The sequence below is a fragment of the Pipistrellus hanaki genome (genome assembly GCF_964339955.1).
Source record: "Pipistrellus hanaki genome assembly, chromosome: 7".
Lineage (NCBI taxonomy): Eukaryota > Metazoa > Chordata > Mammalia > Chiroptera > Vespertilionidae > Pipistrellus > Pipistrellus hanaki.
The window spans coordinates 51,946,519-52,056,168 of NC_140509.1; the positions used below are offsets into that span (position 1 = coordinate 51,946,519).

At 36.8% G+C, this 109,650-nt stretch overlaps 1 protein-coding gene across 3 annotated transcripts; it reads left to right on the plus strand.

Moving 5' to 3' along the window:
- Positions 1-24,044: 24,044 nt before the first annotated feature.
- LIN28B (lin-28 homolog B) lies at positions 24,045-100,970 on the plus strand (the record flags this gene model as incomplete). 3 transcript variants are annotated; one of them, XM_084890569.1, is made up of 5 exons in its annotated part: positions 24,045-24,166; positions 33,164-33,212; positions 41,007-41,194; positions 75,033-75,217; positions 100,577-100,970. In XM_084890569.1, the coding sequence occupies exons 2-5, from the start codon at positions 33,176-33,178 to the stop codon at positions 100,968-100,970; spliced, it is 804 nt and encodes a 267-aa protein (XP_084746695.1). In that variant the 5' UTR covers positions 24,045-24,166; positions 33,164-33,175. The 3 variants fall into 3 exon arrangements, 1 of the variants encoding a protein (XP_084746695.1); XR_014795586.1 differs by lacking the exons at positions 41,007-41,194; positions 75,033-75,217; positions 100,577-100,970 and adding an exon at positions 34,105-34,332 and having other exon boundaries at positions 24,083-24,166; XR_014795587.1 differs by lacking the exons at positions 24,045-24,166; positions 41,007-41,194; positions 75,033-75,217; positions 100,577-100,970 and adding exons at positions 24,733-25,059; positions 34,105-34,332.
- Between the last annotated feature and the right edge of the window lie 8,680 nt (positions 100,971-109,650).

Consider the following 109,650-nt stretch of genomic DNA (forward strand, 5'->3'; position numbering starts at 1 on the left):
GGCCAAGAAAGGTTGGAGCATTTCTTGTTGAAACTAGATTGCAATGGGTTGTGCATTGCCCAGACTGTCCATTTGTCATTACTTGCAAGCTGTGACCTCTCTACCTTGTTGCCAGACTGGTTTGGTTGGGTCTCATCTGAACCAACTGGTTAGTAAGTCCACACTGAGCCTGTTGCACCACTGGAATGAGTGACTGGTGGCTGCAGATTGGAACACCTGTGCCAGCCACCATCTGCCCCCACATAGCCTGGATGGGCAAGTAAGACTAACTTCCTTCTTCTGGACCAGCCAACATACATCATCAACATACCTGTGCCCATTCATTGTAGAAAAAACTTTGCCTCTCTGAGGAAGATGCTGTGAAAGCCCAAATTCTTTGCTTCTCTTTTACATTTTGGCACTGGTTAGATCCAAGAAAAGAAAATAAACCCTTATCATTTGATTGTAAGTGGTGTTAGCCAGGCTCATATTTGTTCACATGGATCAATAGAGGGTGTTTTTTTTTTTCCCCACTTAAGTAAAATTCTGCCTTTTTTATTTTTAAAAAAATACATTTTATTGATTTTTTTTTTCAGAGAGGAAAGGAGAGGGATAGAGAGTTAGAAACATCGATGAGAGAGAATCATTGATCAGCTTCCTCTTGCACACCTCCCACAGGGGATATGCCCACAACCCAGGTACATGCCCTTAACTAGAATCGAACCCGGGACCTTTCAGTCCGCAGGCCGACGCTAACTGTAATTTACAGTTTCGGCAAATTCTGCCTCTTTTAAACATTCAACTTGGATTAAATAAAAGATGATGCTGAGTTCATTCCATCATCATTGACTTAGTCCCAAATTCAATGCAAACAAATATTTATGTACAAGGTGCAAGGTAGAAGTACAATAAAGAAGACTTTTTTACTCTCAAGGAGTTCAACTTTTGGAAAGAAAGTTAAGACATGTTCCGATATGATAGCAATACATAGAAAGGTGTGAAAAGGTTCTGCAAGTTGTGCCAAAAACCCTGGGGATGTGAGGGAGAGTGTCATCAATGTATTGTAGGGAGGGAATAGAATTAGTGAAAATTTCATGCATGAAAAGGAGGTCAAGTTAACACATGGTGAATAGAAACAAGCAGGACAGCCGATTAATAGCAAATAACAGTTGATACTTGAGCATTCATAGCTGATTTAGCTGAGGCTTATAAGTAATTGTATAATTAAGGATAACTAACATGTGTTAGACAGATTTAAGTTAGCACTGAATCCCTGCTTAGGAGCTTGAAGCCAGTTCCACAAGCAGTGAGAAGCAACATAATCAAGCAGCGTAGGAACAAGAGAGTGACAACAAGTGAATGAGTGATGAGGTCACTATCCAGGTGAGTGGAAACAAAACATGCTATTGTGGTGGGAGTGAAGGAAAAAAAAAGATAGGTGTGAGTACTATGGATTGACAGGATGCAGAATCTAGATTGTAGATGGGTAAGAGGGAAAAATTACTCCAAAAGTAATGGTAGTCAGGAGTAAGTTCTTTTAAGGGAGAAAAGCTTGTTCAAAAAATTGTTAAAACTAAATTGATTAACATAAACAGACCTGAAGACAGAGAAGCAGCTATCAGACTGTCGGGCCTCAGAGGGAAGGTAGGGGAGGGGAGGGATAAAGGGGAGAGATCAACCAAAGGACTTGTGTGCATGCATATAAGCCTAACCAGAGGTCATGGACAACAGTGGGGTAGACATACATGGGGAGGGGTTTGGGATGGGAATGGGGAGATGAGGACAATTATGTGACACCATAATCAATAAAGAAATTTCCAAAAAAACTGTTAAAACTTTTAAGCAAATTTTTATGGAGGAAGACAATTATTTTAAGTCATCTATTGCTCATAAAGCTAGGTCTGGGACATACAAATTTAGTGTAGTGTGCATTTGAGTCTGTTTTCCCTCCACTTTGGCACAGTGGGCTTACTGATGAGCAATATGTTGTTTTTCTCTACTGATGTACACATGCTGTGTTTCTAACCCCAATCATTAGATTACCCAGTCTGGAGAGTCTTATCAAGGCTGAGTCCAGAGTATGGGATGATCTCATGCTAAATACATTTAATAAATGCATCTGTCATCTGAGTCCTGATTTCCCACATCAAAACAGTGTGGAGTTTGATTTACATAAAATCACCTTCAACTGCCCATGAATTGATTTGTTCACCTTTTGTTCAAGACAATGAATGTAGTGAAAAAGTAAATGGTCAAATTTCCCAGGATAGAGTGGTTTATGACTAGGGATTGAAGACACGGGCATTCTAGTTCTGATACTGACACCAGAAAACTGGGATTCATTAAAACGGTCTGATTTCAAGTTTCTTTGTCTGCAAACTGAGGGTTATTAATCAAGATTTTTACAGTTGCAACCAATGGAAATTTGACTTCAGCTAGCTTATGTTACATAAAGAATTTATCAATACAACAAGATTGTTCATGGACCCGGAGAGGGGAAGACACCATTAGAACTCTCTATGGTTTCTGTTGAAGTTCTAAACAACTTGAGACATTTCACTTCCCACCTCACAATCTATGCTGCTGTCTGCATTCTTCGTACTTTAAAGTCTAAATGCCTAAGCATGTTATTTAAAGCTTGACACAGTCTGTCCTCAAACAACCTTTTCAGTCTTATTTTAATAATCGCCTATATTTATTAAGCCCTTACTGCACCCAGGATTTGTCCTAGAGGAAAACAAACCAGCAATAGAATTCCTGGGTCCGCTCCTACTAACCTTGTGCCTTGAAAAAACTCCCTTGCCTGGCCAGTGTGGCTCGGTGGTTGAAGGTCAACCTGTAAACCAGAGGGTCATGGTTCGGTTCGATTCCTGGTCAGGGCACATCCCGGTTGGTCCCAGGTGTGGGGTGTTCAAGAGGCAGCCGATTAATGACTCTCATCATTGAGGTACCTCTCTCTCTCTTACTCTCTGAAATCAATAACATATATATATATATATATATATATATATATATATATATGTATATATATGTGTATATATGTGCGTGTGCATTTAAATATATATATGTGTGTATATATATATATATATATATATATATATATATATAAAAGCAGGCAGATTTAAAAAGAAAAAACCTCCTTAATCCCTAGAAGCCTTTATTTTCATCATTTTCAAAATGGGGATAGTTATAGTATCAACAGTATTATTTCCTTATTTCATTCTATATTTCATGGTGGGAAACATGGTCTCATATTTTACAGTTTATCTTGATGGGCCATTTTTAGTCCAGGGTACAGGGTCAAACTATTTAAATAGACTGCTCTCTTAGTAGCCATGTGAATGGGTTATGGTACAGTTCCCCAAAATATAGGAGCCAAGAGATGCAAAGTAATTTGGCCAATACAGAGAATGTGGACTTATTCAACTCCTAAAATCTGTCTGGGAGATAACACCCTTATTTGGCACATACTTTAAGTCTATTCTTGTGAAATGTTCTGTTAAATTTTTTGCTTCTTTTGGTTGAATCCTTCTTCACTTTAGCACTGCCATACTCCTAAGAATTCGCTATTAATTGAACATCTTAGCACTTGTTACTTTTAGGGAAAAGGTAACTTGGACTAGCAGAAGTTGCTTTCCCCTCTACCCTCCACAATAGCCACCATGGAAGCTGTGCCTCCTCACCCCTCTCTTGACCCAAATTGGCCATTTGGGGAAGGATCAGGAATACTTGGTCAGTCTCCCTACTCTGAGCCTTGGAGCTTTCATGTTATCAAGGGAGGAACAGTTTCCTTATCACTTTATTGTACCTGCATACATATCTCAGCTCCAAAGTCCTTATTCAACTTCAGTTGTATCGAATTAACCATTGACTCTGTGCCCTTGCAAGCTGCTCCCTACTTAATCCCACAGTTCTTTGGGGTAGGTAGAGTATAGTTTGATAAGCCACCAAATGAATTAAAACCAATAAAACGATGTACTCCAATGTATATTTTTAAAAGTACTTCCCTCACTACTAAGTAGAGAGCAAACTGTAAGAAGGTACAAAAGTGCAAGATAAGAGGTCAGTTAGGAAGTTATAGCAATGGTTCTGTAGAGGGATGGTAGAAGATTAAACCAGGATTGTTTCAGTGAAGATGGTGAGATATAGTGGTTTTTGAGAATTTGCTGGGGGATAGGATGAGAGGTTTGAAAGAAAGAGAGCAGTCAAGGGTCTGAGATTTAGAGCTAAGGATTTTGTCCTGATTTATTGGGTGATTGGAGTTGCCATTTTTGGATATGGAGGACACTGGAGGAGGAGTGGGTTGGGACAGAAAGGATCAAGAGTATTTTAAGTTTGAAATACTTATTAGACATCTAAGAGGAAAATGCCAAGTAGAAGGTTGGATCTATTAAGTCTGGCATTGAGAAAAGAGGTCAGGACTAGACATATTTCTCATATCATTATATTACATATCACATCAGCATTGGATAATATTAAAACCATTCACTGGATGAGACTCCTTAGGGAATGACATCAACATTTACACACAGGAAAGTGTAGATGGACCTAGCGAAGCAGTGAGAATTGGTAGGTCTGAAGCCAACTGAAGAATGTATTTAAAGTGCTCCAACATGAGAGTTGGAACTAAGAAGATTGAAAATTGACTCTTGGGTTTGGCAGTACGGAAGTCATTTAATGTCCTTGATACTTGCAATTTCAGTGGAGTGATAAATATAAAAACTGACTGGAATAGGCTTAAATGAAACTTTCCTATAAATGCTGAAGATAATGTTGATTGGTATTACTCACTTGGAAGACAGTTGGACAGTATTTATCAAAATTGAAATGTATATGTATTTGACCTAGCAATTTAACTTGGGATTTATTCTGTAGATATACTTGCATATGTGTAAAAATAACATATGTAAAGGTAACTTTTCAAATTTACCACCCTAACTATCTTTAAGTGGAAACTATGTGATGGGATGGAAGTAGTAGCTAATACTGTAGTGGTATTCATTTTGCAATTTTTAAATGTATCAAATCAACACATTGTATACCTTAAATTTAAACAATGCTATGTATCAATTATATCTCAATAATACTGGGGGGGGGCAGGAAGAAAACATATAGTTCAAGGGGGAAATCTGGATTTTAAGGAAGCAGGTAATGTTTTAAGATATTGAACATTATAATATAGGGTGGGTTTGTGCTATCTCCCTTGTTAAGGAAATTAGATGTTTATATCCCTGCTAACCTTTATCTATAACAATAAACATGTAATATGCTAATTAGACTGGACAGCCGAACAACCTTCCAGATATCCTTCCAGATGAAGCTAGGGCTGTGAGGGCTGAGCTTCTTGTACAAAATTCATGCATTGAGCCTCTAGTATGCTACAATTGTAGTAATTGTCTGCTCAATAAAAATAAAAGAGAGTAACTGTGAGTTCATGGATGACCCAAGGCAAAGTTGTCAGAATCTGCACGAGTGGCTGTAATTACAGGACCAGATTCCACCATGACTGGAAGTCTAATTGTTGCTCAATACCAGAGATCTGGGAATATTAGAGAATTGTTTCTAAATCACCACTGCCACATATTTTAGAGCTGCAGGTCAACAAATTATCATACCTACCTAGACTGTGGCCATAAATATTTTCTTTTATCTTTTACATTTCACCAAGGAAGACTCAGAAGCTTTTCACTAGAATAATGAGACAACAAACTTAGTCCTAAGATGAACAGGTATTTTAAATGGAAGAGTAAATTTATATTTAATGACTATTACAATTTCTCAAATACAGTTTAATTTAAAATTCATTTGGCACAAAACTTACAATATGATACTGTATATATGTATAATAAAACTATATTTATAAATGTACACATCAACATTAATTCACTTTTTAAATGTATGAGGATAATACCCATTAAGAATATGACAATGATGTCACCTCTGATGAGGGACATTACATTGAAAGAAGAAAAGTTAAGGTCACATGTAGCAATTTATACTTTACATATCTCTACATTTTTAAAAAGGGTTTAGCAAAAATAAAATCCCAACTTGAATTAAGTATTAATATTGCTATTTTAAAAAATACACTAAGAAACAAAACTTGTGAATTGGTAGAGTAGGATTTGGTCATGCTAGATAGAATTCCCTGTGCCCTTTATAGCTCTGGTACAATAACCCATTTATATTATAAGCATATTTACATAAAAAGCCTAGAAGTAATTTTAATATGCACCTGGTATTTTATTATTTTAATTGTGTAATTTCATTATAAGCCTTTTATTTTGTTTCCAACTATTTAAAATAACTTTTAAAACTTTTTGTTATGAACATTTCCAAACAAAAACACAAAGAGGAACTATATAGTAGTTAGCAAAGTAGGTTTGCATAATTTTCCATATAAACCTACTTTGTCAACCCCCATATATAAGGAACCCCCAAGTATCCATAACCCAGTTTTTTTCTATGGCCAAACTTATTTAGCTGAAATGAAAACTTTACTTTTTCTATTTATATAACTTCTTCCTCTTTGTAATCATTTTATCTAAAGATAAAGTTTATAAATATCTGAATTCTAATCCATTCATCATTCTCAACAATTTTAATCTTTAAAATCATCTTCCATCAATTACAGGATTATTTATCAGAGTTCCAAAACTCTCTGGAGCAAACTTATTTAAAATAAAAATCCCCTAAGATTTTCTCTGTCTCTGACAATTCAAAAAATAAAAATAAAAAATATTTTTAAATATATTTTATTGATTTTTTTAGAGAGGAAGAGAGAGAGATAGAGAGTTAGAAACATCGATGAGAGAGAATCATCCATCAGTTGCCTCTTGCACACCCCCTACTGGGGATGTGCCCGCAACCAAGGTACATGACCTTTGACTGGAATCGAACCCGGGATCTTTCAGTCCACAGGCCGACACTCTATCCATTGAGCCAAACTGGTTTCAGCAAAATAAAAAATCTTATGCAAAGAACTACAATGATAATTATGTACATAAAACTATCAGTGTGCATTGATGGAAAGTTAAAGAGTTGAATAAAATAGAGGGAATCAGAAAAAATAATTTGCAAAAACATATATATATAGGTTTTATCCACACTTAAAATTTTTTTCTTTCAAGCCGTGGCCTCTGTGGGTTTTTTTAAGCATCTTTTGGCCAAACAAAAATAAACTCAGGTGGCCGATGCAAGCTCAGTTCACTATTTTAGTTCCCCCAATAGCATCCTCTTGGACATGCTTGAAACTTAAAATAGTGTTCTTGTCCAATGCATGGCGGAGTGGAACTCTGAGGCCAACACCATCAGTTCCTTTGGAGAGCAATGTGGAGTGTAACTGCAGGGTGTTTCAGAACAATGGCGGTTCAGGACCATGGACAGCGACACACAGGTCCTCACATTCGGTTCTGTGGCTAGTTTGCTCTGAAAGAAAGGCATCTGTTATAGTGTATTAAATGGCTACAGCAAACACACAGACACTGTGCAGAGGCCAACTGCAGAGGCCAACCTAGCATCCATACAGCCTAAGCAGAGGTATGGTAAACGTCTTCAAATACAAAGACAAATACCTAGGAATCACTCTCAGGGAAAAGAAAAGTCAAATTGAGAACAAAAGGAAGGACTGGGATACAATAAAATGGACGTGGGAAGGCATTCAGACTTAAGGTCTAGAAACAGCACATTCAAGTGCAGAAGCAGGCAAGCAGGTCCATAAAACAGTGCAACTAGAGTAAGGCCCCTGCCCTTTTATCGGAATTCAATTCAAGTTAATTCAAATCTACAGGCACCGAATGTATGCTAATAATAGTGAGATAATAGTTTTAAACAGTAACCCTGGTGTGGACAGATAAGAGCAAATAGATTTTCACTCCTCACAGGCATGAAGAGGGTTCTGCACTTGTCTGACAATGTCTGCAAGGTATGCCTTGCCCTTTTCCATTTAGTCAATCATTGCTCCTCCTAGGGGAGGAAGTTTTGCGTAAATAAATGTAGTTAGATTAAGCTTATTGTCAAGGAGGTGACACTGTCTGCTACAAATAGATGCCATATGTGCTAATTACCTCAAAACACTGGAGCTATAGAGAGATTAGGGTAATGACTTGGATGGATGAACAAATAGGCCAGCTAGAGATGAGTGAACTGATTTGTCTAACATTAGAGCGGAGCCCTACAAAACCCCTGCCTGAACGAAATCAATTCAATTGTTCCTAAAGCTTTAGAATTTTAAGTATGGTGTTAAGCTTCTGTAGTTTTAAATTTCTATGTATTTGTCAGGTTTCTGCCTCTGAAAAATTATGATATATAAAAATAATCTCTAACAAAACTGCATTCCTAGAGGTTTATGATTTGTCAAATGATTATTTACCATCCTGCAAGGCTTTCCTAATTTCCCTAATATCTGTCACAGAAAGGCTTTAAACGTGAAAATCTTCAGCCATTGCATGGGCTGCTATCACTATATCAAAGGATAACGCAAAGATATTTCTCCATCACACTTATCAGCAGATTGCATTTTATAATCCTATATAATAAAGAGGCAATCTGCAAATTGACCATCACGCCCCCACAAGATAGCTGCCTACATCCAGGCCAGCAGGGGGGTTAGTGAGAATGACCAAATGTCTGAACAAGCAGGCTACCAGGGGCAACCCAGGCCGACAGGAGGGTTAGTGAGGGACAACCAAATGACTGAATAACTCAGGACCTCTTCAGTCCCCAGACTGACACTCTATCCACTGAGCCAGACCAGCTAGGACTCAAGCCTGACTTTTAACATTCTTCTTTCTTCTTTTCCGTTCTCCCCTGCCATCTCCCATAGCTTCACACTCCCCAACCACTCACTTGAAGCCAAAGATGGAGAATACAGTATGCTGTGTGGCTGAACTCCATTAATTCCCACTGGAACCCTCTATAAAGAGAAGTTACGAGATGAATTGCCAGGGACACTTTTAAATGGCACTCTGGAAGCCAAAGGACACAGCTTGATATAAGAGAGAAAGAGGGGCATTCTCTACATGTCTTCTCACAGCACTGTATGACCTGACTTCTCCAACAACCGCTTCAGAAAATTTACAGCTGCTTCGGCACCTCCAGACTTGTCAACTCTGAAAGCAATGAGAAATGGCACCCTGAATAGATTCATCATTCTGTCAGATAAGGCGGCAAGGGCAGGCACAACTTTCAGGGGCTTCTCTTCTCAGGCAGCACATTTACCAGGAGACCAGAAGTTCACAGCACAGAAGGGCTTCCTTACAAAACATGTCCTGGGGATTTAGAGGGAGATTGGGGGTCCTGAGGACAAAAATGTAGCCACAGATGGGTGAAGACTGACAAATTCAGCTTAGGTGAATTTTCTGGTAAAATTCAGATTTCAAATATTCTTCCCATCCTGTTCATAAACCATGGAAATGCATAAACCGGATCTTCAAATGACATGCCTGATTTGGGGCTGAAATACAGTCAGCATACTCATATGTTATAAAGAGAGGTGATGGGAAGCACCCCCCCCCCAAAAAAAAAAGTCATTTCTAGTGATAGCTGAAATTCCACCATAAATAATACATTCTTTTTTTTTTTTTTTTTTTTTTTTTTTTTTTTTTTTTTGTCAAGCACTGCTCTTGGAGAGCAGATATGTTCCTTCACCAGGTAAAAAGGAGATGGAAAAGAAGTCAAGAAGTGGCCCAAGCATGTCAAACTCCAGCTGGTGGGCCGCTGCCTCCTTTATGAGTTTGACATGCTTGCAAAGGGTCCATTTGTTCTCTGCTTCCGTCTCCCCCTCCCCAGTGTGTCTCTGAGCGGTTTCTAGTTATACTGGTGAGTTAGATGGCAGGATTTGGTGAAAGATCACTAGATTTAGAAACAGAACACCTGGTTTTAGGCCTGCTTTCGAACGAGCTAATAAAGGCTCTTGGGGGTGGGAGGGTGAGGTTCGGGGAGAGTTGTCATGATTTACAGTATGTATTTGCCAATTTCTGTGATGTAAATATTCCCACCATGACCTATTTCAAATTACCAGCATAACATCAGTGAATGTGGAACTGTGAAGAGATTCAAAACAGCACACTGTCATATAATATTGCCTCCAGACAGATCTGATAGATGTAAATATCTCAAGGACACAGCTTATAATATAGTAAAATAATTAGGAAATAAGTTCTGAGTATCTCTTATCTTTGTGTGGGTGTGTGTTCTTAATAATAAATCTTATTTAATTACCATGGTGGGTCATAATTTTTTTCTATTTGAGGTATAATTGACATATAATAAACAATGCATATTTAAAGTGTACAATTTGCTAATTTTTGACATTTGTATGTAACCATGAAACTATCAACAAAATCACAAAGGTGAACAAATCCATCAGTCCAAAAAGTTTATAATCTCTCCTCCTGCCCATTGGTTACCATCCTCACTCTATCTCCAGGCAACTACTGATCTGCTTTCGGTCACTGTAGATCATGTTCATAAATCATGGAAATGCAGAAATCTGATCTTCAAATGACATAGTTTGTTCCTTTTGGATCTCAATTTTAAGATTTTTTTTTTAAAGAAGGGACCAAAGCAATATTTAGTCCAAGGTTAATTCTTCCCCACCATTGAGCCAAGACCCTTTTCAGTGTTTTACCCAAGTTGTAAGTTTTTCCAGATAGTGGAAACAGGCATTATTTCAAATCACATGTGAGTACAGAGTACTATTTCCTCTAATCGGTTCAGAGAGTTCTTTTGCTAGTCTCACGTGATTTCCTTATAACACGGGCTAAGCATCAGCACTCTGCAAAATACTCCAGAGAGACTCTACACAGAGCTTCAAGGTGCTTCTTCTCTACAGCCCTAACCTCTCTGGTACCCTGTCCTGACCAGAGCTAGGGAACCTTTTTTCTGCCAAGGGAAATTTGGGTATTTATAACATCATTCATGGACCATATAAAATTATAAACTTAAAACGTAGTCTGCTACATTTGATCAAACATTTAATTAACTCACCACCAATGCCTTGGCAGGGCCAAATGATTTCTCAGGCCTTACATGGCCTGTGGGCTAGATGTTTCCCACCCGGGCTCTAGACTCTCCGCACTGTCTCCCCATCTCAGGGAGTCCTTAGTTCTGTGTACATTCTCTCCCTCTGTTCAAAGTTCCCGGGTTTGATTCTTGTCAAGACCACATAACACGGTTGTAGGCTCCATCCATGGCCCTGGTTGGGGTGCGTGCAGGAGGCAACCTTCAATGCATCTCTCATTCACATCAATATTTCTCTCACTGTCTCTAAAAATCAATGGAAAAGTATTCTGAGGTGAGTATTAACAAAAAATAGAAGAAGAAGAAAGAAGAAAGAAGAAAGAAGAAAGATGGAAGAAGGAAGAAGGAAGAAGAAGGAGAAGGAGAAGGAGAAGGAGAAGGAGAAGGAGAAGGAGAAGGAGGAGAAGGAGAAGGAGAAGGAGAAGGAGAAGGAGAAGGAGAAGGAGAAGGAGAAGGAGAAGGAGAAGGAGAAGGAGAAGGAGAAGGAGAAGGAGAAGGAGAAGGAGAAGGAAGAGAAGGAGAAGAAGGAGAAGGAAGAGAAGGAGAAGAAGAAGGAGGAAGAGGAGGAGGAAGAGGAGGAGGAGGAGGAGGAGGAGGAAGAGGAGGAGGAGGAGGAGGAGGAGGAGGAGGAGGAGGAGGAGGAACCCTGGTAGCCTTTGTCCTTGCAGCCTGAGTTTAGAATGTGCTATGTAGGCTCAACCCATAGCCTGAAGCAGAGTTCCCTAGGCAATGCCAGCCTAGATCAGCCCATCTACTGTTTACCTGCAGACCAATGGGCATGAAAAGAAATGTTAATTGTTGTAGGCCACAAGAATCTCTGTGATTCGTTATAGTGCATCAAAAGCTGATGGATACAATAACTTGTTAGCCCTTGTTCCTGCCAGGAACTTTCATATCTCTTTAGCTCATTTAACTTTCACAATAACCTGTGAAACAGCCTTATTTGCATTGTACAGATGGGATAAATGATATTTAGTGAGCTTATGTTGCTTGCTTAAGTTTACATGCAAAGTATGTGTGGTGGATATGGGATTCGAATTCAGATTTGTCATTTCCTGCTACACACCATGCTTTCATACTGCTCCCCCAATTTCTACCAGTTTTTGCCTTAGCAATAACACATCTAAAATATCATCCATATCTCTAGGCTTTGCACATGCTGTACTGCACTAGGCATATGACAGATATCCAATAAATATTTACTGGTCAATAAATAAATGACTGTCTAGAGTGTCTTTCTTTGGTAACCTGGATAATTCATAAATAATCTTCAAAACCTGATTTAGAGATCACTCCGATGTGAAGTTTTTCTTCCTCTCTCCAATAATTTCTTTTGAGTTTTTCTTTTTTTTTTTTTTTTTAATATATTTTATTGATTTTGTACAGAGAGGAAGGGAGAGAGATAGAGAGCTAGAAACATCAATGAGAGAGAGTCATCGATCAGCTGCCTCTTGCACACCCCCTACTGGGGATATGCCCGCAACCAAGGTACATGCCCTTGACCGGAATCGAACCCGGGTCCCTTCAGTCCCCAAGCCGACGCTCTATCCATTGAGCCAAACCGGTCTCGGCTCCTTTGAGGTTTTCAATCTTTCCCATAGTTCCAATATTCTACCTCTTATACTATGTTGCAATTATTTCATGACATTTGTTTTTCTTACCCTAAAATTCCTCAATAATTCGTTTTGTGTACCTAGGACTAGTCTAGGAATAGTACATGCCTAATAAGTGTATGTTTTCATTCTTAGCATTCTTTGTGATCACCAAAATTGTACTAGAACTAAGCTTCCAGGGATGGTATCCACACTTATAAGCAGACACTAAAGAAAAACTTAAAACCCTTCCTGTATCCTAGGACTTCTCACCTTTCTTTCCTGCTCCTCTTGAAAATTATTGCATATAGCAGGATGTTTTGATGGGAAAGCCCTATGCTTATACCTAGCATACGTGCAGGAAAAAGAGTGAATATTTTGTGTTTTATTTCAAGGTTCGGAATAACTTTTCTTAACCGAAGTATTTAAAATGCATAGAGTTTTATAAAGAGAAATAAAATTACCTTAAGTTTTGAAGTCAGTATTTTTAAACCACTTATGATAGAGCCCCAGAAAAGACTGCTTGTTGGCTCAGAGTTATCCAAGAAGAGCAATAGCCACTAGATGTCAGCACTTCTGAACTGTAATCCTGCCAATGGCTCTGATGTCAGTTTTCTTTATTTTTAAAGTTATCATCTATAACAAAACAAATCCGAAAACATATATAAGGTGTGATTGAAATATAAAATAATCGATTTAGAAAATAATAGAATAAACTTAATTGTTATGACGCCTTATTACAAGAATAAAAATCTCATTTTACAAGCCCTAGACTAGGTCCATAAACTGGCACTTTGCCAAATCAGGACCAGGACAAAAATTCTCCATGTAAGAATTTTCCTTAGGTAGTAAGCTGTTATCTCAAGAACCAAATAAGTGGACTTTGCATCTAGGTATTTGGGGTTTTCTTTAGGTCATGAAAATAAGATATTCTTCACATTGTGGTCCTTCACGTGCACCCTCCTATGTCTTCTGGCTACCTACCCAACAACTTCTTCAATGTCTCTTTTTATTTATATGTCACAGAATCATTAAATTCCCTAGTGCTCCTCTTTTGAAGTGTATTCAACAAAACAAATCAAAATTAATACACTGACAGGCTTTGTTTCCTCCTTCCCCCTGACCCCAACAACAACAACAAAAATCCCTGTTTAGGCTGCTTTTGAATAACAAAACAAAGTAAGATGCACCAAGAGCAAAGAGCATACCAAAGGTGTGCCCACTGAGCCTCTCACTGAGGGTAATGCAAGTGTAATTAGCTGTTTAATAAACCATTATTAAGCTGTCTGGTGTTGAGGGTGGAATGTACACATTTGGCTCAACTGACTGGCATCATTTTGATCAGAGTATGAAATAAAACAATAGAATTTGCTAGATCATTGGATAGATACTTTCATAGGTAGCCTCAAAGATCTCTTGCAGAGCTGAGGTTCTATAATGAGGCTAATTAAATAGACTATTTCTTGCACCATCAAAACTTAGTTTTAAGAAAATGTCTTTATTCTTATTTAAAAATAAAAACACCAGTAAAACCTCATCACAGAATTAACATTTCTATTAAGCATGCCCTATGACACAGAAGTAAAATAAGGCACTAATATTGTTTTCCATTTTCTTCAAATTTTTGTTTGCATGCTCTGAGAATTTTGTCCTAAACTATTATAGTTAAGTTATTATACACTAAAATTCTCTTTCGCTAATTATAAGATTTATATTTTTCTCTCTAACTATAATTACCAGAGTTATTTAAGCTTAGTTTGTTTAAATTGGTTCATTGTGTATCACTATTATGTCCTATATAATTAGATCATTTGCTTTTATCTTTTGAAGATGAGGAAAAAAATTCTTGAAGTGCTTTTATTTGTGTTAGTAAAGATTTATGGAGGGTTAGAGAAAGAGTTAGGGTTATTTGACATAGTCTTTTCTTGTATTATGGAGTTTATTTTTTCTTTAGTCTCCTTGAGACTCAAAACAATTATGTAAACTTTTGTTCTTCCAAAGTGTGCTTTTCATCTATAATTTACATTCTTTATTCCATTCTGTTTTTGTTCCAGTATTTCTATACAGGTCCTATGTGGGTGTTTATTGTAAAAAAAAAAAAAAAAAAAATAGTGCAGTGGAATTGTCTTAATGCTACCTTTTCTTATTCATTTTGGGACCACTGAATCCTTACCTTAGAAAATGAACTGGAGGTTTAATTTTAAGGCTTTTTATTCCATATTCAGTCCTCTCCATGTCTAGCAATGGGAGTGGTTGGATACCAAACCTGTTACTATAGGTAGCCACAGTGTTAGGGTTTTTATATTAAAAACTACTCACCTTTGTCCAGTTATGCCAAATTATGAAAAAGTACTTATCTGCCATATTCAGTAGGATGTCCTTGGGTGTTGACTTATTTTTTTTAAAGTGAGTCACATGATTTTGTGAAAAACCAGGTCACTGTGACACCCCATAGTTTGTTAATCATTTTATTTTATTGTCCACACAACCTTTGGAATAACCATACCATTCCCTATATGTATGTCCAATGTGGTCCTGGGAATTGGCTTGAGCCTCTATCCACTGTCAGGACTGGGACTCCCAAGTCCGTTCCCTTAGCTAGCTCATGTGGCTCATGCTCTTCTTTGGTAAACATTCTAGAGTTCTGTTCCTTGGCAATGCTTTCTGGGTTACTGCCTTCACTATTTTCCTGGGTTGGCACATTCCTTTGCATCTCCAGCCACAATGTGTTCCTGATCTTTGTTGTACTGGCCACACAATGAAAAACAGAGATGTGATACACTGTTCTCTTTTTTATCTCTTTTTGGTCTACAATATAACACTTACTACTAAATGATTCCACCTGCTACTGAAAAGTCCCCTTTTTGAGGGCAGGCACCAGATCTATCTCGTTCATTTCCCTATTTCCAGGACACTTCCTGGCACATCGTAAGTTCAATAATATTTGTTCAATGACTGTTCCAAGTCCCACTCAATGATTGACAAGAGAGTATTTAAATGATAAATTTGTCTTTAAAATGTCCTTTCTGGCGGGCTTCTGACCCAGGCAAGATGCATATAGATTTGTCTCTCCTTGTCCCTGCTAGGTAAGTACAACTATAAACCCTGGAATTAGTGAAAGAGGCAACCATAGGAGGGCTCTGAAAAGGAAAGGCAGGTTGGCTAGGGACCCAAACCCAGAGGAACAACACATTGGCGGGTTATCTTACGATCCTCCCTACCCAGCAACAGAAGGCATCCTAGATCCATGTCTTTCGAACCCAAACCTAGTGGCAGAAGACATACCAGGTGGGCTCTTCTCTCCCTGGGTCAAATGGAAATCCCACCAAAAACTCCAGGAAGACCAGGGGCCCTGCCAAGGGGAACCGAGCAGAAGCTCCTCTGACAACAAGTGGCCCTGAGGGAATACTCTCCATCCTTGTCAGCAGACTTCCTTTTCCAACCCAGAGGCACAGAGGTGTGGTCTAAGACAGTGGTCGGCAAACTCATTAGTCAACAGAGCCAAAAATATCAACAGTACAACCATTGAAATTTCTGTTGAGAGCCTAATTTTTTAAACTTAAACTTCTCCTAATGCCACTTCTTCAAAATAGACTTGCCCAGGCCGTGGTATTTTGTGGAAGAGCCACACTCAAGGGGCCAAAGAGCTGCATGTGGCTCGCGAGCTGCAGTTTGCAGACCATAGTTCTAGGAAAATGGCTTTCAACCCCATAGGTTTCAACAGCAGGGATCAGTGAAAGCCCCAGTGCTTCTAGAGCAGTGGTTCTCAACCTTTCTAATGCCGCTACCCTTTAATACAGTTTATTTGTTGTGGTGACCTCCAACCATAAAATTATTTTTGTTGCTTTTTCATAACTGTAATTTTGCTACTGTTAATGAATCGTATTGTAAATATAGTGACCCACAGGTTGAGAACCGCTAGCAGGGTCGCCTAAGACCATCAGAAAACATAGATATTTACATTACGATTCATAATAGTAGCAAAATTACAGTTGTGAAGTAGCAACGAAAACAATTTTATGGTTGGGGTTCACCACAACATGAGGAACTTTTTTAAAAAAATGTATATTTTATTGATTTTTTTTTTTTTTTTACAGAGAGGAAGAGAAAGGGATAGAGAGTTAGAAACATTGATCAGCTGCCTCCTGCACACCTCCTGCTGGAGATGTTCCCACAACCAAGGTACCTGCCCTTGATCAGAATCAAACCAGGGACCTTTCAGTTCGCAGGCCAACGTTCTATTCACTGAGCCAAACCGGTTAGAATATGAGGAACTGTATTAAAGGATCTCAGCATTAGAAAGGTTGAGAACCACTGCTCAGGAACAAAGTAGACCAAAATAGTACTGCAAAGACTGAAAATTAAATTGTCATTGGAACCATGGCCTACAAGTAGACCAGGACCTGCATGCTAAACATAAACAGAGTAGAGTGACTGCTTGCTAAAATAGAAGACTAGAATTTCCTAATTGCCCAGCATACAACGAAATCACCTAAGAGCCAGGAAAATCACAACTTGAATTAGAAAAGACAATGAAATGACACCAACACTGAGATGAATCTGACAAGGATTTTAGAGTAGCCATCATAAAAAATGCTTCAACAAGCAATTATGAATTCCCTTGCAGTAAATTCATAAAAATCTCAGCAAATAAACAGAAATTAAGGAAAAACCAAATGGAAAATAGAAAACTGAAAACGACAATAACCAAAAATAAAAATCACTGGTGTGCTAAATTGTAGAGTGGCGATGACAGGATAGAATCAGTGAACGTGAGAACAGATAAGTCACCGAATCTGAAGAACAGAAAAAAAAAAAAATAGACTGAAATAATATCCATTTTCCTGGTGATCAACTAGAATCTCTCTCTTGCTATGAGGTGAGCTGTTTTCCTTCTTGATGCGTTAATCCACACCTCCTTCCTCCACAGAGCTTGGCTGGATTTCATCTCCCCTTTTTGTCTTAATGTCAATATCACAGGGACCTACCTGTCAGTCCCTAAAGCTTTACTCAAGGGTTCTGGGACTCTAAGTAAAAAGGAAATTTTGTAACTGCCTTGAGCTTCGCATTGGGTAGATTACTACCCAGTGTCTCTCTCTGCATCCTTCTATGGACCATACATCAGATGTTTCTTATAGTTCACCATATAAGTACCGCGCACTAACCGATTGAGCCACTGGAGCTTATAGTTCACCATATAAAATAGCATGGGCCTGTCCCATCAGGACTCAGAAGCACAGAGTCCTAGCTGGAATCTACTTATGACAATCCTTTGAGCACCAGAAGAACTTAGCTCTGTATGTTTCAGAAGTAAATATTTAAACCTAAAGATACAACCTTTGATGAACATAAAAGTATAAATTAGTTAGATGCTCATTATATAAAGTGAAAAACATACAAAAAGATATATAAAAGATATGTATCTTTTTGAGTACAAGTCACATTCCTTTTCTAGTAAATCTTAACTTTTAATCAATGACCCTTAACCTCTGGTTTTCTTTGCTGTCCTCAAAAAGAACAGAAGTCTTCCACTTCTGGTATTCTCACCCTTTTCAAAGTTATATTTGCTGCTTCAATTTGTATGGTTTACTTTGGAAGGGTTTCAACATCTAAAGCCTTGTTTTAGCTCTGTTTCAGCTGCTTTGTAACGTTAGGTTTTCAGAGCTTAGGCTGGCTGGAAGTCTGCTGTTAACTAATTAGCTCTGGCTAATTACATGCAGGGCTATCTATGCCTGAATCCACCATAATCTCTAGGACCTAAATTCTTGGCACTCCCCTTACATGTCAGATTTGGCTCCCTTTGGTCATGAAGCTTGGCTGCTAAAGCCCCTCCGTTATGTCTCCTGTCAGGCCAGGAGAATAACAGAGAAAAACAGGGACTCAAATCACAAAATGTGACCTCTGCCACCCACTTCCTCCTCCAAACTCATGATAAACTCATTATAGACACACACACACACACACACACACACACACAGCAACACGTGCTTATCCTGTTTAAGAGGAGGTACTGTTCAGGGAGTTGGCAGCAACCACACTTAACCATCTCCCAGTTAAGTCTCTCTTACCATCTGACCCACTGGGTTTGTATTTGTAATACTTCCCATATTATTTTTCCTGAGTTTAAATGCTACCTTAAGAACCTTCTTTCTGTGTGTCCAAGAGCAAACCATTTAACACCCACCTCTCAACCAAGTCTGAGTTTATCTACTTATAAAATAAGATTTATATTAGTACCTACATCATGATCCTGTGATAAGGATCAACTTTGTAACAGTGCCTGGAACAGAGTAAGCACTTGACAAATGCATCTGGAATAAAATAATAATAATAATAATAATAATAATAATAATGATAATAATAATAATAATAATAAAAAATAAGACCTGGAATAGCCACAGCAATCCTGAGGGAAAAAAAAAAAAGAACAAATTTGGAGGGATCACAATAACAGATATCAAGCTATATTACCAAGCCACAGTTCTCAAAACTGCCTGCTATTGGCACAACAACAGACATATAGACCAATGGAACAGAACAGAGAACCCAGAAATTGACCTAAGCCATTATACTCAATTAACATTAGACAAAAGAGGCAAGAGCATACAATGGAGTTGAGACAGTCTCTTCAATAAATGGTGCTGGAAAATTTCGTCAAATACATGCAAAAAAAAAAAAAAAAAATGAAACTAGATCACCAACTTACACCATACACAAAACCAAACTCACAATGGCTAAAAGACTTAAATGTAAGACGGGAAACCTTACAAAGTCTTACAAATATCCTATAAGACTCCATAGGCAGCAAAATAGCGGGCATATTTTGTAGCAATATCTTTACAGACACAGCTCCTAAGGCAATAGAGTCTAAGGATAAAATAAACAAATGAGACTACATCAAAATAAAAAGCTTCTGCACAGCAAAAGAAACCATCAACAAAACAACAAGAAAGCTCACTTCATGGGAGAACATATTTGCCAATGATATTTCCGATAAGGGTTTAATCTCCAACATTTATAGGGAACTCATACAACTTTACAAAAGGAAGATAAACAATCCAATCAAAAAATGGGCAAAGGATCTAAAAAGACACTTTTTGAAAGAGGACATACAGAAGGCCCATAGATATATGAAAACATGTTCAAAGCCACTAATCATCAGAGAGATGCAAATCAAAACAACAATGAGGTACCATCTCATACCTGTCAGAATGGCTATCACCAACAAACGACAAGTGCTGGAGAGGATGTGGAGAAAAAGGAACCCTCTTTCACTGCTGGTGGGAATGCAGACTGGTGCAGCCATTGTGGAAGACAGTATGCAGTTCCTCAAAAAGTTAAAAATGGAACTCCCATTTGACCCAGCAATACCAAGAAACCAGAAACACCAATCAGAAAGGATATATGTACCCCTATGTTCATAGCAGCACAATTTAGCTAAGATTTGGAAACTGCCCAAGTGTCCATCAGCAGATTAAAAAACTGTGGTACTTTTACACAATGGAATAGTATGCTACTATTAAAAAAAAAAAAAAAAAAAAAAAAAGGAAATTTTACCATTTACAACAGCATGGATGGAACTGGAGAGCATTATGCTAAGTGAAATAAGCCAGTTGGAGAAAGATAAACATCACATGCTCTCACTCATATGTGGGATATAATGATCAACATAATTTGATAAATAAGAATAGATCCAGAGACAAATGGTGGTGTGGGGGGGTAGAGAGTAACCAAAGCATTTGTCTGCATGCATATTAGCATACCAAATGGACACAGACACTGGGATGGTGAGGGCTTGCCCAGGGTGGGAATGGCTGGGAGGGGGTCAATTGGGATAAAAGAAGACATATGTAAAAGTTTAGACAATAAAAAAAGGTTCAGTCCAGGAACACACATAATGTGTATACTTGTATCTGTAGCATATTATCCCAATAGAGGGTTCACTGGGCCATAGAGTATATCTATAATTTTTAAATCTATTATTTTTATTGATTTCAGAGAAGAAGGAGAAATAGAAATATCAGTGATGAAAGAGAATCACTGATTGGCTGTCTCCTGCATGTCCCCTCCCCCTTGGGGATCAAGCCTACATATGCCCTGACTGGAAATTTAACCATGACCTCCTGTTCATATGCTGGGGCTCAAGCCATGTCGGACGGGCTATTTATAATTTTAATATTTCACCAAATTGCCCTCTCTAAACTTTGTGCCAGTTCTGTACCTTAAAGCAGTATAGGAAAGTAGCCGTTTACCCACAGCCTTCCAAGAGAAGGCTGTTAAACTTTAGGATTTTTAAGTCTGATAGGCAGCACAGGTTTGTTATAATTTTAATGAATGTTAAACTTTCTGCCCATTTTTCACTCTTGTCTTCTACATGTGAGAGAGGTCAATAGATTCCTTAATTATGGATGATAGGGGTTGCTTTATAAACTTTTAATTTCAATAAGCACACAGTAGTCAAAAACAAGCATTTGTGACTGGAGGGGTTTTGTTTTTTTTAACTATAATAAATGGGGGGTAGGGGTGGGGGGAGGAACCATCAATGTGGATCTAGTCAGTTCTCTGCAGTCAGTTCATTTTCCTGCAAAGAAGCAAAATCATCTGATTTTAACTGATAGGTTATGAGTTAAATCTCCCAAAGATATTGATGACCTAGCCCCCAGTACCTGAGGATATGACCTTATTTGGAAACTAAGTCTTTAAAGATGATCAAGATGGTCATTAGGATGAGCTTTAGAAAACAAACACTATGACTTCCTCATTCTTAAGCTGTGTTTTAAAAAATGGTTTTAGAGCAGGAAAATAAATGTAATATATAAAGACCCAATTTTTCAATAGTATAACACTCAATATTTGTAACTCATAAGAGAAATGCTGTGTTGTCTGGGACTTACTTTCATATTCTTTGGTCATAAAAATAGGGGTGAAAGTGAGATATAATACACTGCATTATATATTTTCCAAAAATCTTGTTAATTATTTGCTTTAAAATGTAATCAGGGTGCATTCCCATATACTAATTAAAAAGCTAAATTTCTTTCCCACCCACTATGCACCCAGCATTGTTGTAGGCACTGGAGATACTGAGAATAAGATATTCCCTGCTCTTTTAGGGAGTAATTGTTAGATATAGTTTCAAGAGTAAAGCAAACTACCACCATGGTCCCAGGTAGAAAGATAACTTTTTTGAAAAATTACCAAGAGCCATATAGTACAAATGATAAATTCATATGCCTTTAACTTTCTCTTGTGGCTTTTCACCTACTTCTAATTATGCTAATATATTCTATCAAAGTTCATATCTTCCTTGCCCAGCACCTGATATAAAATATGATATAAAATAATAGTTAGTCCCATTTTTATAATGTCCAATTTTTCATTTTTGTGACAGCAGCATGATGCCATGAGGATAATTAGTTTGAAATAAAAAAGAAAAATGACATCTTGATTATTTGGGATACCAACTCTAGGTTATGTCTTCATCTGTTTTGATTTTTATTTTCTGTTTATAATTCTTCTCAGGACTTTAAACAGTATTACATCAATATATCAAAAGTTTTATAAAACACCTGAAAGACAGTTATTGAAAAAAAAACAAAACAAAGTTCATTCTGTATATATGATGATATATAAGCTCCACTCATAAATAAAAAATCAGTATAATGCTTTTAAGTTAAAGCATATCATATTTCAGATGATATATAATGAATTGCTGTTTTTCATTTCTTGTGATCAATGTCTACATTCTTTCCCACTAAATTATATGTGGAATCATAATGGAGAGTATGTACCACTGTAAACAAATCAATTGCAATCGATACAATGGTTATAACTAAGAATTGTAAGTAAAAGATTTTCTATACTACTCAATGGGGAATTTAAGAAATTCTTTGAATCTTACAGTCAGTCTCATTGTACACAGGCTCAATAGAAAGTCGGACAGTCATCTAGGGAATCCATCAAAGGTAGCCAATCTGGCAAGTTCTATGGGATCACAATGGGATTTTGCTTCTGATCAGTTTGGCTGCGCTCATCTCACTTGTGTGTTTTTTCTAGACCATGGGTATCTCTAACAGGTGAGCTGCTTTCCTAATCCAATCCAGGAATTCAAAGGAAGGATATGGTCATCATTATTCAGCAATGATTTAATATGCCTTTTAATCATTAATAATCAGGCTAGCTGGCCTTATATTAGTTGTATTTAAAGTTTTCTACCTGTAATTTGTTATGCCATATATATGGCATATACATACATACTAGAGAAATATATATATATGTTTTATATGTTAAAACAATAACATATATATTGAATATACCTGGGGTTTCATTTGCTGAAATATTTAATTCCTTTAACCAGTTCCAATGAACAGTCCATATTTGAACAGACCAGATCATAGATTAGAAGTCTATGTTTGGTCAACAATGGTTGACCAGGGCTGTTGGCTCTGTGGGATAAAGAGAAACTCTGAGTGACAAGAATGAACTACGAAACCAGTAGGTAGGAAATACTCGGGAGAGAAGGCAGTGGCATTTAAGGAAGATACACCAAAATAACGGGGTTCGGTATACACATATATCACAGTATCTTTGTCCACAGATCTTCTGGCAGTTCGAGAGAGAATGTCTTCCATTTGAGGTGGAATGTTTTATTGTTTAGGAAAGTACAATGTAGAACAAAACAAACAAACAAAAAAAGAACTCAGCTGACAGTAGGTTTTCCAAACCTCCCATACTGGCTACGATGCTCGGCATTGATTATCTCTTGGTACCTCCAGAACGTGTATTCGTGAAGGAGAAAATGACCCGGTACCTTCTCACAGTGTCGCTCCCGCTTCCCGCAAGGCGCACGCACCCTAGGGACCGCCAGCCGGGATCCTTCCTCCAGGAACCCGCAGCGCGCGGCACCCCCCGAGGAGAGACAAGCTCCCCCGCCAGCTGCCTCCGCGGGAGCAGCGGCCGTGCGCGCCCCCGCCCGCGCGAGCACGCGCCTCCGGGTCGGAGGACGGCGGCGCGCGCCCCCGGCAGCCCGCGGGGAGAGCTCGGCCCCCGCCGCGCGCACGCGCGCACGCCCGGCGCCGGAATGAATGGAAAGTCCAATCTCGCGCGCTCGGCGCCGGCAGCCAATGACGCAGCGGGAGCGGCCGCGGCGGCGGGCAGGTGTGCGCGTGTCGCCGCCTGACGCAGGGCGCGAGTCGAGCTGCCGGGTGTCGCCGCCGCTCCCCGCGGCCCCCCAGCCGGCCCGACCCCACCTCCTCCTCCCCCCGCCCCCGCCACGCCCCGCCACCCGCCGGGCTGCGGCGGCGGCGACCGCGGGTTCCGCGTGCGGCCACCGATCGCCGCCCTCCCCGACCCCGCCGCGCCGCGTCCCCCCGCGGCTCACAATGTGCTGACCCTCCCGGCCGCGCCGCACGCGCTCCGGGGCCCGGCGGCCGCGCTCCCCCTGGAAGGGACCGGCCGCAGGCCCCTTCCTCCGTCCCGCTCCCCTCCCGGACCCCGGGCTGAACGCTACCCGCGTCCTCGCACCCCGACCCCCGCTCACACCCGGGCTAGCGGGCGACCATGCGGCCCTGCAGGTAAGCAGCGCGCCCCGCGGCCCGGCCTGCGGGCACGTGAGCAGCGTCGAGGGGCGCTCGGTGCCGGGGAGCCGGCGGCGAGGCGGGGGCGCGCCCCGGAGCGGGAGGACAGGGCCCGGCGCGCCCCGGAGGGGACAGGGCTCGCGGCCGGTGGCCGTTCGGACGCGGGACCCCGTCCCTCCCTCGCCGGCCCTGATGGATGGCCCGCGAGGTGTCCCCGAGATGCGGGCGGGCGATGTACTTCCGGGTTCACACCTTTCTCGCCCGGCTCCGCGCCGCCGGGTCCGCGCGCCTGGTGCGGGCGAGGCATCCCGGCCTCGTGTGCGCGGCCGGCCGGGGTGGCCGCGGCAGCCCCGTCGGGCGGCCGGCGGGCTGGGAGCGGGAGGACCGGGCGGGGGGAGGAGGAGCGGGGCCGGCGGCTGGGGCGATGGCGAGGCGGGCGGGGGTCCCGGCGGCGGCGGCGGCGGCGGGGTCGCGCGGCCGGAGCGCGCTGCTCGCACCCGCGGGCCCGCGTCGCCAGGGGGCGCCGCACCTGTCCTCCCCGCACCCCGCCCGCCCCACCGCCGAGCCGCTTTGTGGCCGGCGGGCGTCGGGGATCCTTGTGGCTTCGGTGTCGGGGGTGCACATTCGTGGATTAAAATGAAGCGTTCGCGGGGGACGGAGAAAAACGCACTAGGGTTTTAGGTCGCTTCTGCAAAGGAAGCAACCGGAGAAGCAGCGATGCCTCTGCAGGAGCACTGACTGCCGCCTGGAGCCCGGGGTGCGGGTGCCTTGCGAGGAGGCTTTGTGCTCCAGGAACTTTGCTTTAAGTTGCACGCTGGGGAACATTGAGCGCTCTCGAGTAATCCCGGGCAGTATGCATTTCATGTCCTCACTGCGGGAATTCCTCAAATGTAAGTAATAGTAAGGCCGCCATTTTGGATTGCTTCACGTAACAGACAGGTCTTGGGAGCCTGCGTTTCCTCCGGTTCCTTTCTGCTCGCTCTCTGCACGCGTTTCCACCCACAGGTTTTTGTGGGGGGGTTTTCAGGGTGCTAGGTATTGGTGCGGTTCACAACACTCAAGCATCCAGTGAGGATTTTTGTACAATCGTTAATACCAGGGGAAAATAAATTACGTTGGTGTTTATATTTATTTCTTGGCCACAAATACTGTGGAACTTAACATGGCATGTGCCGGGATTAGAAGATGTGTAACATTGTTGGCAGAAGATGATTGAGAGTGTTTTCGCCTCGTGTCGTTTTTTGTGCCCGTTTATATTTAGCTAGGTGGTAATGCAAAAACGCTTTTTTTTTATTTTTTATTTTTATAAAATGCATCTGTTGGTAAGTCAAATGGTTAAGTTCAAGAATCATTGTTAAAATATCACAATTGAATTTTTATAAGAAGGTTTTGGGAAAACTTTAAAATTGAATTTTTGGAAACAAGCCAGTTAATGTAATTTTGAATATGCAAATTTGGTTGTTTTAAAATGTATGCTATTTAGGGTTTTGGGGGGATTCTTTTGGCCGTGGTTTTGCACAGATTTGATAGAGTAGTCATAAATTAACAGAATTGTAATGATCAGTATTTCCTTTAGATTAATTATTAGACTTTTGTCCATTTGGGGGACATTTCTTCCCAAATTCTTTATCTCTGAATGTATGAAATAGAACAATCTGGTATGTCTAAATTTCTTCAAGAGCTTTGGAAATTAAACTGACACAGGCCTCTTTCTAGTACTTGGAGGTGAGGTGAAGATACTACAATGAATAAAATACTTCATTTAACTTTGCCATTTTATAAATAGAATCAACTAATCATTGCTTGATAATCACATGTCAAGAATTTAAGGATCTGAGTAAATTTGTAGTACATATTATTAGAACTATTTTAGGTATTTTTAATAGATCTGGAACCAAATGATTCAAAGATCAATTTTCATTAATCCTTGTCAAATTGTAGTGTCTTATTATATGTCTATGCCAAACTTCTTTCAGGAACAATGAAAAATTTATTGTGAAATTAATAAGTACTTAAATAATTCTGGGTTATGAGAAAGATACTGTCAATTGTACTTCTTTGTAAGTGAAGGAGATTGGATTTTAATTTAAAGTATGTTGCACATGTAAATTCTAAAAAACCACCAGAATTTTAGTAAATATAGTGGATTTAAGGGTGTGTTTTTTTTTTTTTACCCATTTATTCCCAAGAAAAGAAGATTAAACATATCTTATCTGTCTGATATTTGGTAATGTTTGGTATCTGATCATGTCATTTTGGGGGGGGAGGGGAGTATTTGAAATACTGCTATCATAATTAACAAACCATGATTAAGGGAAACTTAAGTTATTAAATAAAACATGCATAACAGCTGCCTGTCGGGTATAGCACTGATATCTCTTTAAAATAATTGAAGTGTTATTTATAACTACTGAATTTGGGGACTGTAAATGATCTTTAAACTAGAGTTGAGTTGATTCAAAAAGGAAAGTGGACATTCAAAGATGAATCTGTTTAGAAGTAATTAAAACTGTTGAGTATAAATGAACATTACAAATTTTGGGTCACTTAAAAGAATTTTCTTATTTGGTAATTAAGAATCTAATTTTCTTTTAAAATAGTATAGCCCATAAGTGCCCAGAGTTTTTATATTTAAATGCTTTAGAACCTGTATCTTATTTTCTTGCCTCCTAAAGTGACATTTTCTTTCCAAATAAGTACTGTTTTCAATGAACCACAAGGTAAAAAAGAATTTCTAGCTTGCCAAGCAAAACAATGAAATTTTTTCACATCAAAAATTAAGATTTATTTATATGAGCGTATTTAGGAATATATGAAATATAGAAACACATTAATTTGAGAAACTGGACCATAATATACAGACTTGGATTTATCTGACAGTGACTCTATGAAGTCGCTGACCATAGTGCTGAACCAAGACAGCCATATTGGTCACTGTTAAATCTGACTGAAAAACCACACAGAAATTGTAGAGGTTCAAGTAACATCATCACTGTAAGAAATATATACATATATCTCATATATACTTTTTAATGTATTCTTTTTACCCAGCTGGGTTGGATTCAATCAGAAACTGTGATAGAGAAATATTATTCCTGACTGTATAACATTGATTTTGAATACTGTCAGTTTAATCAATGAAATCAATGCTAGATATTTTCTCTTTCTTTGAAAGCTGCTACTTGCAAAGGAAGACAAGATTTTAAAAACAACTTAAGCAACTAATGAGTTCTTACAAAAAGCAGAATTTTAGTTGATACCACAATAAGGTTGAGTATGAATTTGATATTTGCAATTTTTGATTCAGGTTTAGTCTGGCACTATCCAAACCATCATCAAAACGTGTTACCAAAATTAATCAAATTAGAAATAACTCATGAAATAAATTCTACCTGGAAACTATAATAACATATGTAATTTTCTAAATAGAAATATATACCAGTACATTTTGACATTATAATGGTCTTAGTACTTTGGGCAAATTTTCTATTGTTTGAAGCAGGACAAACACCAGGCTGTCACTTCCTACAATATTTCTAAATTGAACACTGATATGAAACCATCATAGAAATTACCTGCAAAAGAATGCCATGATACATTTAATATCTCAGTAAAAAGTGCTATTTTAGAAATAGAACTTTGACATTATTTTCCTAAAAATAGAATGGGTTGATATGCAGGATCATCAAATTAAAGGTCAAAGGTGACCAACCAGGACAAAGGGCATGCAGCTCATTTTCAAGCAATCAGTTTCCAGTTTTGTCATGGCTGAACAAAAGCTTAATTATATAGAAAAAAGGGCATACTGTTGTATGACCAGTTGTAATGATGGAAAAACATGTTTTAAATTTTCTAGATGCTTTTAAATTAGTATTTCTCTTACAGATAGTGGAAATGCAAAAGCCAAATGCTTTTATATTTTCAAACATTCCTTTTACATTTTTTTATACTCTGCAAAAACATTTCAACTAATATATCCTATATTGAGTAAATTAAAAACAGGCTTTTCATAGATTAAAAATTTTAGAAAACCTGTAAATTATGCTCTATTTTTTTTTTTTTTTTGCATTAACCTCTTGGTATAATCTCTGCTAATTAATGTCCTATTGTTTTATTTAATATTATACTTACTACACCATTAGATTGCTGGCAGTGACATAAAGATTAGCAGTCTTTAAAACATCTCTTGATTACATAGAGGTTTTCAAGTTTAATTGGAATCCTTTTTTCCCCCCACCATACCAAGAGAGTACATTAAAGTTTCTATCTTTAAAGTTATGGTGGGCCTTCAAAATATGGGATTATCTTTTTAAACTGAAATTTTGCCATTATTTTGGCTCTAATTTAAAATCAAAATTTGTTATTTAAAGTGACCTTTTCAATTATTCAGCTGTGATCTTTTTTTTTATGGAACTATTTAATACTGTGGAAAATACAAACTATTGCCTTCACTGAACCAACTGTGCTATAGCTCAACTGTGTTACAACTTTCACATTTAAGTTAAAGAATTGTTCTTACCAGTTAACTATTGTGCTATACTCAGTGCCTTTAAACAATTTTAGACAATGTGTCAATTGACTTAATATTCATTGAAGTTTATTTTCTAAAATAAATTATTTTCTACCACACTTAATTGAAGAGTATTCTAGATCTGCCAATATCTTATATGAAACCACTAAAATTTCAATTTGAAAGTGGTTGAGAAAGTTAAACTCATCTATGTAATTTAGCAATATTAGAGATACTAGCCTCTAATTTTAGCTTAACTGTTTATATATTATAATTTAATTCATAATTATAAAAATATAGTTTTGAAATATTTTTCTTAAGTTATATAAATTTTTCTTTCTCTCAAGAAAATGTTCAAAATATTTCACCAAATGTGAAGTTTCCTGTTTTAACACTCCAGGACTTATGATTTTTCAATTGTATAAAGTCCCATGTAAATATATTTAAAGTAGATCATTTTTTAAAAATTGTCTGTACCTGTATATATTTAAAGGTAGAGTATTTCAGTTATAGGTAAAATTACAGTAGAATGTTCAGTTGAATTACACAATCTATCCTGATTTTGCTTATGCAGCATTTGAATTCTGTTGACTAATTCACAAAAAGTAATTACAGTGAAGGGTTTTAATACATAGTAAACATTTCTTTAGAGGACAGTGTAAAGGGGGGGGGGAGATTAACCAAAGATCTTATATGCATATATGCATTACCTATGGATACTGAAAACAGGGATGTGAAGGCTTGGTGGGTTAGGAATAGAATAGGGTGGAAGCTGGTAATGGGGGGGAGGGGGAAGGAGACATCTGTAATACTCTCAACAAAGATTTAAAAAACACATTAATTTCAATATTGAACTCCAACATTTAATATTTTAGGTAATGTGTTGATGTTATATTTGTTATAGTAATCTAAGTAAGTATTATGCTTTAGGTTTCTATCTGGTGTTTATATAGGATGTTTGCTCTATGATTTTAAGTAGAGTTATTCAAAAACTTTTACCCTAATTATTCTTCTAGGAAGGAAAAGTTACATTGGTGTTTACTTTTCAAATAATGTATTTACTTCGATCATAATTGTCATATTGTAAATAGACTAAAATTTTTGTTATAAACCATAAAGTGAATGTTTTCGTAGTAAACTATAATGTATCTTATACTTACATTATTTTAGAAAATACTGATAATGAGAAACTAAAGTTGTTTTCTATAGCATTTTTTAAATGTTGAGAAATTATAATGATGAGAATAAATGAAATAATTTTCCTTTTATATTGGTAAATATTCTTGATTACTAAATCATTCTTGAAAATTTAAAGTAACTTGCATATTAATATTAGAGAGGAAGATTAACATGATGGAAATGGAATTGAAATAAAGTTCTGAGTAACATGTTATAGTAGTGTTTTTACTTATTATTCAATTCTCTGGGCTCAACAGCTTAATTGGCAATTTTTTTTTTTTAAAGGAGTGTATAATTTGTAGTAGTAATCATTTTCCTTTATATTGAATAGTTACAATAGTAGATTAACAATATGTCAAGTACTTGAGAAAAATATTCTTATATATTGTAGTAGTAAGTATGAAGTCTAAGAGTATTTGTAATAGTGTTCATCAGTTAGGCAATTTTACAACAGTAAGTACATATACTTTAAATAAAATTCTTGAAATCACATTATATGCAAATGTTTTGTATTTATAATAGTCAAACAATTAAGTACCTAGCACATTCTCTTTTTAAAAAAGATGCTTTTTAAGAAAATGTACACAAATTAATTTATTTCATAGTAAGCTATTCTACAGATGGTTTAGCCAGGTTCAAAAACACATTAACTACTTATTGATTCATTTAAAAATGTGTATTAAACCCCAAAGAATGCCAAGATTAAAATGATGTGCTAAATCTATACAATCCCTGCCAACATAGAGCATAAAATCCATGTGGAGAGACAACATTTTCCTGGGTTTATTATAGTCAATTTCAGTACAGTATTAGATGGTAAAAGCAATGTACTTAGTGTGTAACAATAAGAAAAATAGATTGAAGTGGAGATAAAAATGAATAGGTATTTCTAGTGAAGGGTCAGAGAAGTATATTCTAGCATATCACAATTTTAATTAAATTTTTGTTTTTTAATATTTACTCCAAAGTATAGTATTAAATAAATACAGGCATGTATAAAACTACAAATAGCTGTGTTTTTTTATTATTATTCATCCATTTAAGGAATTATTTTAATTCTTTTATTGTTATTTTATTTCTAGTAGTCACCTATAATAAGAATATGAACATTTAATATAAATATTTTATGTAACATTTACCTATCTCATCTTATTATAATTGTTCAGTAAATATTGGATGGAGTATAATATTCATATTTAAACTTAATTCTTTACTAACTTATTTTTGAAAAATTTTGTACCATTAACATCAGGGAACTATATCAATTAATGTCTATGTTATAATTCCATCTTTTCCTTTGGAAGGAGATATTCAAACTATAAAAAACAAAACAAAACACTATCATATCTAAGTTTGGACAGTGAAAAATGTGAACATCTTTATCATTCCAAATGATTGCCTTTTTTAAAACTCAGCTCATAGAGTTCTTAAATAACATCATGCCATTTGATTTTTACTTTTAAAGCTACCATTTATAATAATTTATATGAATTAAAATTTTATCAAACTTTATCGATTGCTTTTCTGTATCTTTAGAATATGTTGTTTTGAACTTTTCTGTAAATATAAGTAGAGAAAATTAAGCATGGACTGTGGGCTATTAGAATAAAGAAAACATGACCTATGGTTTTGCAAAAATTATGTGTACATAATATTTAAATAAAGCCCTGCAGAAACATAGTGTGCAAAGTAAAACTTAATATAGCCCAATCTAAAGGAAAGTTCTATTTCAAATGTTTTAATGAATTTTATTAACATTAGGGTCTGTCATCATCTTCTGTCTTTAGGTTGTAAACACAGGATTTAATGTAGAGTTTCATGTCCTTTTGTTCACATTCTTTCTTCCTCTATTCACATTCTACTCAGTGGAATTGTCATCCGTTATAAGAAGAATCTTGGGTCAACATTCAAAATAACTTTGAACTTGGAAAATCCTCCATTTGGGCTTTTTTATTTTATTTTAATCCTTACCTGAGGATATGTTTATTGTTTTTAGAGAAAGAGGAAAGGTGAGAAACATCAATGTGAGAGAGGAAACATCGATTGGTTGCCTCCTATCTATGCGCTGACTGGGGATCGATCAAACCTGCAACTTTTTGGTGCATGGGATGATGCTCCATCCAAACTGAGCCACATCTACCAGGGCTCCATTTAGTTTTGAGAAAAAAATTAAATTGCACTTACAGAACTTACACATAATGGCTTATTTTGTGAGTAGATATGACATGTAAAACTTAGTTTAAGGGAACAAAGACAACCCTGGGTGATAGCAGGTGAATGGATGCATGTTCAAACAGATCTATTTTCCAAACTTTAGTAACTAACTTGAGGATAAAAATGATAATTCAATGGCTATCAGGAGTTTGTTTTCCAATTGCTATACTCCATTACTGAGTAAACTCTTTACTGCAAGTGTTACTGTGTTGTGACATATGCTAGCAGATATATTAGATATTTCAGAAGGTATTCGTATTTTTTAAATAAGAACTGTTGCTTTTTAAAATCTGGGTTAATGAGAATTAATTAAATGTACTTAATGATTAAATGAATTACTACTAAAATAATTTTTTCACAAAGGATATTTGAATGTAACAGAGAGAGACCTAATGTCAATGTTGTAGTACCACAGTTAGATTCTCATGGTTTATCTTCTATCTAAAGCATATCTGAAGGGAATAAATAAGTTCATCAAGAAGCACAATATTGTAGGTTAGGTTGATTCTTAAGTGTTAGTAAAAAAAAAAAAAAAAAAAAAAAAAAAAGGGATTCTTACCCAGCCACCATGGTTCAGTATTTGAGCATGGACCTATGAAGCAGGAGCTCTTGGTTAGATTCCCATCAGGAAACATGCCCAGGTTGCAGGCTAGATCCACTGTAGGGGGCTTGCAGGAGACAGTGGATCAATGGTTTTTCTTTCATCATTGATGTTTCTATCTCTCCTCTCCCTTTCTCTCTGAAATCAATAAAAAAATATTTTTAAATGGGATTCTTGAATTACAATGTAATATGAAATATTTTAAAAATGTAATTGCATTGTTGATGAAATCAGGATATTTGACATCTTAATGGTCTTGTTTAAAATGTTTTTTAAACCAGTGTCCTTTAATAGTAATAAAAGGCGTAAGTGTAGGCATACACTTGTATGCCAATTGGTTATCTACCTAATATTGCTAGGTGAGTCTTAAATTTGACTTCACAGAGTCAAAACCTAGGCATTTTATTGCTTTCTAATGAGCCATTAAGCTGATGAAGAGGCAATTGGATAGGCAATTAATGTAGTTCTAACTTGAGTTTTCTGGTTTTAGGTTCTTCAGAAGATGATGAGGTCATTCAACCAGTTTTCATCAGCCCCAGGTGAGTCTATTTTTCCCCCCAAATAAATAATTTATTTAACTTATGTTTGAAAAGATCGCTAGAGGCATATAAGAAACTTGACAGCCTTCAGAAACTCACTTTGGCAAGATGGGTACCATATTCCACTGTACTCCAACTAACTCTGTCCTGGAAACTGATATTCCCACCAGTATGCAGGGATGAAATATCCTCATTAACTGCTTTTCCTCCTGATTTTAGCAGCGTTGGATTTTGTGGGTTTTTACATAACTTAGGCAAAATAAATAATTATATGCTTATGTAGCTGAATGAAGATTATTTGTAGCTTGTTCATTTTTGAAACACCCATAGGCTGAATTAATTTAAAGATAGAGAGTTGGTACTGTTTTCAAATAAGTTACCATAACATAGAACATTTTTTCAGAGAATTAGGGAATTTCACTAGTCTAGGAAAGGCTCCATTTATTGTGATTTTCATGAACTTGTGTCATATTTGTTTCTTATTATACTGCAAGAATGAGGCATTTGAACTTTTAACACTTTAAACCTGGACTTATTTTGGTATATATATTTTCATTTATTTAGGTGTATATAAACCTGGATTTTGGGTACATAACTATTTTCCAAAATTACTGAAATTCACTTAAAACTTATAACACTATTTTTGGCTCTGATGAAATTAATATCTTGGCTCTATTGACTGATATTACTATGAAAATACATTTAAAAGCTATGATATAACAAAGTTTCTGATCATTAAATAAGTTTAAGTAAAAAGACGTTATTCTGTTATTAAATAGCTTATCAAATTTAAGATTGTAGGTAGCACGAGGAAAATGGTAGGGATCAAAAAGTTTAATGAGGAAACCACTGATAGGCATTGCCATTTGACAAACACTTTCCTTTTTTCTAGAGTGAATCCTTTGACATGGAGATGATGCTCTAATGAGTATCATGAAAAAGAAGATTCTGAAAAGTTGCTACAATATTTTAATTTACCAGCTAGTTTCTGATAACTGTAGACTGTGGTTTTTCTGTGGGGGGCAAACTGGAGACAAGCCAGATAACCTTTTTCTTTTCTGTTGGGAAACAATGTTAACACCAATGTGTTAAGTGACTGCAATAAAGTTTCATGTCTGTGTTTCCTTGCGATTAAAAAGGGGTTGTTTGGGAGAGGATCCACTTTCACCGAAAAGAGTGCTTATTTCCAGGGATTACATTTAAACTGAAATGCTTGAACATCTATTGGCCCAGTCTCTCCTCACTTTGCAAATGAAGTCACTGAGGCCAGAGAATCTTAGTAATTAGTAAGGTCAGCAAGTGGGACCAGAACTCTGGCTTCCAGTTTCTGGCTGGATGTTCTTTCTCCACAGATTTGCTTCCCACACAAGCATCTTTAAAACCTGATTTCTTCCCACTCCCCTCATCTTTTATTCCCCTCCTGTTCTTTCCTTCCCATGTTCCACACACCTGACCCCTTCTCCCAAAGAAAGCCAAAGTGGAAATGTTAAAATAAATACCTGGAAAACAGTTCATTCTCTTATTTCATCTATTTCTTTTGATGACATTAAGTTATAATAAACTTTCACTCATTGCCTTGGAGGGGAAAGAATACTTATTTACATTCTTTAGTGTCATTTATACAGACAGAATATTTACCGCAAAACTATGTTTAAATTATGAAGCATACAGATTCAACTGGTACAGATGAAAAATAATGGCTCATTTTTCATATAAAACAAGAAGCTTCCTTTGTGCTATTCTGGGCAAAATAATGGAGAGCTTATTACAAAATGATTTTTCTAACCTATTTCTGCCCTCATTAAAATCATGTAAGAAAAATGTTTTGGTTATTTTTTCCTTTTCATTGGGGGAGTGTGGTAATGAAACAGGATTTTCTTTTTCTGTGTCAATTGTTTTAAGGAAACTTTTTACAAAATGGATGCCCCTAAAATAATGTCCTTTTTCTGAATTAATTTTATTGCTACAAATACATAGCCAAAACATAGCTGGTCAAAGAGAAGGAAACATTTGCAAATGTTTCTTTTTTGAAGTGTTGAAAGCAATTTGGAAAATTTAAAGTATGTGCTAATAGTTTCCTTTATTTCCATAATTTTATTTAATTATACCTGGGGAAATATGTGTTAAGATATTTAAGAAAATTTTTTTTTAGAGATTTACAACTATGTAAAAATTCTCAAGAGGGAAGAATTTTGTTAAAAGCCAGAGAATTTTCCTTCCAGATTTGGAAATTAAATAAAAGGGAATTTTGCTTTTTGAAAACAAAAAACATAATGCCCCCCCCCCCCCCCCATATTCTGAAGTGCCTTTATTATAAGATCAAGGCACCCAGGGGAGTACTCCTTTCATTTGATTCCGTATTGTTAAGAATTTTAAGAAAGTTATTTGCTTAGTAGTTCGCTGAGATCTCCATGGGAAGGAATCGGGAACAGTTTGCCCGACGTGCAGCTTTGGAGCTGGGAAACCACAGTCGCCGAGGCCAGAGAGCAGGTTCCCTAAAACCGCCCCCGGCCGCCCCCTCGCCGGTCGGAGGGCTTTCTCTGACCCTGCAAAGGTGCCGGCGCTGTTTTCGCGGCTGCCCTACGGCACCGGCGCCAGGAGTCTGGCGACCTTTCCCTTCTAGGCGCTGCCGGGGTGGGTGGTGATTGGGGGGGGGGGGGGGGTGTGAGGCGGGGAGAGTACGGTGTTAGTGGCCCTTTTCTGGGGTTCTGATTCCTTCCCCTTTGACCTCCCTTATCTTAGATTTCCGAGACTGATAACTCCCAGATAAATAGGCATCACATTATACATACTGCATCTGGAAATGCAGTAAAAGTAGTAGGCTGTGCCAAGGGTTGCCTTCCACGGTGGTAAAGGCAATGGTTTCCTTTGTTTGGTATTCTTGGCGGGTGGGGGGAGGGGGGAGAGAGGAACACATGTAAAAATCCATTCATTAGTGAGAAATCATTAGCCTTCGGAAGGGTCCCACTTCTAAAGAGGAGGTGGTGATGTGCTGAATCAAGGGGAAGGTGACGAGAAAAAGGAAAGGAAGTGTCGGGGAGGATGGAGGTGGAGGGAAAGGGCCGCTCGGCTGGCCCGGGGGTCTCGGCGGCCCTGGGGCGCGAACTGCGCGTGAAATCGCTGAGCTGCGGACCAGCCCTGGGGCTGCAGACCCCGCTCGGCTCCTCTACCGGGAGAAGAGCCCCGGTGGAGCCGCTCCCGGCAGTTTTGTTACAGCCCCTCCTCTTCGTTTTAAGGACCTAAGCCTTGTTTCTGCTTTGATAAAAGTTACTCATTGCTTATGGGAAAACAACGACGGTGGGCTGTGGCACCTCTTCTGGCTCCTTGCCTTGCACGGTTGGAATTAAAAACAAAACTAAACAAACAAACAAACAAAAAAAAACGACCAAGAACATGTGCACTTTGCTTTTTTTTTTTTTTTTAATGTAGAAGCCTTAGATTGTGGTACCCGATGGGCACATGATAGGTTATTTACTTCATTTTTACCCCCAGTGCGTTAAAAATCTATGTAATCTATTTGAACTCATTTTTTAAAAAGATATTTTGGAAGAACTATGATAAATCAACTTACGGAAACATTTGGCTTTCACGAGTATAAAACATGCGTTTTGAGTCAAGCACAGGTCTTTCTGGCACTAAAATCAAGTAGGAAATGAGAAAAATATTAAAACCAGAAGACTTCAGGAAGGTGACAAATTGGAAAGCATTCTAAGGAGATTCATAGGACCATTTTATGTGAAAGACGCTTTCTCTGAGCTTAAAGAGATTATGTTCAGTTTTATAAAAGGATCTTAGGCTCAAAAGACAAGGGTGTGGGAAAGAAAAGACCAATCTATGTAAAAGATAGTGCCATATCCCTGAAATGGGGACATTTGCTCAGTGTCTGTCTGTTCACTTTTCTCCCCAATTTCCTTCCCCCTTCCTTCTCCCTCTCTTCCCTCCCTTCTCTCCCCCTTTCTTTTACCCACCCCCCAGGTATGTAAATGCAGTTGCCTTAAATTCTTTGTGAATGAACATTAGAGGATTTCTCAGAGTTCCCAGTTGGAAAAAGCCTTCTAACACAACTTGAAAGGCTGATGTCCCTCTCAGGAAATGAATGAGTCGATAACCTCTGACACCAGTGACCAGTCCAGTGAACGCTACCTTAATTCCACTAATACTGGAGGCCCCCAATCAGGCAAGACTGACTCTCCTATCATACTGTGTGGTTGAGTTATGCTATTTCACACGTGTAAGCTGTGTATTGGGTAGGTTTGAATTTCATCTAATTTAACAATAAATAAGGATTCAGAATCCACCTATGGTTTCTGATTTTATTAAACTTTTCTAATTAAGACAAACTTACAGATAAAATAGGGGGTACTATAAATGTATGTTATTGACAACTAAACTGTACTGGCTTGTGAATTTTATGACAATTGGTTTTACGTGAATAATAGCTTTCCCCCTCAATTTACATGCATACTTTTCCAGATTATTTTTGTTACCCAGATGTTGATTTTTTTAAAAAGTAAACCTGTCATTTAAACTATTTTTAAAAGGTACATAACTTTGTTATGTTAGTATTTTCTATTTTGTATCACGTGAAATGTTTAACCTGGAATGAATGCCCTTGTTAAAGTTACTTCATTATAGGTCAATGTAATCAATTGCTTTTTTTTTAATTAAAATAATGCCTAGTAAATGTTTTGTTAACAAATAATTTTTTTGAGAGCTTTGAGCTTTTGTTAACTCGTTCCAAATCATTTGGATTTTTCATGTTTTTTCTTTCCACCCCACCAAGATTTATACTCCCTTTCGTGGGAGACAACAAAATAAAGACAAAAAACCTGTTTTTTGTTTTTTGTTTTTTTTACAAATTCATCTGTCTTTATTGAAGCCTTTTACCACAGACTGCCGAAAACAGCATATACTTGTATATACATCCACTTATTTCAGATCTGAACCAATTAGTATAGGGTACATTTATATTGTATTTGCTTGTTCAGTATGAGGAAATGTGCATAGATACCATTTGTGGATTTCCAAAAAGGTCTTGGATTCAGGCTGCCTGCATTTCAGTGACTGGGAAACAGTGTCGGTTGGGAGTGTTAAGAGTTAGCCGTGTGGACATGTTTGGAGACACCCGAGGGGATTGCGGGTTTGGTGGGGGAGGGTCAGCTCGGCAGCGTCGCCTAAGGGAAGTGGTATCTGTTCAGTTTTCTCTGTAAACTGCTTGTTTAAGAAGATGGGGGTTGGGGAGGGGGAGAAAGTGTAGCGGCGCGTTTAAATGTTTGAAAAAACGGGCGATGCTTTCCGTCTTAAAGGAAACAAGCCATTTCTACTTGATCCATAACAGTTATTGTAGCATTCGATGAGGGCGGTTAACCTTGGTGTTGGTATCTAGTAATCTGCCATCGTTTGAACCGATTTGAAAGGTAAAAGGAAAGCATTTTGAAACCGGGGAGGGCGAAACGGGGGTAGGCGCCTAATCCGTTATTACATTTTCATTCATTCCGACTCTTCCCGTCCACGGGTAAAAAGCCACGGTCCAGTCCATTAGTCTATGCATTTACCTTTTTGTCTCCCCCTTGCCTCTCTTCCTTTACCCTTCCCCCCACCGGCGCCCTTTTTTTTTTTTTTTTTTTTTCCCCTTCCTCCCCCACCTCTTTCTGAGCTCTGCAGCCGCCTCTGCCGGCCGCCCCTCCGCACCTCCCGGCCGGCGCTCCCCTCCCCCTCCCGCCCTACCTCCCCTGGCTCTTGGGGAACAATCGCCAGTGATGGAGGTTCGCTCCACACGTTGAGCTGGAAAACGGGGCTGTTATTTAGGAAGTCATTAATCACCTCTCCTCCCCCCGGAAAGAGATGGCGGGGAAACCTGTGAAGGACGGTTTCTTCACCGGCCCCCTCCCACAAAATGTGGCCAATTGATCAGCCTCCACACAATTTGACTTCACAGGAAGGTGATAAGTGATTTTTTTTTTTGTAGTAGGATTTCATTTTGAATTTTTTTTTTTCTAGTAGGATTTTTCAATTTGAATGAGGGGGCTCCTTCAGGTAATCGTGTGCTTTTTTTTTTTTGTCTTATTGTAGGTGCCTATTATCATTATCTAAACTTTCATGGGGATGTCATTCGGTTTAATTAGATCTTTTGTCAATTACATATTTCCTAAGACTGAATTAAATAGATGTGCGTCCCAAGCCGGGTTACTGCTGTCGAGCTGCTGAATTATTTTTTTTAAAATTAATTAATTAATTTTATTGATTATGGTCTCACAGCGTAAACCTCGGTTGCTTTATTTACTAAATGGCTCTTTCCCCCCCTAAATGAGATGATTTGGACAGGCTTCTGTGGAAGGCACGCGTGTGCACATGTATGACTGTGCTCCGTTTTTTGTGTTTTTTTTTTTTAATGATTCCCAAGGACCTTCCGTTGTGCTTTAGATAAAAGCACGACCTCAGCCTTCTGTTTTTATCGTAAAAGAAGCGCCCTAAATGTGTCTTTTAAGGTTAACGCGTTTTGAGGTGTTTTTTTTTTTCGTGTCCATTCATAAATTATTTCGATGTCAGCAGAGATGAAATGGCGATTGGTTATCTCTTCCTCCTGCCACAGCCCCTTCAGGATCCGAGGTGAAATTAGTAGCCAGAAAGCATGTAATTGACAAAGTCACGTGTGCTCGGGGGGCCAGAAACTGGAGAGAGAGAGAGAGAGAGAGAAGAGGGAAGGGGAAAAAAAAAAAATCAAAAGAGGGAAAGCACGTTAGACCATGCGAGCTAAATGTGTGATCGCACAAAATCAAGATGTTAGACTGACGCCGAGGACCGCTCCGGGGCCGAGGGAAAGTTTTCGTCTCACGAGTTGGGAGCCGAGGGCCCGTGGGGCAACATGGCCGAAGGTTAATTTTCTTTTCTATTGTTTTACTGTGATTTTTCTCCTCTCTTCCTTTCTCTATTCCTCCCCCCCCCCCCCCACTCCTTCCCCTCGCCCACCCTCCTCTGGCCGTTACCCCCTCCCCCCTTCCTCCTTATACCCCAATACCGGGCACCCCCCCCCCACCCTCCATGGCGCAGGGGGGGCTTTCTGCAGCCCATTGTTACCGATCCCCCCAAAAATGTTCTGCACCGCCCACCCCGATTCACGGCTGGGAAAAGCTTTTTCACGGGGCTATTGTTTGGATTGTTGTGAGTGTGATTGAGCGCAGTTTCAGTGAGGGAGCCCGAGGAAACTTTTATACACCTGCCCCCTCCCCCCCACCCCCACCCCCAACTTTTAATGGAGACTGTGGGGGGCGGGGAGGGGAGTGCACCGCGCAGACCGCCGGACCCGCCGCCGCCGCCGCCGCCGCCGCCGCCGCCGCGTGTGCCTGGGAGCGGGCTCCAGCGTCCCCGCGATCTCTCCCCGGCGCCCGCCCCGGAGCAGGGCTCCGCCGGAGCCGTTCCTCTTTGTAAATGGGATCAGTGTTCAATCCGCAGCATGCAAGTAAAGTATCGCTCGCGCTGTACTGCAATGTGTGCCTGAGGGGGGGATGGGGGGGGGGATTGAGTGTAAAAGGACACGTATGGACAGAGCCGTGCAAGTGCGATGTGGATCGATAGAACAGCGTGGGCTTCCCCCCCCCCCCCCCCCGCTTCCTTTTTTAAACGATTTTCATTTTAAATATCTCCTGTAGAAGGAAAGCAGGAGTCGACCGTTTCATCGCGTTTTCTTATTTCCTTCTCCGTCTCCCCCAACCAGCCTCCCCCCCCCCCCCCATCTCTTTCCACGAACCGGACGGCGGTGCGGACTGACTGGCTTTTTTGTCCCGTTCTGCTCAGGCGGCGCCGGCAAAGGTGGTGGCGACGAGCCCGGGAAGCCGCCGCAGCCGGCGGAGGAGGAAGCCCCGGTTCTGCACGGCACCGGCCACTGCAAGTGGTTCAACGTGCGCATGGGGTTCGGGTTCATCTCCATGAGCAGCCGAGAGGGGAGCCCCTTGGACATCCCAGTCGATGTGTTCGTGCACCAAGTAAGCCAAACTCACCCCCCCTCGACCCCCATCCTCTCTCCCCCCCTTCACCTTTCTCCACGTGGAGCTGATCGAGCAGTTTTGTCAATGGCTATACAATAATCAGGCGTCCTTGGGTGTATGGAAAGACAAAAGTCTTCCTCCTGGTCACGCGTTAATACAGTTTTTAGGGTATCTGTACCCTAAAAATACCCTTCCTGAGTATTTTTTTTTTTTTTTTTTCCTAAGCAGAAAGTCAAATCTTTGAGATTTTACTGCTTGGGTGCTTGTTGACTTGCATTGCAAGTTCCCTTCCTTCATCCGACAGTGAGATTGCAGCGGTGCAGCTTCCGGTGTGGTCCGTTACCAGGTTCTCTGTCGCCCACGCCTAGTGAATGAATAGGTAAATGAATGGAGAAACGGCGGCCGCTTTAGGGTTTAAAAGCACACGAGCAGCAGTTTGCTGTTGAAATCTGTAGGTCCCTGCATTGGAGACATCTTTTATAGCTTTCCCTGTTCATATCCCGTAGTCATTTGTACATGTAAAAGTTAAAATAATTTGATTTTTTTTTTTTACACGAAAATCAAGTAGAACACTGTTAGCGTAGTATGGATTTGAAGAAGTGTTAAGAGTGGATGCTTAGAAAGCAAACGTTTCAGAAATGTGTTTGGTGTAGGACTTTGTGTCCAAGGATACTGTCTCTTTAAGAGACTGAACTAAAAAAACATGTGGCCAGAGGCGGCTCTAGCTTGTATGTTTAAAATGTGCTAGTCTGCTACTTGGGGGTAAATTTCCACCATTCCTTATAGAGTGTTGTAATTTTTTAAGATGCTTAATACCGAGCCGAATGTTATTGCTTCTCATTTTAAATTTTTTTTACGCAGAAACAAATTAATACCTCATCCCCTTTCAATCCACTCCTCTCTGTTACTTAATCTCTTTTATAGCAAAAAAGATAATTTACAGTTTGCAAGTTTGATCCTTTCATTAAAGGAAGTTAAAGAACTATTCTCTGTAATTCTTAGATAGGCGTAAAGGGATTTAAGAGTAAAGAGGTTTACTTTGTCTTGACATCTAAGTTAAAAAAAGATTCAATGAATGGCTATCAATATACTACAGGTTGACTGACAGTAGATGCAGGAAAGAGTCTGTTTGCATGGAAAGTATGTATTTTATTTGATACTCTGTTGCATGTTCCTGGTAATCTGTACAACCTCCTTTCTCCCAAAGGAATATCATCTCCAAATTAAGTATATAAACAATAGAAACACATGAAACCATTCTGTTTTGATCTGTTGTCCTGTAGTGCTTGGTAGCTTCCTGACCTTGCTGTGTGGTGTGTGTTTTCCTTTCCTAAAGGCCTGGCCATCATTATTGGCTGTTTATATGTGGAAGGATCAGCGTAATCTGTGAATTGAAACAGGGTTTAAATACATAAATAGAAGTGCACAGACAGGCTACTGAATTTTATGCCTCCTACTTTATATTGCACAATGAAACCACATTTTCTGCAGTGACTAAAATCACTGACAGATCCAGTTCTGTCAGGCCCCGGCCTTCCCCCCTTTGAACCTTCTTTGGGTTGTTAAATTGTCCTTTACGATCTCATAAATTTGTTTTATAGATGAATGAAAAAAATAGCCCTTTTCTTCTTTGATCACACCTTGTTATAATTTGGTTTTCTGTGTTTACCTTTAATATATTCAAATATCAGACATCTTACTAATTAAATATTTAGAACCATAAGACATCCAAATTTAAGCTGTTTAATGGTTATATATTGATAAACATTACTAGAGCCACTAAATTTAGAAATGTTATGTTGCTGGGAAAGTTTTATAGAGAGTAAACCATTTCCAGTGTACAGTAATTGATTATTAAAGACTTGCTTTAATCTTCTGTTACACATTATGTGTTTACTAAAGAACAATATTAAAATGACATGTGATAAAAATGCTCTTAAATATGTGTATTTGTATTCTTCAGAATATATCTAGATACATTCTTAGGAAGAAGTATGTAAAAAGTCAATAAAACCTAAGTATTAGTGTTTTTTTGTTATGTAAAAGGCAGGTAGTGATAATCTTTAACTTTTAAATTAGAAAGTGATATTTTAGGGAATTTTTTTATGGTAAAAATATATCTAGGAAAAAATTGCTTTGGTATCAATCACCTTATTTTTTTGCATCTTTGATACCTGGGTTTCTGTCTTATATCGTGACTTAATGTCTATTACATATAAATTATATGAATAATTTTTTGGAAGAAGGCAGGAATCCTACAGATTTTAGCCAAGCAACTACAAGGAACAATTTGATGGTCATAAATGATATGTGTAGTATCATGTGAACATTGCTTTTGCTTATACAATCAGATTGCAATCTTGGACAATTTTATAAATGTCTTTTAAATCTTTTAAATTATTTATGCTGACAATTTTACTGTCTGAGCATTTTGAAAGCATACTAGGTTTTATGTATAATTATAAATTAGATTCCCTCCCCTATTATGTCTCTATATTCTTTTTTTTTTTTTTATGCAAGAATAAGCATGGGTATTTAGGGAATTTTAAAATGTTTTCCTGGACCAAGATCTATTTATTATTTTAAATATATGACATGAGTGTTTTTTGAGTGTTCAGAAATGTGTGTCATTGGATTTAAAAAAAAATATTTGAAAACTTTTAATACTATATACACGAGGAAATAAAAATAAATTATTTTAAAATTCATGCTAAGTCACGAATATATATATATATGTGTGTGTGTGTGTATATATGTGTGTGTGTGTGTGTGTGTGTATTTCTTTTGAAAATATAGACTGCAAAGAACTGCACATCAAAAACAATTAAGTTGCTAGGAAAGTGTTCATTGTTACATAAATCTAGAATTTGTTGGTAGTAATACAGTCAAAATTCTATTTCTCTAACGTTACCAGATCCTCCAAAATAAACACATGACTTAGGTAATGTACTTTTTCTATTTTTATGTGTTTGATATATGCAGTGAAATTCTGCTGATTGAAGATGGTGTGTGACCCTTGGTGGTTTAAAATGACAGATTCATTTGACTTTCTAATGTTAACTTGTGATTTAAATCATTTTATATTTGTGGACTATTAATAAACTCAAATGTATTTTGACACATGTTAATACTGAAACATTGGTGGCATTCAATAAGGGATATTTTATTTTTTTTTACAAATTTAACAATACTGGGTAAATATATTTGTGAATTTTGGCAGCACACAGTCTTTGAGGTGTCCTTAAAATTTTAATATTTGACAATTTTGATGGTTTAATTTGTCAATAAGATTAATTTGTAGGAATATCTTACTTAGGAATCCAATGGGAAACAGATTTGTCTCTCAATTGAAGGAAGGGTATATACGGTTAATACAGACTTGTACTCCTAGGTTCCTGCTAAGGTGATTTCATCAATTAGAATATGGTTATTTTGTAAGTGCTAATAATTAATACTCCTTAATAGGCTTAAATAATAATGGTACTTTAGATGAATTGCATGGTATTTAAATATTAGATCTTTTTTGGAGAAGAGCAATATTCCACAATAACTACCAGTTGATATTTGTTATCCTGTAAGTTTTTCTTATATGTATTTTGACATTTATGTCCAATCATTTCCTCTTGTAATAAGATAAAATAATCATTTGAAATTTATTTTGTTTAGGGGAAAAATATAATCTATTCTCCTTATTGCCCTCTCTTAAGCTTATTTGCATAGTGATATTTCTTCATTAATTGCATTGTATTTGGAAATCTTGGCCATCAAATATGGTACAAATTTTTTTTAACATATCGATAAATATATTTATTTTTTTCACAATTTATCTAAGAATTTTTTTCAAAGACAGTGTAATTCAAAATGATAGCAATTTAGCTAGTATTACTTGGTAGTCTTAAGTATTTTTTAATGATTTGGTTTGGAATTCTTCATTTACCTTTGTAGTATGGATGTTTCCCTCCTATGCTCTTTATTTCTGACCTGTAGTTTGATCTTTATGGAGAGTACAAATGCCCACATTAGAAAGATTTTATGTTCCTTGTATTTATTTGCTTAGAAAGCATCTCAAAGAGTAATGGAAATAGAAGAAATAAGAAAAATTATTGTAACATAAATTGACAATATTTTATTGATAGTATAAGATATGAAAACATTTGCAGATGACTAGTTTATTATTTTTAAATTTTTTATTTTATCTGAGAGAGAGAGAAACATCAATTTGTTGTTCTACTTATTTACTGGTATGCATGCATTCATTTGTTGATTCTTGAATGTGCCCATACCTGGGATGGAGCCCACAGCCTTTGTATATAGGGACAGTGCTCTAAGCAACTGAGCTACCCACCCAGGGTCGACATGACTAATTTATATATATGAAAATTTCAAGTATTATACACAATTCAGTTGATGTATCATAAAGTACATATCTTAAATGTTTTCAGTATTAATTAATTATACAACTTATGAAAACAGATTTACTCCAATATGTTCATACTTAAAGGCTTTTCATAGCATTTTATCTACTGTATTTATTTTTGTCATAGTTAGGCATGAAAACGTTTTTCACATACAGAATAGATGTGATTATTATTATTCTCAGGATTGTTGAATGTTTTAATTTCAAAAAGTTTATTTAAACAGAAATCTTAAAAATTTAAAGGGTGAAATATGATAATTGTAGTTCTTTTCTTAGAAAGTTATACATTTTTATACTTTGAAAATAGTTCCCTAAACCTATCACATTTTCATGATTTGCCTAGTTGACCAATTTAGAAGAATCCCAAATGAAATGCCTTTAATATAATCACATTTAAAAGCATTTAAATCAAAGTTTTGTAAAACTGTAATTGTTTTATAAAAGATGTTGGATACTTTCCTTCTGATTTTCAAATGCTGATCTATTGTAAGACTCCTTTTATGTACTTACTAGAGGCCTGGTGCAGAATATTCATGCACTGGGCGTAGGGGTCCCTCAGCCCAGCCTGTGCCCTCTCAAAGTCTGGGGACTTCTCTGGAGATATCCCCCAAGGGGTCCTTAAGTAGGAGAGGTTCCTGCCACTGCTGCTCACCAGTCATGAGCCTGGCTTCTGGCTGAGCGGCACTCCCCCTGTGGGAGGGAGCCCACTGACCACCAGGGTGCAGTTCCTGCGTTTAGTGTCTGCCCCCCGGTGGTCATTGCACGTCATAGGGACTGGTCATTCTGCTGTTTGGTTAATTTGCATATTGGGGTTTTATTATATAGTATAAAATGGTGTTCTTACTCTCATTCAGTTTTTAACCTGAAATGTGAATTGGGTACATATTTAAGACATAGTCTCTCCTCCCCTTTTTAAAGATTATTGATGTAACTATAAATACTTTTTTCTTTTTTATTTGGGAATCTTTTTAAAGTTCATTCACAATAAATGAAGACATTTCAGAATAACAAATACCTATAAATTTGTCTCAGAGTTCTTGGGTTTCAGAGGAAGTTGCTACCTACATTCAACATAGAGGATTAAAAAGTGTGTCCTTTAGTACTTTGTAGCAGGAATGGAACCCTTATTATTTGAATTTGTTTGGATCCTTTCTGTTCAGAAATTATATCAATACTGAGATAGTTTTAACCAAGTATCCAACCAGAGACCCTTCAGTCTGCCAGCCCACACTCTAACCACTGAGCAGAAACTGGCCAGGGCAATAGTTTTGAATATCTTAACTGAGTAGTTATTTATTTTTAATGCAGTTTTACTAGAGGCCCGATGCATGAAATTCATGCAAGAGTAGGCCTTTGCAGCTGCGGTGACTGCCTCGATCCCTCCCTCACAGCCACTATGCTGCAGCCCCAATTTCGTCCAGAAGGACATCCAGTCTAATTAGCATATTACATTTTTATTATAGATGGCCTTTGGTTGATTACCTCCCACCAACCCATGATCGGGGTCGGAGAGGGATGTGAGAGGTTAGCCAGCTGGGGAGGGACTGTGAGAGCGCTCCATCTCACTCAGTTCCAATCAGTTGGACTCTAGCTGCAAGCTCACCTACTGGTCAGAGCATCTGCCCTCTGGTGGTCAGTGCACATCATAGGAAGCAGTTGAGTGGCCTTAGCATTCATTAGCATATTATGCTTTGATTCGTTGAATGGATGACCGGACACTTAGCATATTGATATGTGCTTTTATTGTATAGGATTGATTTCAGAGAGGAGGGAGAAGAAGAGAGAGGAAGAGAGAAATATCAATGACAAGAGAGAATCATTGATCAGCTGCCTCCTGCACGCCCCTCTCTGGGGATCTAGCCCACAACCCAGACATGTGTCTTTGACCAGATTCATACCTGGGACCCTTTAGTCTACAGGCCGATGGTCTATCCACTGAACAAAACTGGCTATGGCCTGAGTAGTTATTTTGATACCGTGATTAATTACTAGTTTAAAATATGTTATCTTGTGGTTTTATTTTGTACTAAGTATAACCTAAACAATTAAAGTCATATTTCTAATTAATTCAACTGGAAATGCATTACTTTAGATATGATATTCTATAGACTTGATTTACAATTAAATATGAAATACCCTGAGATATTTCTCAATAAATTTTACATAACAAGAAGTTCAGTTGTTCAATATATATTTGGTATAGGTTATATCTGTAACATATATAAGTTCATGAGAAGCAAATTATTTTTATTCTTCTAAAATAATTTTATTGTGGCATCTAATATCAGAAAAGTTGATAACAGTAACATATTAAAGCAAATACATTGCAGATTAGTGGGGTGCACTTAGAAATGATCTTCTAATGAGCGTTTGTACAATAGGTGACAAGTGTTACACTATAATTTGATACATCATTATTTCTGTATTTCTGACCTGTAGTTTGATCTTTATGGAGGATAAAAATGTCCATATATTACAAAGATTTTATGTTCCTTTCATTTTCATCTTTTACCCAGCACTAAATTGGGAGATAATAAGGAGTAATCATACCAAATTTTTCAGGTTGCTGTGAAGAGTAAAGTTGTTACATAAACTGCCAAGCAAGTGTGTTGAATAAATAAACTAAAATGGAAACTAGTCTTTGCCACAATAAAGTCATGGTTAAGTTATATTCAATGGCATATATTCATGGTGGAAAATTAAATTATCTTCTTTTATGTGCTTTCTTTAAAATAGGGTAAATTATCCTATATAATAAAAGGCTAATAAGCAAATTGACTGAATGGCAGAATGACCAGTCACAATGACATGCACTGACCAACAGGGGGACTATGCTAAATGCAGGAGCTTCCCACTGGTGGTCAGTGCACTCCCACAGGGGGAACTCCACTTATCCAAAAGCCAGGCTCATGGCTGGTGAGTGCAGTGGTGGTGGCGGGAACCTCTCCATCACTAAGGATGTCCGACTGATGGCTTAGGGAGAGGGCACAGGCCAGGCTGAGGGACCCCCCCGACAAGGGCACGAATTTTGTGCACTGGGCCTCTAGTATAATATTAATAGCTTAATTTCTATTGCAGTGAACTATAAAGCTTTTATTATAATGTTGTGGTATGTAATATTATTTAAGTATCAGGATATAAAATGAGGCTTAGAAATATTTTTGTTATGCAGATATTTTTAATTGTTGTACCATGAGATTTTACCCTTGTATATTCTGTTCATATATTCTTCAGTATAAGTTAAGGAAAAAAATATTGTTTTAAATGGACCTGCTGTGATAATTTAATATCCATTGCTGTGATAATAATTATTTAACCCTTGTGAGATACTATATAATGGAATAGAATCTGGCCAAATAAATCAGTATTCAAATCCTAGTTTATTATATGTCTTATGGAGAAGTAAGTTATTTTAAATTACTTTCTCAGTATCACAGTGTCCTATAAATGAAGGGGCAAATTCATATCCACCTTGTAGAGGGTTGTTATGAGGATTAAACGTTCTTTCAATGTAAAACCTTTGACACAGAGCTTGGGAGATAGTAAGGGCACAACAGTGTTTGTTGTACATAGTTATTATAAAGCTGAAGTAGTGTGATAGAGTGACGGAGAAAACATTGGTTTGGATTTGGCTCTGCCACTTGATTGGTTCCTCACCATTGGCTAATCACTTCCTCGGTGTATGGTGTGTTTCAGTGACTTGGCTAGTCACTGAAATTCAATACTTTTTCTCACTAATTTTGAGTGATAGTTAAGTATCAACTGATGTAATATGTGTGAAAATAATTTTAAAACTGTAACAATTCCAGGCCTTAGTTTTAATCTTTATTTTGATCACTGTATTTTTATTAGTACTTTCATAATGTAAATCATTATCAGAATTTTTAAGATAGTGAGCCCATGTCATTTATTTTAATTTTTGCCTTGTCAGATTTATTGAGATATAATAATATAGAATAAAATTAAAATTTATTTTTTTTATCCTTACCTGAGGATACTTTTCCCACTGATTCCCTCCCCCCCTCCCCACCCCCCCCCCCCCCCCCCCAGAGAGAGTGGGAAAGGGAGAGACACACACAGAGAAACATTGTTGTGCAACAGACACATTGATTGGTGGCCTCTTGCTTGCAACTGAGGTGTTTGCCCTTGACTGGAATCAAACCTGTGGTTCTTCAGTCGGTGGGCCAGCACTCTAACCACTGAGCAAACCAACTAGGGCAAGTTCACAAAATTTAAGTATTCAATTAGATGAATTTGACAGGTTGTATAACTACCACCAGAATCATGATATAGAACGTTAAACCACAGAAAGTTCCCTTGTATCCTTAAAGAGAAGAAGCTCAATTATCCTATGATTATTGGTGTGTTATATTATTGGTTAACTGTCCTGGTTCCTTTTAACTTCATCTTGTTGGCTATAGGCTATGATCTAGTATCCTTTATATAGTTCACATTTATTTTGATGTGTTTCATTTGTTTCTCTTTAGTTATTTCTGCTTGGAAATTATCTTTATACAAGTAGTTTCTGTGCCTGTGAAAGTAAGATCATTGGTACACACTTCACTAATCTTCCATCTTAATTTCATTTATCCTTTTGGTACTTTCCATCCTATATAATAAAAGCCTAATATGCTAAGTGTACAACCATTCATTTGACCATTTGGCCAGTCACTATGACGTGCACTGACCACCAGAGAGCAGATGCTCCAACCTGTAGGTTAGCTTGCTGCTGGGGTCTGGCCGATCAGGACTGGGTGATATGGGCCGGATATGCCGGGGAGCCCTGCTGCAGTCCCTCCCCAGCCGGCCAACCTCCTGCGGTCCCTCCCTCACCTCTAAAATATTTCTTCTAATTAATTTCCTTTTGATGTGCATGAATTTGAGCACCGGGCCTCTACTCCTATATAATAAAAAAATAATATGCAAATTGACCGAACGGTAAAACGACCGATCGCTATGACGCGCACTGACCACCAGGGGAGCAGACACTCAATGCAGGAGCTGCCCCCTGGTGGTCATTGCGTTCCCAGAGGGGGAGAGCCAGAAGCCAGAAGCCAGGCTCACTACTGGTGAGCACAGTGGCCATGGTGGGAGCCTCTCACCCCTGCGGCAGCGCTAAGGATGTCAGACTGGACTGCAAGAGGGCACAGACCAGGCTGAGGGACACCATCCCCTCATCCCCCTGTGCATGAATTTCATGCATCAGGCCTCTAGTAGAGTATAAACTCACTGCTTACCTAAAGGGAATTTTTCTTTTTATTGATATTTGTGTTTCTTGTGGGAATTCTAATGAATTTCTGGTCTTGACTGAGTTTTTACATAAACATTTTTAGAGGTATAAATCAACAGGAGGACTTATTTTCATATAAAAGTGCTATCTTTTTAAAAAACATATTTATTGATTTTAGAGAAGGACGGAGAGAGGAGAAATAAACAACAATGATGAGAGTCAACCATTGATCAGCTGCCGCCTGCATGCCCCCTACCAGGTCAAACCTGCAGCCCGAGCATGTGCCTTTGTGGGGTTCGAACCTTTCAGTCCACAAGTCGATGCTCTGTCCACTGAGCCAAACTGGCTAGGGCTAAAAGTGCTATCTTTTTATCTATTCAATTTTTTATTTATCACATATTAAGTGTGAACTGTTGTGTGATAGGTTTAAGAGTTTTGCTTTCCAGTTGCTATATATTTTTCTATTTTGTTCCTTCTAGTAAACGTTTTAATATAAAGTTTCCAATTCTCATTCTTTCCATACAAGGTACTACTCATTTTTTATATAATCCCTACACATTTAGTTTGGAAATAATTATGACTTTTAAAAAATGGTTAATTTTTAAAATTTGGGCTAGATACAATGATTTTTCATCAGTCTTAAAATACATACTTTCCATATTTCATGCATAGAAACCATCTTAATCAATGCCTAGAATCATATAATTGTGTTATTGGCAACATACTTAATTTTTTACCAACTGCTTGAGTCCATTTTTAAAAGTCAAAATCACTTAGATTTAGTACTTTTGTTAATCTTAAAGTTGGCCTCTATTTCATGATCTTGTAAGTTTAATTTGATAATGTTAAGATTTTTGTTCCATTTTATTGTGCTATATTATATAAAGATTATATACATTTAAAATTAACTTTACTTTGGCCATGTTTGTTTATGACCATTTCTTTCCTTAAAGCTTTTTTGTAAGTAATTCCCTAGATAATTACTGATATATTCCCAGATATTATAATATGTAAGTTATATTAACAAATGAATTTCATTCAAATGAATTATTTTTACCCTTAGTTGAGTCTGTAACAGAAGGCCGATAACATTGGTCATTTGTATCACCTTACATGTTTAATAGATTGTTGATATATTTTAAAACTTGGAATGAATTCCACCAATTTTGTACTCAAGGTTTGATTTTAATAATACATCATTTTGCTCTTAATATGGAAACACTAGTGCTTGGGAAATACTTGAACTTTTCCGAAATTCCTCTAAATAGAGTAAATGATGTTAAAGACACATGATAACAGTTCAATGTTATTATATTTAGAAAGATAAATGAATCTTTTTTAATTTTACCAAGAAAAAAAAGCTTCTTTTTTAAGATTGATTAAACTATGAGCCAGAAATTTAGTCACAGTCCTGACCTCATTTTTTTTTTTAGCTCTCTAATTAAAATTTTTAGTTCCATAGTAACTCTAAGGACAGTTGGATTTGCCTGTTTGCCCCTTTCACTGCTTCTTCCCCCATGCCATTGAAGAGATTTGAATGGTGAGGAATTTACGCCCTTTGGCTCAGGTTGCAGACCCACTTGATCAAGCCTGAGAAGCTGGGGTCAGAACTATTCATCGCTTATCTTTTTCTTGGGCCACTTGTAAACCCTGCCTTTCTGCTCTGAAAAAAAAAAAAAAAATCTCTTTATATTATACTTATAATAAAGCCTGGACTATTAAAAAAAAAAGGGGGGGGCGGGGGAGGGCCTGCACTGAACTATTAAAAAAAAAAAAGTTGACACTTGATTGGACTCCACATGGGTTGAATTCACAATTTTTAGTTTTTCATTGCATTGCAGCTTGTTTGATGTATACAACTTTATTCAAATACGTGTTATTTCATAAGACATTATAACAGCATCCTGTTGGTAACGGAAATACCTTCGGCTGCGATTTTACACCTTCAAGATGTCGTGATTTACTTTTAAGTAAATTGAATTAGTCTATTTGAATCAGCTCTATAAAAAAGCCCCAAAGTATTTTGTTTTGACGTGGTTAATTTCCAACATTTATGCTGACACTTAAAACTTGTCTGAATCAATTATATAATACCACGAGTTTATGAGCTGTATCAACGTGGTGTAAAGAGTTTAAATACAAACCCAGGTTTAAACAAACACAAAACACTTTGTTCTTATCTCAGCATCTTTTAAAAGTATATAGCTCTTGTCCGGGACCTCAGGACCACCCATCACCCTGGACATTGGATACTCCTATTTATTCAAGGAGCTTGTGAAGTATCTGTGCTGCCCGTGGGGGGTGGTGTGTGTATCTGTGTAGGAAATCACAGCTAGGTGATTTTTATCCCAACAAAAGCGGCAACCCTGTCTATAAACGGAATTATGTTCCAGTAAGATTTTCTAGTTCTAAAACCTAACTTCAGCGACATATTTATTTTTTGTAAAGCCTTGGTTGCAGTTTTCACATTTTTGATGCTTGCAGCAGGCTAAAGTGGACCCCCCCTTCAGATTAACCCCAATCCATTACAGCTTTTGGCTTGCAGGCCCCACCCATTGGCCTTGGATAGCTAATACCAAGCTTTTGTTTCTTCCCCTAGAAAGGAAAGGAAAGGATAGAAAACTGTTCTTTCTCTTTTATTGTGTAAGTCATGTGACTTCCCTTTTAGTCACAGATAGTGCTGAAGTGAATCTCAAAATGAATAAGCTATCAAACTTTTATATGAAATAGTTATTGAATTCAGACTCGTAATTAATGCTTTTTTTATGCATTAAAATAATTTGGTTTGAAACACTACCTTATTTTACATCTAGACTGCTGTTTTTTTAAGAAACAAAAAAAAATGTTATTAAACAGATTTTTTTTTTTACAGAATGGATATTTTAAATAATACAGAGATATTTTTACCTACATCGTGTTACTTTCTTAGTGTACTTATTTTTCTGTCAGTTATCTTTTAGCATCGTCTGAGGTTTCTGAGCCATAGCTTACTTCTCAGAACTCAGTGTAAATAAAGTAGTGGTGGTAGTTAGGATGATTTTAGAAAGGGAAAATTCCTTATATGGAAAAAAGAAAAACGTTTATAGGACTATTCAAATGTAGAAGGAATTAGTTGAAAAAAGATATATATTTTTTTGCTCTTCTGTGTCATCTCTCTAATAATAAGCAGTGTATGCTATCAGACTAATATTTCATAATGAAGTTAGATAACATGAGGATAAATAATATCTAGTCCTAATATGTGAAATAAACATATTGTAATTTATTAAACATTTAATCTTTAAAATTATAATAATTTTCTCTTTAGCTATTTTTCCAAACATTTAAATTCTATTTTTAAACAGTATAGCTGTCCACATTTAATAAGTAAAATATTTAAAACAATGGTAGTTTATTATTATTTTTTTTTTTTGGAGCACACATTTTCATACAAATAAGTACTTTTAAAGGACTTATAAGAAGAATACTATTTTTAAATCTTGTATGCATTTTTGTTTAGTAAAATGTTCCAGACTATTGTGATATAAAAAAAAAGCATTGTTTCTTACATTTTCTTTGTCTTAGAGATCTTAAAGGGCAATGATTTTAACCCTATATTTTGCTATCAACCCAAGATGACTTGGTTAATTTGATTTGTAAACATGAAAAATTTGTTGATATATATAGAAAATTCCTTAAGTTTCTATTCATACTAGTGGGTTATCAGCTTTTCAATAACCAGGATCTGGTCATGAAGCCTTTAATGTGCTGTTCCGTGCTTTCACTGACATTAAAATTTATAGTAAGTGATTTATTTATTTTGCATGCGCTTTGCAGTCGAACATTTCAACTTCCGTTTAATTGATTAACTTAAATATTTATTGATATTTTGTTTAATGTTTATATTGTCACTAAAATTTTGCTTTGGGGAAAGAATTTTAGGATGCTAAATCTTTGAAATACGTAATACTTCATTTACCATTTTGATAGCAAGGTGTTCATAAAGCATCAACAATTTATTATTAAGTATTGTATTTGAACCTAGTACTTACCATATGGTTGAAATCATCCATTTAATATCTTAGTGTCATTACAAAACATGAACCTGATGTTTAAAAATTGGAACCAGTTATTTTTTTTTAATGTACCACATTTTTTTCTCACCCCCTAACAAAATTTGATATTGAAAAGTGAAAAGTTGAGTGTTTTTCACTTTATAAGTTTTTTATTCCTGCAGAAGTTTTTTAAACTTGTGTAGATAAAGGTAGTTTTTAAAATGAATTTATATGACATTAAGTGTCTTCATGTTTAGTCAAGAGTACAAGCCTCATTTGTGGAAGTATCACCATTTGGGATATTGTTACTTGTTTTCATGTTGTTTATTGTAAATATGTGATTTATTTTCTGGATTTTCTTCTAAAATAAAGTTTATAATAGGAAGTACGTTTTCAAACAATTGAAATATATGAAGGGCCAAGTAAATATGGACATTCGTTTATTTAGTTTAGAGTTGGGTATTTATTTTTTTTAAAGATATGATGACATAAAAAAAATTTAATGAATAATGTTTGGAAAATTGTCTCATTAGGTACTCACCACTTTTTCATTCATTCTGCCTTTACTTTTAAAAATATCTGCTCACTATTAAATTCTTAATATCCCTGAAGACAACCAGAATTCCCTATGAGAGTCAATGTTCAACATATATTTAATAACCCAAATTTACAAAATTCAAATAATTTTTAGGAGAATCTCAGAAGACAAGAGATATTGTAAGTTATATTTTAATAGAGTTCACTATTTCTATTTTTCAATTTTTAACTGTAAATTGAAAAAATAAATTATCAATGTCATTAAAGCATTAAGCTGACCCCAAATTATTCCCTGCCCTAACATTATCATTTGATCTGCCAACAGGAATAATTACTGCCCTAAGTGGTCTCTCTCTTTAGTCTCTTTCTCCCCTTCTTTCCCTTCCCCCACTGCCATTCAGGAAGGAAGCCAGAGGCCCTACCTCTAGAGATAAGATGAAAAAGCAATCATTCAGCAGAAAGTATCTGTCTTTAACAGAAGTATCATCCCTTGGAGAAGAGTGTCGTTAAGAAGAAATTAATATATATGAAGATACCAGAGTTTTTAAAATTTATTCTTAATTAATTTAGAATTTGGTTTTTGTATAGCTGACTATTGTTGTCGTTAAAAAAAAAAAAAAAAAAAAAAGTCTATTTTGTTTAGGTGTTAGAAAAGTCAAATCCAGCCCTTTGCTACTTTTCTCTCTTTACTTAGCTTTGGTTAAGTCTTTTATACTGTTTGTAAAGGCCCTTGCCAGTGATTTTCCTAATATTGAAGGACAGAGAGTATTCTGCATGAAAGCAATGGACAGTTGGGCAATTATAACATTTCTAAACACTTACTGGTATTTGCAATATTTACCTAAATTTCCCAAGAAAGTACCTATGAAATGTTTTACTCTACATCATTCGTCATCTCCATAAAGATGATGTTTGTGCCTGGCCGGTGTGCTCAGTGGTTGAGCATCAACCTATGAACCAGAAGGTCACTGTTCCATTCCTGGTCGGGGCACGTGCCTGGGTTTCGGGCTCTATCCCCAGTGGGGGATGTGCAGGAGGCAGCCGGTCAATGATTCTCTCTCATCATTGATGTTTCTATCTCTCTCCCTCTCCCTTCCTCCCTGAAATCAATTAAAAAAATATTTAAAATAATAATGTTTGTGTGTCCAGTATTATTTTGTGTAGAGTCTTTTAAAACTACAAACTGACTCATAAAGTAGGCTAACAATGAAAATGATATTGATAGGTCTAAAAATGTTTTAATAATTTACTTCCTGAGAGAGATTGTCATGAAATCTTTTTTTGTTTGGTTTCAGGATGAGTAAGGAAATGCAGAGTCAGTGGGGGCAAACACTGTAAACTGAAGGGTCCAAGTTTCTTCTCTTGCACTATAGGGATTTCTGCTGGCATTTCCTCTTCCTCCAGGGCAATAATCCCTTTGCTGAGCTCCACAGGCATTTATTCAAGTCTCTTATACTGGTTGACCCTAGTTTAAAAAACTGGGGCAGAATGGTTATGGAATTTTACAGTTTTTTTAAAGAGGATTTTAGAAGTCATAATTAAAATCTGAAAAATAATGAAGTGAATATTACATAATTCTTATGTTTTATGGAATGAACCAAATATATATTTTTTTAAAATTTTATTGTTATTTAAGTTAAGGGCAAATATAAAAATGTAATAGCAAATATACTTAAGGGAATATAGAATTGGTAAATGTAAGTAATCTTTTGATAGAACAGCTTTAAAAATCAAGTTAGAATACAACCATATATTCCTTCCTATTGGTCCAATCCCTCACCAGATCAAGGACCATTTATATTTGTTTTGTTTTAGCGGCTTGCTAATGCTAGGCTGTTACTATTATCTTTCCCTGGAGAGAGACCCCCCAGTTTGCCACCTTTGGTCCTGTTTTCCTCCCCATCATTCAAAGACCCTGGTGTAAATTCTCCTCTACCTAGGCTCTGGTTATGCAAAGATAGTATTCTGTCTTTTTCTTAAGTTCACTCTTTTTCTATTTAAGTTTTTTTTTACTTTTTTTTTTTAATTGATTTCAGAGGAAAGGAGAGGAAGAGAGAGATAGAAACATTAATAATGACAGAGAATTATTGATTGGCTGCCTCCTGCACGCTGAGCCTGCAACCTGATCTTGTGCTCTTGACTGGAATTGAACCTGGGATCCTTTAGTCCGCAGGCTGATGTTCTTATCACTGAGCCAAACCGGGGCTTAAATTCACTTTTGAAAATCCTTGCCCTCTTTCATAATCTAGCCCCAAATTCAGGTCCTTCTTTCCCAAAAGCCTTTTCTCATCATTCTAGCTAGAAATTGCTTACTTCCTTCTTATAAACTCCACAACTCTTTCTAAGTGCATCACTTGTCATCCGTTATTTTTTTTCTTATTTGTCCTACTAAATTGTAAATTCTAAGTGGAATTTACCGAATTTTGTATTTCTTACAATATATAGATGCAGGCTTTTCATATATTTCTACCTAAAAATATTAAAATTCTTATTTTTAATCTTTACTTGAAGATTTTTTTTGTTGTTTTGTTTTGCTTGAGAGAGAGAGAGAGAGAGAGAGAGAGAGAGAGAGAGAGAAATTGGTTGCCTCTTGCACATTACCTGATTTGGGGATTGAACCCCCAACCTATATATATATATGCCCTCACTGGTAATCGAACCCGTAACCTTTTGATGTACAGGTCAAAGATCTAAACAACTGAGCCACCGGGCCAGGGCATCTACTCAAAACATTTTTTTAACCATGATAAAAGTATAACACATTAGGAACATTTTCCCCTCTCTGCCATAGAATTAAAAAATATGGATTATAGGGAACTAGCTGGACTTAAGTTGTTCAAGAGAGCATATGTGAATTCTTGTTTAAAAAAATCCTAGTGTTCAACTTATATTCAGTTTCCTTTTAAATTTACACTAACATCTTCATTATCAGTTGAGTTCTATATGATGAACTGCATTTGTGTGCCGACAGCATTTTCAGGCTTCTGCCTTCTGTTTTGTGTTGCTAGCAGAAAGGGCGGTGGCTTCTATACTATGTTTATTACCAGTTTACTGCTAAGCCCAAAGTGTCTGCAGTTTATTGGAGGGGAAGGACTTATTTGTCTAATTTTCTTTTTAAGCTCAGAGAACAGTGACATGAATGTTCAATAAACGTTTTTAAATGGCAATATCATTAAGGATACCAGTATGAGATGGTGGTAAATGTAAATGGTGGGGACCGTGGATTGAGATCACCTGGGTTTGAATCCCAGCTCCACTGCTTACTAGCCGTTTGAATTTTGCCACATTACCTTAGATAGCAATACTAATTATGTAAGGCTGTGAGGATTTGAGTTAATGTATTTTTAGTGTCTAACCTCATGCCTGAAAAGGGAATAAAGGGGGTCCTTGCTGTCACCTTTCTGTTTTTTTGGTTCTTTACTTTTAAAAAAAATGTAGACGTGCCACAGTTACTGTGATGCAGAGAAGGATATGCAGTCTAAGAAGGACAGGGCCAAGACTTAGCCGATAAATGGGACCCATCACACAACATGAAACTTAATGGAGAAAAAGATAGCTATCTGCATCTTAGTTAACAACAAAGGTCAAGAGCATAATGGGTAGGATGGGGGTAGTCTTTCTGGATATCTACTTGTGTGAAAAAAGTCTTAAGGCAGTGGTCGGCAAACTCAGTAGTCAACAGAGCCAAATATCAACAGTCCAACGATTGAAATTTCTTTTGAGAGCCAAATTTTTAAACTTAAACTTCTTCTAACGCCACTTCTTCAAAGCAGACTTGCACAGGCCATGGTATTTTGTGGAAGAGCCACACTCAAGGGGCCAAAGAGCCACATGTGGCTTGCGAGCTGCAGTTTGCCAACCACGGATCTAAGGTTTTCATATTGGACACTGATGGTTGCACATCCAGCATTCATTTCTTCTTTCTTCTGATCATCACCTTAATTCCTTTGTTCATGAACCCACTTCTATCTCTCTATGTCCCTGGGAAAGATGACTCCATCTGTAACAAAAGGAGTGGTTCCTATCAGTCTGAGCACATGGCATTCTCCGGGCAGCTAATGTAAGTTGGCTTATTCAGTCTTGAGGGAGCAGTTATTTACATTTTAGTACTAACAGACTCACTGTTATTTTACTTCTGTGATTATTACCTTCTCTCTGCCTTTATTTCCTTCAGTAGAACTTATACTAATAACCATTCCTTTTTTTATATGTACTGATTACCTGCCTCTTGCCTGTCTCCATCGCAGGCCTCCCACTGAATTGGGTTATTTAGTGTCATTTCTGATGCATGACTCTTCTTTATCCCTCATTTCAGTCAATAATTAAGTTATATATAAATCTCAAAATGCCATATAAATCGCTATTATCTCGTGTATTTGAGATCTTTATGATCAGAGCAGAGTCTTGACTGGCTACCCTAGGGTCCATATTTAGAACCGAGTCCTGAAAGTTAGGCCATTAGATAAAGAAGCTTTGGAATTGAAGGCAGGCATATGATAATAATTTGATGTTAGGGTCTTTCTGGGGTGAGCTTCTGCAGGTAGATCACTTTTTTTCTTTTTAAAAAAATATATTTTATTAATTTTTTACAGAGTGGAAGGGAGAGAGGGATAGAGAGTTAGAAACATCGATGAGAGAGAGAAACATCGATCAGCTGCCTCTTGCACACCCCCTCCTGGGGATGTGCCCGCAACCAAGGTACATGCCCTTGACCGGAATCGAACCTGGAACCTTTTATTTCACAGGCTAATACTCTATTCACTGAGTCAAACCTGTTTTGGCTGCAGGTAGATCACTTTTTAAAGGGAATCCGGTGGCAGTCAATCTCCATCCAGACTTAGTTACCCCAGTTTATTCAACAAATAATTATTCAACACCTAATATATGAGGTACAGAAATGAGCAAACAAAATGAATGAAAATACCCGCCCTCAATCACCAGCTCCCACTTCCCTTGTCTCTTTTATATCTTTTGTCTCCTCTGAAAAAATTGGGAACATAGACTAAGATTAACAATATTCAATGTAAGAGACAGCATCTTTAATTTTTTTATGCTCACCCAAGAGGTATCTATTGATATTAGAGAGGGAGGAAGAGAGAAACATCGATCAATCATTGCCTCCCATAAGTGTTCTGACTGGGGATCAAATCTGCAAACTTCTGTTGTAGGAGACAATGCTCTAACCAAACGACCCACCAAGCCATGGCTACACTCTCTTTAAATGTTCCTTTCTCAGTAGTGATGGATTCATTATCTGCTTGTCCACATGTTTATTAGTTCTCACCCATGTATCTCCTTTATTCAGTGAGATTCCCTTTCTGCACTCAAACTGAATTAGCCTTTTTTCTATCCTGTCCACTTACATTGTTGGCCATCCTACTCATTCATTCAACACAAGGATTTGGGGCAGCCCATCCCTAATCTGTTATTAATTTTATTCTTATCAAATATTAAAAAGTATGCCTATTGTTACCATTTTCTGCTATATTTCACGCTATACATTTTCTCTTGTCTCCTGGGCGCTTGGCCCATTCTTAATATAATGCTAAGCAGAACTAAGGTTGGAAACCACAATAGATTCTGAAACATCTTATTTTAACTAGCAAAAAGATAACATCACAAAATACATAGGACGTGTCCTTTAATACTAGAAAGTCACGTTAGCCTTTGTTTCCTTTGTGCTGTTATTTCCCATCTTTTCTAAAACACTGCTATTTTTAAATCTTTCACTCATTTTTCTCCTCTCACCACTTTGTGTGTGTATGGTTTTCTCCTCTTTCTCAATCCACCCCCACTCCCTCTTCCTGGTGTAAAGAGCTTCTGTAGGAAATTGATAATGGGTGTCTTTCTGCTTCAAAGTCTTTAACACATGGAGCTGGCTGTTAAGAGAAATTGACCAGGTTCCTGTGATCCTGTCAGTTTCTCTGATTAATCAATTTTCCTTTATTGGAGAAGCTGCTTTTAACAAAAGAAAAGTAGCTGGAAATTTCAATCATTTGCCCATTGCTGCCTAGGTTTTTTTTGTTCTTCCGTTCCTATCACTTTATCTTTTTTATTATAAACTTTTAATTCTTGGCTTTCAGTTATCTTATTTGTACTGGAGAGTAATGAGCCAATTTCATGAATTTATATCTCCATGATTTCAGCTAATTCTAATACTTGTGCAATTTAATTTATAAAGCTGCTTCCTATTCAGAAGACAAGGACTACAGATTAAAATGAGGGCATTTTCTTTCCTCATGCTTGTTGACTTTCCTACAAAAACCAAAGCAAAGCAATTCCAAAGCCCTTAGAAGGAAATCATGCCATTGTAGAACCTAATGCAACGAGAGCCAGAAAAACCAGGGAGATTTACTATATTGCCCTTTTTATAGAGATATTTCTTTAGACATGTCGTGTACTGTTATGCTTAGATACAGAGTTAAAGGAATTTATCTTTAGGTCATAGACAAGTTTGAGCAGCCAAGTTAGCCTCAAATAGGTTATAAGATCTGATGAAAAATTTACAAAATGGCCAAAATGTATTTGGAATATCCCTTAGGCATTACATAAAGGTGTTTGCACATAGTGATATTAAGATGTAGACATGATTATCATAGGAAGGAGTTAATTTAAGCCTTAGGCTCAGTGGTGAGATTGAATGATGGCTAAAGCTCTTACGCATGTTTTGCAAAAGGTACCTATATTGTATATTAGTAAGTGTTCCCAGCAAGGAAAAAAAGTCCATTTTTCAATAAGTTTGGGAAATTCTTGGTTATACAAAATCCAGTATGTTTCTTCATTTAGTATATGACTTCCCAATGCGTTGTTTACGATATATGCTATCAGACTTCACCATTGGGATATATAGTATGTAGTATTTTCCGTAAAGAATTGACTCATGGGGCATGGTTCCATGGGGGTAAGAACTGAAGTTCTTAGCTGATGGCCAGGAATCTATGTAATAATCAATATTAACATCTTTACTCTTTAACTAGTAATTTATTATTAAGTTAAAAGAAATTGAAGGTCTTTAAAATGTAATTTAAGCATTTTTAGTGGTATATTTTTATTTTACTAGGGATATAAGTAATATTCAAGACATCCAGAAAAGCAGGGAGTAGAGTGGTTCATCATATAAAAATAGTCTAACAGATGAACTTAAAATCAACCATTCATATGGACATCTTAAAAGAAGAGTGGAGACTGCTCAGGATTGGTAAATGGTGGTGGTGGTGGTGGTGGTAGAGAGAAGCTGAAATTTGGCCATTGTAGTTTCTGTCAGGTGATAAAAATTAAGGGGCAAATGTATATGCACTTATAATAGAAAAAACAACAACATGTAAATCATTGCATGAATGTACTATGAACTGTAAAAGTATATGCTGAAACTAAGGTTGATTTTAGATAATAGAAGCTTTTTAGATATGTTTTAAAATAAATAAAAAATATAAATATATAGTGTATATACATAATAGCTATATAAATAAATGCCATCAAGAACACACCTGAATCAAACAAAATTGGATTTACTAACTTGTGACACATCCTGTGGAACCTTGAGGGTCTCAGTGAGATGGTGTTAAAGGGATTTATAGGATTTGGGCTTATGTTAGGTGACTTAATGGTAGATCAAGGAAGCAGGGGTTTGCCCTGGATTGGATACTCTCAATTAGCAGGAGTAATTCTGTGATTGGGTGTCTTAATAACTCTTGTCTAGAAGGCAGAAAAAACACAGGGGTGCCCAACCTGGAATTGGTAAGGAAACCAACATATTAGCCAGAAAAGGGAGTATCTGACCATTTTTTGGTTTGAAAAATGTTCTTGTTTTTTTGTCTCTGTTCAGATAAAGTCACAGAGTGGTCTTGTCTGATATTGATATTCTCTGAAATTGTTTACATTAAAAGTGTTATGAGCACCCTTGCATAGCTCTGAGTGCCAGGCCAAGCCAGCTCCAGCAGCATAGGGCTCACTGGGAGTGATGGGCCAGCCTCTGACTGCAACCGCTGCTTTTATCTTCCTTAACACTGACAGGGAAGAGGTTCAGCAAAAAGCTGGTGGCAGAAACACATGCTGGGTGTCCTTAGGAAGTGTGGTTGGGATACAGGAAGGAGAGTATTTAAGGGAGGTAGAAAGCTAAGTAGAGACCAGATGGTGAATGGTTTTAAGTGACCAACTCTGAATATAGTTCAGGTGGATTCTTGAACCAGGCTATGGTAGGCTGAAATTAGTGTTTGTGGGCAATGCACCTGCCTTTTAAAATTATTAAAATCTAAAACTAATTTTAGTGAACATTACCTTACTATAACTCAAAATAACTAATTATTTTTCTCAAAGTATTTATCCATATGCTTTTTTACATTATTATGTTATACTCTGAACTTCAAAAATTTTTTGCTTAATTGTGCCATCATACATTTTGTTCTGTTTTTACTTTGTTGGAAGAGGATCATCTGATATTTGCCTATCAATTTTCTCAGAAAGGAAAAGGCAGTAACATAAAAGGGGAAATTTTGGGAAGGAAGAATTAACAAGCCTCTAACATTGATAAGTTGGTGTAAAGGAAAAGAAGAATGAAAAAAGCTGAACCCTTGACTGTGATAAAATTGAACTATATCTATGTACGTAGTTTCTCAGATGGACAATATTATTATACAGTATTAACAAAAGTATGTCATAACCACTACTACTATTTCTACAAGATATTCTAAAAGTTGTAAAATACACCTGATAAGATGTTTTCATTTTGAAGGCTTTCATTGAAAGCTTTGATATTTAGTGACAATGATAGAAAATGATGATGAGGGTAGAATTTACTAGTGGTAAGAAGCTCATAACCATATTGATCATACTCAGTTTATAATCTGCATGTAGCTGAGTTCATATCCCGTAAAAATTAGTAAAGGCTGACACTTCCAGGTTTAAGATGCCTACTATCCCATTAGGGTTGGTGGTACTCATCGGAAAAAGCACTAGCTTTTCATTCTTAATTTATTCCCATGTGCCTTTTTGATAGGGTTGTCTTCTTTAGTTGCCTTTTAAAAAAAAAAAACCTGTATGATTTATATATGAAAATAAAATGAGAGAAACTTTCCATTATTAGAGAAGATTGATCATTGAAAGATTTTTTTAAACCTTTATATATTATAAAATTTTAGTGCTTTTGTTATTCACCTAATTTGAGTTTATCATCTACAGAATAGTTTAAGGTACAATATATAGTGCAAATCAAACCATACTATAAGGGAATATTAAAATTAACATGCCTAATTTCTGGCCCATAATTTTAAGTGCTAAGAGTTACAAAACTTCATGAAGAAAAAGCTAGAAATGGTTGAAGTTGAAGTTCATTGCAATAGATTTTTATCTCTCATATAATTAAAGTCCTGAGACTACATTTCATTCATAAAGCATAAAGTTCAATTAAAAGAGAGTTGTAAAATTCATTAATATTTTATCATTTTATTTAGAATTTTCAATGTTAAACTTTAATAGAGAACATATTTAACAATGAACATACCCCCAAATAATTCAGGATTAGATGATTTACTTCATCTAATTTTACTCTTAGTATAGTAGTTTAATTTATTAGTTCACCTATAGGCAATAATAATCAAGTTATTATTTGTGATTTAAAAATTTTTGACCTTCAATATTTGTATTTAACTGCTTTTTTCTCTCTAAATTTGTCAGTTGTACCAACTGACAAACTGCATGTCTAAAAAATTAATTTCTTGCCTGTACATTTCCTCTTAGAATCCAATATCATCACTCACTGATGTTGACACCTAAAGTCAATTTTATATTTGAATTACCTATCTACACTAATAAAAGAGTAGAATGTACCTTCAGGATGCCCACCAGCCAATCAGGAGTGAGTATGCAAACTAACCCAACAAAGATGGTGGGTTAATTTGCATATGCAGGCACCAAGCAGCTGGGGGGGGGGGGCTCAGAAAGGTGGCTCCAGCCTGAGCGAAGGCGGTGCCAGCAGACAGGGCAAGGAAGGCCCATCTTGCACGAATCTTCGTGCATCAGGCCTCTAGTTATTTATAAAAGTAAAGATGCCTGTTTGTTTTATGAGTGAAATCATTTATTCCAAATATATTTAACTCCATAGAGTACAGTTTACATATTGGAGTCCTATACATGTAAGTAAAGTGAGTAACTTTTGTATAGATTAAACGTGTATGCATTTGCAGAATAGAATAAACTTGAATTTTTTTTAACATTTTGCATACCATGGATCTTTTTTTCTATTATCTGTATTTCTATGATTAATTAGACTTAAATAGCTTGTAGAAACTTGTTAGGCAAAAATGCAAAGAAAATTATGTACAACACACAAAGGAAAGTGTTATTATTTTTGGAGTATAAAGAAGCCTTGTGAATTAGTTAAAAAAGAAAAAGCAAGCATTCTTGTAGAAAATAGACAAAGGGCAGGAATGTAAAGTTCACAAAAGTGCAAATATAGAAATTAAAGAAATCTAACTTTAAAACTGCACTTAACAGATGAAAGTTTGGCAAAGTTAAGGTTATCATTTTAACAATACCTGATGTTGGTGAAGTTGCAGAGAAATGGGCAGTCTCCTATACCTTCTCCAGAGGTGTGTTCTGATAGAAGTTTCTACATTGTAATTTGGCAGTGCATTTTAAGGCCTGTAAATCAGATTTTTGTCATAACATTTTTTATTATAATAAAGAATTGAAAAAAAGTAAATGTCATTATGATGTTATTAATTAAGTTATGGACATCCATGTAATGTAAGAGACTGTGTAGCCAATTTTTAAAATAAAACGATGTTTTCAAACTTAGATGTCAAGCTATATTTAGAAATGGCCTTGATTTCTTTAGAAGTACTCTGAGAGGGGGCGGCGGAGCAAAAAACTCCATCCCGCTTCAAGCAGAGCAGCTTTCTCTCTACAGGAGATACTGCGAAACAAGGTATAATGAAACCAATTTTACCATACGCTAGTTGGTATAAACAAGAGTTAAATTCCTATTTATTTATTTCTGGTCAGGAAAACATCACCAAACGTCTAAACAGAGACCCAAAAACACTTTTAAAAATGCATTGAAATAAATGTGAGCTATGCCCACCTTTAAAAAGGACAAGTAAAAACAAGTAAGGTGATTATTTTCCAACCTGCTTATTCCAGTTTAGGGTCATGGGTGGCCCAAGCCTATCTTGGCAGCTCAGTGCACAAGGTGGGACCCAACTCTGCAGGAGATGCCCTTCCATCGCAGGGCGCACTCGCTCAGACTAGAACAGTGTAGACACACCAGTTCCCCTTACATGCCCAGCCTTGGGACGTGGGAGGAAACCAGCGCACCTGGAGAACACCCATGCAGACCTGGGGAGAACGTGCAGACAGACAGTGGCTCCGGCCAGGAAACAGTTTTATTATTTCTTCTCACTGATATTATCGTGAGACAACACTGTTCAAGGACCTGCTGTATTTGTCTTTTATACAGAAGTTTCATATAAGTGACTGGAAGAGGGGGAGGAGATGGGTAAAAACACATCCTTAAGAGTGTTCAGTACAATGGAAAGATATTTGTGTTATCTTGCTGAATGAAAAAATAGTGGAGTATAAAAAAACATTAGTACATCTCAGTAGTAGGATCTTAGTGTTTAAATATCGATAGATGTTTTTATTATAGAAAGTTCCATCTACATCTGTCTCTATGCATATGAGAAATAAAAAGTTTAGCCCTAACTGGTTTGGCTCAGTGGATAGAGCGTCGGCCTGTGGACTGAAAGGTTCCAGGTATGATTCCGGTCAAGGGCATATACCTTGGTTGTGGGCACATCCCCAGTGGGAGGTGTGCAGGAGGCAGCTGATCAATGTTTCTCTCTCATTGATGTTACAATTGATTGTAGCTCTCTTTCCCCTCCCTTCCTATCTGTAAAATAAAAAAAAAAAAAATATATATATATATATATATATATATATATATATATATATATATTTTTTTTTTTAAATAAAAAGTTTAGGGGTAATAGTGGAAAATGGTTTAAAAATGATAACAGTATAATGGGATTTCATGTGGTTTTTACCCTCTTTTAAAAAAAAATACTTTTTTTGATTTCAGAGAAGGGAGAGGGGGAGAGAGACAGAAACATCAGTGATGAGAGGGAATCATTGATTGGCTGCCTCCCGCACGCCTCCCCACTGGGGATGGAGCCCACAGCCCAGGCATGTGCCCTAGATCAGAATCAAACACGGGACCCTCAGTCTTCAGGCTGACACTCCAACCACTGAGCAAAACTGGCCAGGGCCTCCTTTGTTGTTGTTGTTGTTTTTTTAATCTTTATATTAAAAAAATAAATAGGTACTATTTGTGACAAGGGAGGAAAGCAATAGCAGTTACTTATAAATACTTTAAAAATGTTATCACGTTTGCATACAAAATGACCTTTTAATATTTTATAGACTTTACTACATGCCAGGCACTGTTCTAAGCGCTTGGCATATATTAACTCACCTATTTCTAATAACATCCCTGTAAGGTTAGTATTACAGTTGACCCTTGAACAACATAGGTTTGAACTGTGTGGATCTGTTTTTTTCAATAAATACTGATACATATTTTCCTTATGATTTTGTTAATATTTTCTCTAGCCTACTTTATTGTAACAATAGAATAAAATATTCATATAACATACAAAATACGTTTTAATAAGATATTTACATTTTCAGTAAGGCTTCCAGGTCAACAGTAGTTAAGTTTGGGGGGAGTTAAAAGTTAGATGTGGATTTTTGAATATGTGGGGGTCGGCCCTCCTAATCCCCAAATTGTTCAAGGGTCAACTGTATTATATACAAAGAGCTTAAGTAATATGACCACGGTCATGTGGCTGATTCAAACTACCTTGATACATTGCCTCTTGTTTAAAAAAAAAAATTTAAAAAAATCCATCTCCTTGAACCCCAATTCATATTACTAATTCCCTCAAATTTCAGAAATAGTTTACAGATGGTAGTTGTGAAAACATATAAGTTGTTGACATGGATGAATATGTTTTATATTTTGTTTGTATTCTTAGTTTTTTATCTAATTCTGCTAGGTAGAAGTCTTCACCTGCTGCTGCTGTTGCTTATCCATTGCCACTGTCATATGCTGATAGGAAAGAGGCTCTCCTAAGTCAATCAGATACCCATCCTTATTAAAACATTGCAGAAGCCTGTTGGTGATAGCCCTGGTCCTGAGTTACTAGGTTAGTTTTTAAGCAAGATGAGCACCACACTTACAGGGATATGCAGTGTCTCCATGCGGTGCCCTGGAACACATAGGATAAATCATTTGCCCTTGGAACGAAGAGAAATCATGGTTTCTTTATTCTTGAAGATGGCATGTCTTTCTTTTGTAGTTAATTTTTCCCTGAAGATACTTTTCCATCGATTTTTTTTTTTTTTTTTTTTTTTTAGAGTGGAAAAGAGGAGAGAGAGATAGACATAAATGTGAGAGAGATACATTGATTGGTTGCCTCCTGCCCCGACCAGGGCTGAGAATCAAGCCAGCAACCTAGATATGTGTCCTTTACCACAATTGAACCCAGGACCCTTCATATCCAAGGAAGATGCTCTATCCACTGAGCCAAACCAGGTAGGGAGAGATGGCATTTCTTTGGGTATTATTTCCTGATCTAGATATCCTACTGTCAATTAGATTTATGCTTGATTTACGGTAGTAACAGATTTTGAGAATATGAGTCCCATATTCTCTCTTTTTAAAAATAATTAATGCTGTTTTAAAAAATATTTTATTGATTGATTTTAGAGAGAGTGAGGAAGAGGGGGAGAGAGAAACAGCAGTTTGTTGTTCTACTTATTTATGCATTTATGGGCTGCTCCTTACATGTGCCCTGAGGGGAGAATGAACCTGCAACCTTGACGTATGGGGACAATTCTCTAACCAACCGAGCTACCTGGCCAGGGCCTCCCATAGTCTCTTATCCGTGACTGTGGGCTTCTCAGAGCTAGGTGAAAAAGCTGGGAGAGCTGTGAGTGCATTTTAGACACCAGTTATCCCTATGTATATACTTCTTTTCAACAGATGATAATAACTAATTTCCAAAATACTGTTTAGGGTTGGTGAGTGTCATAAAAAAAAAATTTCGTCAGGATCCTAAGGGGAGAGGGGCATGTGTATGACAAAGCAAAGCAAGCGTTATTAACAAGGGTAGTGAAGGGTGCTGAATGAATGGGAAGAGAAGACAGGAGAAAATAAGTGTTGGAGACTGTGCTAATGAAAATAGCATAGATATTAAAACTATTACAAAAGATGATGAGCTGGTTAAGGAAATGCTATGACATCCTATGAATGAAATGAGCCCCTTCCAAGTTTTTCTTGATTTAAAAAATCCATATCCCTAGCTGAAAGTTATATTTCTTAGCAAGTATTTAAATATTAGAGAAAGAGGAGAAGAGATAAAATGCATAGCCCAATCTTAAGTGAATAAAGCCCTTGCTTAATATTAGCTCTTTTTCTTTTTGTCTGTTTATTTGGAACAACTGTAATAATGTAAACATTGTAATGTGGCATACCCGAGGTATTGCCTTACATGTAACCAGTGATTTATCCAATGAAAGACTTAGCGCAGAGTTGTGGAACTTATTTCATGCCTGGGAAGATCCCCTCGTTTTGTGACCTTCTGTGATCACTGGAGCAGGCTCAGCACTTGAAGAGATCCTCTGAATTTTTAGAAGGAGAGTTTGTTCATTCTTTGCCCAACCTTGCACCAGCCATCAAGATTTTCCTCCCATGGCATACAATATCCTGCTCTCTGATACATAGATTGGAAGATGAAGGTGGTCAGGTGGTCATGCCGTTAATAAAAACATTTCAAAATAATATGATTCATAGTTATTACCTATGTTAAGTCTCTTGCTTTAGTAGACCGAGCAATATATACAGTGTGATCTGTTTTCAAACCTCCTTTGCAAAGTACCCCTCAGATCTTTAGGGCATAACTCCAAGACTGCGCTGTCCAAAATGGTAGTCACTAGCCTGTGTGACTGTTTAAACATAAATTAATAAAATATTTGGTTCTTCCGTTGCACTAACAGTATTTCAGGTGCTCAGTAGCCACATGTGGCCTGTTAGTAGCTACCATCTCAGACAGCACAAAGACAGAACATTTCTGTCATTGCATCACATTCTGTTGGTGATCATTCAAGTTAATCAGTAATAGAGGTTTCCTGTGTTAAACTGTAAAATACTATAAAGTTGAGCTTGTGGGAAACAATATTTTGTAGGTACTGAGAAAAAAAAGAACATTAACTTTGAAGACAGGAAACTTGATCTTGTCCCAACTTTGCCATTTTCTAGTTATAAGACTTTGGGCATTTAATTTTTCGTAGTTAATTTGGGATTTAATTTCTTCATCTCTAAATTGTAGGTTTAAAAAAATTTAGACATCTATTGTTATTATAGTTAACTTTGGGTATTTTTATTCCCTTAGATGCAACAATTATAAAGGACTTTTAGTTTTGAGTGAAAGAGGTAATCCAAAGAGAAAGAGAAGGTGTTGAAGCTGATAGGAGAACCCTGCCCTTACTCACAGTTATTTTCAGACGGATCAGTTAGCTGTAGGAACCACTAAACAAACCACTGCCCACGAGTATGTTTTATGGATGCAATGTAATCTCTGTTTGAGGATGTTAACTGTAAATTTTTAAGATTTCTTTTCCCAACATTGTTTTGTTTCCTCCAGGCTTTTTTTGTTTGCTTCTTTTGCTTCCGTCCTTTCACATTGAAATGTCTGGTGATGATTAGCTGTCCATTTTTAAGACCGACCAGGCCATTTTGTTACGTGACAGTTTTTTACAAATGCTTTGATATCACATGCATGAATTGCCATCCAGTATAATTTTCCTTCCTCCCACTCACCAAGCTTAATGCTTAAATATTTTAGGCTTTTGTTATGGCCACAACTCAGTTCTAGATTCCTATTTCTGTAACACTCAGGTCACTCTAGGTTAGGTTTTGCTAACAGTTTCAAGTTTTCCGTGGCTACACAATGGAAGTTCTGTCTCCCTCACACTACATGTGTGGTCTGAAGAGCCTTCTGCTCATGACCTCACTTCAGGACTCAGTCTGACTGAAGCTTCATCATGCAACATGCTTCCATGATTGCTGAGAAGGGGAGGAGAATAAGGCAGATTGTGCACTAGCTCTTAACGCTTCTACCCAAAGTACCCCAAGCCACTTCCGCTCACATTTCATGACCAAAGCAAGTCACATGTTCATGCCTAATTTAAAATACAGCAGTGAAATATTACTTGCCATTTGCCCTGACCAGAGTAACTAGAATATTTATAATAGCTGTAATGGCTACCATAATGATACTCCACTTATGCACATTTGGTAATTTCTTTTTTAATTTTAATTTAATTTATTTTATTGATTTTTCAAGAAAGAGAAGAGAGGGAGACAGAAACAGAGAGAGATCAATATGTTGCCTCCTGTATGCACCCCCACCAGGGTTCAAACCAGCAACAGACTGGGTCTGTGCCCTGACCTGGAATCGAACCTGAAACCCTTCGATGTAGAGGATGATGCTCCAACCAGCTGAGCCACACAGTGCCTATAATTTCATTATGCTCTTGCTGTCTTAATGAATTTCACACTATATGTGTCTTCCAAGAGTGAGATGTCTAAGCTCCCTTCCAGCTTCAACTTCTCCAGCTTTATGATTTAAGAACTGCTCCTCACCTTTGACAACTTGTTGAAAATTACTATGTTCAATAAATGTAGTGAAAATAAAGACATTAATAGGGGAGCTGTTTTCCTCAGTAGCAGTTTCTTTAAAAAAAAAGAAAGATACTGATTCAGAATCTTGAAAGAATTTTAGGTCATTTTTATTGTGTTGAGTTGCTGACAACATTTAACAATCACTTGTACCTTGAGTTATAAATGTACAATTTCAAGATCTAAGATGACCAAATTATTCAGCTGACTTAGTGTTCTTTCTTGGTTGAAAATAAAAGCTTTTTATTTTTATTTTAAAGTTTTTAAATCATATTACTTTATGATATCATTTAAAAAATATGTCAGGACCTTTATGTTAGATAAAATTTTATTTATATTTTATTTTGGTTCTATTTATAAAATTTTAGTTCAAAGTTTTATGTTCAAACTTTTAAAAATGTTACTACTGGCATTTCATAAGCCTAGTGACATTGTAGTGCCATGTTGCTAAATCAATAAGACTTTCCCATGTCAATACTTGTTTTTTCCTCATAATAAATTTAGTAGGTTATTTTAAATGATAAAATTTTCTTTTCTAAACCTCTAAGTAAGTCAGTTTACACTAAAAATAAATTAATAGCCTTATTTTCATTCTATATTTGACAATGACATTGTCTCTTGAAAGCAACCATATCAACACTTTGCTAAATTTTATTATTTGAAGCTCATGTATGTTTCAATATATGATATAATTTAAAGAACTATTCTTTCATAATATCATGAATAATATACGGAGCTTAGTGAAGTATAAAGAGGTGGAAGTTTAATTTGGAAGGCCCAATCTAAGTGATCGATCATAAGTTTTGGTACCTGTCAAAAATTGTAATAATGGTAAGTGAAATAAAATAAAAATGGTGATAGTGCCTATGGACACTAGAAATGAGGAGTAAATAAATAAGTGATGAAATTTTACTGCAGAAACAAAACATAAGAACAACCTTTGTCCATTCTCTTAATTGCAATAGTTGACCTATACTCCGCTTCGTCTGATTTGATAATCTGTACTTTCTTGAGTGAGGAGTAAGAAAGGGGATGAAAGCAAAAGAACTCTTCATAATTCGTGAGGGAAAGCTTAGGGGAAATGAGAAGATTGGGTGTTGTTAAAAAAAAAAAAGCTTTAAAAACTATCATTGTTTTTATTTTAAAGGGCAGTTGTGTTGTTTTGTTTTGTTTTGTCTTGTTTTTCTAATTTCTACATCGCATCAGACAGCAGAAAAGGTGCTGCCAGTTCCACACTTCCCCTGGAAGGGTTTCGCAGTATCACGTGACCTAAAACCAGTTAAAAAACCCTGTTTTCACGTATCGTATTCCTTTCACAATGAATACACTCCTTTTGGTTGAACTTGGAAGTGTTGTTTCTATTTGTTCCATATAATCACTTGGTTATTTGTAATTATTGAGCTGTCTTTTGACTTGCGAGGGGTAGAGATTTTCTGGTTCAGTGTTTCCCTAAGTGCGCTAGTCATCTGTACTTATAAAACAAGGGCTCTGGCATCAATTAAGTCAGGAAATTGGTAGGTTAAGCACAGTTAGATAAGATTCTTATTTCGGTGTCGGGGAGAGGGGAGAGCATCTCAGAAACTTTCGTACGATGACTAAAGAGAAACAACATGTTGTACAGTGTTCCACAAACTTACTGACCACCAAATCCCTTCTTCATGGAGTCTGTTTTGGAACCACTGTTCCTCAGAATGCATGTGGGGAAACTCAACTCAAACTTAAATTTTCAGATACATAGAAAAGAGATAAAATGACTCATTCACACCTGCACACTTGGACCAATGTCTTCTACCATATTTCGTTTTGCACCTTGTTGCCCCTAAATTCAGGGGGGGGGGGGGGAATTCTTTTAAGACTACATGAGATTCCAAATTAGATCTGTAAAATATACAGAAAGGGGGTTGAGGAAATAAACTAGTGATTTTCAAACTTTTTTTTAAAAGTATATTTTGAATTGGCACATTTACTTTGACAAAAAGAGTAAAATCAAAGAGCCAGTTCACATTTGTAGCCACGGTTACACGTTTGTAATCAGAAAACGTTCCCCCCACCCCCACCAAAAAAATCATCTTTCTTGCTATAAAAATGTATTTTCTTTCAAGTTATAAAAAGTTCACACAGTACAATCATGTGTATTATCTAAAAGTTTACCCACTTACCCAAAAAAGGACTGGAAAATGACTTTGTTGTTCCAGATTCCATCTCTACATATATAAACATGTAACTTTTAAAGTCTTCTTGACATATTTGGTATTATGGTAAACACACTCTTCTTTAATCTTAATTTCTTAAATCAACAACTTTACATGTTTATCTTCCTACCTTAATACATGCAGATCTTCTTTAAATGGCTCAATGACATTACATTCTATAGCTCTACTACAATTTATTTAATCAATTTACCAGTGATGGACATTAGGGTAGTTATTTTCTTACCAGACAGTGCTGTGGTAAAGTTTGAAATAGGTTTTGTTGTTGTTGTTGTTGTTGTTTTTTGTTTGTTTGTTTGTTGTTGTTGTTGTTGTGTGTGTGTGTGTGTGTGTGTGTGTGTTTTAACCTTTGTGTGAGTATGTCTGTAGGAGAGTCCTTGAAATGGAATCATTGGGTCAAAGAATAGACACATTTAAATTTTTGTAAGATTGCCAAATTGCCTTTAAAACGTGGTATTAGTTTATTCTCTCACTGCCAGCATTGCAAAAGTAAACTTTAAAATGGCATATAACCATCACTGAACTTAAACAAAAAAAAAGACTTTATACGTAGTAATAAGTAACAAAGAATATTTTGCTATATTAATCTTACAATTATAGAGATAATTTATAAAGCATTGATAATCATGATCTCTCTTTCTCTCCCCTTTCCTCCCCTGCTCTTTACAGAGCAAATTATTCATGGAAGGATTTAGAAGCCTAAAAGAAGGAGAACCTGTGGAATTCACATTTAAAAAATCTTCCAAAGGCCTTGAATCAATACGGGTAACAGGACCTGGCGGGAGCCCCTGTTTAGGAAGTGAAAGAAGACCCAAAGGGAAGACACTACAAAAAAGAAGACCAAAGGGAGACAGGTACGTTATCATTTTAATTTGCTAGGTGATGAGCTTATTGCATTTAGGAAAGACTTTTGAAAATTTATTTATGTTTTTATGTTATTGGACTTCATATAGTCTAGTACAAATAACACGTCACCGCTGTGTAGCTGAATGGGACTTTTCAGTAATATGGGCTCTCTTGCAATTTGAGCTACCTGCAGTGCATACTGAATGCTCAGCATTGCACACTGACCAGTCCATCCCCTGCCACCATTTTTATTAGGCTATTCTGAGACCACAGATGTGGTCTTACCATATATCCCAACACCTCACCTCTTTTTTCAAATGGAAATATACCTATTGTTTTGCCTGTTTTAATGGATAACTCATATCATAACTCATATACAGAAAATTCAAATATTAAAAAAAAAGAAGTTAGGGGAAAATCACTTGAAATACAAACTGAGATGGGAATTATATTATTATGTAATTTTTTGAAATTTGTTTTTTACTTTACAATATGTCACGGAACATTTTATGTCAATTATTAGGACAATTATTAGACAGCTTCCTATAGTGTGAATTAATCTTTGGGCAGTTCCAATTTGGCAATCATAAATAGAGTGACTACAAACATTTGGGTACCACTGTTCAAGAAACCTAAGTTTTTCATTTATCTCAGAGTAGGATTGATGGATAATATGGTCATAGCTATATATTTAACTTTATAAGAAGCTGCCAACATTTTTTCCTGAGTGATTATACTGTTTTGAAGTCCCACCAACAATATATGAGAGTTCCAACTGCTCTGCATCTTTGCCAGCATTGTTATTGACAGTATTTTTTATTTTAACTATTCTAGTAGGTAGATATGTCATCATGTATTTTTTTTAATTTCCCTAATGGATATTGATATTGAGCTTCTTTTTTGTTTTTGTGTGATCTTTTTATTTTCTTTGGTTTATACCTTTTGCCCATTATTGGATTGTGTGTTTTCTTACTATTGCATTTTGAGAGCTCTTTATATAACTGTAAGTAAAAGTCCTTTGTCAGACATACAGTTTGCAAATTTTTTTTCTGAATTTGTGGGTTGTCTTTCCAATCTCTTAAACATCTCTCACAGAGGAAAGGTTTTAAATTTTGATAAAGACATTTATCAATCTTTTATGTTATGTTTATGTGATGTCTTATTTAAGAAATCTTTGCTTAACCCTAGATCCCAGAGATTCTCTTCCCCCCATGTTTCTTCTTGTAGCTTTATAGATTTACATTTTACATTTATATCTGTAATCTTTTTAGAGTGTACTTATGCATATAAGGTGTTTGGGTTAGGTTGAGGTGTTGTTTTTGTATGAATAATATGAATTGTTCAAGTGCTATGTGTTGAAAAAAATACATTTTATCTTGAAATGTTTTTAAATTAGAAAGTTTAATCTACTTTCTATTATTTCAAGGTAAAATATTAAATCTTAAAGTTTTTATTATAGGCAATTAAAACATTTAACAGATTCAAAATTTGGTTCTGTCACTCAAAAGAACTTACTTATTCAATTCTAATCTATATTATATATATCAAATTTGTTTTATATATATAGTTTGTTCAATTCTAATACATATATGATAAAAACACATTTTGTGAAGATTTATGGCAAGAAACACAAAATAATTTAAAAGATTTTTGCCTTAATTTTGAGTAAACTAGTTAAAAAAGTAAGTGGGGTTATTTTTTCATTCTGTCTTAAAATTGTTTTCAATTTAGTGTTCAGTGACTAGTGTCAAGTTACCCAGAAGCAGTGTTATCTTGTTTTATTTTAAATCCTCCACATTTAAAATGTTTTCTTAAAACTTTCAAATGAAATAATTTTAGATTTATTTTTGCTATTTAGTTTTTCTTGCTCATTATCAAAGACTAGAGGTTGACTAACCCTTACAACGCTCTTTTTATAGTAAAATGAAGGCTGTAAAGAAAAAATATTTTTAAACTCTATATTTCTTCTCACAAACTGGCCTACCCTTATGGTTTTATTCTTTAATAAACCACAATTTACTATGAGAAAAAGAAGTATTTTTTAACAGGAAGAAATTATGGGGGAAGAATGATTATGTATTTGCCACTGTTGATGTTTAGTATTTACATGAAATAATCATGTCAGCCTACAACATATGATTAAATATTTTATATAATAAAATTTTAGTTTATATTAATAAATATGTTATATGTATAAACAGCATGTATACTAAATTAACTCGTTTGGAAATCTTTCTATGTGTGTTAAATTATTTTAATTCTTAATAACTAAAGAATAAAAACACATGTAATTTTTAAAATCAGTTGAAGTGCATGCATACATGGTATATATATATATATATATATATATATATATATATATATATATATATATATTGGATATATACATATAGCTTCATATTTTTTAATTGTTTATGTTTTTTTTACCTCCTTTTTTATTCTGATTTTATTCTTGGGTAGTGACTATCTTCTTTATTCTCTTTAACCTTCCACATCTTTTACCCAACCACATAGTCCAAGAAGTGCTATTTATAATGCAAGTTTCTTTTCAACAACGTTGACTTGATATTTATAAAATAACTTAGAAAAGAATACCGTTGTTCTACTGCTTTTATTCCATTTCAGGCAATATTTTATTTGCATCACTGCATTAGTACATGAGTAAGCTTTTTCATTTTCTACATGAGTTGGAATTTTAATTTATTTTTAGAAAGAAGGGTAATTGTTATATAGTTCAGTTGTAATGCTTTTGGCTTATAAGTATAGGAAAAACGTTTCATTTGATCATATTAGAAAGTTCTTGTTCATTTAGCATTTTTAAGATGTTGTTCCTTTAGACTTAAAATTGATTATGAAACATGGCATTCCTTTTAGTCCACTATTAAAATGATATGAGAATGACATATTATGATATATTTACTGTTTATGGTGTGAAAGACAAGGTGAACATGAACAGAAACTCATTACATATGAATATAAATATATATAAGTTATTTTGTTTTTCTGATATTTTTTTTCTGACTTTGCTCTTTTAATTTAATATATTTATATTCTTAGCTCAGAAGATCTAACTTGCCCTTTTTAAAAATAAAAGTGAAGGTGTATGATTACTTTTACAGGACAATAATTTTGTGTTTCAAATTCTTTTAATTTGCAAGAAGGTTTGGGAGCCATAAGATATTCGTTTTTATTGAAGGACTGTATATTTTGATTTGTTTATTTAAAAATATTCTTTGAATGTCCATTTACCTAAGTACACTCAAAACTTGTGGTAATCCTTCTCTAACCCTTACCCCTCCCCCCACACACACACTCTCACCCACACCTCTACAGCAGGATAACCTCTTTTAGACATTATCTCTGTGGTATAATTTAAAGTTTTTCAGATTCTTTGTGGCTAGGAATTCAGGATATTTAAAATCTAGATGGACTGCCTTAAAGTAATAAATCTATATTTAGGTGTATGATACAATCATATTAAGGATATCTGTTTTACATGAAAAGTTCTTTCAGTTATTTTATTTTCATATTTATTTATCTGAGAATCTGCTCCAAAAGAAAAGGAAAAATACTCTTTAAGTGGTAGAGATATTTAAATATGTAAATTAACAAATTCCAATAAATAACAGTTTCACCCTGATACTTGTGTGATTAGACTTAGGAATTTGCTGTTTCGTAGGTTCCTATTGTGGAAGAGAAATCTCTCAGGCATGAATTGATAGTCCAGATCCTTTGAGGTCTGTCTATTCTGACCTATGACCCCTATTCTTACAAGGTCAACATCTGAGGGCAGGAGATTAAGGCGGTTTAAAGACCGGAATGGTAAATGGAATGAAAAAATTAGCCAGCACATTTTGGGCGCAAAACATCAAAGTCATCAAATAGTTTGCTTATTTTAAACCTGGCTTATGGGTGTAACAAGCTAATTTTATTGTGTTTGTTGGAATCATAAAAATTTATTAATTTTAATTCACTTCAAGAACCTATTTATATAATAATATGTTTTGACTGTATAATATGAATTAAGTTCATAAAGTTTAACTTCAAAATATCAGGACATGCAAAAATAATTTGTCACAGTGTCAATACATTTCAGTCTTGTGACTAGTTTGGGTACGTAATTTAAATTTAAATTAGAAAAACATTTACCTTAGCTTTTGGTATGAAATTTTAATTTATCAACAATGTTAAATAAAACACATACACCTATATCAGCTGGCAATTTCAGGTGACTCAGGCTTTAGTTGTAATTCTATGCTGTTGACTTTTAAGGAAAGTCTAGTTTTAAAAGTTAGAGGTAGAAAATAGAAGAAGGTTAATTGATCAGGCAGGGACAGCTTTGTTCTTTTGTTTTGTTTTGTTTTTCTGATACTTTGCTCTTTTAATTTTAGTCCTTTCCCTCTCAATCTGTTCCTCATGCCTTTGATTATATGCTTTTCATTGTAATTTCACAATATAAACCAGTAGGTATCCCTTCTTATTTCCTATTTTTGGTCCCTTGTAAGCAGTTCCCCAGCACCCTTTATTTTACATTTGTTTGTATCCTGGACAGCTGTGAATTTGCATCTTCTGCTTCCTACTAATGACTGGCAAGGGCTGGAGCTGAATAACTGAACAGTTGCATCCAACTTTCTTTTCATTCATACAGTGACTAAGAAAAATAGTAAAACCAATAGAATACCCAAGTTGCCTTAATTCTTCTACATTTTTTACTCTGTCTCACATTTACCTTATTATTGACTTAATTTTAGGGTGGTTTTCCAAGTCCTTTTATTCTTGTGATTATTTGGCCAGAGATCTCCTAATGAGGCAATTATAGTTGTTTCCTTCATTCACATTATCTTAGCAGATGCTCTCCCTGCTGTGACCTCTGTTCAGACGGGCAGACAATGTGCCATTCTCATCACCCTCTCTCTGCAAGACATTGTGTGGGGCCGAGCTTCATTGGGCACTGCCTAGGTCTCCCAAGGTGCCTGATGGAAATAGTCAGAAGCCAAGTGGCAAATAATCACAATTTTAGGTTGATTTTCTGATTGCTGTTTTATTCTAAGCATAATAAATAGTAAAGTAAATGCCTGCAGAAACTCAGGAAAAAAAAAACTCTAATAATATTTCAAGTAGAAATTGTGTGCTTTAAAGAAACTTTACATAGCTTTCTTCCTTTAGACTCTGGTTTTGGTGAAAATGAGATCAAATATTTATTGGATAGTTTCCATACAAGGGATTATGAGAATTGGGTAATATTTAAAATGTTTGAGTTGCTTTCAAAAAAGGAAATTAATTTATCCTTTAATATTAAGTATATACATTTTTAATAAGCATCTGACATTGTTTGGAGTGTCACTTTAAAACTCTAAAAGCAAATTCTCATGTTTATATCTGCTGTAATGTCCAATCTGTTCCTGTATGAATAGAATAAGGGCTAATCAAAATAAAAAATAATCGAGGGAACATTTCCATATTTATGCTGCTAAATCCCTCCACTAAAATATGAGTGCTGTACCTCAAGCTCAAGTAGTAATCCAAGGAATTACAAAGTTGTTAGCATCCTCTGGCTAACCTATTTTTATTCTCCATTAATAGAGAAGCACAAGTCAGTTCTGTTCTGATGAATCTGAAGAGCCTATGTAGTGATTCTTGTAAATGTACACTGGAATTTTAATATTTTGAAATTTGGTTAAAAATAAACAGATTAAGAAATAGGACTTGAATTATTCTTATAAAAAGATTTTTCTTTTTATTGGTGTAAATAGGATTGCCTTATTTACATTATAATTTATAATATATGTAATAATATATGAATTACAATCAGCACTTAATACAAAGTAGTAATTTAATAAAAGCAGATCTAATTTTTGTAAAATCAGATTCATAATCAATGTTTCGCTATAAAGTAATATTATTAACATATATTTTCATAATGAAAGGATGTTTTTAAATATAGGTGCTTTGGATATAATCAGACAACAGATTTTAAATTTAAAAATATTTTGTAAATGGAAAAAATGGACTTGTGATCATCTGACTTACTGGTTGAGTGTCAACCTATGATCCAGGAGGTCCCAGTTCGATTCCTGGTCAGGGCACATTCCTGGTTAGGGGCCTGCAGGAGGCAGTGGGTCAAAGATTTTCTCTCCTTCTCTCTCTCCCTTCCTCTCTGAAATCAATAAAAAATATTTTCTTTAAAAAAAAAAAAAAAGATGTTTCTTAGCCTTTATAGGTACAATCAATTTTTTTAATTGAATAATTGTCAGGCTTTATTTTTATAAATAGAAATATCTGCTGTAATGTCCTTTGGTCTGGCCTGTGCCCTCTCGCAATTTGGGACACTGGATACCAGTTTTGTCCTGATCCCCACAGACCTGATCCAGACAGGCGGGAGCTCAATCCTGTGCATTGAGCATCTGTCCCCTGGTGGTCACTGTGCATCATAGAGACTGGTCGTCCCGTTGCTTAGGCTTTTATATATAGAGATAAGGATTTCAGATCGTAGATATTATTTTAAGAAAGGCTTAAGTGGTATGAATTTCTAATTATTTTAATTATTTCTTGATAACTTAAAATTTTAATTTTTCATTTGCTTCAAGCGTTATTTCACATAATTGGAGATATAGGAGTCACTAGTCACAGGTATAAGTAATATGAACCAATTCATAATGGCTGAAGGCAGTTAATTCTCAAGTGTAGTCACTAAACTAGCATAAGCATCACCTGGGATCTTTTTATAAATAAAAATTCTGAGTCTTCATCCTGACTTTTCCCAGGATATGGATTACAGCAGTCTGTTGTTTTGTTTGTTGTTTTTTTTAAACATACTCCAGGTAATTTTGATGCACCCTGAAGTCAGAACTATTGCACAAGAAGGAAAAAAATTAAATTTATTGACCCACGTAACTTCTAACTCCAGGAATTAGAATTGTTTCAGATATGCCTGGATTTGAGTGCTCAATTCAAGTGTCAGGGAGGCTAGAATTTTCAGCAGTTTTGACAAAAGCTTAGATTAATTTTATTGGTCTAACATAGTGTGACACCGATTCCGTGGACTTGAGTCATTTGTCCACCCCTTGAGCTGAGGAGTGAGGTGAGCCCTATCTGCAAACCACAAGGATTAAAATAGGGTAAGGAGGCCTTTCCCAAAAGAAAATCAAGGTGCTAGCCCTACCTGGTTTGGCTCAGTGGATAGAGTGTCGGCCTGAAGACTCAAGGGTCCCAGATTCGATTCCGGTCAAGGGCATGTACCTTGATTGCGGGAACATCCCCAGTAGAGGGTGTGCAAGAGCCTGCTGATAGATGTTTCTCTCGCATGGATATTTCTAGCTCTTTATCCCTCTCTATATAAAAATCAATAAAATATATATATATATTTAAAAACAAGAAAATCAAGGTGCTATTATAAAAAGAGATGCTGGGCGAAGTTAGGCAAAAACAACTGCTGTCCATAAAGCAGTGCTATTTAAAGTAGCCAGTCTGCAAACTGCTTGTTTCCGTTTTCCAGTAACACCAGGAGCTCGTGCCACCACGTAAATCAACAAGTCACTTCCTTCACTGGAAAGGTCTTGCTGCAGAACAATGACACCTCTTGTAAATATTCATTTCTTTATGTGTTTAGAAATTGTCTTTTGTTATTTGTTTACCTTGCTTATTTCCTTTTCTCCTTCTGGAACTCCTGTTAGTCCACTGATAGTGCTCCTAAATTGGACTTTAAAATCTGATACCTTTCTCTCAGCATTTCCAATCTCCTGTCTTGCTTTATGTTCTAAGATTGTTTTTTTTCTCTTAAACTTATAAAATATTTCGTTCTCGAGTGTGGCTATCTCTTCTTACTTTGTTTTTCTTTTTCTAGAATTTGAAACTGTTTGTAGTTCCAGAGGGCCTTAACCATTTTCTAAAAGTGCATCTTCCTGAGGTTGCATTGTCCCTAAGAGTTATGTTTTTTTTATGTGTATGTTTCTTAAAATCTCCAATTGCTGTTTTTCTTCCCTTAACAGGAAAATAGAGCTGGCTTTTAGCATTTCTTGAGCAGAGGCAGTTATCTGAGCTCTGGAATGTATAGTTTCTGCCCTTTTGAGCTGGCAGTAAACAAACTATCAAACCATGACCCTCCTGCTAGGGAAGATAGGCAGAAGGAGGCTGGATGGCTGGGAAAAGAACCTCTCGGTATCTTTCTTGCTCAGTGAAGATAAATTCTATTACCAAATGGAAAGGAAAAATAAAACACTTGGGAATAAAGCTTAATAAGAGATATGTGGAACCTAAATGGAGAAAAATGAAAACTACACACTGTTAACATAAAATAAATGTTTAGTAAATCTAAACATATGTATAAAGTCCATCCTGGGGTGTAGTTATCTTTCTTCTTTTATTTTTTTTAAAATATTTTTTCCTAAATAGGGTTGATTTTGTGTAATTTTATAATCAGCCACCTTACTGATGACTATTAATTTTAATAAATTTTCAGTGCGTTTGTTTTATAAGCTATAAAATATTTTCACTTACTAATAATAATTTTGCCCCATCTGTGGTAATAGTTGGAATATCCAATTTCATTGCTCTTTTATTTGGCAAGTTATTCCATTGTGTTTCTGCCTTTGTTACCCATCTGATGATTGATCTATGTTTTTTATGGTTTATTTCTTTTAACTCTGAAATTCATCTAAAATTTAATTTGTGACTTTATATAATAGGAAGCTTTATTCTGAGTTCCCCCATACTCAGCATCTCTTGTTTGAATTCTTTTCATTGATTTGTGAAACCTCTTTTGTTACATAATGACTTCTTCTCTATATCCTAGTATTTATGTTTCAGGGCTCTCTAATTTTACATTTTTGTCCTTAAAAATACAAGCCTGGCCGAAACCGGTTTGGCTCAGTGGTAGAGCGTCGGTCTGCGGACTGAAAGGTCCCAGGTTTGATTCCGGTCAGGGGCATGTACATTGGTTGTGGGCACATCCCCAGTAGGGGGTTTGCAAGAGGCAGCTGGTCGATGTTTCTCTCTCATTGACGTTTCTGGCTCTCTGTCTCTCTCCCTTCCTCTCTGTAAAAAATCAATAAAATATATTTTTTTTTAAAAATACAAGCCTGAAAAAAAAAAGAGAAGAATTATATTCATCAGAGTAACATGAAAACTGTAGTATTCAATTTTCTGGATTTTTTTTTTAAATCCAGGTGTGTATGAGTGTATGTGTGTGTGTGTTTACATATGTATGCATTTGCTAAAATGTATAGTTCTTTTATAACCTATTAATATTTTAATCAGTAATCTCTTTTCCATAGTTACGTATTTTTATCTTATCTAAAACCATATTCAAATTTCCCCCAAATAATTCCAAAATGTCCTCCACAGCTGTCTTGCTCAACTCAGTATCCAAAAGTGATCAATTTGTCTACTTCTCCCTCTAGATTTGTCCATTTTTCTGTGTGTGTGTGTGTGTGTGTGTGTGTACGTACTGTATATATGTGTGTGTATAATAGACATTTAAATTATGAATGGAACTAGTTCTCATTATTTGGCATCTTTCTCTATTCCTAAGAATAGTATATTTTTGCCTCAAAGTGTATTTTCTCTATGTTATTAATAAAATCAGCTTTCTTTTGGTTAATATTTGTCTGATGTCTTAGGGCCGCCATAACCAAATACCGCAGGCTGAGTAGCTTAAAAGACAATTTATTCTCTCACAGTTCTGGAAGCTGAAAGTCCAAAATCAAGGTGTCATTAGGTTTATTTCTCCTGTGGCCTCTCTCCTTGGCTTGCATGTGGTGCCTTCGTGCACTGCCCTTACATGGCCTTTTCTCCAAACACACATGTCCCAGGTCTCTTCCTCGTCTTATAAGGACACCAGTCATACTGGATTAGGGCCCCACCCTTATGACTTATTTAACCTTAATTCTTCTTTAAAGGCCCTGTCCTGAAACACATTAATGAGTAGGGCTTCCACATATGAATTGGGGGTGGGGCACAGGTCAGTCAATCACACACGATTACAGTTGCTTTCACCACTTTTCAATTTTTTTTCAGTTGTTATATTTTAGATACAATACATAGCTGATTTTAGTATTTTTTAAAATCTAATCTGACAATCTGTATTTGAACTGGTACAATTTGTCTGTATATGTTGATACTGCCATTACTGATATATTTTTACTACACGTCTTTTATCTGTTCACTCTGGGTTTTTCTGATTCTTACTTTCTTTATGTCGATGTTTTTTCTTCCCCTGATTGAGATTTTAATGTTTGTTTTCTTGTTTCACTTTTTCCCTTCAGTAGTTCATGGGTTATACAATACAATCTATTTCTAGTATTTCATTGGTTTGAAACTAAATTTGAATACTACCATGGTTATACAAGTAACAAATTCTAAAATTAGTTTACAACTTAACTAAGGCTCATATTCAGCAATTGTATGCTGGGATAGCTATAAGCTTATTTTATTGACCATTCTGATTGGTTGGTACATACGGTATAATAGTTGATAAATATTTTTAGAATTATTTCTACTTTTGAGTCCTTTCCATCAAATAATGATACACAGAGTACTTTAAGGCCCAGGAATCTTCTTCAAATATATAGGATATGCTTCAATTTTTCTTTTTTAACTTTATAAATTATTAGTGTTTGTTATTATTATCAGTCATTATTACCTACGTACTTAATGAAATATATATTCACTATTCCTCTTTTATCTCCTACCTTCCTTCTGAGACACCCCCCCCCCCCCAATATATATTGTTTGGAATTTACTATAGGGATATTTGTTTATGGTAAACTCGTTTTTATCTGAATTTATCTTTATTTTACTCTTGTTCCTAAAAGCTAGGGTATGCATTTTTAGTTACCAAATGTTTTCTTTCAGTTTTAAAGATATTTTTATACTGATTCTTGGTTTCCATTATTTGCAGTTATCTGCCATCAGTCTAATTGCTGTTCCTTTGCAGATGATGTTTCTTTTCTATGTAACTACTTGTAACATCTTTTTGTCCTAAATTTCTATAGTTTTAATGTATTATGCATTGATATGCATTCATGTTTATTTGTTCTGCTTGGTATATGTTATATGTCCTCTAACTGTTCAAGTCTTTCATTCATTCTGGAAAAATTTTTCTCTTCAAATATTGACTCCCTTTTATTCTCTCCATTCTCTCTCTGCTTATTCTCTCTCTTTTCCTCTCTCTCTCATAAACTTATTTAATGTACTTTAGACATTCTTATCTATTCTCAGTATTTCTTAACCTCTCTTTTTATCTGTCTATTCTGTGTTCCATGTAACTTCAGGTTTATTTTCCAGTTCATCAATTCTACCTTTAGCTCTGTCTAAGTTGCTGTTTAATAATTCCACTGTTTTAAATGTCTATAGTACCATTTTAATATCTAATAGTTCTGTTGCATTTCATATTTTCAAGCATGCCTGGCTAATTTTGCTAGTTTTTTGTTGATTATTCATTTTGTTAATTTATATTTTAATTCTTTATGAACTTTATGTCTGGCTATTTTATAGTCTGTCTTTGGCAATTCCAGTGAAGCCCTTGGAAGTCTAAATCTGTACTTTGTTTCTGCTGACCCTCACTCATGATCTTTAATTATGAGCCCTGATTGAGATTTTAATGTTTGTTTTCTTGCTCTGACTTTTCCTCTAGATTTATATGCGGGGAGGCTATTTCCCTTCTTTTCTGCAAGCCCAGCAATGTTTAAAAATGTGGTTTTTTTCTAAGTGTTCTTTAGAGTATTTGGTTGGTGATACTGCTGGAAGCAGAAGTTCTTAACATTCTCTTCAAATATTTCTGATCCTGTTGCTTTTTAAGTCATCAATTGAGCTTTTAGTTTCAATTACTTAACTTTTTCTATTTCTAGGCATTCCACATATGTATGATATAGTTTCATGTGATTGTGGGGTCTGGCAAGTTTAAAATTGGTAGGGCCAGCAGGTTGGAAACCCAGAGAAGAGTTGATATTGCCTTTAGGCTCAGCTTGAGCTGATGGCAGTCTGGAGGGAGATCTGAAATTTGTAGGCAATTCTCAAATAGGCTGGAGACCCAGGGAAGATGGATGCTGCATTTCAAATCCAAAGGCATTCTAGAGGCAGAACTCTGTCTTCCCTCAGGGACCTCACACTGGCCAGGTCATTTTATGATTTTTTTTTTAACCACTCATTTTTTTATTTTAATTAATTAATTAATTAATTTTTTTACTTTTATCTATGGGGATTCTTGGACTCTTGGCCTGAAAGGTACAATTTTTTTCTAGGGACTTTTTGTATGTCTGTTTGCTTTGTCATGTGCCTGGAGGCACTTGTACTAGATGGATTGGAACCATTAATAATGAATTCTTAGTTCATGCCATATCCCCACTTAAGCTACAACACCATACACAGTCTGGGTTGTGGTCATCAGTTCTAAGGGGAGATTTGTTTTCTCTTCCTCCCATGTTGGGTGTAGGAAAACGTTCAAGCCATCCTTTTCCTCAGGACAAGGTTTTTTTTTTTTCATTTATCTTCAGAGTTTGAATGCAGTTTGGGGAGAGGGTGTTCTGGTTGTATGGGTAAGATCTCTTTTTAGATTCTCAACTTCCAGACAGGTTTTAGGCCTTCTTTCCTAACCCCTTGCTCCATCGTTCCCCTGCAAGGTCAAACCTTAAAGTAACCTTGTTTTGTTTCAGTGTGCCATTTTTACCACCCTAGCCTTCTGCTTTTACTTTATTTTTCACTTCTAAGCATTCCTTATTTTCTGGCCTAATTAAAGATACAATTTCAAAAGATTTTTTAAAAATAGTTTCTCCAGTATTTTTAGTTGTTTTCAGTGGTAAGATTAGAGTACTTTTATATGCTAATTTGAAGATGATATAATTAATTGATTTTTTTTGTATGGTTGATTTTTAAAGTTTGTGTGTTGTTTTTAATTTTTGCTAATGTGAATATTTAAAGTATTTGTGTCATTTTTCTCTCTCTTTTTGTGAATTTCCTATTCAGGCTTCTGTCTGTTTTTCTTTTGGACTTGGCTGATTTTCAAAAAAATATGTAGTATCCAGTTTTGGATAGAGCTTCTCCACTCTGACGAAGTGGATCCACTTAGCAGACCCATTTCCTGAGATATGCATGTTTGACTTGGAGGAAGTTGATTGATATTTGACACTGCACCTCACTTTAGTTCCTTAATTCTTCTGTATTGTGTGTATGTTTTACCTGAGACTTTTTACTACCTCCTGCTTGCTAAATCTGTCAACCGAGTTTGTAATCAACTTATTTGATTGTTGTTGGCCAATTTCCCCGTTACAAAAGTTGTTTTTAAACTAGAGAAATGCCTCTTTTCTTGCCCCCCTGCCTACTTCTGTGACTGCTCTTTCTTAAACTTTAACTGGTTCCTTCACCTGGAACTTATCAAACAGAAGTATTTTTGCAAACTTTGTCTGCGGTCCTCCTCTCACTCATGTTTTGCTAGTTGAATCTGCCCTGTGGCTTAACTACCATCTCTCCTTTCCATGGTGTCTCCTCTGTGATTGCAACCTTAGCTTCTCCACAAATTCCAGACTGGCAGTATCTAAAATGCGCATGAACCAACAGTGAAGTTTCAGTTCTCATTACTACTTCTTTGAAGACTCCTTGTAGTGATACTAAAATTGAATCAAAAAGACTTGTCAAAAGATAACTAGATAATGGGAAATTGAGTGGAGTTTGGAAACTTTTACTTAGGAGAAGAGCTTTCTGTCATAGATTTGTGGTCATGAACAATGTATACATCAATTTTGAAACTCAATTTTTTTCTATAAGATGAAAGATTTTTAAGATATTAAATTATTAAAAGTTTAATATACTTTTTAGTAATCTTGGTTTCTGTTTTGTTTGTTTTTCTCCCCTAAGCTAGCCAACTTGCTTTTCTAAACAAAACCTTCGTTTTTCACTTATGTCTTCTTTTTTATGTCATAAATTTACCTTGCTTGTTTTCTATTCCATTTATATAAACCTGAACTCATATTTCATAGCTTTTAACTAGCTTGTTGTAGGCAGACCAACTCCTTTACAAAACCATTCCTGTTGATCACAATAATTGTGACTATATCTTCTATCTCTTTTTAAAAAAAAATATATTTTATTGATGTTTTTCAGAGAGAAAGGGAGAGGGATAGAAAGTTAGAATCATCGATGAGAGAGGGACATTGATCAGCTACCTCTTACACACTTCCCACTGGGAATGTGCTTGCAACCACGATACATTACCTTGACCGGAATCGAACCCTGGACCTCTCAGTCCGCAGGCCGACGCTCTATCCTCTGAGTCAAACTGGTCCTGGCTATATCTTCTATCTCTTACACCTTTTATCAAATTCTACATTTTTTTAGCCACTGATAGGCCAGGAAGAATAGTCATCATCATTTATCATCTGAGTTCAATAGACCCTTTTAAAATATACTTTTAAATTGTTTTTCAGATAATTACAAATATACAAGCAAAGGGATGGTGAAAAATACCCGTGTTGAAAAGTAATAAGAATTTAAATGTAATGAACCCAAAATTCATTCCACATTTTGGACATGTATATCTGATATAAAGATATACATATCCAACATAGGCAATATCATTTGAATGCAAGTAATTGTTCAAGGATGAGTCTGAAACATACCCTTCTTGAAAGTATTGATCCAGATTTCAAATACATTTCTAAAAGGTTCCAGCTCTTTATTACCTCTGATTCTTCTTCTTCTTAGACTTTTGTCCTCAAGAGGCAGTGCTTTGAAAACTTTCATGGCTCATAATTTTGTTGAGGAGAGGGTGGTCATTTCTTTAGCCTATGATAGCAAAACATTTTCATTTTTAGACATTGATTAAAATGATCAAAATCAATGAGTGTTTTCATTTCTATGCTCTTTATCTCTTTTCAGTCAGTGCTTTTAGCATTTGTCTACTTATAAACCTATCAGGTGAAAGAGTACTGTTATAGGTCCTTATAGCAAAAATTTATTCTTAAAACATATTCTATGATAACATCCTTCCTAACTAGATAACAAATGTCCTTTTGGCCTTAAAAACAGATCATTCACTCTTTGATTCTTACATTTGATAAAATACTAGTATATCTTGGATTATTTTATGTAAGGACATAATCTGATATAGTTTTTATAATTAATTTCACCATCATTGTTGAGAGTGTCTTTGTATTTGAATGCTTATTCTTCTAACTATTATGAAAGATCTTGTCAGTTTTCTTCTCAGAAAATGAAAAATTCTAAATTCTCAACTGAGTTCAATGAAAGACTAAAAGGAAAAAATAAGACTACAAATAAGTACTATCTCCTTGTACATTTTATTTAATTTATTTTTTTTAATCCTCACCCAAGGATATTTTCCATTGATTTGTAGAGAAAGGGAAAGATGGAGAAATACCGATGTGAGAGAAACATATCGATTGGTTACCCCTTGCACACACCCTGACCTGGGCCCGGGCCAGGGAGGAGCCTGCAACCACAGTGCCTTCCCTTGACCAGAATCAACCCTGGGACCTTTGGGTTGGCAGGCCAAAGCACTATCCACTGAGCCCAACCAGCTAGGGCTCCTGGTATCTTCTATACCTTCTAGGAAAATCAGACAGTACTGAGCAATGCAATATGTAAACTGGAAGATGATGAAAAAGTATTATCCAAACAAGTTTACCTCCTTTCACTACACCTGCCAGAATGTTATTCAAGATTTTTTTTGTTGTTAGAAAAAAACAATAGAAAAATTATTCAGTGCATTTGTTTCTTTTGTCTTACTAAGATAATCAATTCTTCATGTAAATTTCTACCAGTCAAATTCAAAGGAGATGAAAACTCTATGGTTCAAATACTCAAGGAATTGTCTTCCACAAAGCCAATTTTGGCTTATAGTCTGTGCACACATAAATTGGTTAATGTGTAGGCTCTAGTCCTAATAGGAAACATTAAGATGATTTGGGTATGTGAAAATCACTCTGATCCTGCGCAGGGACCCATCTGCTCTTCTCATACCTACACCTTCAGTTTTCCCTCTGGCCGTGGCTTGAGAGCGGTCACGTTTTATGTCAGTGGTCATGGTTTCACAGGGTCACAGCCTTAACGTGTTCAAATAGGGAAACAGGCTCTCCTTAAGGGAACTGTGGCCAGCGAAAAGATCTGTAGGAACTCCCAGCAGCCTGACTATCAGACCTTCGTCATATAAAAGGCTGGTTGACATGAAGGGGACTACAACCTATAAGGAGGAAGGGAAAGCAGCAACGAGGCCAAGAATACCTTATATGACTTTACCTTAAACTTTAATTTTCAAAATCAGAGCCACATGGAGAAGAGATAATATCACAGTTTCAGAGGTTATCTGAACCTAGTGGCAATTTTCCTGGTTCAATTTTCACCTACCTAACCACATGGTGAACAATTTAAGAAATGCTGATTCTTGGTAAAGGGCAGTAGATAGTGAGTCACAGGAAGACCAATTGGTCTAGAAGGGGAAGTGGACTGAGGTCATTTACTTCTCGTCTGCACCTAATCATTTTCTTCAGCAGTAGCTGGTGGTGGAACAGATCAAATTTATCGATCATTAGAAACCTCTCCTTGTTGATTTCAGCACAATAGTTTTAACTCCGTCTGATTCCTGAGTAGCTATAGAGTTGTTTTGGCACAATCTCCTTTTGTCTCCTGCACATGAGTTAATACTGTGGGTACATTTTAGATAGCAGTGTGCTCCAGAACAACAGGTCTCCATACAAATTTGTATGCTATTCGCATAAACTTTGTGTATATGGAAAGTGTACATATAGTTCTTATTAATTCAGTGATCTAGCAACAATTCAGTAGCAATATTAATTTAGTAATACAACAATAAGGAGGTATTTTATTGATTTTTCACAGAGAAGAGGGGAGAGGGATAGAGAATTAGAAACATCAATGAGAGACACATCTACCAGCTGCCTTCCGCACACCTCCCACTGGGGATGTGGCCACAGCCAAGGTATATGCCCTTGACCGGAATCGAACTGGGACCCTTCAGTCCAAAGGCTGATGCTGAGTCAAACCATCCACTGAGTCAAACCAGTCAAGGCAATAGAGAGATATTCCGATACTCGATCTTCATAGAAACTAATTCTACCAACATTATTACTTGCATTAAAGATAACTCAGTCATGATAGCTTCAAAGCTTTGAATAAGCCATTTGGCTAAATAATAACGATAATAATAATAATAAAACTAAGGTAATAATGATAATTAAAACATCTTTTAATCTAGCCTTCTTTTGCATCCAGCTTGCAAACAACCAGTTTCACACCTGGAATGTCATCTAACCTTCTTCTATACAGTTCCTCAGACACACCACTGAAATTGATTCTGACCTGTACGCCTCTTTCTTTTCTTCAAAATTTCTCGTGCTGTCTCTTCCTTCTGTGTGATAAAATATGAGCTCATCACTTTTTTTGTTTTGTAGTCCTTATATTTATACCTAAGGGTTTGTGTGTTTTTTTAAATACTCAAGGTAGTTTTATTATGTATTTTAAATTTTTTCATATAGTCTTTTGATGTTTAAATTCACTTCTCTAGATAAATTATTGCTTCACCTATCAAGTAATCATGATGACATTCCTCTTTTAAACTTTCTTGTGCTTCTGGCCAAATGTTTACTAGTAGTAAAAGAAAAAAATTTAATGTGCTTACAAAGAAAAAGGTATCATTTTAGAATGAAGTAGTGCCAACCGTAAAAATAAGGCTGTTTTACAGAGCCGAAGCCTGAAACAAATCATGTGATGACCAAGAAAGAAACATTTATAAAAGTTGACAGAAAGGCAGCTGTAGAATTGTATTTCTTCAGGCTGAACCAGTGCTTATTTACAGTAGATGTCACACCTCTGACACTGGCGGGTGTGAAATGTACTGGTGAAAAGCAAGCAGCTCTGGGGTTTTAAGTTTTCAGCGTGGCTGTTGTCTGTCATGGAAAAATGAGCCAACGTTTTCAGATCGCATATGTGATCTGAGTCTTTCATCTATGCGAACACCTAGTTGTGACCATTTCAAGATAAATATGAAATGTCTTTCCTTTCTTTCATATTTGATACCAGCACCCACCTTCTAAAAATACGCTATACCTTGAAGGTCAGCATGACTAAATATGGTAGATAAACTGGCCTAGGTTTCAGCCAGGACTAATTTCAACCTAAAGTTTGGGTAGTTACAACACTACCACTTCAAAAATGCATGTGGCTTTCATGTGGAGTGTGTGTGTGGGACCTGGCCATTCCTCCTTGGTTCTGTTGGGACCATCAAAGCCGTGCTGACAGAGTGCCCACAGCCTGTGAGATAGGGTTTTATATCATAACAAACTTTTTACTCCCAAGAAATTGGAAAGCATTAAGCTATCTGTGTTAGTACATTTTTCTCTTTGTTTTTTTTTTCAACTTTTCCATTACCCGTCTGGGATGTGTTTTTTTTGTGGTTTTTTTTTTTATCATTTGAACGAGAGATAACATTTTTGTTTCAAATACAGCTTTAACTCGTGACCCAAAATTCATTATTAAGTTCTTTCTTAAGTTATGCTACAAAATAGCAACCTCTCAACAAATGGTTTTTGTTTCATGGTATTGTCACAAAGTCCTCCAACTACTTTTAAATATGATGTAATGAAATACAAAAATGTCTGGCTTATCATTAATTGTACCTGATTGAAATGTTCTTATGTGAAAAAGACTCCCTTTTTCCCATTTCTCCAATGATTTCTCTCCCGTCCCATGTCCTCTTTCTTATATCTCTTAAAATTGCTATATGTTCCATCCATGCCTCTCTTGATATGCTGCACTGCCATTCATCACATATCTGTCCCCCACATTGTCCATCTTATCTTGTTTCTATGAGATGATGAAAGGTTTGTGATTAGAACTATTGCTATACTTCAGCTGGTTTCCAAGACACTTTAGTGCATTTTTAGCTGGCATTGCCATATAGATGACATTGGCATTAATCAGGAAGTGTCCAAACACTAAAAATACAAGATAATCCAAAAAGCAGTAAAGAGAAGACATCAAACAAGATAAAACATGTAACTGTATATATCTTACCAATCAGCTAACGAATCACATTGATTTCATTAAGATCTACTACCTATTACATGCTTGTATTTTTCTGTTTTTCATTTGAACTTATGAAAATGGTTGCATGGGCATTATAAGTACTTGAATCCACTAACAGACAAGAGATCTCGATAATTTCTCATCATAGAACCAGATAATAAATGAGGTTAGAACAATGGTAAGTTAAGAAAAAGCACCCTTTGGCCCTGGCTGGTGTGGCTTAGTTGGTTGAGCATCATCCCATGCACCAAAATGTCATTGGTTCCATTCCTGGTCAGGGCACATGCCCAGGCTGTGGGCTCCATCCCCAGGAGGGGCGTGCAGGAGCATTTAAAAGAGAAAAGGCACCTTTTGAACTCAGTACAGATCCCAAGTCAGTTTAGAAAATGATCTGAAAATTGAGGTTTGGAGGAGACATAGAGTATTTATTTCCGCTGCCAGCAGTTCTAGAGTTTGAAAGCACATTTCCATGCCAACACAGATTGGTCCTTGCTTACTAGCACTGTGAGTAGAACTAGGCAACACAGAACCATCCAAACATCTACCAGTTTATCTTGCACCAGAAAGAACTGAGTGGCAGTTGTAGGGGCCAAATTTTGCTTTTTAAAGCTAATACTGCAAACCTAGGGTTGTAGACATCTATTACGGACTTGCTTCCTCTCTGAGTATAGGAAAGCGTGCTCAGAAGTTACTTGATCAGTGGTACTCTTTTAGGCAATATGTAGTTTAAATAGCAGAGCTTTTAAAAACCCCATGGCTAATAGATTTTATTAAAAGCAGTGATCTTGTTATTATATTTATGTCCATAAAGTAATTTTTCTATTTAAGAACCAACAGAATGTGGCTATGTCAGTGCTAAACTCAGGTTTCGCATGCTAAAGAAGTATACATCCTTTTGAGAGCTGTTTTAGATGCAGGCAACGGAAGATAGAGAATTAAAAGAGTTGTTATGGGAAATCAATAAATGCTCATTGGCAATGATGGTCGAAGTTTAGAGAAAGCATCAATCGATTCAAGAGCTGTAAATTATCACCCATTCTGATCACATGGGTGCCTACATTGAACCCATCCTTGATTGATGAACTAAGAATTGAATAATGGCCTAAGAAAAAGAGAAACCACTTCTGAAGCTAAACTCAGTAGATTTGCGATGTTCTGCTCCCCTTTCCCCTCCCCCCACAATAAGCAGGGTTAGCTGATGGTAAAAGGTTGTGGGCTTTTATTCTGTCAAAATCTACAGTTTCATTCCCAGTAAGGAAATAAGATATATAAAACCTTTCCTCTTTTCCCCCTTCCCTCCCTCCTCCCTTCCTCTTTCCTTTCCTCCCTCCCTCTTTTCTTCCCTCCCTCTCTTCCTCTGTCCTTCCCTTCCTTTATTTCTTCTTCTTTTCTGGGGCATCAATGACCTATTGAAACATTATTTTGGGGTATTTATTCTGTTTGAACCACAGTCCTTATGGGTGAGGTTGTAGAATAATCCCTTGGAAACGTTGTCAGTGCTAAACTCGGGTTGGTACACGGCTGTGGTTCTCAAGGAGCATCACATTCCTGTCTCCTGAGAAGCCTTTAAAAAGTCCTGGTGGCCCCCGCTGCTGACGTGGCTCAGTGGTTGAGCGTCATATGGTTAAGGGGAATGGAAAGTTATTGAGTAATTCTTGAGACAAAATTTTCCGCATAGAAAGTACCAGAAATAAAACTGGCCATTGATAGTGAAAAGTCTGGGCTGGACTAGTTTCAACCTTTCATCTCAAAGAGAGAATCTCACTTCCCCAGAGCATAGTAACAGCAGCAACCCAGCTCTGAAGAGCAATCTACTTCCAGTTTCTCTCTCTCTCTCTCTCTCTCTCTCTCTCTCTCTCTCTCTCTCTCTGCTTTAATTTAGGTCCTTATATGTTTTTAGATTTACATATAATAAATTTACATCAATGTTGTTGGGTATAATGTCTTTATGCAATTAAAATATAAATGAAATTTATTATTTCAGTTAAAATTTCCTTCTACACAAACCCTCTGAGTCTTAATGTTTTTTCATCAATACAATACCTACTTCATAGGATTTGGGGGAGGACTAGATTTTTTTTTTTTTTTTTTTTTTTGCATTAAGGTAATTGAGGGCGATATTGGCTTCTGTGTTTCAAAAAATACAAATAAAATTCTTCCTGGTGTTAAATATGTATTTGTTCTATACGAACCTCTAGCCTCCTGTTGAGAAATTTCATTGAATTTTTTTCTTCTCTCATTTTTCTGGAGATTTTTATGTACTCCTTTCCTTTATCACCCCTACTTCCCACCCTACAGCTTACACTCCCACCCCCAATCTATTCTTTCTCCCTGATGTTGCTTTATTTACTATTTTTTCAACATGTCCTTTCATGTTGGAGGAGCTTACAGTGCACTGTAATAGCCTTATTCTTAATGCCTCCACCAAACCCCAAAGAATATAAATTTAAATTTTCAAGTAAATTCTTATTAAGCTACCATTTTATAAATATTTAGAGGCACCTAAATTACATTTTTATCCGTTAAATTTTTAGACAGACAAATCTGGCTCTTTATCTGTGGTATTGCTCCTCTGCCCAGCTTTTGAAAATCACTTTGGGATTCAGGGGAAATGCTAGTACACAGTTGATGAATTGTTTCATTTAAGCTATTGAGGTATCATCTAAGAACCAATGTTTCTGTGTAATGTCTATAGAATCTAGTGGTCTTTAGTTGAGCTCAGTTATAACCATTATGGAGTCACTTAAATATAATTTACTTAGTTTGGACCCCCAAAATGGTAATTTTTTCAAGTATCTTAGCAGATCTGGTTTCTGAATAAGAGTTTCCATTTTTATTATGGAATCCTCAAAAATTCAGCTATGTTTTGATTAACTTAGTAGGTGTTTGGGCTTAGTTTATTAAAACTCAGTTATTTCATAATGTAATTGATATTCCTAAAGATATAAATCTCAAAAGATCTGTTTTTATTTCTTTTGCCATTTAGGTGCTTCTACACCTATTGTTGGCATTCTCCTTTCATTTAAAAATTTTAATCTTATTTTGATAGTCTTTTAAAAATTGACTTCAATTTGATTATCTAGTTTCCATTTTAAGTATCTTATAAGAAGTAACTTAATAAGAACGTCCTATGCTAGCTCTTTATAATTAAAATACAAAGGAATTTTATGAAGAATTTGATAAAGCTCTAAGATTAATCTGAACATTCTAATTTATTTTCATCTTCAATATTTTATCTTCAAAATATCCTTTGTGACATTGATTGATCGTTTAGTAAAATACTTGACACTAGTTGGGCTATGGGAACACACACAGGGCATGGTTCCTTCTACAATACATAGCCTTTCGCTTGTGAGTCTGTCCTTATACAGGGGTGAGCAAAAGTAGGTTTGCAGTTGTAATACAAATAAATAATAAAACAACAATAAACCATTCCTCACACTCACAGCTGTAAACTTACTTTTGCCAAGCCCTATATGTCTTAAGTGTGTGGGGACAGATGTGTACGCATGGCGGTTTTATGCCCACATCCCAGTGTAATTCATTCCCATTAACAAAAGCCAATTGGGAGGTATGGAGAGGGAACAAAGGAGACCGGTGCCTTGGAGAGCTTCTGTGGGGTATGTGGTCTGGTATCATTAGAGGGCTGAAAGGTAACTGAACATTTCCATTTTGGTGTCAGTCCCTTGGGAAGGAAAAAGGTTTTATAATGGAGTGTGATCTGCACTCGCCCGTAGGAGTGATTGACACTGAATGCTTAAGTAGAATAGGAGAATAAATACCGCTCCTCCGTGTTAAAGGCTAAGCATATATACACTAAATGCAAATCTCCCCGGGGTGGAAGGCAGTCTGGCTTAGGGATAGCGTGTATCTGAGAAGCTGGGGGATGGGGGTGAATTAACCAGGCAGGGCAAAATGCAAGGAAACCAGAATTATATAGTATCCTTCAAAATAACTTTTGAACCCCAAATGGAACAGGAAACGCACATACAGAATATGATGGAAGACCCCATTTGTGAAAGTGGAATCTTGACATCAGGCCCTTGGTAAATGAGTGGGCAAATGGCTCTCTAAATTGGATAGCGCAGTGCACACCACGGTGACTGATGAAATGGATGTGTCTGCGGGAGAGCCTGCTCTGTCACCGAAGCCTTTAACCGATTTTCTTCTTCTTCGAAAATGAGCTCCTAACTGGATGTTCTCCTCAAGAAAGTGAATTTAATTCAAAAGGAGATATTTTATAGATGGGCAAATTTAATTTAAAGATCCACTTATCTATTATAGAATATGGGAAAACGTTGTTATAAGTAATATGGTTACATTTCTGAAAGATGCCATTTTTTAGTGTGTTAATTTGGGGACCTGAATTTCAAGCATTAGCAGTTTTTATTCTTTCAATTTGCACTATTTTTGTAAACACATGGCTGAAACAATAGTGAATCTTTATTGTAGTATTAATTACAAATTTTTTTAATTATATGAAGGTATGTAATTACACAATAAATAATTTAACCAGAAAAAAAGTACTTTATTGGTTTTCCCCTTAATTTTTGAAAATGTGATGTATTTTTCCCTAGATAAATACTTACTAATATTGCAAATAATAAAAGCCCATCTTGTGAATTCATTATTCTAACATCTATAAGGTAGTATTGATAAGAAGCAAACCATAGTTATCCTAGTTTTTGCCAAGTAAAAATCACTCTCTGTAACTTACCCCAGAAAATAAAATACTAAGTATTCTACATATATTGCTCAGTAGATTAGTAGTAGCTTAGTAGTTTGTCATTGAAATGCATAATAAAAATAACTTATTGAGCTTGCTATTCTCACACAGACAAATCTAATTACAATTAATTATTTTTTTGTCAATAGTCTTAAGCTGGCTCTCACAGTTACCACTTATTTTGCCATTAAAACAAACAAAACATCTTTGTGATCTGTTTGTGCTTCCTAATAAGAATTATGGAGTCATAAATGTATTTTGAAATAGAAAGTCCTTAAAACATTTCATTTGGAGACAAATTAATAAGGAAATTCTATACTCAACAAAAGCCAGATTGGGAGGTGTGGAGATGAAAAATCTTTGTAATTATGAAATTTTATTTTCTCCACTTTATGCTGTTTTGTTGTTTTTTTAATGTTATATTTTAAAAGAAAGTCTGGCTGGAATTAAGCAAATATATCTTCAAAATAATTTACTTGCTCAGTTTTTAGACGCTAAGTCAAAATTTCAAAGATTTAATATAAAGTTATGCGCCTAATGTGTATTTAAACACTAATTAAGGATGGATTTATGTTTATTTCAATTTAAAAGAATTACTCTAGAGGAGAACTAATTTCTTACAGTAGAAAATAAATTCTTCCCATCTCTGACCTATCATCAACCTTTTAAAATCCAGTCTAAGTGGTTAGGAGTTTTCTTTTACAGCATTCTGATCAGACACTTACTGTACTACTCTAAAATTATTTGGTAATTTGCCGGATACCATTCGCCATAGACATCTGATTTTCCTACATATCAGATTTCCCTGCATTGCTTAATTTGGACAAAGGAACAAAATTATTCCAGTCAACTGGTTTCCATAGTCAAAATAATTAATACGCAAAGAAAGGTTAAGCTGATAAAATTGAATTTGCTCTATAATTTTCCCAATTGCTGAGTGCACTGCGAGTGCATATTATATCAACAGCTGTATTTTTAAACTATATTTGCTTGTTTGTTTGTTTTATCTTTATTGTTGAAAGAATTACATAGTATGTCCCCTTCCCCACCACCACCACCATCGACCCCTTCTAGCCTGCCCCGTTCCATGCCTTCACCACCCTCTTGTATGCGTCCATATATGCATATAATCTTTCCCCACCCCAATCCATCCCCTCCTTCCCTCCGAGATCCATCAGTCTGTTCCATGTTTCTGTCTCTGGATTGATTTTGTTCATCAGTTTATTTTGTTTTATCCTTTTTAAAGCTAGCTGTTTGCTCTTTTGTTGAGCATTGGCTGCTCTCTAGTGGGCCAAACTGTTTTCTAAGATAACCTGGCAGATCTTGAAAAGCAGTGATTTCTGTATGGAAGTGATTACACAGCCTTAAGTGTTTCACATTGACTGGTGTGTCAGCACAACTGGCTCTCTGCCTTTGCGGGAGCGTTAGGGTGACGATGGCCTTCGAAGCACATGGTCTGAAGAACAGCATCACATGCGCACCAAAGAAGGCACATGAGAATGAGCTGATCTCATTGGCAGTTTGTGTGTCTGGGTATCTCTCTACATACATTAATAACATCTCACGACACATAATCCCTACTCCTAAGATGTTTTCATTATTCTTGTTGCAGATGCTACAACTGTGGTGGCCTTGATCATCATGCTAAGGAATGTAGTCTACCTCCTCAGCCAAAGAAGTGCCATTACTGTCAGAGCATCACACACATGGTGGCCAACTGCCCGCTCAAAACTGCTGTGCAGCCGCCCGCCAGTTCTCAGGGAAGACAGGAAGCGGATTCTCAGCCATGCACTGCGGCTCTCCCGCGGGAGGCGGGGGGAGGGCACGGCTGCACATCACCCCCATTTCCTCAGGAGGCGAGGTCCGAGATGGCAGAGCGGCCGGGCAGGTCCCCGCAGGAGGCTTCCTCCGCGAAGTCGGCGGCGGCCCCCGAGGAACAAAGCAAAAAGGGGCCTTCCATCCAGAAGAGGAAAAAGACATAACCCTGCTTCTTGACGTATCGTTTTCTCTCCCCGGTTGGGAAGTCTACCTCATGCAAGGATAGGGGAACAGTATTTCACAAGCAGCAGCTGACCTGGGATTTTTAACTACTGTTGAGGAACTGTGAATTTTTTCTAAAACCGACAAATCACTCTTAAGCAAATCACATTGAAGCAGGGTGTCATGTGTGATGTGATTCAGAGAATGAGATACGATGTGTACCTACATGTGCATGTGTGAGAGGGAGAGAGCCTGAGTCTGTGTGTGTGTGTAGGAGGATTTATATCGCAATGGGGGACATACACATATAAAGAGAGTGTGTCTTTATATGTGTGTGTACGGATATAAGCACACACCCTCCCTCACTGGATTTGACATCCCCAACAATTGAAAACTCGTGGGAAGCATTTTTATTTAGATGGTTTCAAAAAAATAGTCCCTGGAGTTTTTCTTGAAATGCCATTCCCTTTTTTTTTTTTTTTTTTTTTTTTACCTTACTTACAAATAAAAACGTGGTGGTTACTTTTGTGTGAACCAAAGGATACTTCACGTCTCAGAGCTGCCAAATCACATGGTACTAACGGTTTTTAAAGCATCCGCTTCCCCCACGTTTGGGATTGCCTTTTTTCTTGATATCCATAGAGTGCTCCCACCCCTTTGAAGGCAGTACCTTAACTTCACATGCCTCTGACTGCCATCAGCTTTTTGAATCTGGGATACGTTATTTCCAGAAAAGACAATGAATGTGTAATTTCTGTGCCGATGTTTCAATGTTTTTAATTCATATATTTTGATTGTAAACTAGATACAGATTAAGAGAAAGGAAGGGGGGAGGGCAATGTAACAATGTAGTGACTTGATTGTTTTCCGAGGCATTTTGATACCAGCTCCTGATTTTTTACTGTGTTGTGAGGTTTTGTAAGGGGTTCTGGCAACAGCAGCTTCCCTTGACTGAGTCATTCCTTTTGACCATCACTTCGGGCAGGGGTCCTACCTGTTTACTACTGAAGACCTTGGAGAAAAACGGTTTGGTATATATTTTGGTGATGATTTTTATCCCCCCCCGGAGAGTTACCTAACTTGTTTTTAAAACAAACAAAGCAGCAGAGATACGGATAGAATGCCAGGGTTGAGAGTAGACATCATTGATGCTCACAATTGCCCAATATGTATGACCTTGACTCTGTTAGAAAGGGCAGTGTTTGGTGGCAGGCAGCTACAGTGACGAGCTGGGCCAGAGGTACCAGAACCTCTCCTGCAGAGAGCGGGAAGGATTTTATACAATAAGCCGGATCTCAGGGGAGACCCCTCTGTCGCGGTGCTGAAGGAGCCCACACGGTGGAGTCAGGATGAACACGCAGTGATGGCGACAGAGAGGCCTCTCAGCTTGGTCCTCGGTTGTGTTAGTAAATTGGCTGGGGAACAGTCCTAATATCGGTCCCTTGTGGGTTTCAGTCACTTAGGTGTCATCCTGGTTATAGTTGTCATGGCTACTTCACTGAAACACCTCCAAGAAGGTGCCAACTATAATGCTTAACATTGACAATAAATAGTTTTGTATGATGAGCCTGTTGGTATAAGCTCAGATAATCAAAGAAAGAAAGAGAAAGAAAGAAAGAAAGAAAGAAAGAAAGAAAGAAAGAAAGAAAGAAAGAGAAAAAGAAAAAGAAAAAGGAAAGAGAAAGAAAGTTCAAATGTGACGTATTCTACCGATCAGTGTCCGCTCCCTCTCCCACGTGTCCTTCCATGTAGGCCTGTGCAGTTGCTGTGTGTCAGCCAGCCGGGTGCACGGAGAAATACCCGGGGCTGTCCCCCGCCGCTCAGCCTGAACTCCACGACAGTGTTTGTGAGAATCCCCACAGCATGTTCTGAAATGTCAGTGTGCTGTGATGCAACGCTTACCTTTGACGATATTGAATGTGATATAGCTGTAGAGAAGTCCGTCCTTGCCTTATGTGAGGATTGTAAGCGTATTTAAATTATGTAGACAAATCAAAGTGGCATTGCTTAATTTTTAGCAGGTCTAATAAGCAGGTGAACAGGAAAAATGCAAACGGTGACAAGTCACTTTGAGAAATCCAAACCAAAGTTTCTTGACCTTAGAGAACTATGGACTTAGAGAAGTTACGGACTTGAGAATTGGGCATTCCCTGTTTCCAGATTAAAACGTGCAGAGCTGAGGTCGTGCTTAAAAAAAATAAAAGTAAAAAAGTGTAACTGTGGACCTATGGGTGCAATTTGAAATCGTGCTAAGCATTTTACCAGACTGAACTAAGAGCACATACCAAACCTATCTTGTGATTAAAAGTTGGGTTTATTTTTTATATAAGAATATTATCACTATTGCATAACATACTCAGGACAAAGAACTTTGCTCAGGGAACATACCATATGATGATGATGTTGTTGTTTCTTTACAGAATAGTCTACAGTCCTGCTTACTCAAAACAAACCAAATAACTCTGACCTTTATGTAAGTGTTATATACTGATGTTAGTAATAACTACCTCTGTTTGACGTAGATCAAAATTTCTGAATTTATCAGTTCTCCTGTTTCTATTTCATGTGAAAAGTACTCGACCGTAGAATTCCTGAATTCCTTGTATATGTGAATATCACAGATGTGAGCACAGTGTCCGTTTTCATGGGTGAAATATAATTCTGTTTACAACAAAAGGCTACCTCATGGTTGATGCATAGCACACCTGTATGCTGCTCCAGCCTCCCAGTGGCTGGCCATTCTCTGGTACAGAACCTTCCCATAGCGTAGACAGCAATTCACAAACTGCATGTTTCCGACAAACACTTGTGAATAATGAAGCATTGAGCATCCCATTTAGTTAGCAAAGTCTCCAAGCATTTCCTGGCACCGATCATGTACTTAGAATGAAAGAATGATGGTCACTCTTCCACGTAAGCAACACAGCACACAGAAGCAATTTGGAAACAGCTAAGCTCTGCCCAGAAGCTGAGGCAGGAAGGAACGTCTGAGTGCATTCGTGCTGGGCAAACAGTACAAAAGATGCCAATCTCCTGCGTTTATGTCTGTGCTGCCCCGAGGCCAGGCATGTGGCAGCAGCATTGCCCGAGGCACCCAGCTAACTAGCACTGGCTTGCCAAGGCATAGACGTGGAGTGATGCGCAGTGCCATGTCCAGCTACTGAGGGGTGGGGGCTGCGTGAAGCATCTGTTTACAGGGGTTACCCAGGGACTGGCAGGAGGTCTGTGAGCTAATGGCTCCTTAACCTCACCCCCACGTCGGCACAAATGTCATTCCTAAGAAAGATGCTCTACCAGTCTCCCAGCCCTGTGAGCTATTCATTTGCTACACGGCAGATTACAGTGGAAGCATTTTTATACTTGCATTTCTAGTCTTTACTAGAAGACTTTGGATGTATTTTTACAATGGAGAGATGTAAAAGATTTTTACCTGCTTATAACTTGCAAGTTTGGTGTGCAATGTAAGGAAAAAAGATCAGTGAACATCATGGTATTAGCATCGATCCACCTACGAAAACAGGATGTTTTTATTGCCGATTTCTTTCTAATTAGTCTGGCCCGGTTTTGTTTTGCACCAATGTGGCCCCAAGTTAATGCTAGTTGTATTTAGTTTGTGAATAGAAGCCCATAAGTGTTAATAGACTTTGTAACATTCACTGTAAGATGAATTATACAGGACATGGGAAATCTCACTAAGTCTTAAAGTTAATTTAAGTTAATTTATCTGTTTTCTCTAAGAAATGTTTATCATAAAATATATATGTGTGTTTCCCCTTTGGTTATAAAATTTGGGAAAGTATGTACAAGTGCATCTGCCTTGATGTTAATTTCCTAGATTTGTTTTTTTTTTTTTTAAGAGAAGAACAACTTGTTAAAAGCATCTAATTTTGTCTTACATAGCTGTCATCAGTCTCTTTAAGATGTGGTGGTTGTGTGATCTGTGTCATAGTTCAGTTAGAGTGAGAAGTTGACCAGTGAGTCGTTTTTAAAATTTATATGTGGAACAAAGCTGCAAAAGTTATGGCAGAGTACTGTACTGTGAGAAACTATTGCGATGGGTAATACATCTGTGGCTTCACACTTGTGAGAGTTACCAGCTTGAACACGATGGTGTGGGACTACCTCCTGATTTACTTACATCTACCAACCACTGGCACCCACCACCAAGCTGGCTTTAATTATATGTATTGGGTTTCTTGTGTTTTTTATTATTATTTTTTTATTTTTTGGTATTAACCACCCTAAGCATACTAGAGACCAAAGTGAACACTGATTTCTGTATCTCTTTACTACGGTGTTTTATCTAGTGTTTTTAAATTATCCTGTGTAGTCGTTAGATTGCCTCGTTGTCCATTTTGACTCATGTTTACAAGTGAAACGCAACAAAACACGTGAACTGTGTATTTTTAAAGGACAAAAAGGGAGAGGTTTCGCATGGCCTTCACTCATGTGCCCTCATTCCGATGGGCTAACACACTGCTTGCCTTTCTGCAGACCGTGGGTTTTATATCTCATTTCATGCCTAATGTCTTATTCTGTCAACTATGGATATTTTGAGGTCTTAAAAAAAAATTACTTGATTAAAAATAAAAATATAATGTTGGCATTTATGATGAGTTTTGGGGATTTTTCATTATTTGTGTGATTGCTCGGTTAAATGAATGCATAAAAGGCCATTTGCACATATACTAAATACTTTTAACATCTTTCAGATACAGGCGACCTAAATATGGGCCAAACTTATGTCAATACAGATGGCGAGTAAATTCAGTCTATAGGAATGAACGCAGAAGGAAAGGTAGGTTTTGTCAGCATCAGGAATTGTCCGGGATTCGCAGACATGGATTGGGTGAGCTTCTATATAAATCAGATTACACACTGCATGTGCTCGGGAAACGTCCCCTGAAACAAAAGTGTTCAAGCGCTTTTGGAGGAACCATTTTTTAATTCTTATTAGCTGAAAATTAGTTGACATGAGTCCTGCCCAGTGTGGTTCAGTGATTAGTGCATCCGCCCCTCACCCAAGGGTCACAGGTTCAATTCCCAGTCAAAGGGTACCTACCTGGGATGCAGGTTCGATTCTGAGCCTCAGTTCGGGTGTGTGGGAGGCAACCAATGCATGTTTCTCTCCTCCTCACTCCCTTTCACTCTCTCTAAACATCAAAAGGAAAAATGTCTTCGGTTGAGGATCTAAATAAACTAATAATGAAGGAATATTCGAATTATCTGGGATGCCATCACATCACGACCATCCAGCGGGGGGGGGGGGCTCCAATCCTCTGTGGATTCCATCCAGCCTAGGCACACTCACCCTGCAGCCAAATCCCAATGCGGACACAGGGTTACTAAACTTTACAGGAGCTGCGCCCCACACCCCACCCCTGCCCCAGGACTGTGCAGGGCGCTCCGGAAGCCTCCAGATGGGCGGCTGAGGAGAGCCGAGTGGGATTGGGGGCGGGGGGGGGGGGGGGGGGGGGGGGGAAGGCAGGGAGCCGCGGAGGGGCCTAACAGCATGTTGACTGCTGAGAGAACAAGAAAACACGAGTGGGGCAGAAAAACAATATTAATAAACAGGAAGACAGGTCAATAAGAAGTTTCTGAAATTATAGACAAAGTTTTTAATAGGTGCAACCAAATTGCAGAGGTAAAAAGAAAGAGAGAGAGAGAGGGAAAAGAAAGAAAGAAAGAAAGAAGAAAAGCAGTATAGCCTACACTACTTGTTTGAAACGGGGGTGAAAGGGAGGATAAATGTAATCAATGCAGCAATTAGAAAAAAATGTTTTTTTGTTTACTGTTTTTTTAAATTTCATTACGGGGAAAATACATAAAATGACAAATAATGTGCTACAATGTAGAAAAGCTATAGGGGTTAGCAAAGTTACTACAGTTATTTTAAAGCTGCTTCCCTAAAGAAGTTACTGCAATGCTATTATAGTCTAGCTTCCCACCCTGCTTGCGAGAACAGTAGCCCTGTTGGACTTCTGCTCCCGAAGGTGGATCGGACAATAAGACAGACAGACAGGCAATCAGACAAGATAGATTTGCTCCTAATACCAGGAAAAAGCAGCCCTTTGGGTCTATACTAGTGACTTCCTATGACCTTACTACTTACTTTTTAAGGATACAAAGCATGCATTTGAAGGCAGAGGGAACAGAATCAGTGGAGAGAGAAAAGGTTGTGGAAGATGGCCTAAGTGGAAAACTTCTTACTTTCATCAAAGAACATGAGGGAAAGGCTTTCTCACCACTTCCTTTGGGTGCTTCCTTAGTGGCATCGGGGTGGGGATACTCAATTTTGGTATTTTTTAAAATATATATTTTATTGATTTTTCACAGAGAGGAAGAGAGAGGGATAGAGAGTTAGAAACATTGACGAGAGAGAAACATCGATCAGCTGCCTCCTGCACACACACCCCCCTCCCCACTGGGGATGTGCCCACAACCAAGGTACATGCCCTTGACTGGAATTGAACCTGGGACCCTTCAGTCCACAGGCGGACGCTCTAGCCCCTGAGTCAGACCGGCTTCGGCTCAATTTTGGTATTTTAATGGGACTCCCTAAACTGTCACTGGAGAAGAAAGCCTGAATTTTTTTAATGTTTGGAAACATACCAGCGTGTTTTGCTGCCGACCCCACATGCTGATGCAGAGAAACAGTTCACCACCTTGTCCTCTCCAAAGAGCTGCACTGGGGGAAAGAAGTTATAGTGTTTAAATGACAGGAAAACCTGACAATGAAAACATAGGCAGTCCAGTATGCTTTTGTGAGAATTGACATTTCTTTTTCCTAATAAAGAGCAAATGTAAATCCCATTCAGGATAATAGGAAGCCCCAGAATCCTGTACAAGAAGCCCTGCATTTGCACCAGGCCTTTGTTTGTGCCTCTTGCATAAGCTTTTTATAGGAGCCTTATGTGAAGCTTTTGCTTGCTAGGATACTAACTCAAAAAAATTGCTCAGGTGACAATTTATCATTTTGTGATAGGTCCTGCCCCTGTTTTCTTGTTATTTTCATAAAATTAATTTTGTTTCCTCACACAAACTCTATGAGGTTCTCTTGTCTGCTTTGCTTTCTAGAAACAATTGAAATTTAAAAGAATGGTTTTGGTGTTAAATATAATTTCTGTCATCCTCAGTCTAGAAATCAGCATATGTTACCCTTCCAAATTCTCACCCCCCTCTCTCTCCCTCCCTCCCTCCCTCCGTCCCTCCTTCCTTCTCTCTTTCTCTCCTGCTCTCTCTCTTTCAAACACACACATGCGCGCACATGCATGCACACACTTTCTGATGTGGTTTAGGTTTCCTAGAAAATGGTAAATATTTCTGAGGCTGCCTCTTAGGGATATTACTTAACACAATTTCCACTTAAAAGTTTCTTGTCTTTAAGATACATGTATGTACTTTGCTTCTAAAATTAATCAACATTTCTTGAAGATGTGAGCTGTTTTCTGAAGGTCAAAAGCCTCAGTTTCTGAGCTGCTTGGTGTCTGTGGCTATCTGCCTGCTCCAGGTTATACAAATCCTTTTTAATGCACAACTCCAACCTCGGGGTGCTTACTCACACCCCAAATGCCATGGTTTGTTTTGTATTTTTATCAAGAAAATTGGACCCATACCTAAGTACTCCAGTACTCCATACTGCAGATGCAGAGTGTAAGGAAAGCAAACCACGTTTACGTCTGACTTGGTTCCAATACACGTATTATTGACATGTGGTCCTTTCCTCCTGGTTTTCCGTACTTTCTCCAGAAGCATGGCCTCACTGCTGGCATGTCATACATTTCTTTGTCAGGTTTTCGTGATCACTTCTCTCATTCTGTGGCCCAGACCTTGAACACAGGGAGAGGTTTGGGGTGGGGGCAGGACCTCTGGATCCTGTAGAGGTGGTCTCCATTCTGCGGATGTCCAGACCCTAATGAATGACTATACAATGAGTTGGAGGTCTGGGCCTCAAGACGGCGTTTTGGGGCTAGGGCCTGAAGGTTGGGGGCCTGAATGTAGGTCTGTGCCCACAAGATGGAGTTGTGGGTCCTGTGAGGGAGGTTTGGGCACTAGATGGCTGTCTGGGCCTAGGGAGGAGGTTCGGGTCAGGTGCTGGACCTTCGGATTATGAAATGGTGGTTTGCATTACTCTGGATACCTGGACTCCATTATGGATACCTAGACACTGTGTTCGATGTCTGGGACCCGGAACGGCCCAGGTCACATATTCAAGCGATTATAGTTACCTCCACTATGGCCCTGCAAATTCTCGTATTTCTTCATGAAATTAACTCTGTACAACATATCTTCATTAGCGAGTCCAGATATTACTTTAGCTAGCTCTGTGTTAAACTCCCTCCTGTCACTCACCCAAAGCAATCTATTTAAAACAATCATAATAAATTCTAATTCTGGCCATCATAAACTTTCTCATGGTGGAGAATTTGGAAAATAAAAAGCAGGGGCTGAAATGTATGATATCATCACTGGAGCCTTCTGGAGGTGTCTACTGCTCACATTTCTCTGAGGTTGGTCTTTTTCTTTTGTTTGTTAATATTGAGCAGCATTAATGGGGAGACAGATCCAATTGCCCAGGAAATGTTGACAGAGAACAAAATGGAAGGAGCCCTGGAATGTCATGTGGTCCAATATTCTGTCTTCATCTAGGATCAGATGCCTGAGCATCCGAGATAGTTATTC